This window comes from Salvia splendens, chromosome 10, assembly GCF_004379255.2.
Source record: "Salvia splendens isolate huo1 chromosome 10, SspV2, whole genome shotgun sequence".
Lineage (NCBI taxonomy): Eukaryota > Viridiplantae > Streptophyta > Magnoliopsida > Lamiales > Lamiaceae > Salvia > Salvia splendens.
In genome coordinates this window covers 25437373-25581551 of record NC_056041.1, presented here as the reverse complement: position 1 = coordinate 25581551, position 144179 = coordinate 25437373, and the positions used below count along the sequence as shown (strand labels likewise).

The 144179-nt window shown below is 35.8% G+C and overlaps 3 protein-coding genes, 4 long non-coding RNA genes and 1 pseudogene across 19 annotated transcripts; 4 read left to right on the top strand and 4 right to left on the bottom strand.

The window, feature by feature from the left end:
• Positions 1 to 5197: 5197 nt before the first annotated feature.
• On the bottom strand, positions 5198 to 6682 carry LOC121751114. Of its 2 annotated transcripts, none has more exons than XR_006039998.1 (5): positions 6587 to 6682; positions 6440 to 6508; positions 6070 to 6186; positions 5899 to 5975; positions 5198 to 5676 (listed from the first exon to the last, which is right to left on the bottom strand). It is a non-coding gene; the product is annotated as an uncharacterized LOC121751114 (long non-coding RNA). The 2 variants fall into 2 exon arrangements; XR_006039999.1 differs by having other exon boundaries at positions 5903 to 5975.
• Positions 6683 to 20079: 13397 nt separating this feature from the next.
• Positions 20080 to 26950, top strand: LOC121750732. Of its 5 annotated transcripts, none has more exons than XM_042145330.1 (4): positions 20100 to 20217; positions 20308 to 20386; positions 21206 to 21400; positions 26877 to 26950. In XM_042145330.1, the coding sequence occupies exons 1-4, from the start codon at positions 20129 to 20131 to the stop codon at positions 26901 to 26903; spliced, it is 390 nt and encodes a 129-aa protein (XP_042001264.1). In that variant the 5' UTR covers positions 20100 to 20128; the 3' UTR covers positions 26904 to 26950. The 5 variants fall into 5 exon arrangements, 4 of the variants coding, with proteins under 4 accessions (XP_042001265.1, XP_042001264.1, XP_042001263.1 ...); XM_042145329.1 differs by lacking the exon at positions 26877 to 26950 and adding an exon at positions 22443 to 22567; XM_042145328.1 differs by lacking the exon at positions 26877 to 26950 and adding an exon at positions 21834 to 22017.
• An 18075-nt stretch (positions 26951 to 45025) lies between these two features.
• On the top strand, positions 45026 to 49125 carry LOC121750174. Of its 5 annotated transcripts, none has more exons than XM_042144656.1 (3): positions 45026 to 46360; positions 47180 to 47374; positions 48895 to 49125. In XM_042144656.1, the coding sequence occupies exons 1-3, from the start codon at positions 46289 to 46291 to the stop codon at positions 48919 to 48921; spliced, it is 294 nt and encodes a 97-aa protein (XP_042000590.1). In that variant the 5' UTR covers positions 45026 to 46288; the 3' UTR covers positions 48922 to 49125. The 5 variants fall into 5 exon arrangements, 4 of the variants coding, with proteins under 4 accessions (XP_042000590.1, XP_042000588.1, XP_042000589.1 ...); XM_042144654.1 differs by lacking the exon at positions 48895 to 49125 and adding an exon at positions 47805 to 48671 and having other exon boundaries at positions 45026 to 46191; XM_042144655.1 differs by lacking the exon at positions 48895 to 49125 and adding an exon at positions 48414 to 48671.
• Positions 49078 to 71358, bottom strand: LOC121752835. Its single transcript, XM_042147923.1, has 4 exons — positions 71122 to 71358; positions 51708 to 52049; positions 51566 to 51635; positions 49078 to 49848 (listed from the first exon to the last, which is right to left on the bottom strand). The coding sequence occupies exons 1-4, from the start codon at positions 71356 to 71358 to the stop codon at positions 49844 to 49846; spliced, it is 654 nt and encodes a 217-aa protein (XP_042003857.1). The 3' UTR covers positions 49078 to 49843.
• Positions 71359 to 80754: 9396 nt separating this feature from the next.
• LOC121750176 lies at positions 80755 to 86176 on the bottom strand. Its single transcript, XR_006039829.1, has 10 exons — positions 86154 to 86176; positions 84861 to 85034; positions 83989 to 84089; positions 83395 to 83457; positions 82705 to 82805; positions 82494 to 82575; positions 82176 to 82400; positions 81423 to 81508; positions 81042 to 81136; positions 80755 to 80953 (listed from the first exon to the last, which is right to left on the bottom strand). It is a non-coding gene; the product is annotated as an uncharacterized LOC121750176 (long non-coding RNA).
• Positions 86177 to 90036: 3860 nt separating this feature from the next.
• Positions 90037 to 94203, bottom strand: LOC121750175. Of its 4 annotated transcripts, XR_006039828.1 has the most exons (8): positions 93349 to 94202; positions 92696 to 92795; positions 92556 to 92647; positions 92369 to 92467; positions 92222 to 92290; positions 91907 to 91970; positions 91685 to 91757; positions 90037 to 91457 (listed from the first exon to the last, which is right to left on the bottom strand). It is a non-coding gene; the product is annotated as an uncharacterized LOC121750175 (long non-coding RNA). The 4 variants fall into 4 exon arrangements; XR_006039827.1 differs by having other exon boundaries at positions 91854 to 91970; positions 92556 to 92795; positions 93349 to 94203; XR_006039826.1 differs by having other exon boundaries at positions 91681 to 91757; positions 92556 to 92795.
• A 3527-nt stretch (positions 94204 to 97730) lies between these two features.
• Positions 97731 to 97986, top strand: LOC121750177. Its single transcript, XR_006039830.1, has 2 exons — positions 97731 to 97813; positions 97953 to 97986. It is a non-coding gene; the product is annotated as an uncharacterized LOC121750177 (long non-coding RNA).
• A 4811-nt stretch (positions 97987 to 102797) lies between these two features.
• LOC121750173 lies at positions 102798 to 107810 on the top strand (annotated as a pseudogene).
• The last annotated feature ends 36369 nt before the right edge of the window (positions 107811 to 144179 follow it).

Here is a 144179-nt window from a genome sequence, read left to right as displayed (position 1 = left end):
AAAAGTAGAAAAATGTTAGGCACAGTATAAATAATTAAGTAAGATAGCGCGCACATATATATATATATATAACAGATTAATTATAAAGCTGCAAAATGCAGCAAAGAATGAATCAAATAAGCAGAAATATATAAGCGCACCAACCAAGAAACAGAAGATCAAGCAAAGCAAGCTCAAAAATCAATAAGTAGACATGTGCCTTCATTTTTCCACCCTTTCCCCCCGCTTCTTTTAAGTTAAGAACACAGTCGCCCCCTACTACCCTCGACCTTCAATCGACTAAGTACTTTCTAGTCTATTTATGTACTAGGAACTATCATGGGAAAAAACTTAGTTCCACAAGAGATAACATTTGCAAGAATGAATCTAAATGCTTAGAGAGGCCATCAAATCGACTAACAGTAACACGAGAATATGCTGAATTATCTCTGTAGCCTCAAACGCAGCATGATTGCTCTGTAATATGACTCAAACAGAAAGTCTTTACTGCATACACAGCCAAGAAAAGAGGGTTAGAGGTTTAGTGCAACTTGTAGAAGAATTCGAAGGTGACAAAAATAATAAACTGTTATATGTATTCCACATCCTACAACTAAACAAAAAATGATCTAAATGTATGTACAAAGAAGAGAATAACTAACCACACATCCTGGTATCGTGAAGATATCGTGTTATTCAGAATTAGACAAAGAAGTCCAACCCCAATTTTATCAGGTATCCACATGTTTAGAGAATCAGAAAGATTTTGCAGTAGTTCTACATTAATGGCTTAAGTATGAAATGACACACTAAATATCGAACTAAAGTTAGGTTTATAAAAATTAATGGTTGAATATTGAATCAAATATTGGTTGCAGCTTTATACCCTTCAGCTCCCTGGAATAAATAGTAAGGTGGTCAAAATTGACCTGGAGCAGTAGTATGCTACCCTCCATTCCATCCATTGTATAATAACAAGTTAAATTACCCACACACATCAAATACCCCGCAAACAGAAGTCTTGCTCGCCCTCAAGCAAGTTAGACAAATAAGCACATTCACAAGACCCAGGATTTGACGACTACAATAAAAGCTCGGATTTCCCACCTGCTGGAAACCTAGTACCTTCTCGCGTACCAAAATGTTGCAAACAAACCTCTACCATTGTATCTTTATCAGAATAAAAAACATAGTGCTCTGCCAATATAGATCATCTTTGAAACATTCCAACATTCAATTTTGATTGATAGATTAAATTGTTTTCTTTAAATATATACTACCATCTTTCCTGTCATCTTAACAAGATCATTCTTACCTTCCTACCTTCCTTTTCTGGTATTAAAATTCTTTTTTATTAAGCGTATTCCCTACAAAACAGTGTGAATCATTTGCATATCATATAAGACCCCGAGCAAATTAAGTGTTATTTAAACATGGTTTTTAACATGATTTTCAAATCTTAAGCGAAAGGAAGGAAAAGTTTAATATCATAGTAAAAAGAGAGTTTCTTTTGTTTCTTTTATCATCACTAGAAAAGGTAAGTACTACATCACAAGAAAAGTTACATAAGATGATCTCTTACAAAAACAGTGTGAATTATTTGCAAATCATATAAGACCCCGAGCAAGAAGATTGTCAGTCTTAGATTTTCCGAAACAGGCAGGCAGTACTTTAAAAAGTACAGAATGCAATCATGCACATAATGAATAACTATGGTGAGTTAAGCAAGTTTATTAAAGAAAAAATAAAGTGCAGCTTTAAGAAGCAGCATTGTGACCATCTGCTAGAATGTTTCATTATCTAAATTGCAATATAAGAAATATAGGACATGAAGAAATAATCAATGCCCGATTTCAGCATGGAAGGAAGGCATATATTCAAATTACCTCAGCAGTTGTACATCATCTACATTCAAAAATCCTGGAACTAAAGACTCTACATGACAAAACAGTGAACCTACATGCTTACTAATCATTTGTATCTCTTTGCAAGGACAAAAACCAAATGAGGAAATGAAGTCACTTGAACAGTTCGTGGTAGTTTTTCAATTAGACGATCAAAATGACAAAAATATGCTGGTAAACTTACAAACTCATTCTATGTGCTAAGTGACTTGTGAACATAGCAACTACAGTTTAGGAAGCCCTCTTTATTCCATTTCACAAAATACCATTAAAAAAATTAGTTGGTTAGGTTTAAGTTCAGAAATTTGCCACTAGATCCCACAAGCAAACACATACTTGCAAATAACATGCAAAATACAAATAAGATTGTCCCCAGACTACATAGTACAAACATTTAAAATAAGCATGGAGGTGATCATCAAGTCTAAGTTATTGCAGGTGCTCAAACTCTTACCTTTTCATTTGTAAGTAAATTTCATAAAATTAGCATCCATTTGTCAAAACAAGCAATTTTATCCTGTAAAAACAGATATTAAGATGCCAAGATTTGACAACCAATGGGGGTTTATATATCAAAGAAACACTAATATAGCACATATTTGTACAGGCATATGAGACAGAAAAATAGGATACTATGTATACATTATTTATAAAGCAGTAAGACAACAAACAGTGGATTAGAAAAAGTAGAAAAAACGTCAGGCACGGTATAACTCACAAAAATATGGAGTAATATATTTAACAGGTTAATTTTAAATCTGCAAAATGTAGCAAAGAATGAATTAAATAAGTAGAAAAATATAGGTGCAACAACCAAGAAGCAGAAGATCAAGCAAAGCAAGCTCAAAAATCAATAAATAGACTTGTGCCTTCAATTTTCCACCCGTTCCTTTTATGTTAAGAACTCAGTCGCCCCCTACCACCCTCGACCTTCGGATCGACTAAGTACTTTCTAGTCTATTTATGCACTAGGAAATATCACGGAAAACACCTTAGTTGCACAAGAGATAACATTTGCAAGAATGAATCTAAATGCTTAGAGAGGCCTTCAAATCGACTACAAGTAACAGTAGAATATGCTGAATTATCTCAGTAGCCTCAAAGCAGCATGATTGCTCTGTAATCTGACTCTAATTGAAAGTTTTTCCTGCATACAACCAAGAAAAGGGTTACAGGTTTAGTGCAACATGTAGAAGAATTCCAAGGAGATCAAAATAATAAACTGTTGTATGTATTCCGCTTCCTACAACTAAACAAAAAATTATATGTAAATATATGTACAAAGAAGAGAATAACTAACCATACATCCAGGCATAGTGAATATATCATGTTCTTCAGTATTAGACAAAGTGTAGAGCATTAGAAAGATTTTGCAGTAGTTCTTCATTGATGGCTTTAGTATGAATGACACACTAAATATCGAACTAAAGTTAGGTTTATAAAAATAAATGGTTGAATATTGACGCAAATATTGGTTGCAGCTTTATACCTTTCAACTCACTGGAATAAATAGTGAGGTGGTCAAAATTGAACTGGAGCAGTAGTACGCTACCCTCCATTCCATCCATTGTATAATAAAAAGTTAAACAATTACACACACACATCAAATACCCCCAAACATAAGTCTTGCTCGCCCTCAATCAAGTTAGACAATTAGGCACATTTACAAGACATTAGATAATCCTCTACTTCAAGTCACGTCAAATCACACGAATCATTTAGAGAAATTAGGTTGACCCCGAATTCACTCTCGGGTAAGACTTTAGAACAAGAATTGTACACGAACTAATTCCCTAAGAGCTAGGCATCCAATGCTTCAATGTAAGTTCGATTTATGTCTTGGGAGTCTCAAACCATCGTCACTAATTCATAAAGAGAATTTCTTCCGGCTATTCTTTATTTTAAGCACATAAGATCTTTCTCCCAAACTCAAGCGAAATTCATTGCTCACAAGTCAATATGATGCATAAATCAAAAGGACTTATTCATTTGGATGTAATGGGGCTTATGGTAAAGGTGTGATCATATTTGGTTAAGTAGCTTATCACATTCTTAAAATACTAGCACATCTATCAAGGAATCCTTCACAACATCCTTCACATCTCACTCAATGCGTGCAAAATTCTACTCAATGCGTGCAAAATTCTGACAACTCAACACCCCAAACTTGAGATTTTTCTACCATCTAAGCAAAGTCATCTTATTCTTTTGAGCATATTTCTGTTTTTTGCTCGATTTTTTTTTCTAGCCTTGGCTTTTTTTTTACACATGAAAGGCTGCCTTTTTATTTTATTTTTTTTACTAGCCTTGGCTTTTTTTTACACATGCAAGGCTGCCTTTTTATTTTATTTTTTTTACTAGCCTTGGCTTTTTTTTACACATATAAGGCTGCCTTTTTTTTTCTAGCCTTGGCTTTTTTTACACATTAAAGGCTGCCTTTTTATTTGATTTTTCTTTGAAGACACAACTTTTTTCACTTTCTATCTCAATATGAATGAATACCACCTGATGAATGTTCCAGGACTTCCATCTTTTACTTGCCACCAGAAATACCCTCCCAAGAATGTGCTAGCATTTTAATTTTAGTGACTAGGGTAGAAAATATAGGCTAACAAATGGATATAATAACTAGGCTAATATAGTGACTTCAAAATTTCCAGCAAAGAAACTAGGCTTTTGGGGCTCAAACGGGCTCACTAGGGGTTTATGTAGGGTTAGGCATGTGATAATTTGGATATGAGGCTTTTTTTCCTATTGCCTAAATCATTTTTATGCACCAATATCAACAAGATTGCAACTCATAAAGCTCTCATTCAGTCGATCGGCCCTATGGCTTTTTCAATTAATTTTTCAAAACCGGAATAGTTCTCTCTCCTTAGCTCAAGAAATCGGGCACCAAAGAACACTCTTGTCACTTTATCTGAAGCACGGGAAACCTAGTTCTCCAGAAGTTAGTAAGCAACAACAAGTTTACAAACCAACCCTTGAGAGAAATGAAGTCTACACTAATAACCCATAAAAAAGTGGTGAAAGTAGTGACAATCAATAGAGAGAAAATCTTGCATGCATGCACAAATAGCAAGTGGTGAAACTTTGTCCATCGAAGCATTTCATCCTCAGTACAGAGTAGCATAGTACTAGGGCAATTTTTGGATATTTATGAAGCTAATATCCGTTGTTTATCAATTGGTGATGTGTATGAAATCATTAAAAACTAGGGAGATGCACATATTAGAGAGCCACTGCTGACAACCTCTCGGAAATTTACTCTTAATCATAACATGTCAATAAAAAAAACATTTAAATTCTCTATAAAATCAACATCAATTACAAAAAAAAACATTTAAATTCTCTATAATATCAACATATCAGGCATGTATAAGAATAAATAGCAGTTAGGCACTCATGTATAAGTAGGAAACATCACAAGTTGAATATATTATACGAGTTTGAATGACACCCGAAAAAGATGAGAAGTAGAGTTACCAGAATCCTCAAAGACCAAGATTTGATGACTACAATAAAAGCTCGGATTTCCTACCGGCTGGAAACCTGGTACCTTCTCACATACTAAAATGCTGAAAGCAAACCTCTACCAGTATATCTTTATCAGAACAAAAGACATAATACTCTGTCAATTTAGATCATCTTCGAAACTTTCCAACATTCAATTTTGATAGATCGATTAAATTGTTTTCTTTAAATATATACTGCCATCTTCCCTGTCATCTTTACAAGATCAGTCTTACCTTCCTTTTCTGGCCTTAAAATTCCTTTTTATGAAGCTTATTCCCTACAAAACAGTGTGAATCATTTGCATATCATGTAAGACCCCGAGCAAAATAAGTGTTATTTAAACGTGGTTTGTATTAACGTGATTTTCAAATCTTAAGCGAAAGGAAGGAAACGTTTTATATCATAGAAAAAAGAGAATTTCTTTCGTTTTCTTTTATCATCACGAGAGAAAATAAGTACTACATCACAACATGAGATGATCTCTTACAAAAAAATGTACCTACTCTTTTTTTCATCAGGGCCGGGAGTTCAATATAGGAAGCTAGTTGCTCCTGCAGTCCACCTGTTCCCAAGCTCCTGCAAGAAGAAACAAACTTCATTAAAATCTTATCAAGAAGAAAACAGATATGATTATGATAAAAATATATATAAAAAAACAGATGCACTTAACATTTTATGGAAAAAGATGAATGACATCCATAGGTTAAGCTAGAGAGGTTTTACACGGACTAAATGATCTTCCGATGCAGCACGAACGATTCGGCACTCAAACTAACTTACAAATAACCTACAAAGAAGATTGTCAATCGTAGATAGCCTTAAAATTACATAAAGTACAGAATGCACTCGTGCACATAATGAATAACTATGGTGAGTGAAGCAAGTTTATTAGAGGAAAAAAAAGTGCAGCTATAAGAAGCAGCATTGTGATCATCTGCTAGAATGTTTCATTATCTAAATTGCAAAATAAGAAAGGTAGGACGTGAAGAAATAATCAATACCCGATTTAAGCATGGAAGGAAGGCATATATTCAAATTACCTCAGCAGTTGTACATCATCTTCATTCAAAAATCCTGGAACTAAGACTTTGCATGACTTAACAGTGAACCTACATGCAATTGAGTATTAGAATATAGACATGTACTACTACTTGATTAACCAAGGGAAGAGTTAGAAGCAGGCATACATAAGTCCTTGCTAACTGTGGACACTTTGTCATCTGACAGTTTCTAATAGTCCTACTCTATGAACCAAATGAACATGTTGAGAAACAGATCCTTCTCATCTGGGATTGAAACAAATGTTATTAGTTGTTAAATATTACTATCAAGCAGCATACCCTGATTGAAACCAAAAATTACTGAATCATTTACCCTGGTATACATTAGGAACAAAGCAACGAAGGTTTGCAATCACTTTAATCAACAAAGACGTTCTCTGATGAGCATAAGATGAACATGGTACACTGCAAGGGGTGAATTCAAATTTATGTGTCCATATACATTGACGATATAGGGTGTTTAAGACCCACGCAATAGTTATAACTGACTAATTTGGTGAAATAAGAATTATTGAGATGATGTAGATAATACATACTCTAATGGTGCATCCTCTTCACAAACTAGAATGTTAGACGAGCACCAGCCAGATACAAACTCTCTAGAGGGAGTAGAAAGATTGTTGCTAAAGCTTCCCTCTGAAGGAACACATTTGTAGGGTCAGAAAAAAAATGCACGATTTCCTTGAGAAAAGATGACAACAATTGATGAATCAAAAGAATTGACAAATAAAACGTTAAATAAAACAAATAACTAACCATCATACATTGACAAATAGCTTAAACTCATTTGTATCTCTTTGCAATGACAAAAACCAAATGAGGAAATGAGTCTCTTCTATATTATCCTCTCTCTTAATTTACTTTCCCCCTTTAACTATTTATTACGATTTTTACAAAACATGTGCGAAAAACGAAAGGGGTCATCTTAACTGGACGGAGGGAGTAGTATATTCACAGTTAATGGTGTTCAAGTAATAAAACGCTGAAGCCTTGCAGTAGTATAGTCATAGCCATAGCGTACAAGACACTCTTCCAAACTAGAAAAATCCCTATATGTACCAACACAGAACAAACCACGATACTTCAATTCAATTTACAATTCAATTAGGGAGAAAGATGCGAAGAAAAAGGAGAAGGAGAAAAGACCCACGACGGAAGGGCGGAAGGCGACGGGTTCGCGTAGCTGGCGGCGGCCGACGCTGCCCACGAATCCGGACCAGCGACCTGCTGCAGGAGACGACGGCGTCTGATGATGGCGAGTAGCAGCCGCGGCGGGGACCAAACTCCGAGACACTCACGTCCTCGGCTTTCTTCTCCGGGCGAGCAGGCCAGCGGCGTGAAATCTGCGAGGGCTATGACTCTTGGTGTGGGGAAAACACGAGTCGATTCCGCTAATCTACATTGAAATTAGAAATTATATATAGAATTGCAACTGAAATTATATAACAGAATTAGTAGACCCGATCTTTTATTTCTTAAATATATATTTCACTATGAATTTAAATTGATTAGGAATTAATTAATTTCTCAAATAAAATAGTTAATTTTTTATTTAATTATAAATTTAATTTGGATATAAAACTTTGGATGATAATTAAATATTCAAATAAGTCCATATTTAGATTAACAATAGATTTTTTTTAATCTTTTGCTGTTATTTTAATTTATTAATTTTTTTAATTATCACTTTTATAAAGTTTTATCAATGGAAGGATACGATATAAAAGTGTTAATTTACTTCATTGTGGTGTGCCTGAAAGAGGAAGAAGGAAGAAGATGAATCGAGAAATAAAAGTGATAATTTACTTTATTTTTTTAAATTAATTATTTTTATTTTGAAATAATTAAATATTTTAATTAAAATGCTTAAATGACGGCTAAACAGCCGTTCACCGTTTGTTTTCACGGCGCCGTCCATTTTTGACTAATTCTAGCCTGATTTCAAATGTGTAGGATGCAATAATTCAAAACGTAATGTCTAGGACCAAAATCATAAAAACGGCGTATGTTTATGACCACTTTTGATCTTTACTCTTGTAAATATTGGATGGCTTATAATACACAGTAAATACAAATTAATTAATAGAAAAGTATGTATCATGACCTCTTCAACCTGGAGTTACATGGTTTAGATGTTTCCCACATGAGTTTTATCTCACTTTTGAATTGGAAGATATTCTCTTTCATGAACTTGTAAAAATATTTGTCAAATAGCTTCATTAGCTTTTGGACTTGAGATATCAATGATCTATAAAAGATCAAAGGCTACAAATCCTTGTCAAATACTCATCCGTTCCACGTTAGTTGAGTCATTTTTTTAATTTGGAAAGTTCCAAGAAAATTGGATCATTTCTATTTTTGACAAAAAGTAACTTTTTTATACTTTATTGGTCTTCCATTTAACACACTATTCTTAAACTCCATGATGAAAATAAATGCCTCAATCACTGGCGAATCTAGGGGGAGGCAGGAGGGGGCGGTCGCCCCCTCCCGTCCGTTCGGAAGTTCCTAAACTTTCCATTGAATTGAGCTGAAAATAGCGTATCAGCCCCCTCCGTAAAGTGTAGAAATGTATATTTGTTTTCAATAAATGTCATATAAAATGTAGTAGTTAAATGGTTTGGTTGATGGTAGAGGTTTCCAAACCGAACCGAACCGGATGAACCGGCCCGGAACCGGAACCGGAACCGTCGGCGGCGGTTCAAACCGTGACTGAAACCGGCGGTTCCACTGGGCCGGTTCAGGTTTCAATTCTTGGCAAACCGTAACCGGCGGTTCCGAACCGCCGGTATGGCCGGAACCGCCGGTTCGGCGGTTCCCGACAAGTTTCCAGGCCTACTCCTAGCCTTTTCAGAAACCACTGCCGCGGTCGCCGGTTTTTGTCAGAAACCGTTGACGAAATCGCCGGTTAATCACAATTTTCCCCTATAAAACCCCCTCCTCTTCATTTTTACTCACCCCATTCTTGTGTTAATAAGAATTTATCTTGTCAATCTCAATTTCTCTATTCTCCATCCTCATTCTCTCAAGTTGTTTACGTTATTTGCGCTCATAATTTACTCACGTTGTTTACGTTATCATCTTCACACAATCACACTACTCTTTATTCTCCACTTTCAATTTCTATAAATATCATGTCTTCATCTCGTCGTAGTGGTGATCGGGGCAAGGGAATTGCCCAAGATCAAAGTGATACTCGTCGTCGACGTGCCCCTACTAGAGCACAAGTTGCGGAGGAGGTGGGAAGGCGAGCCGCTCTTCAAGCTCAAGTAAGTTCTAATATGTTTTAGTTTTTTGTTAATTCATTTTTATTAAATTCATAATTTCATTTTTCAACATTATGTGTCTATGTGTTTTATTTTTGTGTTAGTATATTTACTTAGTTGTATAATTTTCGTAGGAGGAAGAAGATCGAAATGCAGCCTTGTTACTTGCCCTCGCCGACGACGACCAACAAGGGGGGCATTCACATTCGGCTTCGCGTTTCGAGTACGATGTGAATCTATCGTCGGACGAAGGCGATGATGGATCGCATCAATTCCCCCCTTCTAGCACCGGCCAAGTTGGCGAAAATGATGAGGAGGCCGATGCTCCTCCTTCCGCAGGACGACAAAAGAAAAAGATGCCTCCCAAGTTGAAATCCGATATTTTCACCAAACATTACAAGAAGGTCCCGGTGGTAATTTCAAATCCTAATGATCCGACCACTACCGTGGAGACAAGTGAGTTCAAAGCATATTGCAACTATTGCGATAAAGTCTATCCATTTGGAACCGGTGGGGGATATGGTACTCTCCATCGCCATTTGAAGGCAAAACACCCCGTGGAATATGGACATACTAAGTCCCAAAGCCAAATAAACTTCCCCGTTGGCTCATCGTCTTAAACAGGTACGCCTCTATTTAAATATGATCCCAAAAATATTACCGATGCTATGGTAAGATGGGCGGCAATGAAACATTTGCCGTTTAATTTTTTTTAATGACAAAAAATATGAAGTTACTATGCAAACCGCTTAAAATGTTGCTACAAAAAGAATTCCCCCTACTGCTCAAAGATCTAACAACCGTCAGATTTTTGATAAAAAAAGAGACGTTGGAAAATTTCTATTCAACTTGGGGCACAAAGTTAATATTTGCTCCGAAGTGTGGACGGATTCTTTCCAACGATCTTACATGGGAATTTCATGTCATTTTATAGACAATAGTTGGTCTTTAAATAAACGTTTAATTGGTTTTAGACAATTTCCTTCACCACACACCGCACAAGCAATTACATCTTTAATTATTCAAGTTTTGAATGATTATGAGTTATGAAACAAGATATTTTCGGTTAGTTTTGATAACGCAACCGCTCACACCGCAAGTATACCCGATTTAATTGCGGCTTGCTCCCTGGTGATAAGTGGTAAGTATTTTCACCAACGATGTATTTGTCATATATTAAATTTATGTGTACAAGATGCTTTGTCTTTATGGTAAAGACATATTCAACCTATTACAACAGCTGTATCCTTGATCCACTGGAAACCTCAAATTGGCAAGGCGTGGAAGAAGTATTGCCACTCGAAGAAAATAAGGTACACAACTTTTACTTTAGATGTGTCTACTAGATGGAACTCTACATATGATATGTTGCATTCTACATTAGAGCATATAGAATATTTGGTTGATTTTTATAGAACTTCCCCTGTTGATGATTTATATCTAACCTCTTCTTGTTGGGATCAAAGCATGAGCTTATTTAAATTATTCAAAGGTTTTCGAAATGCCACCGTTGAGTTATCGGGGGTGTATTATTGCACATCCCTTCGTGTTTTAGAACATTGCATGTACATATCACTTGCTTTTAAAATTGCAATGAAAAATTCCACAAACAATCTTGAGTTAATGTGTGTTTTATATTACATGGTTGAAAAATGGCTCAAGTATTTCAATGAGATCCCAACGGTTTTTTTGCTTGCCAAAGTTTTGGATCCAAAGTGGAAACTAGTTGGTACTTTAATAATTTTAGAATTTTATTACAACAATTTGGCTTCTATTGATCTTGAACCACTCCGAGCTTTGCAAAATGACGAGGACGACGACAACTACATAAACCTAGCCCAAACATTCCAAATAAACATCCCCCACCTCCCAACCCTCTAAAGAAGTTTTGAGTTCGACTTGCGGGCTCTCTTTCACGATTACGAAGCCAAGTACAACAGTACCCACCAAGTGAGACCTAGACCCCCCGTCAAACACATAACTTTGGCTTCTTCCAAGTTGATGACCCCGACGCCCAATCCCAATTGGCGGACCTATACGGCTTCAGCAGCGGAGGAAGGACGGCAAATTCAGCAAGTGAGTTAGATTTATATTTTGACTCACACTTTTCATTCAATGAGGAAGAAGGAGGTCCCGTTCCCCAACAAATCAACGTCCTAGATTGGTGGGGATCACAGGAGAAAGATTTTCCCATCCTTGCATCAATGGCCAAGGAGATCTTTTCGGTTCCGGCTTTCACTGTCGCCGTCGAGTCCGCCTTTAGTGTTGGAGGCAACGTCTTGGACGACAGAAGAAGTAGACTCACCGGGCAAAACATGGAAGCCACCATATTACTTGATGATTGGTGCTCCGCCGAAATTAGAGACCAAGAACCGGATTGGGACAATCAAGTAGTACAACCCGACCAAGACTACTTCCCCGACGAAGAAGAGTAAGCGCCAATTCCTCCGATCAAGCCAAATAGGTAAGCAAGATAAGAGAACTACATGGACTTTGATTCCAAAATGCAATTGAGTATTGGGGATACGTAGGCATCTCAACTTAAATTTTAAATTTAAGTTGAGCTCAAGTCCTTTTCCTTTATTTCTTTTTCCCCCCATTGTTTCGAATATGTAATTTGTAAATTGTAATCAAGACTTTAAGTCTTTTGTAATTTATAATTTTTCAGTTGTAATTTGTAAATTTTAAGTTGTAATTTGTAAATTTTAAGTTGTAATTTGTAATTTTAAAGTTGTAATTTGTAAATTTTAAGTTGTAATTTGTAATTTTAAAGTTGTAATTTGCAATTTTAAAGTTGTAATTTGTAATTTTGAAGTTGCAATTTGTATCAATAAAATTGCATTTGTACATCGCTTTATTCTAATTTTATTTATGCAAGTATATTTACATTTTTTACTTGAATTACAATGTAAAAAAAAATTAAATTAACATGAACCGCCGAACCGGCCCGGAACCGGATATGCACCGGCGGTTCACGGTTCAGGAACCGGAACCGTCCAAGCTTGGCCGGGCCGGTTCAGGTTCATGCTTTTCTTGAACCGGAACTGGCGGTTCCGAACCGTGAACCGCCGGTTCCCGAACCGTGGTGACGTCTAGTTGATTGGTTATTAACTAAGAGGTCTAGGGTTCAACTATATTTTTGAGTGTTTTAGATTATTTGTAAGGGCTTTTACATAATAATTTGCCTTAAAAATTTATAAAAGAAAAAAACTTAAAATACAATTTTATTAATGGCTTTAGCCCTACCCATTTTATACATGGGTCCGCCCATGGACTGCTATGTATATCGGCAATCTGAAATACTTATTTCATTACGTTCCTATGTAGAATAACATTGCAATGAAAGAAATTAGTGCATTGAAGTCATTTAATAACTACTCCCTTCGTTTCGCGCAGTAGTAGAGAGAATAAAATAGAAAATGAAAAAGGCATAGAGATGAAGAGAAAATGAAGTAAGAGAGAGTGAAATAATTGAGAAGAAATGTGTTAACTTTTATTAAAAAAAGAAAATGACTTCACTGCTATGGAACGTACCAAAATGTCAAAATGACTCCACTATACTATGGAATGAATGGAATATTAAGTGAATTGATAATGGTTGAGAATCTCATTACCCAAAAAATGAAATGGAATAGGAACCTATAATCTATAAATACATGCACAATCTGGTTATTATAACATGACCTTAGATTATGGTGGATATGATGCATCATCCCAATTCCCACAAGTGTGCTATCCTGATATGCAGGTTCTTAAACTTTTGGTGTCCGTTGATATAAATGGAAGGCATTTCTGCCTTTATTTTTTATCATCACGATTTTGGCATGATGACCAAATCTTGTTTTTCTTTACTGTCTTATTTATTCTTTTTTCATGCTTCCATTTTTGTCAACCACTCCTCTCTTTAACTCGGAAATACAACAAATATGAAGGTTCAAATACAAAAAGCAAATAATTTCAAATTATAAAAAAGAAAAATTGAATTGCGGCTGAGTCCGGCCCGAACACCTCGCAACGCTGGGCCGGACCGCAACTAGGCGCGTCCCGGGAGCACGCAACGCTGGGCCGGACGGTATCCAGGCCTGGCCTCAGGCCGCTCATGCGAGTATATAAATGTGGGACGGAGGGAGTATATAAATGTGGATCCTACGTTCCATTAGCTTTTTCCTCTCATTTTTCTTCACATTTCTTAAAACATGGTGCGAGTCAAACATGGACAATATTTTATAGGAGGGGAGTATTATATTTACACCTAATCATGTTAGGACTATAGATTGTATAGGGCATCATGGTGACATGACATATGAAGGTAGTCTTGTTGTCCTTCAAACTATGTGTATTTACTTCATTTCGTTTGGTTTGTTAGTTACTATACTATTATTATACACTTTTCATATACATAGGTGGGCTGGCCTGGTGATTATTGTATTTAATCTATATTGAAGAAAGAAGAGGCTTGATTGAAGAAAAAACGTGATATACTATGTTGAGAAGTTGAATAATGTGGGGTGGGTAAGAGTTAATGCTATTGGTACAGGTTACGCTGAGATTCTTAACTCAGACCACCAACTGTAAAATGTTGTATGATTGCCTTTTCCCCTTCTTCTATCATATCCAATCCCACTAATATCTCTCTTTTCCATTCCGCAACCAACCAATTTCTTGATTCTCTTTTTAGATTCTGTTCGGCTTCCATACTTTTTTTGGTTATGTACCCAAATTTGCAGTTTCATTTCTTGAAATTAATGAATGTACCAATACTTTTTTTTATTTCATCACATGTCAAAATCAGGGACGGATGTAATGTATTACTAGGTGGGGCAAATGCCCCTCCTCAAATATATTGATATATAATATTTTATATAATAATTTTGCAAAAATTTTAAAATTTCTTTATATTTTCCCCTTTTTACATTCTCAAATTTCCTATACATATAATTTTGCCTCCTTCCATTTACATTTCTGGATCCATCCCTGGTCAAAATCAACCAATTCATAAAAATAAATGCCAATATAAAATAAAATAGGCGTTGGCGCCTGAATCTATCAGAGGCAAGAGGACAAGAAGTAAAAGCTCACATAATTTGGCCCTACAGCATAGCAGAGTATGTAAAATGTGAGTAAAAAAGTTATGAAAAGTTAATGTAAAAACTATTCTATTTTATTTTATTTTATTTTATTTATTTTTATTTTTGGGTGGTTAAATCAATTTAAATATGGAGTAAATGTCAATTTTGGTGTTAAATGTGATCAAAATATGAATTTGGTCCAGACATTCACTTTTTGAAAAACATGTCCATAACAAGTGAAATCCTTGTCGGAGTGATCCTTTTTTGACGTTACCATAAAAAAATTAACGGTCATGCCACTGTGCAATTAGCGTTGGCCGTTAGTTTTTTGACGGAATCGTAAAAAAAGACTATTTCGTCGACATTTTCAAGTTATGGATTTGTTTTTAAAAAAATGAAAGTTTTGGACCAAATTCATATCTTGGTCACAGACCAAAATTGACCTTTACTCTTAAATATGAAGGTCGAGGACTCGAATCTGAGGTCAAAGCCTCTAACCATTTGGCCGGCTCACACACGCAAATCCGAATCTATAAATTCGAACATAAGCGGGCATGATGATACGATTTATTAGAAATTACCATTGTGCCCTTGCCTTGCCCATAGGGGCAATGCAGTTGGTTTTGAAGAGACAAAATTGCAACAGGAGAAAGCGCAGCAGTGAGGAATGAATAACATAGAAATACTCTCTCCTGAGTTCTCTCATTAATTTGTAGGAGTAGTGTTTCCTTGTATGGAAGAGGAAGAAGACCGCTCTCACAATTCCTACCCGCACGTGACAGATGCCGGCGGATCCACCAACGGAGCTAGGTACCGCCTCATGTCTCCGGCGAAGCTCCCGATTTCTAGGTCTACTTGCATTACTATTCCTCCTGGTCTCAGTCCGACCTCGTTCCTCGACTCTCCCGTTCTTCTCTCCAACATTAAGGTCGCCTTTCACCTTCACTCAATTCATCAATGCACCACAGCAAATTCAAATTCGGATGCGCTACCGACTTTGTCTTAACGATGGTAATCGAGAGAGGTGATACTCATATTGACGAAAGAAAGATATAGGATGTTTGAGAGTAGAAGATGTAGTGTATTGCTTTTTAATTTGAATAATGTACAGCCTCTACATTATATATGATAGAATCATTCCTATATATGGTAAAGCTGTAAATGTAATCAATCTATTTTCGGATAGAATCCAATTGAATCAATCCTAGCAATCAATTAATTATTCTCCTCAATCTTCTCTCTTGGTGTGAATATTCTATGGGATCCATTTTGACACTCCCCCTCAAGTTGAGAAACGGTATCCCCGATTCTCAACTTGTCCAAAATCTCCTTGAAGGCTTTCGGATGAACTGCTTTAGTTAAGATGTCTGCTAATTGGTCTTCCGAACACACAAATGGGAACTCAATGGTGCCTGCCTCAAGGTTTTCTTTGATGAAGTGTCGGTCGACTTCTACATGTTTAGTTCTGTCGTGTTGCACTGGATTTTCTGAAATACTGATTGCTGCCTTGTTGTCGCAAAATAGTTGACTCGTCCGTGTAGGTGGGTAGCCAATTTCGGTTAACAACCTCCTCAACCACATGATCTCCATGAGTCCACTCTTGATTCCTCTAAACTCGGCTTCGGCACTAGAGAGGGCCACCACCTTTTGTTTCTTGCTTCTCCACGTGACAAGGTTGCCTCCAACGAACGTGAAGTAGCCTCCTGTGGACTTTCTATCGACGGGATTACTTTCCCAATCTGCATCAGTGTATCCGTCGATTTCAAGTGTCTCTCTCTTAGCTAGGAATACTCCATAACCCACTGTTCCTTTTAGATACCGGACAATTCTCAAGGCTGCTTCCATGTGGTCAGCTTGTGGTCGATGCATAAACTGACTCACGATGCCCACTGCATACGTAATGTCTGGCCGAGTGTGGGATAAGCTTTCCACTTTTAGATCGTGGTTCGGGGTCATGGAAGTTTCGGCTGGCTTGCATTCTAATAGGCCTGTTTCTGCCAACAAATCCATGACATACTTCTTTTGCCTTAGAAATATTCCGTGTCTGGATCTCAACACTTCTATTCCAAGGAAGTACTTCAATGCTCCTAGATCCTTCATCTCGAATTCCTTGAATAGGTTCTCTCGCAGGTTTTGAATTTCTTCACTGTCATCTCCTGTGATGATCATGTCGTCCACGTAGATGATTAGACAAGTGATTTTGTCTCCTCTTCTCTTCGTGAAAAGTGTGTGATCTGACTGACTCTGTTTGAAACCCTGTTTGATCATTGCCTGACAAAACCTTCCGAACCAAACTCTTGGAGACTGCTTTAGCCCATACAAGGTTTTCCTTAGACGACATACTTGGCCTTTTCCGAAATCTGCTGAACATCCCGGTGGCACTTCCATATAGACTTCCTTATTTTTCTCCAGTTCTCCATGGAGAAAGGCGTTGGTGACGTCGAACTGGTGTAGGGGCCAGTCTCTGCATGCTGCTACAGCCAATAGTGCTCGGACGGAGTTGAGCTTCGCGACTAGAGAGAAGGTTTCTTCATAGTCTACTCCATACACTTGCGTGTATCCCTTCGCCACAAGTCTTTCCTTATACCTCTCGATTGAACCATCGGCTCTCCTTTTTATAGTGAATATCCATCGGCATCCCACTGGCTTCTTCCCTGTCGGCAGTGTACACTTCTCCCATGTCTCATTCTTTATTAGTGCATCTATTTCTTTCTTCATGGCCTCTCCCCAATGTTTGTGTCTTGAGGCCTCCTCAAATGACTGTGGTATCTCCTCTTCTTCATATAGGGCAGCTTCAAACGCACGGGCCATTTCAGAAAGTTGTCCTTGAGCTATGTTCGCCACTGCATATCTGGCCTTTCTCCCTTTCTAGTCTGGAGAGTATCTCCGTGGTGGTACCCCTCGTGTACTTCTGGGTGGTAATTCATATGGTTGCACTGTATCTTGGTCTCCACTACTGGTTTGTGTGTCATCTCCACCGTCCCTGTCATCATTAGTACTTTCTAACCATATATTATCCGGATCAGAATTGTTTACCTCTGGATTCAAAGAAGGGGTTGGCGGTTGAGCAATGGCACCTAACTCCTCGTCCTGTTCAATGGGATTCGACTGCCCGGCGGTACCACTACTTTCCTCTGTTAGACCAACGTCTATGACATGGCTTGGCTTAGGATCGTCTTCTCCCCCTGACTGGTTTCTCCCCTGGTAAGGCATAGGTGTAGGGAGCCAATTTAGTAGGTCACTAGTAGGATTATTTTCCGGTTGAATCTCCCCCTGACTACTAGATTGGCTATAGAAGTATTCTCCTTCCACAAAGTCACAATTCATTGTCGTGTGCATACGGCTTGTAGCCGGATCATAGCACCTATAACCTTTTTGATTTTTTCCATACCCTAAGAAAACACATTTGAGGGCACAAGGAGAAAACTTAGTACGCTCATGTTTAGGAATATGGACGAAGACTGAGCAGCCGAAAACTCTAGGTTCAAGTGACATTGAAGATGGTAATTCAAAATGTTTGGAGAAAGTATCTAGGGGAGTTTTGAATTGTAGGATTCCAGTAGGTAGGCGGTTCATGAGATAGACAGCGGTGGCTACGGCTTCTGGCCAGAAAGTTTTAGGTATTTTTGACTCGATTAACAGGGCTCTGGTGACTTCAAGGATGTATCTATTTTTCCGTTCTGCTACCCCATTTTGTTCTGGAGTATACGCACAAGAAGTTTGGTGGACTAAACCCCTTTCTCGAAAAAAGTCTTGCATTCTCCCATTCACAAACTCTCCCCCATTATCTGACCTAAGGATTTGGATGTTCTGATTGTATTGGGTTTGGATAAGTGTATAGAAATCTGTGAATTTTTCAAAAACTTCGGACTTATTTTTCAAAAAATAAACCCACGTCATACGAGAATAATCATCCACAAACAACACAAAATAACGAAATCCTTGACCCCCAGTAACAGGTGCAGGGCCCTACACATCAGAGTGAATCAACGCAAAAGGTTTGTTCATTCTAGTATTATTCAACTTAAACGAGTGTCTATGGCTTTTGGCCAACAAACAAGTTTCACAATGAAAAGACTGCATAGAAGTAGTTAATTTAGGATAAAGTAGACGAAGATATCCTACAGATGGGTGTCCTAACCGACGATGCCAAAGCCAAGCCTGCCTGTCAGTCCGTGAGTCAGCATTGCAGTACTCTGTTGGGCTATCTCATCCACATAGTACAGTCCGCATCGTTCAGTGCCACGCCCAACTATCGTCCTCGCCTTGATATCCTGCAGCATACAAAATTCCGGTTGCATCAGTAATTTGCAGTTCAGTTCCTTAGTCACATGGCTAATGGATAAGAGCTTATGTGATAATGACGGAACATAAAGGCAGTTAGACAGGCGTAAAGTAGGAGAAATATTAATTGTTCCCGCCCCCCGGACTTGCGCTAGGTCTCTACTGGCAGTTTGGACATAGGTTTTTTTTTATTTTGAAATGGATAAAAAATCTGAGGCATCAAATGACATTGTGTCGGTAGCCCCGCAATCAAATATCCATTGGGTGTCTTTGGTATGTGATTGTGAGGTTGAAGAACATGCTAGGGGTTCAAAAGAATTTTTACACTGAGTAAATGGCTGAATTTGAGGAGTAATCTGCAATGTTTTGGCAGTTTTGGGGTCATTGTGAGTTTTGGGTAAAATTCATGGGGCATTGTGAGGTTTAGGACAGATCTGGGGTGGTTTGTGGTATATTTGGGAGGAATGGGGTCGGTTTTGGGATTTTTTATTTTTCGTGGGTGAATTTTGGGATTGGGTATGAATCTGGGGTGGGATTTGTAGTATAGGGAAATTAGAGGGGTTGAATTTGTCTTTTGTAAGAGTCTGGGTATTTGATTGAAGATCTCCCCCATTCTCGGAAACCCCAGCCGCCTCCCCTTTAATCTTCCTCACTTCTTCCTTGTTTCCCATCGCAAAGCTGCCGCCGCCGTCGATGCTCTTCGATGGATAGGCCCTTGTCAGAGAAGGCGTCGTCCAGACCCTTGTCGGAGAAGGCGTCGTCATTTCACGGGAGGGACGCTGAGGACGACATGCTTCCGAGGCTGGAGGCTGGAGGTATGGCCGACATGCTTCCGAGGCTGAGGACGGTGCCGGGCTTGCTGGCCGGCAGAAGAGGCGGCGGGAGTTCGGCAGCTCCACCGAGGACGGTGGATAGGCGCTGTCCGTCGGTGCGTTTGCCCCGCACCTCATCTGCTTCTTCCTCCTTTTCCACCGCAAAGCCGCCGACGCTCCTTCACCCTCTGAGAGCTCTAGCGTCGGCGCCGCCGGCTGCTGACTGAATACTCCGAGATGTCGATTGGAAGGAGAAGTCGGTTGCTTATAACCAGCAAAACCAGATTCAGGAATGTGTTGACATGCTTGTTGCCTCCTCTGTTCATGTAACTGAAGAAACTCTTCCCACATATTCGCATGTTCACTCTTTAGTGTAGCTACTTTTCTCATGAAAGTCTCCCTCATCTCTGTAACGGCCTCACGATGCTTGAAATTTTCATCATCTTCTTCTTTGTCCCGAAGTTTAGCAGATTCGCCGCTGGTTTTCTTCGGGTGGTAGGATTTTTGGTTTTGATTTGTGTTGGCTTTGTACAAATCAATTAGATTTGAGATAGACTCGATCAATAGCTCGAGAGTGTATATTTGATTGACCTCCATTTGAGGCTTTTTGTTGATTTCCTGCTCTGATACCATCTTAACGATGATAATCGAGAGAGGTGATACTCATATTGACGAAAGAAAGATATAGGATGTTTGAGAGTAGAAGATGTAATGTATTGCTTTTTAATTTGAATAATGTACAGCCTCTACGTTATATAGGATAGAATCATTCCTATCTATGGTAAAGCTGTAAATGTAATCAATCTATTTTTGGATAGAATCCAATTGAATCAATCCTAGCAATCAAATAATTATTCTCCTCAATCTTCTCTCTTGGTGTGAATATTCTATGGGATCCATTTTGACACTTTGATACTGTTTCATTATGTGGAATTAAATTTCAACTTTTCCCCTAATTACTTATTAACCGCTCTTTCCGCTCAATCAATACACAGCTTTAACCTTCCTGCTGTTTGAAGGAGTGGTAGGTTTCAAGTCTGTGTTCTTAACAAATTGAATTATGCAATTGAAGATTTTCTGCTGTTTTGATCCCTGGAGACTCATGGTGTATTAGAATGTTTGAGCTTACATGTCGCATTAAGCATTTGACACTGTCATTTGAAGTGAAAATAGCTGTTTATTTTGCACTTTGGAATTTATAAATTGAGAACATTTAAGATGTCAAATTTGTTTTCATTTCTGTGGAGTTGTAAAGGAGATTTGATACATATGTTGTTTAAAAATTCATTTACTTGAACTACTGCTACATTGCAGGCTGAGCCTTCTCCGACCACGGGTTCCTTTTTCAAGCCTCAGTTGATGCAAGCATATGTTGAAAATGCAGCAATTCTATTTGAGAAAAAATCCACCAGTGATAATGTTGTAGATGAAAGAACATCCAGTGGTTACGAGTTTAGGTTTCGTACTGGAGTTAGTTCCACATCAGGATTATCTTCTGCAGGAATTTCGGTAATGCACCAAAACTTTCCTTTAAGTCTTAAGATAACTCTTATTTTTGGTGTAGTTTTCAAAATAAGCCGCATGTGCTCAAACAATTGAATGGGTTGCAAAATGATTTTAAATTATGTTTCGTAAGTGCATGTTGAACTTATGATTGTAGAACCTGCCTTTCAAATGGAAAACTGATCGATCTTTTGATAGATTTTAGGACTTTGTGTCCTTTTTTCCCTATATTTTGATGGATTAAGGATAATTATTTTTATGTGTCTCGTTCTCGTGCACAAACATATGAATATAGTTTGGCTTCTATGGTTTGACATGGTCAAAAAGGTTACACATTCAGAGTGAAGATCAATTTATTAGGATCAGTGAGTTCTGATCCTCCCTCTAGTTATCCAAGGTCTTCATATCTCACTGGATACCTTTTTTTTGGGGTGTAAAGGTTCCTGTAGGAATAAATCAAAACGGACTAGTCACTCATCAAGATCAGCAATATTCTCAGTCTGCTACACCCTCTTTTTTTGGCACAACAATCTCATGCTGTAGCTCAACAGAATTCATCTGTCTATGATAGTATTGATGAATCAAATCAAGGACCACAGTCCAATACATGTCAATAGCCTACATATCAAATGTCAACAACTTGTCAACAATTATATAAAGTGTGAACAACTCAAAAAACAAATCTTATAATTAAAAAAGAACAAGTATTTTTTTTTTCTTTTTTTTCCTCTTTACCACAAGTTCTGGCATGATGATCATACAATACATGTCAATAGAGTGCAAAATCAAATATCAACAACTAATAAGAAAAGGCCAATAACTTGGAGTATATGTCAACAACTAAAAAACAACTCTGATTATTAAAAAGAACAATTATGTCTTCTTTTTGCCACAACTTCTGGCATTATGACCAGTCACTTTATGACACTTTCCACAACGCCTATGAGGTTTATTTGCTTTTTCAATTGCTTTCTCTATGCTCGACTAAAGCCTGCTTTTCTTGTCACTTGCACCTCCCGTTTACTAACCACATCTGGAGCATGTGCAGTTATTTCTTCAGGTACAACAACACCATATATGTTCTTGATTGAATCATTTTTACCAACTGACGACGATCCAGTAGTGTCATCAGTAAAAATTTGAGGACCAATACCCGCAAGCACATTATCCAAAGCAATCAGATAATTTTTATTCCTAAAAGCGCGTTGATATAGACCAAAGTAACGTCCATGACACCTGTTACCAATCTGTAGTTTGTCATCTTTGTTAGAACCTGCAAACATATAACATGTCAATAGCCTATATAAGTTATGTGAACAGTAAATATGTAACATGTCAATAGTCTATATAGTTTATGTCAACAAAACTGAAATATACAAAACATGAGTCTTTTGATACATTTTTCAGATAAAAAAACTCATGTCAACAACCTATATAAGATATGTCAACAACATATACAACATATGCCAAATAAGCTTAAATACAGGAAATAGTTCACATACCTTTGTCAGACGCACTTTCATCACTCGTGAGACCATGAATTGCCTTCACTAATTCATTTTTCAGCCACCGGTTACCAACATATTTCTCTGGAATATTGTTGGCATCTTTGTTTCTGATGACGAAGAAAAGGTGGCTGCATAGATAACCATTCCTTACAAATAGTTTACACTCACATTACTCAGTCTCTATATCATGTGTAACTGTGAAGGTCTTCTTTCTAGCATAAGAAACTTTAAAGACCTCGATGTTCTCCAAAGTGGACATGTTAATCATCCGACAACTCTTATCAGCCTCATAAATTAATTCTTGTATTACTCTAAACATCTTATCCGTGTATAAAGATGTCAATTGCTTCTCAAATGCTCAATCAGTGACATATTTTGGAGAGATTATAGAATCATAATAGTCAAGCCTTTCCGTTTGATTTTTTTGAGCATCAATGGCATTATTATACTGAATAGTGAAGTCAGCAAAATTAAACAACGGTTTCGAGTACCTCTTAAAAAAACCGTTTTTAGATTCTAAAAAAGATGTTGCCCTCATCAAAGTACCCATAAGAACATCTCTAAAGTAGGGTGGGATCCAAAAATGTATAATAGCAAACATGTCCTTAAACCATTTATGATCTTCCACGCCATATTTTTCAACAATATCATTCCATAATATGTCAAAGTCATTTGGATCTAACAATTCTGACAAAACACAAGCCTTAAACTCCTTACTAAACTTTTCTCTATCCGATATAGATTTAGGTATCTTCTCAAACAACTTACTCATAATATGCCACATGCACAAACGATGTCTTGCACCAGATAATACCTTCTCAATTGCACGCCTCATTCCTCAATCTTGGTCTATGATTATGATCCTTGGAGCAACACCCATGCATTCAACAAACACAGTGAAGAGCCATGAGAATGCATCACAACTCTCACCGGATAAGAAACCAGCTCCAAATGCAATAGGACACCCGTGATTATCTTTCCCGGTAAATGGACCAAACACCATACGATACCAGTTGAACAAATAGATCAACACAAAACATTAACAAATATTTAATAATAACCAATGTAAACTACAGATGTACCTATGTCAACTACAGATATACCTATGTCAACTACTATGTCAACTAAAATGCCAACTACTAATGTATCGTATGTCAACTGCTAAGTCATCTACAATGAAAAGTACAAATGTATCCTATGTCAACTACCATGTCAACTACTATATCTGTCAACTATCATGTCAACTATCAAGTCAACTACTATAAACTACCTGTTTGTCAAATATGTTGTATCAAATGCTACAACATCTCCAAACATATGGTAATGTTTTCGAGACTCAGCATCAGACCAAAATAAGCTCACTAACTTATTATCATCATGTCATAATTGATATTTGCAAGAAAAGCCTTCACAAATTCTCTTCTTCTCTTGCATCTGATTTAAGATCATTTGAACATCCACTTGTTTCAGTTTCTCTCTAATATCACGAGAATAATTCCTAACATCATTCAACGTACACCCAACAAGATCATAACCACAAAAAAACTCCTTAAATAAGTTGAAAGTTGAAGTAGGACCAACGTTAGCTTTGGTGCAATCTTCAACAAACTTGTGATGAACAACATTCATACTGTGATTTCCTTTCATAAATCGCTTATGATCTTTGTCAACCATAGCATGATTGTGTCCCTCAATGAATTGATGCACAAGATAATATTTAACACCACAATCAGAATAAAACTTGAAACTGATCCTCGCTCCACATCGACACCTTTTTGTTCCACTTCTGCTTTTCTTCTTTGACGTTACTTCATCATCATCTGACACATTCCCTTCCTCATATATACTTATATCGACATCCAACAGATCAACTGTAGGAAAACCTTGTCTGTTGCAAACAACATACTGAAAAACAACAACACCACCACTAGACCTATATCCAAATCTTCGACAATCAAAACAAGCCTCTTGAGCATACTTTTTATAAAAGGAAATTCCCTGCTCAAGTGAAGAAAAATTTTGACCTTCATAAGGCCTCAACTTAGCATTGCAAATTGGAATAACAGATCCTACAACATAATGGGAAAATATGTCAACAAGCTGAAAAAGATAATATCAACTAGCATATCTTAGCTGACAACATAGAGGGTTTCCAAAATCCAAAATCAAAATCTCAACACACTACATCTCAAAATATGCACCAGCATATCAACTAGCATAATGTCAACTAGCATAATGTCAACTAGCATATCTTAACTGACAACATATCAACTAGCATAGCATCAACACAGAAGCATATAAACTAAGATCCAAATGTGTCAACTAGCATATCTTAACTGACAACATAAATGATTTCCTAAATCTAGAATCAAAATCTCAAAACTACATCTCAAAATATGCAGCACCAACACACCAACACCAACATCTCACACATCCTACCATGGACTCTCAACCCTTCCATAACCCCTTCCTCCACCCACAAACACCACAACAGGGGCTCTTCAGCTGGGGGGTTCATTTTGGATACGACTATTTTGTATGTCAACAAAGAGTATAGCTACATAGAATATTTAACAAGTAACATACATCATGTCAACAGATTTGCATTTATGTCAATAGAACATCAATTCAAATATCAACATTGAGTATATTCAATATCAACAGATTTGCATTTTTGTCAACATAACATCAATTCAAATATCAACATAGAGTATATTCAATATCAACAGATTTGCATTTATGTCACCAGAATATCAATTCAAATATCAACAGATTTGCATTTATGTCAACAAGATATGATCATCATAGCAACAGAGACTATACATGATGTCAATAAATTCTACATAGAATGTCAACAAATCTGCATTTACGTCAACAGAGTATAATTCACCAACAAAGTACAAAAAAGTCATGTTAATGAAAGTCAAACCAAAATACCTTCAACATTCGTCAACGTCGACTCTGAATAAGATGAAGAATCCATTAGATAACACCTTATGCTTTGATTATGAAGTGAACTCGAAGCTAAAGATGAAAAAGCAAAACAAAACTGATTAGGAACAAATTTGGCTGGGCATCAACAAATAAAGCATAAAAACAGAATCAAAGTTGATAAAATCAACCTAAAAACTTCAGATTCAACCAAACTCCGTCGATTTAGTCGTATGTTTTTCGAAAATTTATCAATTTTCGGATGAAAGACGATAAAAGTAATAAGCAAATGAGATTCCTTCATAAATACATCACAAAAACCTAAAACCTAGAAGAAATAGGAGAGATTTCAATTTGAATCAGAGACAAAATCGTGTGAATGCTAAGGAATCGTTGAAATCCGAGAGAAATCTCACAAATTTAGCCCAAATCGCCAAACACAAGCTGAAGAACCCTAATTAAAACATGAAATTACCATTCTGCCCTTTCATAATTAATTAATCTAAAAATATTTTCCATGTGACAAATTCTGGACGACTCATTTAATAAAAATGAGTGGCTAATAAGACATCTCAATTCTATGTTAGGCTAAAAAATCTCAATTGATCACAACCCTATAATCTTATTTTGGTTGTATCTATTGTATTTTGATGAATTTGTGGTGAAAGGGTTTTGGAATTTGAGGGGACTGACGTACTTGAATTTGATGGGTGAATTTATACTAACCTAGTTAAGATCGGTTGGAAATCATGAATTAAATTGAGAATTTGGTAAATACACTTCAAGATGGATGATACTATGCTAGTGTAAATTGGGGAACATAGAGGTGAGCATGCATCAGTTGAGATGTCAGGAATGATAATTAGATGATTTTTGTGTTTTTAGTTGATTCTATTTGATGTGTATGTCCCTTCTAAGGAACTTGAATATTGAATTTTGTTTATTTTGTTGACAAATTAATTTTTCGTTCGTATTTGAACGTTCATTGTAATTTAAATGTCTATTTGAACCAATTGAAGAGAGTTTGCTAATGTTTTGTTCAGATTTGGTTACCATCGATGAATGGTTGAAGAAATAGGACCACACTGACGAAGGGTTCAAGTTAATAGCCACATGCATTCATAGTTTACAAAATAGAAGAAGCAGAGAAGGAGATGAGAAAGCATAGATTTGTTAAAATCGATGAATGGAAGTTAGTTTTACCTTCCATGAGTGGAAAGACATTAGGGAATACTTCATTCAACAATTGATATATCACAACATTGCAAGTATGCCAAAAGATCTACAAGCTCAAAAACAAAAATAAAATGTGCAAGTGCATGAGGGCAATTCAACTGGAAGAGCATTGGGATAAGTGGTTTTTCTGCAAAAAATGAACAGAACATCGCAGGAATTCTTCCAGGGCTGTGGCTGGACAACCCCTAAGTAAATCAGTGACCTTAGGTATGCCCAAAGAGGACATTTTACGGCATGCTTATTCACTGCTGAGCGATATGGATTTAGACAACCAAATGTACATCAAAAGTACCCGTCAGTTAATCATCGCGAAGCCGTGTGTTTCTTGGAATGCCGAGAGGATCGGAGAAAGGAATTCATATTCACCAGAATTGCTACACATGTGCTGAAAGATATGGCTATTGATAAAAACCTGATAAATGACGCCATCAATCTGTTCGAAGCTGATTATAAACACGCAGTACTCTTCATGGGCTATCCGGACAATGCTAAGAAAGTGGAATATATCACCGCGTGTTTATCTGTTTGAAGCTGATTTTAAACATGCAGTAAATTTGATGGGCTATCCAGACGAATCTAAGAAAGTGGAATATCACTGTGTGTTTATAAACCATACGTTCTTCAGTTTTCATCAGATATTAACTACTCTTGATTTATGGCAAAAAAAAAAGAAGATCCATCTGTTTTGCGATATCAGAATAGTCACTTATCTTGTAAGGCGTGGCCAGGCGAAGAAACAATTCTTCTCTATATTTGGTGCTTTGAGGGGCGTTTTTGGGAAATAGATAATCATCATCCACACGTGATTGATTATGTCTGCAGATTTGGTTTTGGTGGAGTTTATTATTATGGGAAGTGTTTAGATGTAGATCATGCTTTGATAACAACATTGGTTGAACATTGGAGGTCAAAAACACATACCTTCCATCTATCTGTAGGAGAAAATAAACTACTGTTACCTTACCGGACGTTCAAGTGTTATGGGGTCTACGTGTAACTTGATTTCCTTTCGCAGGAAATGGTTATTGTGAAAATGCGTGGGAGAACCTATATGGTGAACTGCCGGGCTTCTATCCAAATCAAAGTGAGATTAAAGAGAATGGTATATTGGCATCAGCCCTAATAAATAGGATGGCGATAGAACATTTAGAGGATGATCTACAACATGAAGTCTACATTTAACAGGCACGTATGATTGTGTTTGTGTTATTGGGTGGGTTGATATTACCCGATGCTCAGGGTGTAAGATACCTCTAATGTGGTTGACCATGCTCCGGGACATTCAGGTTCCCTCTATGATCAGTTGGGCAAGTGCTACACTTGCTACGTTATACCATAATCTTTGCGCAGCTTCCATGGGTAAGAGGAAAGACATTGGAGGTCTGATGGTACTCCTACAACTGTGGATGCAGGAGAGAATGCCCATTTTGAGACCCGATTTTGTGATGGCACGCTTGCGAACAACACTCCATGTGCATCAATGTAAGTTTAATGTTCAACTATTTGGTGTATTTAATGTTAAAATATTAAAATTGTAATATACTGGATGATGGATATCGCTGGCGTAAGTATGGCCAGAAAGTAGTCCGCGGGAACCCAAATCCTAGGTAAGTAAAATATTGATGCCTCTTCTAGATTGGTTTATAACATTGATCCTTACGATGAAAGACTAAAACAATCTAAAAATGGACTGATATAGTTTCCGTATATGCCTCTTCTCAAATATTGATGCCATTATGGACTGATATAGTTTCCGTATATTTATGTCTATAATGATATTGTACATTATACATGTGTGTATATAATTTTAATGCCACATCTACACAAAAGCCTTTTGATGAGAAAACTTGCATCAGATATTTCTTGAAAACCATCGAGGTTTAATATTAATTGAAAATGTATCAACTGAAATGAGATATGACATGTAACTTAAAATTCTTTAGTTTATCAGAAAACTAACGAATTTGGTTTAGTGTATATGTTCAAGGATTTTTTGGTTTTAAGGAGCCTCAGAACTTCACAAGAGAGTGCTGGGTTAAAATGGAAGTTTCTTAGTTAGAAGCAGCCATTATGTCAGTTACGTTGATAGTATTAGGAGGAAGAATGTTATTTCATTTTTGAAGCTTGCTTTCAGGCAGTCTATGGAGCAGAGTTTGTGTACAAAAATGCATCATTAAAGATGTTTTGTGGAAGGATATAAAAGTTCAGCCATAAAATATGGATTGGAATGGCATAAAATAAATGTGGTCTCAAGGAACAGTTTATCTCGCCTATTCATTTAGGTTTATGGAATTATTTTTTCTAGTTCATGTCTAAAACTGATTGAACATGCAATTATCACACCACATTTTAACCTTTTCTGCTTACAACATATCCAGTTCTTATAATGTTAACACTAAGTCTTCTCATCAATATATGGCAGAGTTTTGGTGTTTCATGTTGGGCAAATGTTGCTTACATAATTGGGAAAGTTATAACTAGAAAAAATTTAAACAGTGATATTGTATTGCATTCTTTAAAAATTGTCCTATAAATGCTTATTTACTTAAATGTTGTGTTAATTGGTAATTAATGCTCGTAGTGTTGAGCAGTTGTAAGGCAATCAGTAACCTTTTGTAAAACTCAACTGATTTTAGGGTTTTCTCCTCTTGTGTGGAGACAGATTGTTATGCCTATATTTTCTGGCCAGCGCCACAGTTGTCATTTAACTAATTTTCTCTTCCTATCAATGTACTCCCTCCGTCCCAAGGAAGATGACCCCTTCCTTAGGAGGTGCTACGAGATTTTACGCACTTTTATTTTGTGTGTTAGGTGGAGAGAGGGAATAAAGTAGAGATAAAAGAGTATCTACTTTTAGTAATGGTTCATCTTGGGTGTAGTGTGACAAACTAAAAAAGAAAGTGGGTAATCTTCGGTGGGACAGAGGGAGTACATTGGTTTCTATAAGAATAAAACCCCTAAACAATTCCTTTCCTTATTATATGAAAACTAGAATTTAATAAAAACTACTCCATCCCGTTCCAAAGTAATAGAAGCATTTCATTTGGAGTACTTGTTTTGAAAAAATGATAATAAATGGTTAAAGTAGAGAAATAATAAAGTAAGATAGAGAATATGGTAGATAATATTGTTCTCTATACTATTCTCTATCTTAGTTTACTTTTTCTCTACTTTAACCATTTATTATCATTTTTTCAAAACGAGTGCTCAAAATGAAATGCCTCTAATACTGTGGAACGGAGGAAGTACTCGTTTTGTCCCTCTATATATGTCTACATTCTTGAGTGCCATGAGATTTTAAGAATTGTTATGTGGAATAAGTAAAAAAAGTAGTAATTGAATATTTTAATGGGAAAAACTGAGAGAAAAATTTATTTTCAAATTTAGAAAGTTAGAGTGAGGATAATTAAAAGGAAATGTGGACATCCTGAGTTGGACTAATGAAGTACTACTAAAAGATACTGCGAGCATGCGATACACCGCTCCAAATTCACCTTGATGTGCTGGAATAAATGCCGTTTAAATCCAAATTTCAGAATTGAAGCTTCAAAGGCCAATATGCTCTTTAGAGAAGCACGCATCAACTGATTTTAGATGTGATGATGGAAGGGGTTGGCAGCGGAAGCGTACATAAATCAATTACATAATAATTTTGATCTATTTAGCAGATTATTTAGACAAATTCTATTCGTGCAATTATCTCATGTATCATGCTCATAACTTGAATTAAATCATGTTTTAGTGTAATTGAAACCTAAAACATGTTTTCTACGGATTAGCCATTTTACCTTGGGGATTCTCTAAAGAATCGAAGATGGCTCGCGCCTTCTCCACGTGAAGATGTTGAGTACTAGACCACGAATCTTCTGACTGGTTCCCGGAGTGTATGTTGATATCAGTGTGGGCTGATCTCACCAGAATACTAGGACTTAAATAAAGAAGACATAAATTCTATCTAACGGAGGAGAGCTGAAGGGAAAATTTCGTCCCTCACAGTATAGGAGAGGGGGACGAAAATTAGCAATAAAATTAAATGTATTTTCTGTCTCCTTTATTCTCCTATTTATATTAAGTCACATATTGGGCCAGTCAGAGATCTATGGAAGGTTTTGGATATGACCTCCCCCAATTAGCTTTTTACTAATTAAATCGAACCCACAATTTAATACAAGCTTATATTGGAATATTACGAGCAACCACTACAGAAGTAATATTGCACTGCCCATCCAAATCCGAAATTATAAGTAATCCGGGTTTCCGTTTGTTTGTCGTTCATTTTCCGCGCTTAAGATAGAAACGTCAATTAATTAATTAACATCTTATTAATTCCAAGAGTGGACTTAGCAAGAAACGCTTATTTATTATTCATAGAGTAATCAAACTCCAACTAGCTAGGTTCTGAATAATAAAGCCTTGTTTCGAGCTCCTCTTGAGGACGTTATCAAACGAGACTCACCTCGCGCACGATTCAATATAATAGCAATCCTAGCACCGCTAGATATTAATCACCACTACCCAATATACTGGGATTATTGGGTTGCGAAAAACCCGCACCATTTGATAAGTCAAAGTAGTGTATAATCAATACCGTATGCTTAATGCTGACGTACATTGATTAAGAAATAAATAGTTTATCATGACCTCGTCTTTCAGTAGATAGCATAAAGACTTGTCTCGCTGTTAGATCCAATTCAGTACTCTACCACGCCAATGTCATCTTATTTCAGTAAGGCTTAGAAATATGCGGACTGGCATTGCAACCTTTCACGATAGGTAGTCTAGGCCTATCTGGGTAGTGAAATTCTTATTTTTCTTTGTTCAAAACTGACCGTGTTACCTTAAAGTGGACGACGCCCACAACTGGTCTACTAAACCAAAGACTTAGACTTTGTTAAGTTACTTATACATTTAAACATACAATAAACATCCATTAAATGTAAAACATAACAATATTATGACAAAAATAATCTGTTTCATCCATTGGAAAATAAAATAAAGAGTTTTACAGTATTCAATCACTCGAAAGGTGATTTCTAGTATACAAACTCTAACAATGATACCAAAGACAAGAAACAGCATTCGTTGTAAGAAATGAAGACCCTTGGAGAAACGTGATCGATATGATATTTCAGGTAAGTATTAATTCAGCAATCCAGCAAGCATCGTTGCCAAGTTCGTGCTCTTGAGAAAATGATGAAAGATTGATAAGAGGGAATGATGCCAGTACATGGATAATACAACTAATGTTTCCTCATTAGGTTGTTACTCCCTCCGTCCACTATTTAAACACCCATTTTGCCATTTTGAATTATTCACGATTTGCAGAATTATTTACTTTATTTCATTTTTTTAGGTTGTTACTCCTTCCGTACACCATTTAAAGATTCATTTTGCCAAGAAATGTAATAGAAAGTGAATTGAAAAAGTTGGTAGAATGTAAGTCCTGCTTTTTAAGTATTAGTTTTATAATAAAATGAGAGTTATAATAAGTTAGTGAAATGTGAGGTCTACTATAAAAAATGGTAAAAAGTGAAACGTGACAAAGTTTATGGGACAGGCGGAAATAGAAAAATGTGACAAAATTTCAGGGACGGAGGGAGTATAATATTAAAAATAGGTTCTACATTCTATTTACTTTCCAGTTAAATTTTTATGGGTCGAATTAAAAAAGAAAAATGTATATTCTTATGAAATAAAGGGAATATAAAAAATGGTTTTCATATTATATTTACTTTCTTTCCTTACTTCTTCTTCATAAATTCAAATACTCCATCCGTCCGCAAAATATAGTCCATGTTTAACTCGGCACGAGTTTTAAGAAATGTGAAGAAAATTGAATGGAAAAGTTAGTATAATGTAGGTCCCATATTTATATATTAGTTTTAAAATAAAATGTGAGTGTAATGAATTAGTGGAAAGTAAAGACCATTTACCAAAAATAAAAAAACAAAGTGGATAATATTTTGCGGACGAATCGAAATGAAAAACTGCACAACATTTCGCTGACCAAGGAAGTAATTTTTTTGAAAGATCGTACAAAGTTATAATGGCTCTTCAAATGATCAAATAAAATTAAAAATTTACTCTATTATTATATCCAACCTTCATCCGACACTAGTCACGGCTTTTTGCCCCTCCATTATTGTGGTCAATGCTGTGGATTCCGATGTCTGAATTTGTAGTGCTTTTTTACGGACTTTTGACTCAATTATTTCATAGACCTCTTCACTTTGAAACTAAAATCTACTCCCTCCGTTTTATAGTAATTGAGGCGTTTCTTTTTGAGATAGCGATTAACAAAAATTTCATTTGGTGAGTTAAGTAAATGGAGAATAAAGTAGAAAATGACAAAGGTAGAGAGATAAAGAGAGAATAAAGTAAGAGAGAGTAAAGTAGGTGTGGAGAAATGTGTTGACTTTTATTAAAAAAGAAATGATTCTATTACTATGAAACGTACTAAAATGATAAAATGATTCTATTATTATGGAACGATGAGAGTATTTAAGATCTGTGGTCTAGTATTGAAGATCATCACGTGGAGAAGGAGCAAGCAATCGACGATTCTTTGGAGAATCAAATCGGTAACTTTAAACTGTAGAATTCATGTTCTAGGATTTACTTTCTTTAAGCATGGATTATTTGCGTTCTAGCATGTAATCATCTGTTTAACATGTGAATTGATTAATCTCATAATCGATCAAATAGATCCTTATCTGATTTATTTGTTATGTACAAGTCTTCCGTTGTGCAAGGGGCACCAAACCCCAACAGATAAGTGACGTACATGGTGTATTGGGCTATTGTCGAGGCACATGAGCCTGAGCGTGTTGTGCAGTAATTTGGAGGGACTCCTTTCTATCCAGAAATGCGTGATTGGGGTTTCAATGAAGATCATTTCAAAACAAATCGTCGTGGAAAATCGAGGAAAAATTGGGCAATTGAGAATATGGCTTACATTCAACATTCAACATTCAACAAGTCGTCGTGATTATGTTGTTGGATTTTTTTGTATTGTGTTTTATTTTTTTTGTGCGATGTGTTTGTACTTAGTGTATATGGTTTTATTACGGGTGGTTTGATTAATAAATAGGGTAAACTCTGTTGAAACTTTTTAAAAAAAATTAAAGTCGCATATTCCCTTTTTAGATATTCCATTCGAGTCATTTTCATTTTTCCTCTATTACTTTATTTTCTCATTATCTTTTCACTTTTCTATTTTATTTTTTTTCATACTTTACTTTCTCTTTCCACTAACTCTTTTAATAATATTTTCTTAAATCTCGTGCTCAAGTAAACCTTCTAAAATGAAAAATATAATATTTCAAGTCATTCAAATCATGCATAATATACTTCAAGAATTTTGTTAATTTATACTTCAACAAAAATTTGCATAAAATTATAATTTGTGTATGCTTTTTTTAAGTATTACAAAAGATAATTTTTTGCATTTTTCTCTCATCGATAGCTTATTATATTGAGTGAACTATATAAATGGTACCTGATCTTTCACTTTCGCACATAAATGATATCTGATCTTTATTTCATATCGTTTTCGGTACCCTGTGATAAAAATAACCCTAAGAACCAAATATGTGATTTTTTTGGTTATGGATGATATTTTTGAAAATTTCAATTAAATAGTACCAAATATATGATTTCTTCTTATTTCTTTTTTTATTCTTTAGTTTCTTCTTCTTTCTTTCTTTTTAGTATTATATCTTCCTTTCTTTTTCTCTTTAGTTTATGTTTCCTCTTTTTTCTTTTCTCTTCTTTTTCTTCTTTCTTTTTAGTATTTATATATACATCTAATTGCATTTGTAATATAAATCAAGAATAAATCACCTAATTAAGTTAATTATTTAAACAAATTAAATCAATTGAATATTTTTAATTAAATTTCTTTATACCCATTTTAGGGTTGAAACACCTAACTAAAAATAATCAACTGTTTATATCATTATGAATACAATTCACAATTTTAAATTTTTATTATGGCTATATTGATTACTTATTCATTTGATATAAAATAATAATAATAATAGTTATTATTATAATATTATATATTCATAATTTAAGTAACTATACTATAATTGTTTATTAATTAATACTAGTTTTTAGTATTATAACAGTAATATTATAATAATAATAATAATAAATAAATATAATTATAACTATAATTTTAATTAAGTATATTTGAAAGATACTAAAATTAAATAAATTATTAATTTATAACATCACAATAATAATATTAATATTGATTAATAATAATAGTATAAAGAGTGAATAGAATGAGAGAAGATATCACTTTTGAGACTAGTTTTGTGTATGACCAAAATATCCTCAATGACACAAATGGGAAAATGTATTTATTTAGAGGGCATTTTGGGGTGAAAATTACATCGGTACCATAAATGATATAAAATAAAGATCAGGTACCATTTAAGTGAAAGATCAGACACCATTTATGAAGTTCACTCTATTATATTAACAACCATTGGTCTATATGTGTTATTTATTTGAATCTAACAAAACTTTTGCTTTTTGAAATTTTTCATCACATGCTCCTGAGTGTACTACGAACACTGCATTTTTGAAAAATGTTGCATATCAAATGTTTATAGACTATACATGACATACAAAAGAACTGAAATAAATGACTTTGGATCTAATCTTTCATTTCCAAAAAGTGTATCAATACTTAATTTGCATGAATCAATTACTCCCTTCGTCCACGAAAAACAGGGCTATTCTATTTTTATCCCTCATTTAAAAAAAAATAATACATAGTTAAAGTGGAGAGAAAGAAAAGTAAGACAGAAAATAATATAGACAAGAGACTTCTCTATATTATTCTCTCTCTTATTTTTCTTTCTATCCATTTTAACTATTTATTATCATTTTTCTAAAATAAAGGATAAAAATAGAATAACCCTATTTTTCATGGACGAAGGGAGTATAATACAAAATATTGGGTTTTTTTTATCAAATCGATCAATCTAAAAGGTAAAAAAGCCCAACTAAACATGGAGAACCCGATCTCATCTATACTCAAAACTCTAGTTGTTAATTCAACTCTTATTTTAAATAAAAAGTACTAAAACAAATTAAAAACTCAATAAAAAAATATTAAAATATTAATTCAAATTGGGAACAAATATATTGTTCACATCGTATCCATTAATTGTTATACATGTAAAGTTATATTACTATTTCCTAGTAAACTTGAGTATAGTATATATTAAATGACTATTGTTATTCAAAATTAAGAAAAATAAGTCAAGTGTTAAACACAATTCTCAAACATAATAAGTCAAGGGTTAAACATAATAAGTTTGTGTTAAACACAATTCTCAAACATAATAAATTAAGTGTTAAATACAATTCTCAAACATAATAAGTCAAGTGTTAAACACAATTCTCAAAGGTAATAAATCAAGGGTTAAATACTATTCTCAAACATAATAGGTCAAGTGTTAAACACAATTCTCAAACATAATAAGTCAAGTCATAAACACGATTCTCAAACATAATATGACTACACAACACGTCCTCTAGTGTAATTTCTTCTATTGTGGCTGGTCTCTCCACAAAGGCGGCATCAAGGAGGAGCTCTTGGCTCATCTTCTTCGCACTCATCCATTTGGTTGCGTATCCTGCCTCTTCTGTACCGACCACGTGAACGAGGAAGTAGCTGTGCTGGCGAACATTCCAATGTCCATTCAGATTCATACCAATAATTTTGGTGTCTCAATGGACGCAACACATCTGTATATAATTGCAACCATAAGACATGATAATAATATAAGAATAAGAATTATCTAAAACGACATATCTGCATACTGGTGAATCCAAACAGATGTATGGTATCGGGAATCAACATGACTAAACATGTCATCACTGCGCTCTCTCAACACACTATAAATAAAAAAACACAACACATGTGCAAACATACATAAATATATTGCACACACTACAAATACTAACACAAAATACACAATTTATATATTATACACCAATATACACGTAAAACACACAATTGATATATTATACAACAAATATACACATAAAACACATAATTTATACATACGTGGTACATACTACTAAAATATCAAATACAATATAAATAAAATACACTACACATTAAATGGACTGCACATACACAAAATACACACAAGTACGCAATACACAAAATAAACACATTTTACATAGTATAAACAAAATACACACACTGCCCCCACGAAATACCCAATACCCACACTATACACACTTTACTCAGTACATATTGCGCACTATATACATAATATACATCATAGCACACTTTTCACATTGCACACAAAGTATACACCACGCACAACACACAAAATGTATATACTGGAGAATTCAAAAAAATTAGACAGTATTCACTACCCGCACAATATACATACATTTTATACATGCGTGGCACATACTATACAAATATGATAAATACACTAGACTTAGTATACATACGTGGCACATACTGTTTACAAACATTAAACACAATATAAATTAAACACACAAACACGATATAAATAAAATATACAAACACTAAATGGATTGCACATACTACACACATTATACATGAAATACACATACTAAACACACTACAAATAACATACATTACGCACCCCGTATAGACAAAATACACACACACTACCCACACAAAGTACACAATAACTACAACACACTACATTTAGTATACATAGTATAAGTAAAATACACTACACATTAAATGGACTGCACATATTATACACATAATATATAAAATACACACTAGTACACAATTCAAAAAATAAACACACATTACTCACAATATAGACAAAATACACACACTGCCCACACAAAATACACAATATACACACTGTACTAAACACACTATACACAATATACATACACTACCAACGCTACACAAATATACACTGTAAACACATACGTATAAACCAACCACTACACACTGTACACAAAATACTACTCCATTTATTCCATAGTAATAGAGTCATTTTGGTACGTTCCATAGTAATAGAGTCATTTCCTTTTTAATAAAAGTAAATACATTTTTCCACACCTGCTTTACTCTCTCTTACTTTTTTCTCTCTTCATCATTCTAGCTTTTTCATTTTCCACTTTATTCTACATTTACTTAACTCACCTAACACAATTTTTCTTAATCTCCGTGCCGGAAAGAAACGCTTCCATTACTATGGAACGGAGGGAGTAAATACAAATACTACAAACATATCATACATACACGACACATACTACATACATTGCACAATCTATAAATAAATTATTCAAAACACATGCACAACATACCCATAGCACACACTATGAATACTAACATAAAATACACTATCTATACGCTATACAACAAATGCACAAATAAAGTACACAATTTTACATACATGATCCATACTACAAACATTAAACACGGTATAAATAAAATACACAAACAGAATATAAATAAAACACACACACTATACACAAATAAACATACTACACACCATAAAAAACGACACACACTGCACACTATATAAACACTATACATCATATCACACACTGCACCTAGCACATAAAGTTTATACACTACACAAATACGCACACTATACAGAAAATTCAAATCTTATAAAACCACTACACTTAGTATACATACGTGGAAAATACTACAAACATTAAACACACTATAAATAAAATACACAAACATACGTAAAACACGTGTACTGCAAAAATACATAAATACACTGCACACACTACAATGACGAACACAAAATACATTATTTATATAAATAAATTACTCAAAACACATGCACAACATACACGTAGAACACACTATAAATACTAACACAAAATACACTATTTATACACTATACAACAAATACACAAATAAAGTACACAATTTTACATACATGATCCTTACTACTAACATTAAATACGGTATAAATAAAATACATAAGCACAATATAAATAAAAGACACACACTGTACACAAATAAACATACTACACTATAAAAAAAAATGACACACACTGCACACTATATACATATACATCATAGCACAACATCATAGCACACACTGCACATTACACACAAAGTTTATACGCCACACAAATATGCACATTATACATAAAATACATACAGAAAATACAAATCTTATAAAACCGCTACACTCAGTATACATACGCGGTAAATACTACAAACATTAAACACACTATAATAAAATACACAAACATACGTAAAACACATGTACTACAAAAGTACATAAATATATTGCACACACTACAATGACGAACACAAATACATTATTTATGTACCACACAACAAATGTATATATAAAATATGCAATTTATAAATACGTGCCACACATACTATAAACATTAAACACAGTATTAATACACAAACACAATATAAATAAAATAGACTACACACTAAATGGACTACACATACTACACGCATTATATACAAAATACACAATACACATTATACATACTATACACATACTAAATACAAATATTCTGAACACACTACACATATGCAGCACATACTACAAACATTACACACACTATAAATAAAATATACAAAACACTTGCACAACATACATACATACACACATAGCGCGCACACTACACATACATACATAAAATACACTATTTATACACTACCCAACAAATGCAAAAATAAAATACACAATTTATACATACGTGTTACATACTACAAATATTAAACACGGTATAAAAAAACACACACGCACACATAGCACATGCTCTACACACACACATAGCACACACACTAAAAATACATACATAAATTACACTATTTATATACTACACGACAAATGCATAAATAAATACACAATTTATACATACATGTTTCATACTACAAACATTAAACAAGTTATAGATAAATCACAAACGCAATAAATAAAACACACATGCACACACTATACACAAATAACCATACTACATAATAAAAAAAAAATTAACACGCACTGTGCACCGTATACATACAATACATGGACTGCTATGTATATCGGCATTCTGAAATACTTATTTCATTACGTTCCTATGTAGAATAACACTGCAATGAAAGAAATTAGTGCATTGAAGTCATTTAATAACTACTCCCTTCGTTTCGCGCAGTAGTAGAGAGAATAAAATAGAAAATGAAAAAGGCATAGAGATGAAGAGAAAATGAAGTAAGAGAGAGTAAAATAATTGAGAAGAAATGTGTTAACTTTTATTAAAAAAAGAAAATGACTTCCCTGCTATGGAACGTACCAAAATGTCAAAATGACTCCACTATACTATGGAATGAATGGAATATTAAGTGAATTGATAATGGTTGAGAATCTCATTACCCAAAAAATGAAATGGAATCTCAAAACTTCCAGGAACCTATAATCTATAAATACATGCACAATCTGGTTATTATAACATGACCTTAGATTATGGTGGATATGATGCATCATCCCAATTCCCACAAGTGTGCTATCCTGATATGCATGTTCTTAAACTTTTGGTGTCAGTTGATATAAATGGAAGGCATTTCTGCCTTTATTTTTTATCATCACGATTTTGGCATGATGACCAAATCTTGTTTTTCTTTACTGTCTTATTTATTCTTTTTTCATGCTTCCATTTTCGTCAACCACTCCTCTCTTCAACTCGGAAATACAACAAATATGAAGGTTCAAATACAAAAAGCAAATAATTTCAAATTATAAAAAAGAAAAATTGAATTGCGGCTGAGTCCGGCCTGAACACCTCGCAACGCTGGGCCGGACCGCAACTAGGCGCGTCCCGGGAGCACGCAACGCTGGGCCGGACGGTATCCAGGCCTGGCCTCAGGCCGCTCATGCGAGTATATAAATGTGGGACGGAGGGAGTATATAAATGTGGATCCTACGTTCCATTAGCTTTTTCCTCTCATTTTTCTTCACATTTCTTAAAACATGGTGCGAGTCAAACATGGACATATTTTATAGGAGGGGAGTATTATATTTACACCTAATCTTGTTAGGACTATAGATTGTATAGGGCATCATGGTGACATGACATATGAAGGTAGTCTTGTTGTCCTTCAAACTATGTGTATTTACTTCATTTCGTTTGGTTTGTTAGTTACTATACTATTATTATACACTTTTCATATACATAGGTGGGTTGGCCTGGTGATTATTGTATTTAATCTATATCGAAGAAAGAAGAGGCTTGATTGAAGAAAAAACGTGATATACTATGTTGAGAAGTTGAATAATGTGGGGTAAGAGTTAATGCTATTGGTACAGGTTACGCTAAGATTCTTAACTCAGACCACCAACTGTAAAATGTTGTATGATTGCCTTTTCCCCTTCTTCTATCATATCCAATCCCACTAATATCTCTCTTTTCCATTCCGCAACCAACCAATTTCTTGATTCTCTTTTTAGATTCTGTTCGGCTTCCATATTTTTTTTGGTTATGTACCCAAATTTGCAGTTTCATTTCTTGAAACTAATGAATGTACCAATACTTTTTTTTATTTCATCACATGTCAAAATCAGGGACGGATGTAATGTATTACTAGGTGGGGCAAATGCCCCTCCTCAAATATATTGATATATAATATTTAAATATAATAATTTTGCAAAAATTTTAAAATTTCTTTATATTTGCCCCTTTTTACATTCTCAAATTTCCTATACATATAATTTTGTCTCCTTCCATTTACATTTCTGGATCCGTCCCTAGTCAAAATCAACCAATTCATAAAAATAAATGCCAATATAAAAATAAAATAGGCGTTGGCGCCTAAATCTATCAGAGGCAAGAGGACAAGAAGTAAAAGCTCACATAATTTGGCCCTACAGCATAGCAGAGTATGTAAAATGTGAGTAAAAAAGTTATGAAAAGTTAATGTAAAAACTATTCTATTCTATTTTATTTTATTTTATTTTATTTTATTTATTTTTATTTTTGGGTGGTTAAATCAATTTAAATATGGAGTAAATGTCAATTTTGGTGTTAAATGTGATCAAAATATGAATTTGGTCCAGACATTCACTTTTTGAAAAACATGTCCATAACAAGTGAAATCCTTGTCGGAGTGATCCTTTTTTGACGTTACCATAAAAAAATTAACGGTCATGCCACTGTGCAATTAGCGTTCGCCGTTAGTTTTTTGACGGAATCGTAAAAAAGGACTATTTCGTCGACATTTTCAAGTTATGGATTTATTTTAAAAAAAATGAAAGTTTTGGACCAAATTCATATCTTGGTCACAGACCAAAATTGACCTTTACTCTTAAATATGATGGTCGAGGACTCGAATCTGAGGTCAAAGCCTCTAACCATTTGGCCGGCTCACACACGCAAATCCGAATCTATAAATTCGAACATAAGCGGGCATGATGATACGATTTATTAGAAATTACCATTGTGCCCTTGCCTTGCCCGTAGGGGCAATGCAGTTGGTTTTGAAGAGACAAAATTGCAACCGGAGAAAGCGCATAAGTGAGGAATGAATAACATAGAAATACTCTCTCCTGAGTTCTCTCATTAATTTGTAGTAGTGTTTCCTTGTATGGAAGAGGAAGAAGACCGCTCTCACAATTCCTACCCGCACGTGACAGATGCCGGCGGATCCACCAACGGAGCTAGGTACCGCCTCATGTCTCCGGCGAAGCTCCCGATTTCTAGGTCTACTTGCATTACTATTCCTCCCGGTCTCAGTCCGACCTCGTTCCTCGACTCTCCCATTCTTCTCTCCAACATTAAGGTCGCCTTTCACCTTCACTCAATTCATCAATGCACCACAACAAATTCAAATTCGGATGCGCTACCGATTTTGTCTTAACGATGGTAATCGAGAGAGGTGATACTCATATTGACGAAAGAAAGATACTCATATAGACGATTAGAATCCAATTGAATCAATCCTAGCAGTCAATTCATTAGTCGATTTCAAGTGTCTCTCTCTTAGCTAGGAATACTCCATAACCCACTGTTCCTTTTAGATACCGGACAATTCTCAAGGCTGCTTCCATGTGGTCAGCTTGTGGTCGATGCATAAACTGACTCACGATGCACACTGCATACGTAATGTCTGGCCGAGTGTGGGATAAGTAGATAAGCTTTCCCACTAGCCGCTGATATCGTTCGAGGTCTGCAAGTGCAGTTCCTTCTTCCACTTTTAGACCGTGGTTCTGGGTCATGGGAGTTTCGGCTGGCTTGCATTCTAATAGGCCTGTTTCTGCCAACAAATCCAGGACATACTTCTTTTGCCTTAGAAATATTTCGTATCTGGATCTCAACACTTCTATTCCAAGGAAGTACTTCAATGCTCCTAGATCCTTCATCTCGAATTCCTTGAATAGGTTCTCTCGCAGGTTTTGAATTTCTTCACTGTCATCTCCTGTGATGATCATGTCGTCCACGTAGATGATTAGACAAGTGATTTTGTCTCCTCTTCTCTTCATGAAAAGTGTGTGATCTGACTGACTCTGTTTGAAACCCTGTTTGATCATTGCCTGACAAAACCTTCCGAACCAAACTCTTGGAGACTGCTTTAGCCCATACAAGGTTTTCCTTAGACGACATACTTTGCCTTTTCCGAAATCTGCTGAACATCCCGGTGGCACTTCCATATAGACTTCCTTATTTTTCTCCAGTTCTCCATGGAGAAAGGCGTTGGAGACGTCGAACTGGTGTAGGGGCCAGTCTCTGCATGCTGCTACAGCCAATAGTGCTCGGACGGTGTTGAGCTTGGCGGTTGAGCAATGGCACCTAACTCCTCATCCTGTTCAATGGGATTCGACTGCCCGGCGGTACCACTACTTTCCTCTGTTAGACCAACGTCTATGACAGGGCTTGGCTTAGGATCGTCTTCTCCCCCTGACTGGTTTCTCCCCTGGTAAGGCATAGGTGTAGGGAGCCAATTTAGTAGGTCACTAGTAGGATTATTTTCCGGTTGAATCTCCCCCTGACTACTAGATTGGCTATAGAAGTATTCTCCTTCCACAAAGTCACAATTCATTGTCGTGTGCATACGGCTTGTAGCCGGATCATAGCACCTATAACCTTTTTGATTTTTTCCATACCCTAAGAAAACACATTTGAGGGCACAAGGAGAAAACTTAGTACGCTCATGTTTAGGAATATGGACGAAGACTGAGCAGCCGAAAACTCTAGGTTCAAGCGACAGTGAAGATGGTAATTCAAAATGTTTGGAGAAAGTATCTAGGGGAGTTTTGAATTGTAGGATTCCAGTAGGTAGGCGGTTCATGAGATAGACAGCGGTAGCGGTGGCTACGGCTTCTGGCCAGAAAGTTTTAGGTATTTTTGACTCGATTAAGAGGGCTCTGGTGACTTCAAGGATGTATCTATTTTCCATTCTGCTACCCCATTTTGTTCTGGAGTATACGCACAAGAAGTTTGGTGGACTAAACCCTTTTCTCGAAAAAAGTCTTGCATTCTCCCATTCACAAACTCTCCCCCATTATCTGACCTAAGGATTTGGATGTTCTGATTGTATTGGGTTTGGATAAGTGTATAGAAATTTGTGAATTTTTCAAAAACTTCGGACTTATTTTTCAAAAAATAAACCCACGTCATACGAGAATAATCATCCACAAACAACACAAAATAACAAAATCCTTGACCCCCAGTAACAGGTGCAGGGCCCCACACATCAGAGTGAATCAACGCAAAAGGTTTGTTCATTCTAGTATTATTCAACTTAAACGAGTGTCTATGGCTTTTGGCCAACAAACAAGTTTCACAATGAAAAGACTACATAGAAGTAGTTAATTTAGGATAAAGTAGACGAAGATATCCTATAGATGGGTGTCCTAACCGACGATGCCAAAGCCAAGCCTGCCTGTCAGTCCGTGAGTCAGCATCGCAGTACTCTGTTGGGCTATCTCATCCACATAGTACAGTCCGCATCGTTCAGTGCCACGCCCAACTATCGTCCCCGTCTTGATAACCTGCAGCATACAAAATTCCGGTTGCATCAGTAATTTGCAGTTCAGTTCCTTAGTCACATGGCTAATGGATAAGAGCTTATGTGATAATGACGGAACATAAAGGCCGTTAGACAGGCGTAAAGTAGGAGAAATATTAATTGTTCCCGCCCCCGGACTGGCGCTAGGTCTCCACTGGCAGTTTGGACATAGTTTTTTTTTTATTTTGAAATGGATAAAAAATCTGAGGCATCAAATGACATTGTGTCGGTAGCCCCGCAATCAAATATCCATTGGGTGTCTTTGGTATGTGATTGTGAGGTTGAAGACAATGCTAGGGGTTCAAAAGAATTTTTACACGGAGTAAATGGCTGAATTTGAGGAGTAATCTGCAATGTTTTGGCAGTTTTGGGGTCATTGTGAGTTTTGGGTAAAATTCGTGGGGCATTGTGAGGTTTAGGACAGATCTGGGGTGGTTTCTGGTATATTTGGGAGGAATGGGGTCGGTTTTGGGATTTTTTATTTTTCATGGGTGGATTTTGGGATTGGGTATGAATCTGGGGTGGGATTTGTAGTATAGGGAAATTAGAGGGGTTGAATTTGTCTTTTGTAAGAGTCTGGGTATTTGATTGAAGATCTCCCCCATTCTCGGAAACCCCAGCCGCCTCCCCTTTATTCTTCCTCACTTCTTCCTTGTTTCCCATCGCAAAGCTGCCGCCGCCGTGGATGCTCTTCGATGGATAGGCCCTTGTCGGAGAAGGCGTCGTCCAGACCCTTGTCGGAGAAGGCGTCGTCATTTCACGGGAGGGACGCTGAGGACGACATGCTTCCGAGGCTGGAGGCTGGAGGTATGGCCGACATGCTTCCGAGGCTGAGGACGGTGCCGGGCTTGCTGGCCGACAGAAGAGGCGGCGGGAGTTCGGCAGCTCCACCGAGGACGGTGGATAGGCGCTGTCCGTCGGTGCGTTGGCCCCGCACCTCCTCTGCTTCTTCCTCCTTTTCCACCGCAAAGCCACTGACGCTCCTTCACCCTCTGAGAGCTCTAGCGTCGGCGCCGCCGGCTGTTGACTGAATACTCCGAGACGTCGATTGGAAGGAGAAGTCGGTTGCTTATAACCAGCAAAACCAGATTCAGGAATGTGTTGACATGCTTGTTGCCTCCTCTGTTCATGTAACTGAAGAAACTCTTCCCACATATTCGCATGTTCACTCTTTAGTGTAGCTACTTTTCTCATGAAATTCTCCCTCATCTCTGTAACAGCCTCACGATGCTTGAAATTTTCATCATCTTCTTCTTTGTCCCGAAGTTTAGCAGATTCGCCGCTGGTTTTCTTCGGGTGGTAGGATTTTTGGTTTTGATTTGTGTTGGCTTTGTACAAATCAATTAGATTTGAGATAGACTCGATCAATAGCTCGAGAGTGTATATTTGATTGACCTCCATTTGAGGCTTTTTGTTGATTTCCTGCTCTGATACCATCTTAACGATGGTAATCGAGAGAGGTGATACTCATATTGACGAAAGAAAGATATAGGATGTTTGAGAGTAGAAGATGTAGTGTATTGCTTTTTAATTTGAATAATGTACAGCCTCTACGTTATATAGGATAGAATCATTCCTATCTATGGTAAAGCTGTAAATGTAATCAATCTATTTTTGGATAGAATCCAATTGAATCAATCCTAGCAATCAAATAATTATTCTCCTCAATCTTCTCTCTTGGTGTGAATATTCTATGGGATCCATTTTGACACTTTGATACTGTTTCATTATGTGGAATTAAATTTCAACTTTTCCCCTAATTACTTATTAACCGCTCTTTCCGCTCAATCAATACACAGCTTTAACCTTCCTGCTGTTTGAAGGAGTGGTAGGTTTCAAGTCTGTGTTCTTAACAAATTGAATTATGCAATTGAAGATTTTCTGCTGTTTTGATCCCTGGAGACTCATGGTGTATTAGAATGTTTGAGCTTACATGTCGCATTAAGCATTTGACACTGTCATTTGAAGTGAAAATAGCTGTTTATTTTGCACTTCGGAATTTATAAATTGAGAACATTTAAGATGTCAAATTTGTTTTCATTTCTGTGGAGTTGTAAAGGAGATTTGATACATATGTTGTTTAAAAATTCATTTACTTGAACTACTGCTACATTGCAGGCTGAGCCTTCTCCGACCACGGGTTCCTTTTTCAAGCCTCAGTTGATGCAAGCATATGTTGAAAATGCAGCAATTCTATTTGAGAAAAAATCCACCAGTGATAATGTTGTAGATGAAAGAACATCCAGTGGTTACGAGTTTAGGTTTCGTACTGGAGTTAGTTCCACATCAGGATTATCTTCTGCAGGAATTTCGGTAATGCACCAAAACTTTCCTTTAAGTCTTAAGATAACTCTTATTGGTGTAGTTTTCAAAATAAGCCGCATGTGCTCAAACAATTGAATGGGTTGCAAAATGATTTTAAATTATGTTTCGTAAGTGCATGTTGAACTTATGATTGTAGAACCTGCCTTTCAAATGGAAAACTGATCGATCTTTTGATAGATTTTAGGACTTTGTGTCCTTTTTTCCCTATATTTTGATGGATTAAGGATAATTATTTTTATGTGTCTCGTTCTCGTGCACAAACATATGAATATAGTTTGGCTTCTATGGTTTGACATGGTCAAAAAGGTTACACATTCAGAGTGAAGATCAATTTATTAGGATCAGTGAGTTCTGATCCTCCCTCTAGTTATCCAAGGTCTTCATATCTCACTGGATACCTTTTTTTTGGGGTGTAAAGGTTCCTGTAGGAATAAATCAAAACGGACTAGTCACTCATCAAGATCAGCAATATTCTCAGTCTGCTACACCCTCTTTTTTTGGCACAACAATCTCATGCTGTAGCTCAACAGAATTCATCTGTCTATGATAGTATTGATGAATCAAATCAAGGACCACAGTCCAATACATGTCAATAGCCTACATATCAAATGTCAACAACTTGTCAACAATTGTATAAAGTGTGAACAACTCAAAAAACAAATCTTATAATTAAAAAAGAACAAGTATTTTTTTTTTCTTTTTTTTCCTCTTTACCACAAGTTCTGGCATGATGATCATACAATACATGTCAATAGAGTGCAAAATCAAATATCAACAACTAATAAGAAAAGGCCAATAACTTGGAGTATATGTCAACAACTAAAAAACAACTCTGATTATTAAAAAGAACAATTATGTCTTCTTTTTGCCACAACTTCTGGCATTATGACCAGACACTTTATGACACTTTCCACAACGCCTATGAGGTTTATTTGCTTTTTCAATTGCTTTCTCTATGCTCGACTAAAGCCTGCTTTTCTTGTCACTTGCACCTCCCGTTTACTAACCACATCTGGAGCATGTGCAGTTATTTCTTCAGGTACAACAACACCATATATGTTCTTGATTGAATCATTTTTACCAACTGACGACGATCCAGTAGTGTCATCAGTAAAAATTTGAGGACCAATACCCGCAAGCACATTATCCAAAGCAATCGAATAATATTTATTCCTAAAAGCGCGTTGATATAGACCAAAGTAACGTCCATGACACCTGTTACCAATCTGTAGTTTGTCATCTTTGTTAGAACCTGCAAACATATAACATGTCAATAGCCTATATAAGTTATGTGAGCATGCATCAGTTGAGATGTCAGGAATGATAATTAGATGATTTTTGTGTTTTTAGTTGATTCTATTTGATGTGTATGTCCCTTCTAAGGAACTTGAATATTGAATTTTGTTTATTTTGTTGACAAATTAATTTTTCGTTCGTATTTGAACGTTCATTGTAATTTAAATGTCTATTTGAACCAATTGAAGAGAGTTTGCTAATGTTTTGTTCAGATTTGGTTACCATCGATGAATGGTTGAAGAAATAGGACCACACTGACGAAGGGTTCAAGTTAATAGCCACATGCATTCATAGTTTACAAAATAGAAAGAGAAGCAGAGAAGGAGATGAGAAAGCATAGATTTGTTAAAATCGATGAATGGAAGTTAGTTTTACCTTCCATGAGTGGAAAGACATTAGGGAATACTTCATTCAACAATTGATATATCACAACATTGCAAGTATGCCAAAAGATCTACAAGCTCAAAAACAAAAATAAAATGTGCAAGTGCATGAGGGCAATTCAACTGGAAGAGCATTGGGATAAGTGGTTTTTCTGCAAAAAATGAACAGAACATCGCAGGAATTCTTCCAGGGCTGTGGCTGGACAACCCCTAAGTAAATCAGTGACCTTAGGTATGCCCAAAGAGGACATTTTACGGCATGCTTATTCACTGCTGAGCGATATGGATTTAGACAACCAAATGTACATCAAAAGTACCCGTCAGTTAATCATCGCGAAGCCGTGTGTTTCTTGGAATGCCGAGAGGATCGGAGAAAGGAATTCGTATTCATCATCAATCTGGCTATTGATAAAAACCTGATAAATGACGCCATCAATGTCACGACCGCCCTTTAGGGTTAATAAATACGGGCGATCGTGATTAAAAGAATTAAATAGAAGACAAGAAGAATTAGGGTTTCAACACAAGTTGGACCAACAATTAATATCCAAGTAAATAACCAAGAGTTTAATATTATCCAACAAGACATTCAGAATATCCACTACCCTAACAATTAAAGTTGTCGACCCAAATAAACCATAATTTAAGACACGTCACGGCGGAAACGACCAAGAGAAAGAGTGACGTCATGTGTGAAGACACAACGACACTCAAGGTTCAAAGACATCAATAATATATTAAATTCACTTGCTCAACACCACCACATCCTCGTCGCCGCTCAACCTGCACATAGGGAAAACACATGCAGGACTGAGTACTATAAGAATACTCAATGGGCTCATGCCGAAAACATTTTCAATAAAAGTTGTCAATTTATCATGCTATACTTAAGTAACCGTCGGGGTTTAGCTTTAGAAAGACCCGAGGCACTAAAATCATTTTCCCATAGTAAAAGTCGACTGATCAGTCATTTTCCCATAGACGTTAGCCATATCTGCCAATACATGACTTGGAATGTGGCCACAAACCAAGCCACTAGACCGGCCAGCCCGTACGCTAGCACACGATCTACCATAGGTGTACACTAGTCCAAGTAGGGTTTGCGGCCCTACGGGGACCCGAATTCGATTTATATAACAATGGCACATAGCCATATCAGATAGGCACGTTAAAAATCAAATCACGGCATGATAAATACAGTTTCATTTTCATCGATAAAATATTTAGGACGTTGTCCTTATTTAAAAGAAAGCCCACCTCGAGTGCTTAATTTGAAATTACGTTCTTTCCCTTGCGATCACGATTCCCTTGCGATGATTCACCTTTAACAATTTATATAATAGATAAATCAACACATTGTTTCAAACAAATAACTAAAAAAATGCATGCATCCTAAGCAAGTCTTTTATCTCGATTTATCTCGGTTTTCGATTGTTCGACGGCCGCTTACGCTCCCAATTTCCACCGTTGGCTCCTCGTATTTTCCCTCTTGAAATCGAATTACAATTCAAAAATTACCTAAGCGCATAAATTAATCAACGGAATATTTTCCCTCGCAAAACTATTTATTTCAAGACTTGGGGTAAATTATTCGTACGTCTATTTATTTTGAGAATTTATTATTTAATCCCCAAAATTAATTTAAGTAACAATCCAAAGATTTATTTAATTATCGGTCCTAAAGACTTATTTAAAAGCTCAACTTAAATTTTCCCACATCATATCTCCAATTAAAAAAAAAAGAAAGCCACAAACAAAATTAATTGGAGCCCAACTAACCAAATCCTACCATTCAATTTTATTAAGCCCAATTCCTTAAATAAAGCAAAGGCCCAATTTTGTTAAATCAAGGCCCAAAACATTTAAATCCCACAACCCATCTTCCTCATCTCACACTCTCTCTCTCCTCTCACCCTTTTCTTTCTTCTTCTCTCGACGGAATCGGGAGTTCTAAAATCCCCGTCGCCGTCGTCCGATTCGCCGTCGCCTTCCACCGTCGCCGGCCGCTGCTCGACGGAATCACGTCGCTGCTGCCCGTTATCGCTGCGGCTGTCGTCGTCCGGTCCAGCAGGGAGATGCCGTCGCCGTCGTCGTCGCTGCTCCAGCCGTCGCTGCTCGTCGCCGGAGTCCGCCGCTGCTGTCACGACGGTCCTGCTGCCTCGCCGTCCAGCCCTCGCCAGCCACTGCGGTCGTCGCTCCCGGCGTTCTGTCGTCGCACCTCCGTCGGAAGGGCGACGCCACTACTGTCAGCGACACGTCCATCGATCAATTCCGCCACCCGTTGCTCCTATTTACCCCGAAACAGACCCGACGCCTCCGACACTAACCCGACTCTCCCCACAAGTTAAGTTCTCGGATCTGAATTCCAGTTCTTTAAAGGTTCAATCTTTTATCCAGTTTTCGTTGATTCAATCGAGGTGATTTACAGATTAATAAATGGTAGAGTTTGATGTAAGAATGCAGCAGTTTCAAAACGAATTTGGTTGGAGGGGGTGTATACCTTCAACAATTTGTGACGGGTAAGCTGTAAATGATAGAGGTTGTGGCTTCTCTCTTCCTTTCCCTCGTTTCTGCCAGAAAAGAGTTTCATGTGTCAACAGAGAGTTTAATTTGGAAGAGGATGATAGATTTTCTTTTGTTACCTTCGTGGATGAGTTTTCAGAATTTGCAATGCTTTGAAAAGGATGGTTCTTGATTCTCTGTTCGGTCCTATTCAAAAATTTCATGAGTTCGACGAGTAGATTTAGAAGCAAAACGTGTACAGGGATGGAGTTTGCAAGATTACCTTGAATAGGAATTTGAGGAGAAATCTTGTGTTGCTGCAGAGATGGGAGGAACGAATGGTATGGTGTAGCAACTGTTATAGAGGAGTGGAAGGTTTGATTAAGAGGTTGGAGAGATTTGGGGAGAGATTCATGAGATAGAGGGGGCAGTTTAGACGTGTTTTGAGGGGGGTGGTTCGATTTCTTTTTTTTTTTTTTTTTCTTATTTCTGATTTAATTGAATTTATTTGGTGCTTTCTTTGTAATTTACGGAGGATGAATATCTTTTCAAGGAGCAGGAAAAATCTGCAGGATCTTTATTTAGCAACCGAATTAATATCAAGGAGGATCTTTAATTAAATTAGTTAATTCACGGTCCACTGTATTCTATTTTAATTTGTGCAGTCCATAATTTATTTATCTCGGACTGAACTTTTATATTATTTATTGATTTATCGGATCCAGCACGGAATTGAGTCCAATAATTATTCCTCACGGACAGGAATTATTTAAATTCGCATAATATTTTATTTCACAACTTCTAATCCAACAACAATTAATTCACCAATTAATTGCCGACAATTAATTCACGAACTTCGCAAAAATAATAGCATTAAAAGAAGTACTTTAGGGTTCACAAACTAGGTTTAGAAAAATGGGACGTTACAATCAATCTGTTCGAAGCTGATTATAAACACGCAGTACTCTTCATGGGCTATCCGGACAATGCTAAGAAAGTGGAATATATCACTGCGTGTTTATCTGTTTGAAGCTGATTTTAAACATGCAGTAAATTTGATGGGCTATCCAGACGAATCTAAGAAAGTGGAATATCACTGTGTGTTTATAAACCATACGTTCTTCAGTTTTCATCAGATATTAACTACTCTTGATTTATGGCAAAAAAAAAGAAGATCCATCTGTTTTGCGATATCAGAATAGTCACTTATCTTGTAAGGCGTGGCCAGGCGAAGAAACAATTCTTCTCTATATTTGGTGCTTTGAGGGGCGTTTTTGGGAAATAGATAATCATCATCCACACGTGATTGATTATGTCTGCAGATTTGGTTTTGGTGGAGTTTATTATTATGGGAAGTGTTTAGATGTAGATCATGCTTTGATAACAACATTGGTTGAACATTGGAGGTCAAAAACACATACCTTCCATCTATCTGTAGGAGAAACTAAACTACTGTTACCTTACAGGACGTTCAAGTGTTATGGGGTCTACGTGTAACTTGATTTCCTTTCGCAGGAAATGGTTATTGTGAAAATGCGTGGGAGAACCTATATGGTGAACTGTCGGGCTTCTATCCAAATCAAAGTGAGATTAAAGAGAATGGTATATTGGCATCAGCCCTAATAAATAGGATGGCGATAGAACATTTAGAGGATGATCTACAACATGAAGTCTACATTTAACAGGCACGTATGATTGTGTTTGTGTTATTGGGTGGGTTGATATTACCCGATGCTCAGGGTGTAAGATACCTCTAGTGTGGTTGACCATGCTCCGGGACATTCAGGTTCCCTCTATGATCAGTTGGGCAAGTGCTACACTTGCTACGTTATACCATAATCTTTGCGCAGCTTCCATGGGTAAGAGGAAAGACATTAGAGGTCTGACGGTACTCCTACAACTGTGGATGCAGGAGAGAATGCCCATTTTGAGACCCGATTTTGTGATGGCACGCTTGCGAACAACACTCCATGTGCATCAATGTAAGTTTAATGTTCAACTATTTGGTGTATTTAATGATAAAATATTAAAATTGTAATATACTGGATGATGGATATCGCTGGCGTAAGTATGGCCAGAAAGTAGTCCGCGGGAACCCAAATCCTAGGTAAGTAAAATATTGATGCCTCTTCTAGATTGGTTTATAACATTGATCCTTACGATGAAAGACTAAAACAATCTAAAAATGGACTGATATAGTTTCCGTATATGCCTCTTCTCAAATATTGATGCCATTATGGACTGATATAGTTTCCGTATATTTATGTCTATAATGATATTGTACATTATACATGTGTGTATATAATTTTAATGCCACATCTACACAAAAGCCTTTTGATGAGAAAACTTGCATCAGATATTTCTTGAAAACCATCGAGGTTTAATATTAATTGAAAATGTATCAACTGAAATGAGATATGACATGTAACTTAAAATTCTTTAGTTTATCAGAAAACTAACGAATTTGGTTTAGTGTATATGTTCAAGGATTTTTTGGTTTTAAGGAGCCTCAGAACTTCACAAGAGAGTGCTGGGTTAAAATGGAAGTTTCTTAGTTAGAAGCAGCCATTATGTCAGTTACGTTGATAGTATTAGGAGGAAGAATGTTATTTCATTTTTGAAGCTTGCTTTCAGGCAGTCTATGGAGCAGAGTTTGTGTACAAAAATGCATCATTAAAGATGTTTTGTGGAAGGATATAAAAGTTCAGCCATAAAATATGGATTGGAATGGCATAAAATAAATGTGGTCTCAAGGAACAGTTTATCTCGCCTATTCATTTAGGTTTATGGAATTATTTTTTCTAGTTCATGTCTAAAACTGATTGAACATGCAATTATCACACCACATTTTAACCTTTTCTGCTTACAACATATCCAGTTCTTATAACGTTAACACTAAGTCTTCTCATCAATATATGGCAGAGTTTTGGTGTTTCATGTTGGGCAAATGTTGCTTACATAATTGGGAAAGTTATAACTAGAAAAAATTTAAACAGTGATATTGTATTGCATTCTTTAAAAATTGTCCTATAAATGCTTATTTACTTAAATGTTGTGTTAATTGGTAATTAATGCTCGTAGTGTTGAGCAGTTGTAAGGCAATCAGTAACCTTTTGTAAAACTCAACTGATTTTAGGGTTTTCTCCTCTTGTGTGGAGACAGATTGTTATGCCTATATTTTCTGGCCAGCGCCACAGTTGTCATTTAACTAATTTTCTCTTCCTATCAATGTACTCCCTCCGTCCCAAGGAAGATGACCCCTTCCTTAGGAGGTGCTACGAGATTTTACGCACTTTTATTTTGTGTGTTAGGTGGAGAGAGGGAATAAAGTAGAGATAAAAGAGTATCTACTTTTAGTAATGGTTCATCTTGGGTGTAGTGTGACAAACTAAAAAAGAAAGTGGGTAATCTTCGGTGGGACAGAGGGAGTACATTGGTTTCTATAAGAATAAAACCCCTAAACAATTCCTTTCCTTATTATATGAAAACTAGAATTTAATAAAAACTAGAATTTAATAAAAACTACTTCATCCCGTTCCAAAGTAATAGAAGCATTTCATTTGGAGTACTCGTTTTGAAAAAATGGTAATAAATGGTTAAAGTAGAGAAGTAATAAAGTAAGATAGAGAATATGGTAGATAATACTGTTCTCTATACTATTCTCTATCTTAGTTTACTTTTCTCTACTTTAACCATTTATTATCATTTTTTCAAAACGAGTGCTCAAAATGAAATGCCTCTAATACTGTGGAACGGAGGAAGTACTCGTTTTGTCCCTCTATATATGTCTACATTCTTGAGTGCCATGAGATTTTAGGAATTGTTATGTGGAATAAGTTAAAAAAGTAGTAATTGAATATTTTAATGGGAAAAATTGAGAGAAAAATTTATTTTCAAATTTAGAAAGTTAGAGTGAGGAAAATTAAAAGGAAATGTGGACATCCTGAGTTGGACTAATGAAGTACTACTAAAAGATACTGCGAGCATGCGATACACCGCTCCAAATTCACCTTGATGTGCTGGAATAAATGCCGTTTAAATCCAAATTTCAGAATTGAAGCTTCAAAGGTCAATATGCTCTTTAGAGAAGCACGCATCAACTGATTTTAGATGTGATGATGGAAGGGGGTTGGCAGCGGAAGCGTACATAAATCAATTACATAATAATTTTGATCTATTTAGCAGATTATTTAGACAAATTCTATTCGTGCAATTATCTCATATATCATGCTCATAACTTGAATTAAATCATGCTTTAGTGTAATTGAAACCTAAAACATGTTTTCTACGGATTAGCCATTTTACCTTGGGGATTCTCTAAAGAATCGAAGATGGCTCGCGCCTTCTCCACGTGAAGATGTTGAGTACTAGACCACGAATCTTCTGACTGGTTCCCGGAGTGTATGTTGATATCAGTGTGGGCTGATCTCACCAGAATACTAGGACTTAAATAAAGAAGACAGAAATTCTATCTCACGGAGGAGAGCTGAAGGGAAAATTTCGTCCCTCACAGTATAGGAGAGGGGGACGAAAATTAGCAATAAAATTAAATGTATTTTCTGTCTCCTTTATTCTCCTATTTATATTAAGTCACATATTTGGCCCAGTCAGAGATCTATGGAAGGTTTTGGATATGACCTCCCCCAATTAGCTTTTTATTAATTAAATCGAACCCACAATTTAATACAAGCTTATAATGAAATATTACGAGCAACCACTACAGAAGTAATATTGCACTGCCCATCTAAATCCGAAATTATAAGTAATCCGGGTTTCCGTTTGTTTGTCGTTCATTTTCCGCGCTTAAGATAGAACGTCAATTAATTAATTAACATCTTATTAATTCCAAGAGTGGACTTAGCAAGAAACGCTTATTTATTATTCATAGAGTAATCAAACTCCAACTAGCTAGGTTTTGAATAATAAAGCCTTGTTTCGAGCTCCTCTTGAGGACGTTATCAAACGAGACTCACCTCGCGCACGATTCAATATAATAGCAATCCTAGCACCGCTAGATATTAATCACCACTACCCAATATACTGGGATTATTGGGTTGCGAAAAACCCGCACCATTTGATAAGTCAAAGTAGTGTATAATCAATATCGTATGCTTAATGCTGACGTACATTGATTAAGAAATAAATAATTTATCATGACCTCGTCTTTCAGTAGATAGCATAAAGACTTGTCTCGCTGTTAGATCCAATTCAGTACTCTACCACGCCAATGTCATCTTATTTCAGTAAGGCTTAGAAATATGCGGACTGGCATTGCAACCTTTCACGATAGGTAGTCTAGGCCTATCTGGGTAGTGAAATTCTTATTTTTCTTTGTTCAAAACTGACCGTGTTACCTTAAAGTGGACGACGCGCACAACTGGTCTACTAAACCAAAGACTTAGACTTTGTTAAGTTACTTATACATTTAAACATATAATAAACATCCATTAAATGTAAAACATAACAATATTATGACAAAAATAATCTGTTTCATCCATTGGAAAATAAAATAAAGAGTTTTACAGTATTCAATCACTCGAAAGGTGATTTCTAGTATACAAACTCTAACAATGATACCAAAGACAAGAAACAGGATTCGTTGTAAGAAATTAAGACCCTTGGAGAAACGTGATCGATATGATATTTCAGGTAAGTATTAATTCAGCAATCCAGCAAGCATCGTTGCCAAGTTCGTGCTCTTGAGAAAATGATGAAAGATTGATAAGAGGGAATGATGCCAGTACATGGATAGTACAACTAATGTTTCCTCATTAGGTTGTTACTCCCTCCGTCCACTATTTAAACACCCATTTTGCCATTTTGAATTATTCACGATTTGCAGAATTATTTACTTTATTTCATTTTTTTTGGTTGTTACTCGTTCCGTACACCATTTAAAGATTCATTTTGCCAAGAAATGTAATAGAAAGTGAATTGAAAAAGTTGGTAGAATGTAAGTCCTGCTTTTTAAGTATTAGTTTTATAATAAAATGAGAGTTATAATAAGTTAGTGAAATGTGAGGTCTACTAAAAAAATGGTAAAAAGTGAAACGTGACAAAGTTTATGGGACAGGCGAAAATAGAAAAATGTGACAAAATTTCAGGGACGGAGGGAGTATAATATTAAAAATAGGTTCTACATTCTATTTACTTTCCAGTTAAATTTTTATGGGTCGAATTAAAAAAGAAAAATGTATATTCTTATGAAATAAAGGGAATATAAAAAATGGTTTGCATATTATATTTACATTCTTTCCTTACTTCTTCTTCATAAATTCAAATACTCCATCCGTCCGCAAAATATTGTTCATGTTTAACTCGGCACGAGTTTTAAGAAATGTGAAGAAAATTGAATGGAAAAAGTTAGTATAATGTAGGTCCCATATTTATATATTAGTTTTAAAATAAAATGCGAGTATAATGAATTAGTGGAAAGTAAAGACCATTTACCAAAAATTAAAAAAAATAAAGTGGATAATATTTTGCGGACGAATCGAAATGAAAATCTGCACAACATTTCGCTGACGAAGGAAGTAATTTTTTTGAAAGATCGTACAAAGTTATAATGGCTCTTCAAATGATCAAATAAAATTAAAAATTTACTCTATTATTATATCCAACCTTCATCCGACACTAGTCACGGCTTTTTGCCCCTCCATTATTGTGGTCAATGTTGTGGATTCCAATGTCTGAATTTGTAGTGCTTTTTTACGGACTTTTGACTCAATTATTTCATAGACCTCTTCACTTTGAAACTAAAATCTATTCCCTCCGTTTTATAGTAATTGAGGCGTTTTTTTTTGAGATAACGATTAACAAAAATTTCATTAGGTGAATTAAGTAAATGGAGAATAAAATACAAAATGACAAAAGTAGAGAGATAAAGTAAGAGAGAGTAAAGTAGGTGTGGAGAAATGTGTTGACTTTTATTAAAAAATAAATGATTCTATTACTATGGAACGTACTAAATGATAAAATGATTCTATTATTATGGAACGAGGAGAGTATTTAAGAATTCGCAGCAATTATAAAATGCATTCCAAGATCAAATTCTTTCTCAACTTGAGAGATATCCCTCCGGAGGAAGTAGAAGTAGGCCAACCTAATTTTTTTTCTATATTTATTTAGATGGAATGATGGTCAGATTATATTATCAATTTCAAATTGAAAGAGATGAGCCATCACACTTATCGGAATGGACGGCGTTGGAAAATTTTCACACACTGTAATTAGGGATGTCAATGTAACCCGAACCCGCGGGCCGGCCCGAATAACCCGATAAAAATACAGGGTTAGGGTTGTAATTTCACAGCCCGAATTTAAAATCGGGCCATTCGGGCTGACCCATTCGGGTTGTCGGGTTAGGCGGGCTGACCCGTTCGGGTTACGGGTCGGCCCGTCGGGTTGAAGGCTTCTGCACAGCGAGCATTTTTGTAACGGTCATAACTTTCTCTACAAAGCTCCGATTGAGGCGTGCAATATATCCACGCGAAGCTCTTTCGAAGACGAAGAGAATGATATGTATTAGAGGTTTATCAGACTTCAAAATCGCGATAAACATTGACTCAAACAAGGCTGCTGCACATCCACATATTTTGTGTATATTTTCTAATCCATTTTCTATCATTTCTCAACAAAGATGTAAACATACCAAAATATAGAAATATAATCAAAATCATCCAAGACAACCCTCTAAAACCATGCAAAATCCAAATATGTCAACCGACTATATAAGATCACGAAAAAAATCACGATGTGGTTCATGGATTCATAAATACTCGTATATAAAAGCTTTTTTTTAGTATATTTCCAATATAATAGTGCAAAGTGTTTTGACGCCGCTTCGTCATTGAATTATGCGTACTTTGATGATTCTTAAAACAAAGTTAACTTATTATTTGACTTATTTACAGCTGGAATAAATTAAATTTGACCAATCATAATTCAAGAAAACTTAGAGTTACTCCAATTAGCTAGCATCTTGATAATTCACTCTTTAACAATTCAAAATATTTTTGTTACATCTACGATGCACCTCTAACGTTATGAAAATTTTATTTAATTTTCTACGAATTGATTTATGTTTGAATTTTGAAATAAAGTGTTGATTTATGTTTTAAATACATAAACATAAATATAAACATACTATTGATAGATATTTTGTAAATAATTATGTAATGAATAAGTTATTTAAATTTAAATAACTTAATCTTTTTTAAAATATTAAAGAAAATTAAAAATACGTATTTCATTGTTGAATGATTAATTAAAAATATGTATATAATTAAAGAAAATTTAAAATAAGTATTATTTTTTTGAAAATATTAAAAGAATTAAAAATACTCATTGGCCCGAATAACCCGGTGGGTTAGCCCGAAACCCGAAGGGTTAGGGTTAGGGTCGAACTTTTATAACCCGAAAAAATCATAACCCGAATAGCCCGTACCCAAATGGCCCGACAACCCGAACGGGTTGGCCCGATTGACATCCCTAACTGTAATATTGTGCTTTTTTATACTTCAAATTCTACCATTTTATATTTGTATTCACATATTTCATTCTAGTTTGGTTCTAGATTTATGTATTCATATATAACTGAATTCTATATGAATTTGAGTATTTGCTTCTGATTCTATGTTCTAAAATGCTCTGCACCTTTGCTATTGCTTTTGATTTTTTTGGTATACCAGTTTCCAGTTTGTGAAAAATATCTCAGAAGAGAGTCTAAGTGGATGAGTCCTTTGAAATGCATTTTGAATTTGAGGTTTTAATTTTAGGTCAATTTTAATTTAGTTTTCGATTCTATGTTCTAAAATGTGTACGTCTTGTATTTTGAAGAATTTGTGGTGAAAGGGTTCAGAATTTGAGAGGACTCACGTACTTGAATTTGAGGGCTGAATTTATACTAACCTAGTTAAGATTGGTAGGATATCATGAATTATATTGAGAATTTGGTATATACACTTCAAGATGGATGATACTATGCTAGTGTAAATTGGGGAACGTGTGAGCATGTAACAGATGAGTGACGACAAGAAACTCACTGAGCCAGTTCAATGTCAGTAATGATATTTAGATGATATTTGTGTTTTTAGTTGATTCTATTTGATGTGTATGTCCCTCCTAAGGAACTTGAATATGGAGTTCTAATGATTATAAAATTAATTCGTGTTTTGAGGTGATGATACTATGCTACTTGATCTAAACTGAAAATTTAGTTAAAATAGGTGGTATCGTGACTGTGCTTGTTTGCCAGGTTAATGGCAATCTCTAGTGATATTTGACCCAAAAATTTCTTTATATGTGATTTCTTTATAAATTGCTCCCTCCGTCGTAAGGAAGATGACCCATTCATTGGACGGTACGAGAATTTATGCAATTTTATTTTGTGTGTGAAGTAGGGAGTAAAGTAAAAGAGGGAGAATAAATTAGATATAAAAGGTGTTTACATTTAAGTATGAGTCATCTTGGTCATCTTTTTAAGCGATTCTATTTATTTGTGTTGTATGAAATTTTGATTTATGGTTAGAATATCAAACTTTGATTCATATTTTTATACTTCCTCCGTTTTATAGTAATGGAGACGTTTCTTTTCGGTACAGAGATTAACAAAATTGTATTAGGTGAGTTAAGTAAAGGGAGAATAAAGTTGAAAATGAAAAAGACAAAGAGATGAAGAGAGAATAAAGTAAGAGAGAGTAAAGTATGTGTGGAGAAATGTGTTACTTTGACTAAAAAGGGAAATGACTCTAATACTATGGAACGTACCAAAATGGAAAAGTGACTCTATTACTATGGAACGGAAGGAGTAGAATTTTTGGTTTATAACTGAATATGTTGTTAATTGTTGTTTTTATTAGGATGTCGCGTTATGGACCAGAAGATCCTTTTGTATTGCGATATCAGCATAGCCACATATCTCGTAAGACGTGGGCAGACGAGGAAACACCTTCTTTCAATATTCGGCGCTTTGTGGGGCATTTTTGGAAAATAGATAATCATTACAGACGTGTGATTGATTATGTCTGCAGATTTGGTTTTGGTGGAGTTTATTATTGTGGCAAGTCTCTAGATTTAGATCATGCTTTGATAACAACATTGGTTGAACGTTGGAGGCCAGAAACACATACCTTCCATCATCCTGTAGGAGAAGCTATTGTTACCTTACAGGACGTTCAAGTGTTATGGGGTCTACGTGTAGATGGATTTCCTTTTACAGGTAATGGTTATGTGAATACGGGTTGGAGAATCTATGTGGTGAACTGTTGGGCTTCTATCCACATCAAAGTGAGATGAAGAAAAACGGTATTTTGGCATCGGCTCTAATAAATAGGATGGCGAGGGAACCGTTAGATGATGATCTAGAAGATAAAGCCTACATTCAACGGCCACGTATGATTGTGCTGGTGCTATTGCAGGGTAACCCGATGGCTTAGGGTGTAAGATACCTCTGATTTGGTTGACCATAATTCAGGATGTTGAGGTTGCCTCTATGATTTGTTGGGCGAGTGCTGCACTTTCTACCTTATATCATAATCTTTGTGAGGCTTTCATGGGTAAAAGGAAAGACATTGGAGGTCCGACAGTACTCCTACAGCTCCTACAACTGTGGATGTGAGAGAGAATGCCCACTTTGAGACCCGATTTTGTGATGCACGTATGCATATGGACAACACTCCATGTGCATCGATGTAAGTTTATTGTTTAAGAATTTTGTGTATTTAATGACATCATATTAAAAAAAATTGTATTGTAGGTGGATTGACTCATATTTAATAAACAAATCGCCCAAAATTCTGTTCAACATTATCGTGGATAGTTATCATTACTCCAAAATAGTCAGGAAAAATAAATAATGTTTTCATGTATATTTGTGTTCATTGATTTATATGTGTTTGTCTAATAGTTTGATGGATAATTGTTGTTGTAGTTTATTTGGATGTCATACGTGGATCGTCAATTGCCAAACATGTGCCTCGAGATAAACAACACATAGGGATAATGTTAGGTTTGGTATACTGAAAAGCATGTTTCGAGCACGAATAGAATCTTGCTTGTATACGAAAAACTCTACAATCCACTTTTGACCTGATTCGGTATTATTCGAATAGTTACGCATGAATAGAATCACCATCATTACTACATTGTGTTTGCTTGTGCATTTATAAGATGTTTTATGAACATTTAAATGCATAAGAAGTAAACAAAGTCTAAGTCTTTTGCTTAGTAGACCGGTTGTGGGTGTCGTCCACTTTAAGGTAACACGGTCGGTTCTATGCAATGCTTTGCAAAAGAGAAAGAAGAATTTCACAACGTAGATAGGCTTTGGCTACCTATCATGAAAGGTTGCAATGTCAGTCCGATTATTTCTAAGCCTTACTGAAATAAGATGACATTGGTGTGGTATAGCACTGAACGGATCGAACAGCAAGACATGTCTTCATGCTATTTACTGGAAGACTGGGTCTTGATAAACAACTATTTCTTAATCAACATACGTTAGCATTGAGCATACAGTATTGATTATGCACTACTTTGACTTATCAAATGGTGCGGGTTTTTCACAACCCAATAATCCTGATATATTGGGTAGTGGTGATTAATATCTAGCGGTGCTAGGATTGCTATTATGTTAAATCGCGCGCCTAGTGAGTTTGGTTTGATAATGTCCTCAAGAGGAGCTCGAACAAGTTTTTATTATTCGGAAAGTGGCCAATTGGAATTTAATTATTCCATGAATAATAAATAAGTGTTTCTTGCTAAGTTCACTCTTGGAAATAATAAGATGTTAATTAATTAAGTCCATAGCAGATATGAATTAATTAATGGACATTTCTATCTTAAGCGCGAGAAATAAACGACAAACAAAACGGAAACCCGGATTACTTATAATTTCGGATTTGGATGGGCAGTGCAATATTACTTCTGTAGTGGCTACTCATAATATTCGAATATAAGTTTGTATTAAATTATGAGTTCAATTTAATTAGTATAAAGCTAATCGGGGGAGACCATATCCAAAACCTTCCATAGATCCCCGACTAGGCCAAATATGTAACTATTATAAATAGGAGAATAAAGAAGACATAAAACAGACTTGAATTTTTATGAAAAAATTCGTCCACTCCTAAAAAGAGTAGGGGACTATTTTTCATGCTTTTTCTCCTCCATGAGAATTTCAGCTCGTCTTCGTGAGGAATTTTTCTGTCTTCTTTATTCGAGTCCTAGTATTTTGATAAGATCAGCCCACCCTGATATTGAGATACAGTTCGGGAACCAGTCAGAAGATCTGTGGTCTAGTATTGAAGATCATCACGTGGAGAAGGCGCAAGCAATCGACGATTCTTTGGAGAATCAAATCGGTAACTTTAAACTGTAGAATTCATGTTCTAGGATTTACTTTCTTTAAGCATATATTATTTGCGTTCTAGCATGTAATCATCTGTTTAACATGTGAATTGATTAATCTCATAATCGATCAAATAGATCCTTATCTGATTTATTTGTTATGTACAAGTCTTCCGTTGTGCAAGGGGCACCAAACCCCAACAGATAAGTGACGTACATGATGTGTTGCGCTATTGTCGAGGCACATGAGCTTGAGCGTGTTGTGCAGTAATTTGGAGGGACTACTTGCTGGGGTTTGGAGCCCCTTGCACAGCGGAAATCATGCATTCACAAATAAATCAGATCTACGGATCTATTTGACCGATTATGGGATTAATTAACTACATGTTAAACACAGAATTGCATCCAAGAACGCACATAATTCATGTAAAAGGAATAAAAACCTAAAACATGAATTCCTACGGTTTAGAATTATCGATCTGATTCTCCAAAGAATCGACGATTGCTTGTGCCTTCTCCACGTGATGTTCTTCGTACTCAACCACAAATCTTCTAATCTGTATCCCGAACTCAGATAATGACCTTTGGGTGGGCAAAGCTTGTTAGAATCGAAAAGGGCTTGATTAGAAAGAAGACAGAATATCAGTTTTGTCAAAAACCGATTTTTTCGTCCACTCCCAGAGGGGAGCACGAAAATTAACTCTTAATTTTTTTTCTAAATCTTCTTTCTAATCTCCTTTTATATAGAGTTATTATGGGTCAGATTAGGGATCCATGGAGGTTGGACTTGGGCCAAACCTGTTGGACTTTTACTAATTAAATTGAGCCCCAATTTAATACAAGTCCAATTGAATATTATTATCATCCACTATAGTATAATAATATTGACTGCCCGTCCAATCCCAAATTACGAGTAATCCGGGCTTTACCTCTTTAATTTATTATTTCTCGTGTTTAAGATATAAATATCCATTAATTAATTTAAGTTTGCTATTTGACTTTAGTTAATTAATATCTTTTTCCAAGAGTTGTCTAGTTCAAAATCTTTATTTATTATTCTGGAATAAATTCCAACCGACCGGGTTTCTGAATAATAAAACCTTTTTCGAACACCTCTTGAGGATATTATCTAACTGGACTAACCCAGCACATGATTCATTGCAATAACAATACTAGCACCTCTAGACATTAATCACCACTACCCAAGATTTCAGGATTCTTGGATTGCGAAAAATCCGCACCATTTGATAAATCAAAGTAGTGCATAATCAATATCGTATGCTCAATGTTATATCAACAATGATTAAGAAATAACAATCACCGAGACCTCGTCTTTTAGTAAATAGCAAGAAAGACTTACTCAACTGTTAGATCCTTCAGTGCTATACCACACCAGTGTCGTTTATTTCCTAAGGTAAGGAAACATGCGGACTGACACTGCAACCTTTCACGATAGGTAGCCAAAGTCTATCTGGGTTGTGAAATTCTATTTCTCTTCTACAAAGGACCGACTGCATCACCTTCTGTGAACGTCGTTCACGACCAGTCTACTATGTAGAAGATTTAGACTTATTTGCTTCTTATACATTTAAATGTTTGAGATACATCTTATAAATGCACAAGCAAACATCAATGCAATAAAATTGATTCTTCACGCCTTGGGTTAAAAGTGGATTGTAGAGTTTATTGTATACAAGCAATTCTATCCGTGCAACTTGCTCAAAATATGCTTTTCAGTATACCAATCCTAACAATCTCCCACTTATACTCAAAATCATGCTTTCGAGAATACCCACTGCCAAAACTCTCCCACTTATACTCTAAGCAGGTCTTGGGCCATGATACATCGAACTACCGTACTTTTCATCTCATGTGTAAAACATGTTGCCATATAGGCATTTTGTGAAAAATTCTGTCAGGTTGTTCTCTGATGATATCTTGGAAACCATAACGTCTTGCTGCACACTTAATCCTTAATTAATTTCATACTTCCTCTCTATGTGATTGCTTAGCTTTATCAGATCGTATTTCCCTCGAGTTAGACACATGGGTAGAGTAATCATAACAAAATATAATACTCATAGGCATACTCGGATTCACGGTCAAAGCTATTAGGAAATTACTGAGATGAACAACTACCTTAGTAGTTTCCGATGAAACCACACTTGTAATTTTCATGATGGAGTCTATGATTTGATCAACACTCCTTCATGCCTCAGTATTCAACTCCTAAAGTGAACACATAGTCAGAGGATGACTCGATCACCAATCAATTATAAAATCGAGTCGATGTAACCTAAAGGACATAACATGGATGTCTGGTAAACTAGAGCATACCGTTTAGTCTTCTTCAAGTACTATAGTATATTCTTTAGCCAATCCAATGTCCTCGGCCATGGTTAAAATGATATCATGCTTCTATGCCAACGGCAAAGCTAATATCTAACTTAATACACATCATAGCATATATGAGACTTCCAATTATGGAACTTTTCTCATTCTTCTTGATCTCATTCAATGTCGAAAAACACTTGACTAGAGACAAAATAATCCCGTCTAGAAAAAGAAAAACTTTTTCTTGGAATTTTCAATGCTAAAGTGTCTAAGTATTGTATAGATGTAGGATTCTTTAAGAAAACATACATTCTTTTTCTAGCAATCTAATGACACAGATGCTTAGAATGTAACTAGATTATCTTAAATCCATCATCCTTAAACTGGGTAGACGACCAGTTTCCTACGCTAGATAACCCTCTTAGTTGTTTATCAACTTTTATAGATGTCATCATCGTAGAGTACCAAGAATACCAAATATAGTGCACTTTCAACTTTCTTGCCCTGTATTACATAACCATTAAGATGTTCCATGCAGATGATCTCCTCAAGACTTCTACTTAAAGAAAACTGTCTTGACAATCATAGTACATACATCGTAATTTATGTAGGCTACAATAGACAATATACAGATCGACTTAGGAAAAATTGGCAGGCGAGAATATAATTCTCTCTGGGTATAACCCTTTGCCATTATTCTAGCCTTTTGAGGTCCATGCTTACGCTTGCAGGTCCACTAGCTCCCACTGACTGAAATAGTCTATGGGTAGTATCGCAAGTCTTGCAAACATTTTTGTCTATTTAAGATTGTTATTCAGAATCTATCATTTTATCAAGAATGATTATCTGAATAAGTCATTGCGTCCTTGTAGTTACAGGGATTATGTTCAAGTTGATCTAAGACTGAGTCTTAAGACTCTTTTAGACCCATGAACTTATTATGTTCGCAAAGAACGCTCCCACTACGACACGACTCTTACAATCTTAGGTACAAATGTTGATTTTCTTAGTGCATAACTTTCTAATGGTATGACTTCTTGGTTAAGATGGAAAATAGATATTCTAATTATCTTGAGAATTATCATGCTTGTTAGGCTTGTAGTTCTTCACATAATCTTCATCAAAGAATCTAGTATTCGTGTAAACAAACACATATCTTGCCGTGAAGATAATAGAAACTGTACATTTTCTATCATTTGGGACAACCTTAAAACATACCTCAGCACACAACTCCAATTACTTGGATACCTTTTCCAAAACATGTGTTGGAATAACTCCACGCCTTGAGATGTGCTGGACTAAACTTGCCTCTGGTCCACAACTCGTGTGTTGTAGAAGGTACTGATGTTATGGTAGTTTCTTTAAGGTATAACTCGTTGTTTCCAACGTATATCCCATCAATGATAAGATGTTATTGAGTAAAACTGTTCACTTATCGAACTTGTCTTCGAGAGACTTCGATATCTTCTTATATGACTATCCCATTCTATAGAAGAATGCTGGGAGTAGTCAACTAGGATTTAACTCCCACTACTGATCTTAACTCATTTGCTCGTCTCCTATGGTGCAAACCATTGAGACTTACTAGTCTTTCTATGTTGCATCTCTATAAGTATTCTGAATCCCTTAAACCACCAAAGGATTCTAACTCGTAGTGCATCAACTAGACTTACTTGACCTTCAAGCTATTCAACAAACAAGTTGTTAAAATCTCGATAGTCACTTGAGTTAGACAAAATCAGTTTGAACAATTAATAAGTACTTTCTTGGCCTTATGTTTAAATGTCATAAATACTTATCATTCATTGTTTAAGAAGTTGAACTGTCGTGTTAAACTCAATCTTGTTGCAATTATATTCTTTAGATACTATGATGTACAATTTGTTTTTCTATGGTACTATGATAGATATTTGAATCACATTTCTCAATAATGCACGCATTATAAAATGAGATATCGAACATCGCTCAATCATAAACAAGTTTAGAAACCGAAACTAAATTCTTTCTAAACTAAACTGTACCAATAAAACAAAGTCTTAAACATCAAACAAACCAATAAAGTGAGCATAAATAAATAGCTCCCACTGCAACAACTGCCCAACTGGATTTAGATCTCTCTTTAGAAGTTGCATTGTTATCTAAGTCATTGTCCTTTATATAAGAGGTCAATCCGACTTACAATGTATCTTCTCTTTGCCTTTTCACCAAATATTTCTTGCCTTTATAGATTTCATTGATGACAATTCAGCTCTTCCCTCTTTCCATTGCTAGTCTTCTGTTCATTTGAACTAAGACATAGGAAAGATGCAGCCTTAATGAATTCGTCAACTATTATGTTATCTTCCTCCAAAAGTAATAAAGTGAATACAATGCCGAAGGTTTCCAACTTGTCAGTAACAACCTTCAAATAATCACTTCCTATTACATTTGGCGATGAACTGAGTGTAGAAACTATTTGAGTAACTGAATCAGAAGATTCATCAAAACATTATATCTCTTTTGGATGTTCCAATAGAATCTGGACAACGTCCTCATTGGATATCCCTTTATCATCGGTATAAACCAAGACATGTCTTACTACTTAAAAGAAAGTAGTTTGACCTTCTATCTCAAAGAACTTGTCAAGTACATGCATGAAATGCATTCTTGGATTTTCTTTATGGAATTTTGTCGAGGAAATGGAGGACATGAACTGGTGAGTACAAACTTTAAGTTTTAAGCAATGAGAATCTTATCCATTTAATATTTTCAGTCTACATAATTTTGGCCTTCAAGTTTGATTTCTTTAAGGTTCACAGACATTATTAAGAATTTGGCTGAGAAGAAATAAAACTATTTATCACATACTATGCTTAATACATAATCGCAAACAACCACAAAAAAATTTATGTATCTCGCAACCTTGACAACCAAAATAAGTACGCCTCTAGGGAGGTCATACAAATTTGGATTCCAACAATTTCCTGGTCACAATACCGACGAATAGTCCAGAGACCACTAAGGTGGCATGGCCGCCAAATATTGCCTAAGCTTAAACCATAAATATTAGCATCTAGGAATTTCGTTTCTGTTTTGATACTCCTTCCAGGAAAGGTCGCACGCCACTAACAAAATTCCATAGCTATCTTATAAATATGTTTAAACATATGAACTTGCAATTTCGTAGGATTATGGCTCCCACTAGGGTGTGTCGCGATAATATTAGAAACATGCTTCCAGTTTAAACAATTTACCATTAAGAAGTCTAATCTTATGAACTTCCTATTTCGTAGGATTATTGCTCCCACTAAGGTGGGTCACGATAATATTAGAAACTGCTTCATATATAGACCAATTTATGGAGACCATATACAACACATTGTTGTAATTATCGCTTAGTCATTTTAAACGTGGTTTTTGCATAATCGATCATAAGTAGATAAGGCAGATAATCCACTTAAAACAGATTAACACCAAATAAATAGATAAATCCATTTAATAATATGATAATTAATCTCACTGGATAATTATTGAAATTATTTAATAAATCTATGGAGATTTAATTAAATAATTAATTCCTTATCTTATCCAAAATAGGAATTTCAGATTTGATACGATTTATTTGGATAATGACTATCCAAACTAATTTAGGATTTATCTAGATAGAATTGAATCTATCTAAATCCTCTTAGGATTATTCTAGATTTTACATGGATAAAATCAAATCCTAAAATTCAAGATAAAACTAACCTTGGATTATCATTATCTAAATCTTACCAGGATATTTCAGGATAAAAACAAATTTCTCCAAATCTATAAGACGAAGATAAAATCCAATCATTCCAAGATTTAAAGAATCCTTAGATTATCTAGAATAGAAACCTAGAATATATCATATCGATTAGGATTTATTCTAGATAAAGTTAATTTTATCAAATTCCAATTAGATAAGGACTATCTTGTATTATCTTTATCCAAATTTATATAGGATAATTTCTAAATAGAAATAAATCTATTTATATCCATAAAATTAGGATAAAATAGAATTAATATTAATTAATTCAACTAGGATTAACTAGATAGAACTAAATCTATCTTAAATCCAAAAGATAATTACAATACTGGATTAACAATTATCTAAATCTTCTAAGATATATTCTAGATAGATACAAATCTATCAATATCTAAAAGATAGAGATACATTTAATTATCTAAATATACTTGGACATTTTCTATATAGAATTAATTCTATAAATATCCACAAGATAAAGATAAACATGGATTTTAATTATCCAAATCTACTAAAATATATTCTAGATAGATATAAATCTATCAATATCTACAAGATACGGATAAACTTAATTAAAATTTATTTTAGTTTATCTAGGATTTATTCACATAGAATTAAATCTATATAAATCCATAAGACAAAATAAAATTAATTATTATCCAAATTTATCTAGGATTTATCTAGAGAGAATCAAATCTATCCAAATCCATAAAATAAGGATAAAATCCAAACATAATTAATTATTTATCTAGTCTATCTTGGATTTATTTACATAGAATTAAATCCTACAAAAATCCATGACAAAATAAAATTAATTATTATCATCCAAATTTATTTAGGATTTATCTAGATAGAATTTAATCTATCTAATCCACAAAATAAGGATACATATCTAATTAATCCATAATTTAATTAAAAATTAAATTTTAGATAATCCACTTAAGATATATTCAAATATTATTCTAAAATCATATCTTGAATTAAATCCAAAGTTAGTTCCAAGAGTTTAGGAAACCCTAACTAATTTGGAAAGTGATGTCACAGGGCGAAGACCCGCGCAAGCGTCGCCGCTGTCATAACAGCCTGCTCTTGCCTCCGTCGACCGTCTTTCGAGTCCGGGAACTGCCCACGAAGGGCTCCCACTCGCACCGCTGCTGTCCGTAGTCTCTGGCGCTGCTGCTGCGTTGTTGCTGCAGCTGCCTCTTGGCAGCCGCTGCTGCCCTGTGGGATGCTACGTCGTCATCGCGCAGCCCCTCGAACCCGGACTGACGCTGGCTCGCTGGTGTGCAGCCACCATCGCGGTGCCTGAAGCTGCTGTCACAATTCTCCTCCAGCAACATGCGGTGTTACCGACACACGCCAAGAGAATCGATTTTTATGTACATGAATTGATCAATCCATTGGTGAAATACAAAGCCACAGGCGAAACAACACGGTGCAATCAAAATGATTACAATCGGCAACAAGAATCGATTGATCTAATCATTACGTGAGTACAACATGTAATCATTACAAAGATTAGATATTAAGAATTGGTTCCACGAAAATTCACCAGCAACGGCAAAATAAAAAACAAAATGATTCTTCATTGGTGTCGTCGCACAAATTTTAGGCTGCTGCACTTCGTTCGATCGTTCTAGGGTTTTCAACCGATGCAAATTATAAAACATATAACAAGCAGCAGAAAACACAATTGATCATGTAATTCATATAACATGAAAGAGCCAAAAATTGGCTCTGATACCAATTGCTGGGGTTTGGAGCCCCTTGCACAGCGGAAGTCATGCATTCACAAATAAATCAGATTTACGGATCTATTTGACCGATTATGGGATTAATTAACTACATGTTAAACACAGAATTGCATCCAAGAACGCACATAATTCATGTAAAAGGAATAAAAACCTAAAACATGAATTCCTACGGTTTAGAATTACCGATCTGATTCTCCAAAGAATCAACGATTGCTTGCGCCTTCTCCACGTGATGTTCTTTGTACTCAACCACAAATCTTCTAATTTGTATTCCGAACTCAGATAATGACCTTTGGGTGGGCAAAGCTTGTTATAATCGAAAAGGGCTTGATTAGAAAGAAGACAGAATATCAGTTTTGTCAAAAACCGATTTTTTCGTCCACTCCCAGAAGGGAACACGAAAATTAACTCTTAATTTTTTTCTAAATCTTCTTTCTAATATCCTTTTATATAGAGTTATTATGGGCCAGATTAGGGATCCATGGAGGTTGGACTTGGGCCAAACCTGTTGGACTTTTACTAATTAAATTGAGCCCCAATTTAATACAAGTCCAATTGAATATTATTATCATCCACTATAGTATAATAATATTGACTGCCCGTCCAATCCCAAATTACGAGTAATCCGGGCTTTACCTCTTTAATTTATTATTTCCCGTGTTTAAGATATAAATATCCATTAATTAATTTAAGTCTGCTATTTGACTTTAATTAATTAATATCTTTTTCCAAGAGTTGTCTAGTTCAAAATCTTTATTTATTATTCTGGAATAAATTTCAACCGGCCGGGTTTCTGAATAATAAAACCTTTTTCGAACACCTCTTGAGGATATTATCAAACTGGACTAACCCAGCACACGATTCATTGCAATAACAATACTAGCACCTCTAGACATTAATCACCACTACCCAAGATATCAGGATTCTTGGATTGCGAAAAATCCGCACCATTTGATAAATCAAAGTAGTGCATAATCAATATCGTATGCTCAATGTTATATCAACAATGATTAAGAAATAACAATCACCGAGACCTCGTCTTTTAGTAAATAGCAAGAAAGACTTACTCAACTGTTACATCCTTCAGTGCTATACCACACCAATATCGTTTATTTCCTAAGGTAAGGAAACATGCGGACTGACACTGCAACCTTTCACGATAGGTAGCCAAAGTCTATCTGGGTTGTGAAATTCTATTTCTCTTCTACAAAGGACCAACTGCGTCACCTTCTGTGAACATCGTTCACGACCAGTCTACTATGTAGAAGATTTAGACTTATTTACTTCTTATACATTTAAATGTTTGAGATACATCTTATAAATGCACAAGCAAACATCAATGCAATAAAATTAATTCTTCTCGCCTTGAGTTAAAAGTGGATTGTAGAGTTTATTGTATACAAGCAATTCTATCCGTGCAACATGCTCGAAATATGCTTTTCAGTATACCAATCCTAACACTCCTTTCTATCCAGAAATGCGTGATTGGGGTTTCAATGAAGATCATTTCAAAACAAATTGTCGTGGAAAATCGAGGAAGAATTGGGCAATTGAGAATATGGCTTACATTCAACATTCAACATTCAACAAGTCGTCGTGATTATGTTGTTGGATTTTTTTGTTTTGTGTTTTATTTTTTTTGTGCGATGTGTTTGTACTTAGTTTATATGGTTTTATTACGGGTGGTTTGATTAATAAATAGGGTAAACTCTGTCGAAACTTTTTAAAAAAAATTAAAGTCGCATATTCCCTTTTTAGATATTCCATTTGAGTCATTTTCATTTTTCCTCTATTACTTTATTTTCTCATTATCTTTTCACTTTTCTATTTTATTCTTTTTCATACTTTACTTTCTCTTTCCACTAACTCTTTTAATAACATTTTCTTAAATCTCGTGCTCAAGTAAACCTTCTAAAATGAAAAATATAATATTTCAAGTCATTCAAATCATGCATAATATACTTCAAGAATTTTGTTAATTTATACTTCAACAAAAATTTGCATAAAATTATAATTTGTGTATGCTTTTTTTAAGTATTACAAAAGATAGTTTTTTGCATTTTTCTCTCATCGATAGCTTATTATATTGAGTGAACTATATAAATGGTACCTGATCTTTCACTTTCGCACATAAATGATATCTGATCTTTATTTCATATCGTTTTCGGTACCCTGTGATAAAAATAACCCTAAGAACCAAATATGTGATTTTTTTGGTTATGGATGATATTTTTGGAAATTTCAATTAAATAGTACCAAATATATGATTTCTTCTTATTTCTTTTTTTATTCTTTAGTTTCTTCTTCTGTTTCTTCTTCTTTCTTTCTTTATAGTATTATATCTTCCTTTCTTTTTCTCTTTAGTTTATGTTTCCTCTTTTTTCTTTTCTCTTCTTTTTCTTCTTTCTTTTTTATATTTTATATATACATCTAATTGCATTTGTAATATATATCAAGAATAAATCACCTATTTAAGTTAATTATTTAAACAAATTAAATCAATTGAATATTTTTAATTAAATTTCTTTATACCCATTTTAGGGTTGAAACACCTAACTAAAAATAATCAACTGTTTATATCATTATGAATACAATTCACAATTTTAAATTTTTATTATGGTTATATTGATTACTTATTCATTTGATATAAAATAATAATAATAATAGTTATTATTACAATATTATATATTCATAATTTAAGTAACTATACTTAATTGTTTATTAATTAATACTAGTTTTTAGTATTATAACAGTAATATTATAATAATAATAAATAAATATAATTATAACTATAATTTTAATTAAGTATATTTGAAAGATACTAAAATTAAATAAATTATTAATTTATAACATCACAATAATAATATTAATATTGATTAATAATAATAGTATAAAGAGTGAATAGAATGAGAGAAGATATCACTTTTGGGACTAGTTTTGTGTATGACCAAAATATCCTCAATGACACAAATGGGAAAATGTATTTGTTTAGAGGGCATTTTGGGGTGAAAATTACATCAGGTACCATAAATGATATAAAATAAAGATCAGATATCATTTATGTGCAAAAGTGAAAGATCAGACACCATTTATGAAGTTCACTCTATTATATTTACAACCATTGGTCTATATGTGTTATTTATTTGAATCTAACAAAACTTTTGCTTTTTGAAATTTTTCATCACATGCTCCTGATTGTACTACGAACACTGCATTTTTGAAAAATGTTGCATATCAAATGTTTATAGACTATACATGACATACAAAAGAACTGAAATAAATGACTTTGGATCTAATCTTTCATTTCCATAAAGTGTATCAATACTTAATTTGCATGAATCAATTACTCCCTTCGTCCACGAAAAACAGGGCTATTCTATTTTTATCCCTCATTTAAAAAAAAATAATACATAGTTAAAGTGGAGAGAAAGAAAAGTAAGACAGAAAATAATATAGACAAGAGACTTCTCTATATTATTCTCTCTCTTATTTTTCTTTCTATCCATTTTAACTATTTATTATCATTTCCAAAATAAAGGATAAAAATAGAATAACCCTATTTTTCATGGACGGAGGGAGTATAATACAAAATAATAGGTTTTTTTATCAAATCGATCAATCTAAAAGGTAAAAAAGCCCAACTAAACATGGAAAACCCGATCTCATCTATACTCAAAACTCTAGTTGTTAATTCAACTCTTATTTTAAATAAAAAGTACTAAAACAAATTAAAAACTCAATAAAAAAATATTAAAATATTAATTCAAATTGGGAACAAATATATTGTTCACATCGTATCCATTAATTGTTATACATGTAAAGTTATATTACTATTTCCTAGTAAACTTGAGTATAGTATATATTAAATGACTATTGTTATTCAAAATTAAGAAAAATAAGTCAAGTGTTAAACACAATTCTCAAACATAATAAGTCAATGGTTAAACACAATAAGTCTAAGTGTTAAACACAATTCTCAAACATAATAAATTAAGTGTTAAATACAATTCTCAAACATAATAAGTCAAGTGTTAAACACAATTCTCAAACGTAATAAATCAAGTGTTAAATACTATTCTCAAACATAATAGGTCAAGTGTTAAACACAATTCTCAAACATAATAAGTCAAGTCATAAACACGATTCTCAAACATAATATGACTACACAACACGTCCTCTAGTGCAATTTCTTCTATTGTGGCTGGTCTCTCCACAAAGGCGGCATCAAGGAGGAGCTCTTGGCTCATCTTCTTCGCACTCATCCATTTGGTTGCGAATTCTGCCTCTTCTGTACCGACCACGTGAACGAGGAAGTAGCTGTGCTGGCGAACATTGCAATGTCCATTCAGGTTCATACCAATAATCTTGGTGTCTCAATGGACGCAACACATATGTATATAATTGCAACCATAAGACATGATAATAATATAAGAATAAGAATTATCTAAAACGACATATCTGCATACTGGTGAATCCAAACAGATGTCTGACATCGGGAATCAACATGACTAAACATGTCATCACTACGCTCTCTCAACACACTATAAATAAAAAAACACAACACATGTGCAAACATACATAAATATATTGCACACACTACAAATACTAACACAAAATACACAATTTATATATTATACACAAATATACACGTAAAACACACAATTGATATATTATACAACAAATATACACATAAAACACATAATTTATACATACGTGGTACATACTACTAAAATATCAAATACAATATAAATAAAATACACTACACATTAAATGGACTGCATATACACAAAATACACGCAAGTACGCAATACACAAAATAAACACATTTTACATAGTATAAACAAAATAAACACACTGCCCCCACGAAATACCCAATACCCACACTATACACACTTTACTCAGTACATATTGCGCACTATATACATAATATACATCATAGCACACTTTTCACATTGCACACAAAGTATACACCACGCACAGCACACAAAATGTATATACTGGAGAATTCAAAAAAATTAGACAGTATTCACTACCTACACAATATACATACATTTTATACATACGTGGCACATACTATACAAATATGATAAATACACTAGACTTAGTATACATACGTGGCACATACTGTTTACAAATATTAAACACAATATAAATAAAACACACAAACACGATATAAATAAAATATACAATTACTAAATGGATTGCACATACTACACACATTATACATGAAATACACATACTAAACACACTACAAATAACATACATTACGCACCCCGTATAGACAAAATACACACACTACCCACACAAAGTACACAATAACTACAACACACTACATTTAGTATACATAGTATAAGTAAAATACACTACACATTAAATGGACTGCACTTATACACATAATATACAAAATACACACTAGTATACAATTCACAAAATAAACAGACATTACTCACAATATAGACAAAATACACACACTGCCCACACAAAATACACAATATACACACTGCACTAAACACAATATACACAATATACATACACTACCAACGCTACACAAATACATACTTTAAACACATACGTATAAACCAACCACTACACACTGTACACAAAATACTACTCCATCTATTCCATAGTAATAGTCATTTTGGTACGTTCTATAGTAATAGAGTCATTTCCTTTTTAATAAAAGTAAATACATTTTTCCACACCTGCTTTACTCTCTCTTACTTTTTTCTCTCTTCATCATTCTAGCTTTTTCATTTTCCACTTTATTCTACATTTACTTAACTCACCTAACACAATTTTTCTTAATCTCCGTGCCGGAAAGAAACGCTTCCATTACTATAGAACGGAGGGAGTGAATACAAATACTACAAACATATCATACATACACGACACATACTACATACATTGCACAATCTATAAATAAATTATTCCAAACACATGCACAACATACACATAGCACACACTATGAATACTAACATAAAATACACTATCTATACGCTATACAACAAATGCACAAATAAAGTACACAATTTTACATACATGATCCATACTACAAACATTAAACACGGTATAAATAAAATACACAAACAAAATATAAATAAAACACACACACTATACACAAATAAACATACTACACACCATAAAAAACGACACACACTGCACACTATATAAACACTATACATCATATCACACACTGCACATTGCACATAAAGTTTATACACTACACAAATACGCACACTATACAGAAAATACAAATCTTATAAAACCACTACACTTAGTATACATACGTGGAAAATACTACAAACATTAAACACACTATAAATAAAATACACAAACATACGTAAAACACGTGTACTGCAAAAATACATAAACACACTGCACACACTACAATGACGAACACAAAATACATTATTTATATAAATAAATTACTCAAAACACATGCACAACATACACGTAGAACACACTATAAATACTAACACAAAATACACTATTTATACACTATACAACAAATACACAAATAAAGTACACAATTTTACATACATGATCCTTACTACTAACATTAAACACGGTATAAATAAAATACATAAGCACAATATAAATAAAAGACACACACTGTACACAAATAAACATACTACACTATAAAAAAAAGACACACACTGCACACTATATACATATACATCATAGCACAACATCATATAGCACACACTGCACATTACACACAAAGTTTATACGCCACACAAATACGCACACTATACATAAAATACATACAGAAAATACAAATCTTATAAAACCGCTACACTCAGTATACATACGCGGTAAATACTACAAACATTAAACGCATTATAATAAAATACACAAACATACGTAAAACACATGTACTACAAAAGTACATAAATATATTGCACACACTACAATGACGAACACAAATACATTATTTATGTACCACACAATAAATGTAAATATAAAATATGCAATTTATAAATACGTGCCACACATACTATAAACATTAAACATAGTATTAATACACAAACACAATATAAATAAAATAGACTACACACTAAATGGACTACACATACTACACGCATTATATACAAAATACACACTAGTACATAGTATAGACAAAATACACAATACACATTATACATACTATACACAATACACATACTAAATACAAATATTCTGAACACACTACCCATACGCGGCACATACTACAAACATTACACACACTATAAATAAAATATACAAAACACTTGCACAACATACATACATACACACATAGCGCGCACACTACACATACATACATAAAATACACTATTTATACACTACCCAACAAATGCAAAAATAAAATACACAATTTACACATACGTGTTACATACTACAAATATTAAACACGGTATAAAAAAATACACAAACAGAATAAATAAAACACACACGCACACATAGCACATGCTCTACACACACACACATAGCACACACACTAAAAATACATACATAAATTACACTGTTTATATACTACACAACAAATGCATAAATAAATACACAATTTATACATACATGTTTCATACTACAAACATTAAACAAGTTATAGATAAATCACAAACGCAATAAATAAAACACACATGCACACACTATACACAAATAACCATACTACATAATATAAAAAAAAATTAACAAGCACTGTGCATTTTATACATACAATACATCATAGCACAAAGTACAAAGTATATACAACACTCAAATACGCACACTTTATACACATACATATTAAACAATCACTACACATACACGCTATACATAAAATAAATATAGAGAATACAAACATTATAAAAACACCACTCATACGCCGCACATATTTATATACACTATACAACAATTATACATATAAAATACACAATTTATACATACATACCACATACTATAAACATTAAACATAGTATAAATAAAATACACAAACACAATATATATATAAAATACACAAACACTAAATGGACGATAAAACACACACAAATAAATAAAATACACTACACACTTGAACTTCACATACCACACGCATTATACACAAAATACACACTAGTACACAATTTACAAAATAAACTCACTAAACACAGTACACAAGAAAATAACACACTTTACACACAATATATAGACAAAATACACTTTTTATACACTATACAATGCACACATAAAAACACAATTTATACCAATGTCACACATACTACAAACATTAACCACGGTATAAATAAAATACACAAAGACAATATAAATAAAACACACATACACGCTACATCTACATAAAATGAACATACCACGCATTAAAAAAATAACACACTTCATACACATTGCGTACTATATACGTACTATATAATAACACAAAGTTCAAATTGCACATAAAGTATATACACCACGCACAATATACATACAACGCACATGCTGCTTACTACACATAAAAACACACACTATGCAACATACATTCTATACAGACCATACACACGCAAGACATTATAGACATAATTCATACACTATACACAAAATTCATGCACTGCACACACACATATAAATAAAATACATGCGTTGCAAACATAGATGCACACTACATAAATTGTACATAATACTAAAACTATACACAAAATATACACTCATACACAATAAACAAACTGAACACGCTAATAGAAAATAACACACAAAACATACTCAATGTACACTATACACGCAATATACATGCACTGCACACACAATTCACACAAAGTATACATACACTACACAAAGTATTCCTAAACATACTATACAGCACATAAAATTCACACACTATACACAAAATACACTACACGTAAAATTCACACACTATAATCAAAATACACATAGTGTCCTCACACAACAAAACACACTACACTACATACACTATACACAAAATACACACATTGCTTGCACTGCACAAATACACACACTTTACAGATACATACAACAAAAAACATTACACACTACACACTACACAAAATACATACAGAAAATACAAACACTATAAACACACTTCATGATGAATGACAGATAATTTGAAGCATCTGAGACGACATCTGCCAAGAGCTTTGTATTAAGCTCCAGTTGCCCCTTCCGGTAACTTGCCTTGGAGGGAGTATTTATCTGTCTTGAATCTATACCAAGCTTTTTTCAGCAATGCAAGAACCTATACAAAACAGATGACCATGATAGCACCAAGTAAGACAAAATTAATAAAATGAGAACTGTTCATATGTATTGCAGGCAAGGGTTACCTCGAGCTAACAGACTTTGCCATATCTTGAGTTGTTGTGTTGCTGGCCAACTCATCCAGGTATGATACACTTTCAGCTTCACACAGTTGCAAAAGCTGCAATAGTAAAAATCACACTTACTTTAAAGAATTAAGGGTCTGTTCATACAACCACACCAAGAACAAGTACAAGACATTACTAATAAGTAGTTAAAAATCACAATAAAAAGTTGGAAAATAATTCGGTTTATTTTCAGAGCACAAAACTTGTTTTTTTTAATGTAATTGTAACAATAGATCTAAAGGGTCTGGGAAATCTTTTTCTAGTATAATTGCAATTAACATTTATCTCTCTACAGTTATGACAAAAACTGCATGATGCTTTGATTTTAGAAACCAATACCTCAAGTCCAACAGAGTGTGCCATATCCTGAGTTGCTCCACCTCATCCAGGTATGATACACTTTCAGCTTCACAGAGTTGCAAAAGCTGCAGCAGAAAAATTCACTTACTTTAAAGAATTAAGGGTCTGTTCTTACAACACCACCAAGCACAAGTACAAGCACATAAAAATTTTAAGGTGTGCTAACTTTACCAACAGTTGTAAGATTTAAAGACATATATCAACTTATATTAATTGTAAAGTGCACTCACAATAGATAAAGCATTAGATTTTAGGTGGGAGATAGCAACCATGTATGAGGAAATATTTTCATAGACGATAACTCTAAGTTTATAACGGCCTGAACCAGAATCAGAACTCCTCCATTGCACCACTCGTCCTTAATTAATAAATATGTCACAGGGAAGAAAACAAATAATAAAGAAACAAAAGGGGAAAGGAAAACGAGAAAGTAACCGGGAAGAATTAAGAAAGAAATCAGAAGTGTGAGATTGTAGTTAACTAGTGGGATAAAGTTAAATGTGCTATTAATAGAACTTGTAATTGCTAACTCGTAACAAGGAAGAAAATCCTCATAGTAAAAGCATGGGAAAACCAAAAGGATCAAAATAAAGTGAAAACAGGGACTTAAAATTTATAAGACAGCTACATCCAATCACCTCTATGGTAGTTTCTCTTCTCATAGTTGTAAAACCAGTCCCAATGTAATGTAATCCATAAAGCGCACAGTGAGAGAGAGTAGCACAGTTAAACCTGATAATTTAGTTGCTGAGGTTGATCTAGAAGACCGTAGTAAATCCGATGAGGTTGATTGTATTGACAGCAAAGCACCACTGAGTGACTGCATTGTAGGTTTCATGTAATCAGGAGTGAACTCAGAGAACTTGGTGGTCTCTGTTGCAGCGGGATCGAAGAGGGAATTGCTAATCGAGAAAATATGATGTTGGGTCCGATCAGAGAAAATGGTGGGCGTGCAATCTGAAACCAAAAGGACAAAATGTTATTAGTTGTTAAATATTACTATAAAGCAGCATACCCTGATTGAAATGGAAAATTACTAAATCATTTAACCTGGGGAACAAAGCAATGAAGGTTTGCAATCACTTTAATCAACAACGACGTTCTCTGATGAGCATAAGATGAATGAGGTACACTGCATGGGGTGAATTCAAATTTATATGTCTATATACATTGACGACTTAAGGTGTTTAAGACCCATGCAATAGTTGTAACTGACTAATTTGGTGAAATAAGAATTAATGAGGATGCAGATAATACATACTTTAATGGTGCATCCTCATCACAAACTAGAACGTTAGACGAGCACTAGCCAGATACAAACTCTCCATGAGGGAGTAGAGAGATTGCTGCTAAAGCTTCTTTCTGAAGGAACACAGTTGTAGGGTCAGAACAAAAAATGCATGATTTCCTTGAGAAAAGATTATAACAATTGATGAATCAAAATAATTGATGTGTATAGTATAGCATACCAATTTCCATTTACTCTTGAGACATAAAACGTCAAATAAAACAAATAACTGACCATCATACATTGACAAATAGCTTAAACTCTTCTTACTAGTCATTTGTCTCTTTGCAATGACAAAAACCAAATGAGGAAATGAAGTCACTTGAACAGTTCGTGGTAGTTTTTCAATTAGACGATCAAAATGACAAAAATATGCTGGTAAACTTACAAACTCATTCTATGTGCTAAGTGACTTGTGAACATAGCAACTACAGTTTAGGAAGCCCTCTTTATTCCATTTCACAAAATACCATTAAAAAAAATTAGTTGGTTAGGTTTAAGTTCAGAAATTTGCCACTAGATCCACAAGCACACACATACTTGCAAATAACATGCAAAATACAAATAAGATAGTCCCCAGACTACATAGTACAAACATTTAAGATAAGATAAGCATTGAGGTGATCATCAAGTCTAAGTTATTGCAGGTGCTCAAACTCTTACCTTTTCATTTGAAAGTAACTTTCATAAAATTAGCATCCATTTGTTAAAACAAGCAATTTTATCCTGTAAAAACAGATATTAAGATGCCAAGATTTGACAAGCAATGGGGTTTATATATCAAAGAAACACTAATATAGCACATATTTGTACAGGCATATGAGACAGAAAAATAGGATACTATGTATATATTATTTATAAAGCAGTAAGACAGCAAACAGTGGATTAGAAAAAGTAGAAAAACGTCAGGCACGGTATAACTCACAAAAATATAATATATTTAACAGGTTAATTTTAAATCTGCAAAATGTAGCAAAGAATGAATTAAATAAGTAGAAAAATATAGGTGCAACAACCAAGAAGCAGAAGATCAAGCAAAGCAAGCTCAAAAATCAATAAATAGACTTGTGCCTTCAATTTTCCACCCTTTCCACCCGTTCCTTTTATGTTAAGAATGCAGTCGTCCCCTACCACCCTCGACCTTCGGATCGACTAAGTACTTTCTAGTCTATTTATGCACTAGGAACTATCACGGAAAACACCTTAGTTGCACAAGAGATAACATTTGCAAGAATGAATCTAAATGCTTAGAGAGACCTTCAAATCGACTACAAGTAACAGTAGAATATGCTGAATTATCTCAGTAGCCTCAAAGCAGCATGATTGCTGTGTAATATGACTCAAATGGAAAGTTTTTCCTGCATACAACCAAGAAAAGGGTTACAGGTTTAGTGCAACATGTAGAAGAATTCCAAGGAGATCAAAATAATTAACTGTTGTATGCCACACCTTCCCCCCGTTTCTTATAATTTAAAAACTCAGTCGCCACCTACCACCCCCGACTTTCAGATCGACTAAGTACATTCTACTCTATTTATGCACTAGGAACTATCACAGAAAACACCTTAGTTGCACAAGAGATAACATTTGAAAGAATGAAACTAAATGCTTAGAGAGGCCTTCAAATAGAATGAATCTAAATGCTTAGAGAGGCCTTCAAATCGACTAAGAGTGACACGAGAATATGCTAAATTATATCAGTAGCTTCAAACGCAACAGAATTGGCACACAGCTCAGTAATCTAAATCAAACAGAAATTCTTTCCTGCATACAGCCAAGAAAAGGGTTACAGGTTCAGTGCAACAGGCAGAAGAATTCCAAGGACACAAAAATAATAAACTGTTGTATGTATTCCACTTCCTACAACTAAACAAAAAATTATACCTAAATGTATGTACAAAGAAGAGAATAATAACCACACATCCTGGTATCGTGAAGATATCGTGTTTTTCAGAATTAGACAAAAGACCAACTCCAATTTTATCGTGTATCGACAAGTGTGAGCATCAGAAAGATTTTGCAGTAGTTCTTCAGCTTTAGTATGAATGACACACTTAATATCGAACTAAAGTTAGGTTTAATAAATATATGTTTGACTATTGAAGCAAATATTGGTTGCAGCTTTATACCCTTCAACTCGCTGGAATAAATATTGAGGTGGTCAAAACTAAACTGGATCAGTAATACTCAATGAGACTAGGGACAAACTTCCCAATCTGCAAGCTTCCTCAAAGCATCTAAATCAGCTCGTAAAGCAATACCCAGCATAAGGTGAGTCGCACGTTGATGCTTAATGACTGATCCTGGAAAAGAAGCATTCACAAAGGATAAACATTATAGGCAAGCTAAAAATTGTAGAACGGGGTAACATTACAACTAACATAGTTAGTTTGAACAGTATTTTACTACACTATTTATATGGGATCATGTTCACTCAGTAAAACAGAATTTGTGGCATCAATCATAATCATCAAACGGACATGTAAATATAACAAACTCAAACATAGTAAACTATGTATAAAACTACCTAACTGGCATATAAGAGATATTAAGTCAATAAAAACTGTTCAGGCACTTAACCAAACAGATCAATTCAACAGAAAAAATAATGCCATCAAATATATAGAAAACGGAGTAGTCTAGATTCCATAAATTGTAACTAAAATATGAGAAAGATCGGTTACCCTGCCACAGTAGTGGAAACACTAACCTCATAGAAAGTATCTTACTTGACACTAATTGAATGCTCAACTAGCTTCCAAGGCACATGATTTCTTTTTTAGATGCTAGTGAAGCAAATCGAATACCAAAGTAAGAACTAAAAACAAAATATGTCTAGTAAGTACTTGGGAAAGAGCTTGTAAAAACATATATTAAGATGACAGGATTTGACAATCAATGGGGTTTATATATCAAAGAAACACTAATATAGCACATGTATGTACAAGCATAAGAGACAAAGAAAAATAGGATACTATGTATGTATTAATTATAAAGTAGTAAGATAGCAAATAGTGGATTAGAAAAAGTAGAAAAATGTTAGGCACAATATAAATAATTAATTAAGATAGCGCGCACATATATATATATATAACATATTAATTATAAAGCTGCAAAATGCAGCAAAGAATGAATCAAATAAGCAGAAAAATATAAGCGCACCAACCAAGAAACAGAAGATCAAGCAAAGCAAGATCAAAAATCAATAAGTAGACATGTGCCTTCATTTTTCCACCCTTTCCCCCCGCTTCTTTTAAGTTAAGAACACAGTCGCCCCCTACTACCCTCGACCTTCAATCGACTAAGTACTTTCTAGTCTATTTATGTACTAGGAACTATCATGGGAAAAAACTTAGTTCCACAAGAGATAACATTTGCAAGAATGAATCTAAATGCTTAGAGAGGCCTTCAAATCGACTAACAGTAACACGAGAATATGCTGAATTATCTCTGTAGCCTCAAACGCAGCATGATTGCTCTGTAATATGACTCAAACAGAAAGTCTTTACTGCATACACAGTCAAGAAAAGAGGGTTACAGGTTTAGTGCAACTTGTAGAAGAATTCCAAGGTGACAAAAATAATAAACTGTTATGTGTATTCCACATCCTACAACTAAACAAAAAATGATCTAAATGTATGTACAAAGAAGAGAATAACTAACCACACATCCTGGTATCGTGAAGATATCGTGTTATTCAGAATTAGACAAAGAAGTCCAACCCCAATTTTATCAGGTATCCACATGTTTAGAGAATCAGAAAGATTTTGCAGTAGTTCTACATTAATGGCTTAAGTATGAAATGACACACTAAATATCGAACTAAAGTTAGGTTTATAAAAATTAATGGTTGAATATTGAATCAAATATTGGTTGCAGCTTTATACCCTTCAGCTCCCTGGAATAAATAGTAAGGTGGTCAAAATTGACCTGGAGCAGTAGTATGCTACCCTCCATTCCATCCATTGTATAATAACAAGTTAAATTACCCACACACATCAAATACCCCGCAAACAGAAGTCTTGCTCGCCCTCAAGCAAGTTAGACAAATAAGCACATTCACAAGACCCAGGATTTGACGACTACAATAAAAGCTAGGATTTCCCACCTGCTGGAAACCTGGTACCTTCTCGCGTACCAAAATGTTGCAAACAAACCTCTACCATTGTATCTTTATCAGAATAAAAAACATAGTGCTCTGCCAATTTAGATCATCTTCGAAACATTCCAACATTCAATTTTGATTGATAGATTAAATTTTTTTCTTTAAATATATACTACCATCTTTCCTGTCATCTTAACAAGATCAGTCTTACCTTCCTACCTTCCTTTTCTGGTATTAAAATTCTTTTTTATTAAGTGTATTCCCTACAAAACAGTGTGAATCATTTGCATATCATATAAGACCCCGAGCAAATTAAGTGTTATTTAAACATGGTTTTTAACATGATTTTCAAATCTTAAGCGAAAGGAAGGAAAAGTTTAATATCATAGAAAAAAGAGAGTTTCTTTTGTTTCTTTTATCATCACTATAAAAGGTAAGTACTACATCACAAGAAAAGTTACATAAGATGATCTCTTACAAAAACAGTGTGAATTATTTGCAAATCATATAAGACCCCGAGTAAGAAGATTGTCAGTCTTAGATTTTCCGAAACAGGCAGGCAGTACTTTAAAAAGTACAGAATGCAATCATGCACATAATGAATAACTATGGTGAGTTAAGCAAGTTTATTAAAGAAAAAATAAAGTGCAGCTTTAAGAAGCAGCATTGTGACCATCTGCTAGAATGTTTCATTATCTAAATTGCAATATAAGAAATATAGGACATGAAGAAATAATCAATGCCCGATTTCAGCATGGAAGGAAGGCATATATTCAAATTACCTCAGCAGTTGTACATCATCTACATTCAAAAATCCTGGAACTAAAGACTCTACATGATAAAACAGTGAACCTACATGCTTACTAATCATTTGTATCTCTTTGCAAGGACTAAAACCAAATGAGGAAATGAAGTCACTTGAACAGTTCGTGGTAGTTTTTCAATTAGACGATCAAAATGACAAAAATATGCTGGTAAACTTACAAACTCATTCTATGTGCTAAGTGACTTGTGAACATAGCAACTACAGTTTAGGAAGCCCTCTTTATTCCATTTCACAAAATACCATTAAAAAAAATTAGTTGGTTAGGTTTAAGTTCAGAAATTTGCCACTAGATCCCACAAGCACACACATACTTGCAAATAACATGCAAAATACAAATAAGATTGTCCCCAGACTACATAGTACAAACATTTAAGATAAGAATGGAGGTGATCATCAAGTCTACGTTATTGCAGGTGCTCAAACTCTTACCTTTTCATTTGTAAGTAACTTTCATAAAATTAGCATCCATTTGTCAAAACAAGCAATTTTATCCTGTAAAAACAGATATTAAGATGCCAAGATTTGACAACCAATGGGGGTTTATATATCAAAGAAACACTAATATAGCACATATTTGTACAGGCATATGAGACAGAAAAATAGGATACTATGTATATATTATTTATAAAGCAGTAAGACAGCAAACAGTGGATTAGAAAAAGTAGAAAAAACGTCAGGCACGGTATAACTCACAAAAATATGGAGTAATATATTTAACAGGTTAATTTTAAATCTGCAAAATGTAGTAAAGAATGAATTAAATAAGTAGAAAAATATAGGTGCAACAACCAAGAAGCAGAAGATCAAGCAAAGCAAGCTCAAAAATCAATAAATAGACTTGTGCCTTCAATTTTCCACCCTTTCCACCCGTTCCTTTTATGTTAAGAACTCAGTCGCCCCCTACCACCCTCGACCTTCGGATCGACTAAGTACTTTCTAGTCTATTTATGCACTAGGAAATATCACGGAAAACACCTTAGTTGCACAAGAGATAACATTTGCAAGAATGAATCTAAATGCTTAGAGAGGCTTTCAAATCGACTACAAGTAACAGTAGAATATGTTGAATTATCTCAGTAGCCTCAAAGCAGCATGATTGCTCTGTAATCTGACTCTAATGGAAAGTTTTTCCTGCATACAACCAAGAAAAGGGTTACAGGTTTAGTGCAACATGTAGAAGAATTCCAAGGAGATCAAAATAATAAACTGTTGTATGTATTCCGCTTCCTACAACTAAACAAAAAATTATATGTAAATATATGTACAAAGAAGAGAATAACTAACCATACATCCAGGCATAGTGAATATATCATGTTCTTCAGTATTAGACAAAGCAAGTCCAACCCTAATTGTATCAGGTACCGACAAGATTTTGCAGTAGTTCTTCATTGATGGCTTTAGTATGAAATGACACACTAAATATCGAACTAAAGTTAGGTTTATAAAAATAAATGGTTGAATATTGAAGCAAATATTGGTTGCAGCTTTATACCCTTCAACTCACTGGAATAAGTAGTGAGGTGGTCAAAATTGAACTGGAGCAGTAGTACGCTACCCTCCATTCCATCCATTGTATAATAAAAAGTTAAACAATTACACACACACATCAAATACCCCCAAACATAAGTCTTGCTCGCCCTCAATCAAGTTAGACAATTAGGCACATTTACAAGACATTAGATAATCCTCTACTTCAAGTCACGTCAAATCACACGAATCATTTAGAGAAATTAGGTTGACCCCGAATTCACTCTCGGGTAAGACTTTAGAACAAGAATTGTACACGAACTAATTCCCTAAGAGCTAGGCATCCCAATGCTTCAATGTAAGTTCGATTTATGTCTTGGGAGTCTCAAACCATCGTCACTAATTCATAAAGAGAATTTCTTCCGGCTATTCTTTATTTTAAGCACATAAGATCTTTCTCCCAAACTCAAGCGAAATTCATCGCTCACAAGTCAATATGATGCATAAATCAAAAGGTCTTATTCATTTGGATGTAATGGGGCTTATGGTAAAGGTGTGATCATATTTGGTTAAGTAGCTTATCACATTCTTAAAATACTAGCACATCTATCAAGGAATCCTTCACAACATCCTTCACATCTCACTCAATGCGTGCAAAATTCTACTCAATGCGTGCAAAATTCTGACAACTCAACACCCCAAACTTGAGATTTTTCTACCATATAAGCAAAGTCATCTTATTCTTTTGAGCATATTTCTGTTTTTTGCTCGATTTTTTTTTCTAGCCTTGGCTTTTTTTTTACACATGAAAGGCTGCCTTTTTATTTTATTTTTTTTACTAGCCTTGGCTTTTTTTTACACATGCAAGGCTGCCTTTTTATTTTATTTTTTTTCTAGCCTTGGCTTTTCTTACACATGAAAGGCTGCCTTTTTTTTTCTTGCCTTGGCTTTTTTTTACACATTAAAGGCTGCCTTTTTATTTGATTTTTCTTTGAAGACACAACTTTTTTCACTTTCTATCTCAATATGAATGAATACCACCTCATGAATGTTCCAGGACTTCCATCTTTTACTTGCCACCATAAATACCCTCCCAAGAATGTGCTAGCATTTTAATTTTAGTGACTAGGGTAGAAAATATAGGCTAACAAATGGATATAATAACTAGGCTAATATAGTGACTTCAAAATTTTCAGCAAAGAAATTAGGCTTTTGGGGCTCAAACGGGCTCACTAGGGGTTTATGTAGGGTTAGGCATGTGATAATTTGGATATGAGGCTTTTTTTCCTATTGCCTAAATCATTTTTATGCACCAATATCAACAAGATTGCAACTCATAAAGCTCTCATTCAGTCGATCGGCCCTATGGCTTTTTCAATTAATTTTTCAAAACCGGAATAGTTCTCTCTCCTTAGCTCAAGAAATCGGGCACCAAAGAACACTCTTGTCACTTTATCTGAAGCACGGGAAACCTAGTTCTCCAGAAGTTAGTAAGCAACAACAAGTTTACAAACCAACCCTTGAGAGAAATGAAGTCTACACTAATAACCCATAAAAAAGTGGTGAAAGTAGTGACAATCAATAGAGAGAAAATCTTGCATGCATGCACAAATAGCAAGTGGTGAAACTTTGTCCATCGAAGCATTTCATCCTCAGTACAGAGTAGCATAGTACTAGGGCAATTTTTGGATATTTATGAAGCTAATATCCGTTGTTTATCAATTGGTGATGTGTATGAAATCATTAAAAACTAGGGAGATGCACATATTAGAGACCCATTGCGGACAACCTCTCGGAAATTTACTCTTAATCATAACATGTCAATAAAAAAAACATTTAAATTCTCTATAAAATCAACATCAATCACAAAAAAAACATTTAAATTCTCTATAAAATCAACATATCAGGCATGTATAAGAATAAATAGCAGTTAGGCACTCATGTATAAGTAGGAAACATCACAAGTTGAATATATTATACGAGTTTGAATGACACCCGAAAAAGATGAGAAGTAGAGTTACCAGAATCCTCAAAGACCAAGATTTGATGACTACAATAAAAGCTCGGATTTCCTACCGGCTGGAAACCTGGTACCTTCTCACATACTAAAATGCTGAAAGCAAACCTCTACCAGTATATCTTTATCAGAACAAAAAACATAATACTCTGTCAATTTAGATCATCTTCGAAACTTTCCAACATTCAATTTTGATTGATCGATTAAATTGTTTTCTTTAAATATATACTGCCATCTTCCCTCTCATCTTTACAAGATCAGCCTTACCTTCCTTTTGTGGCCTTAAAATTCCTTTTTATGAAGCTTATTCCCTACAAAACAGTGTGAATCATTTGCATATCATGTAAGACCCCGAGCAAAATAAGTGTTATTTAAACGTGGTTTGTATTAACATGATTTTCAAATCTTAAGCGAAAGGAAGGAAACGTTTTATATCATAGAAAAAAGAGAATTTCTTTCGTTTTCTTTTATCATCACGAGAGAAAATAAGTACTACATCACAACATGAGATGATCTCTTACAAAAAAAATGTACCTACTCTTTTTTTCATCAGGGCCGGGAGTTCAATATAGGAAGCTAGTTGCTCCTGCAGTCCACCTGTTCCCAAGCTCCTGCAAGAAGAAACAAACTTCATTAAAATCTTATCAAGAAGAAAACATATATGATTATGATAAAAAAATATATAAAAAAAAACAGATGCACTTAACATTTTATGGAAAAAGATGAATGACATCCATAGGTTAAGCTAGAGAGGTTTTACATGGACTAAATGATCTTCCGATGCAGCACGAACGATTCGGCACTCAAACTAACTTACAAATAACCTACAAAGAAGATTGTCAATCGTAGATAGCCTTAAAATTACATAAAGTACAGAATGCACTCGTGCACATAATGAATAACTATGGTGAGTGAAGCAAGTTTATTAGAGAAAAAAAAGTGCAGCTAAAGAAGCAGCATTGTGATCATCTGCTAGAATGTTTCATTATCTAAATTGCAAAATAAGAAAGGTAGGACGTGAAGAAATAATCAATACCCGATTTAAGCATGGAAGGAAGGCATATATTCAAATTACCTCAGCAGTTGTACATCATCTTCATTCAAAAATCCTGGAACTAAGACTTTGCATGACTTAACAGTGAACCTACATGCAATTGAGTATTAGAATATAGACATGTACTACTACTTGATTAACCAAGGGAAGAGTTAGAAGCAGGCATACATAAGTCCTTGCTAACTGTGGACACTTTGTCATCTGACAGTTTCTAATAGTCCTTCTCTATGAACCAAATGAACATGTTGAGAAACAGATCCTTCTCATCTGGGATTGAAACAAATGTTATTAGTTGTTAAATATTACTATCAAGCAGCATACCCTGATTGAAACCAAAAATTACTGAATCATTTACCCTGGTATACATTAGGAACAAAGCAATGAAGGTTTGCAATCACTTTAATCAACAAAGACGTTCTCTGATGAGCATAAGATGAACATGGTACACTGCCAGGGGTGAATTCAAATTTAGACGAGCACCAGCCAGATACATACTCTAATGGTGCATCCTCTTCACAAACTAGAATGTTAGACGAGCACCAGCCAGATACAAACTCTCTAGAGGGAGTAGAAAGATTGTTGGTAAAGCTTCCCTCTGAAGGAACACATTTGTAGGGTCAGAAAAAAAATGCACGATTTCCTTGAGAAAAGATGATAACAATTGATGAATCAAAAGAATTGATGTGTATAGTATAGCATTCCAATTTCAATTTACTCTTGAGACATAAAACGTCAAATAAAACAAATAACTAACCATCATACATTGACAAATAGCTTAAACTCATTTGTATCTCTTTGCAATGACAAAAACCAAATGAGGAAATGAGTCTCTTCTATATTATTCTCTCTCTTAATTTACTTTCCCCCTTTAACTATTTATTACGATTTTTACAAAACATGTGCAAAAAACGAAAGGGGTCATCTTAACTGGACGGAGGGAGTAGTATATTCACAGTTAATGGTGTTCAAGTAATAAAACGCTGAAGCCTTGTAGTAGTATAGTCATAGCCATAGCGTACAAGACACTCTTCCAAACTAGAAAAATCCCTATATGTACCAACACAGAACAAACCACGATACTTCAATTCAATTTACAATTCAATTAGGGAGAAAGATGCGAAGAAAAAGGAGAAGGAGAAAAGACCCACGACGGAAGGGCGGAAGGCGACGGGTTCGCGTAGCTGGCGGCGGCCGACGCTGCCCACGAATCCGGACCAGCGACCTGCTGCAGGAGACGACGGCGTCTGATGATGGCGAGTAGCAGCCGCGGCGGGGACCAAACTCCGAGACACTCACGTCCTCGGCTTTCTTCTCCGGGCGAGCAGGCCAGCGGCGTGAAATCTGCGAGGGCTATGACTCTTGGTGTGGGGAAAACACGAGTCGATTCCGCCAATTGAGAGAGAAATAGGGGGATGGAGAGGGAGATAGAGGCACCGCTTTTTCATGTAGGGTTTCTAGGTAATTTTAAAGAGAAATTTCGCATAATCTGAGAGGAGGTGGAGGTCGGAGCAGGGTGAGTGAGAGAGAGAAGTTGCGGCGGTTATATGCTGGAGACGAGTTTCGCCGGAGATGAGAGTCTGGTTTTTGGGAGAAAGAGAGATGCATCCTAATTTGGGAATTGTGAGAATAGAGAGGGAAAGAGAGTGAAATTGAGAGAGGGAGAGAATCAGCGGCGGCCACCGCGACGGTGGTGGTGCCGATTTTCGCCGGAGAGATGATCGTTGGACTCTACAAAATAAGTTAGTAGATGGAGTATTTGAAAGGGGGGAGATGGATGGGAGAGCTACAGTTGTCAAATTTTAAAATAGATGAGAGTGGTACGGTACGCATTCATTAGATGGGATTTAAGTTTTTAGGATTTCAAAATAACATTTACATAGTTTTTTTTTTCCTTTGATAATTTCGTTTTTAATTACATAAAAGTTAGTTTAATAATGTTTGTATTCCATTTTTTTCAAATATATCAAAAAACTAATCTAAATTGAAATTAGAAATTATATATAGAATTGCAACTGAAATTATATAACAGAATTAGGAGACCCGATCTTTTATTTCTTAAATATATATTTCACTATGAATTTAAATTGATTAGGAACTAATTAATTTCTCAAATAAAATAGTTAATTTTTTATTTAATTATAAATTTAATTTGGATACAAAACTTTGGATGATAATTAAATATTCAAATAAGTCCATATTTAGATTAACAATAGATTTTTTTTAATCTTTTGCTGTTATTTTAATTTATTAATTTTTATTTCAATTATCACTTTTATAAAGTTTTATCAATGGAAGGATACGATATAAAAAAGCTAATTTACTTCATTGTGGTGTGCCTGAAAGAGGAAGAAGGAAGAAGATGAATCGAGAAATAAAAGTGATAATTTACTTTTTTTTAAATTAATAATTTTTATTTTGAAATAATTAAATATTTTAATTAAAATGCTTAAATGACGGCTAAACAGCCGTTCACCGTTTGTTTTCACGGCGCCGTCCATTTTTGACTAATTCTAGCGTGATTTCAAATGTGTAGGATGCAATAATTCAAAACGTAATGTCTAGGACCAAAATCATAAAAACGGCATATGTTTATGACCACTTTTGATCTTTACTCTTTTAAATATTGGATGGCTTATAATACTCAGTAAATACAAATTAATTAATAGAAAAATATGTATCATGACATCTTCAACCTGGAGTTACATGGTGTAGATGTTTCCCACATGAGTTTTATCTCGCTTTTGAATTGGAAGATATTCTCAAATTGGCAAGGCGTGGAAGAAGTATTGTCACTCGAAGAAAATAAGGTACACAACTTTTACTTTAGATGTGTCTACTAGATGGAACTCTACATATGCTATGTTGCATTCTACATTAGAGCATATAGAATATTTGGTTGATTTTTATAGAACTTTCTCTGTTGATGATTTATATCTAACCTCTTCTTGGTGGGATCAAAGCATGAGCTTATTTAAATTATTCAAAGGTTTTCGAAATGCCACCGTTGAGTTATCGGGTGTGTATTATTGCACATCCGTTCGTGTTTTAGAACATTGCATGTACATATCACTTGGTTTTAAAACTGCAATGAAAAATTCCACAAACAATCTTGAGTTCATGTGTGTTTTATATTACATGGTTGAAAAATGGCTCAAGTATTTCAATGAGATCCCAACGGTTTTTTTGTTTGCCAAAGTTTTGGATCCAAAGTGGAAACTAGTTGGTACTTTAAAAATTTTAGAATTTTATTACAACAATTTGGCTTCTATTGATCTTGAACCACTCCGAGCTTTGCAAAATGACAAGGACGACGACAACTACATAAACCTAGCCCAAACATTCCAAATAAACCTCCCCCACCTCCCAACCCTCCAAAGAAGTTTTGAGTTCGACTTGCAGGCTTTCTTTCACGATTACGAAGCCAAGTACAACAGTACCCACCAAGTGAGACCTAGACCCCCCCCCCCCCCGTCAAACACCTAACTTTGGCTTCTTCCAAGTTGATGACCCCGACGCCCAATCCCAATTGGCGGACCTATACGGCTTCAGCAGCGGAGGAAGGACGGCAAATTCGGCAAGTGAGTTAGATTTATATTTTGACTCACACTTTTCATTCAATGAGGAAGAAGGAGGTCTCGTTCCCTAACAAATCAACGTCCTAGATTGGTGGGGATCACAGGAGAAAGATTTTCCCATCCTTGCATCAATGGCCAAGGAGATCTTTTCGGTTCCGGCTTTCACTGTCGCCGTCGAGTCCGCCTTTAGTGTTGGAGGCAACGTCTTGGACGACAGAAGAAGTAGACTCACCGGGCAAAACGTGGAAGCCACCATGTTACTTGATGATTGGTGCTCCGCCGAAATTAGAGACCAAGAACCGGATTGGGACAATCAGGTAGTATAACCCGACCAAGAATACTTCCCCGACGAAGAAGAGTAGGCGTCAATTCCTCCGATCAAGCCAAATAGGTAAGCAAGGTAAGACAACTACGTGGACTTTGATTCCAAAATGCAATTGAGCATTGGGGATACGTAGGCATCTCAACTTAAATTTTAAATTTAAGTTGAGCTCAAGTCCTTTTCCTTTATTTCTTTTTTCTCCCCTTTGTTTCGAATATGTAATTTGTAAATTGTAATCAAGACTTTAAGTCTTTTGTAATTTATAATTTTTAAGTTGTAATTTTTAAATTTTAAGTTGTAATTTGTAATTTTAAAGTTGTAATTTGTAAATTTTAAGTTGTAATTTGTAATTTTAAAGTTGTAATTTGCAATTTTAAAGTTGTAATTTACAATTTTAAAGTTATAATTTGTAATTTTGAAGTTGCAATTTGTATCAATAAAATTGCATTTGTACATCGCTTTATTCTAATTTTATTTATGCAAGTATATTTACATTTTTTACTTAAATTACAATGTAAAAAAAAATTAAATTAACATGAACCGCCGAACCTGCCCGGAACCGGATATGCACCGGCGGTTCCGGCGGTTCAGGAACCGGAACCGTCCAAGCTTGGCCGGGCCGGTTCAGGTTCATGCTTTTCTTGAACCGGAACTGGCGGTTCCGAACCGTGAACCGCCGGTTCCCGAACCGTGGTGACGTCTAGTTGATTGGTTATTAACTAAGAGGTCTACGGTTCAACTATATTTTTGAGTGTTTTAGATTATTTGTAAGGGCTTTTACATAATAATTTGCCTTAAATTTGGATAAAATATAAAAATTTATAAAAGAAAAAAACTTAAAATACAATTTTATTAATGGCTTTAGGTCCGCCCCTGGACTGCTATGTATATCGGCAATCTGAAATACTTATTTCATTACGTTCCTATGTAGAATAACACTGCAATGAAAGAAATTAGTGCATTGAAGTCATTTAATAACTACTCCCTTCGTTTCGCGCAGTAGTAGAGAGAATAAAATAGAAAATGAAAAAGGCATAGAGATGATGAGAAAATGAAATAAGAGAGAGTAAAATAATTGAGAAGAAATGTGTTAACTTTTATTAAAAAAAGAAAATGACTTCACTGCTATGGAACGTACCAAAATGTCAAAATGACTCCACTTTACTATGGAATGAATGGAATATTAAGTGAATTGATAATGGTTAAGAATCTCATTACCCAAAAAATGAAATGGAATCTCAAAACTTCCATGAACCTATAATCTATAAATACATGCACAATCTGGTTATTATAACATGACCTTAGATTATGGCCAAATTCCACGAAAGTACCTCTGGGGAGTTAGTATCTGTCGTTTGTACCTGAAAAAAAAAAATTTCCAGAGAGGGGAAAGACGCGAGAAGCTCACGCGTGTATCAATATTAAACACGCGATTTGCTCATGCGTGTCTTAATTTATACACGCAAATTGCTCACGCGTGTTTTACTTGATACACGCGAATTGCTCACGCGTGTTTTACTTGATACAAGCGAATTGCTCACGTGTGTTTCACTTGAATTATACATCAGCGTGTCTCCCTTGGATACAAAATCAGTCCAAAACGCGAAAACCATTGGAGGCTGCTTCTGCCTTCGTCGCCCCATTCTTCCGACCCAGCAAAAATCGAACCCTAATCCGACATTTAGCTGCTCTCATTCCAATTTGAAGTGTTGTTAGGTAACTTTCTACCCTTAGTTTCGATTATTATTGGTATATTTTTAGTTGGGTATAAGATTTAGGGTTCATGGTTTGAAATTTTTTTGTTGAATTTGGTTGAATTTAGAGTATATGATGTTTTGTCGTACTTATTTTGCAGGTTTGATGGTGTTTGTGAGTTTATATTGGGATGGGAAAATTATTCAGCTCCCAGGTTTGGGTGTTGCTTATGATCCCCCTCGTGCAAAATCATTTATTATATTGAATGAAAAGATATCTTATTATCAGCTAGTTTCAATGATATGTGAAAAAATTGGAATTGATTTGGATTCACATACGATTGATTTAACATGGAGGCATCCTGTGGTTTTTAGTGGAGTGGTGAATTATATAGCTACACCAGTGGATGATAATTTGTTGGAGTATATGTTTGCTGAAAATCCACGTCAAATTGAACTTTTTATTGAATATACTCCTGTGACTACTGCGTTGCAATTTGAACCACCTATCACTCAGCATGATGTTGGAACGTCTAGGAGAGATGATTATCATAGTTTTGATGTCGGGACATCTAGGAGGGATGATGAATATCATAGCACTGAATTCAACACATTTGGGAGGGAGGTTGATGAACAACTAGATGTACCAAATGTGACATGTGATGGTTATGATGGTTCTGATAATTGTGATGGTTCTGATAATTGTGATGATTCAGATGGTTCTGATAATTGTGATGGTTTAGATGGTTCTGATAATTGAGCTGGTTTAGATGGTTCTGATTGTGATGGTTCCGATGGTTCTCAACCAAGTGATCTTGATTATAGTGCAGAATCATGTGAAGATTCTACAGACGACGAGACACTTGAAATGATGGTTGAGAATTATGTACAACCAGCTGTTCGTGGGGAGCAACCTGTTCCCGACTATGTGCCTGAAGGGTTACCCTTTTTTCGATCATTACCATGTGAAGGCAGCCGAGGTTACGTTTCAGAAGACCATGGAGTGAGTGAAGAAGATATGTGGTATTGGGATGAGGATAATCCGAGACATATAGACGTGGGAACGAAATTTGATAGCAAATTACAGTTGAAAACTGCTATGACATTATGGCATGTGGGAACAGGTCGGATGTATGAGGTTATGGATAGTAAATCAAGAAGCTCTGAGGTAACTGAGGAGCGGAGATATTGGACTGCAAGGCGTGAATTAGAAAAGGTGAGTCCAGAAGCTCTGAGGTACCTCGAAACCACCATAGATAGATCGCAGTGGACTATGGCACATGATGAATTTCGTTGATGGGGTGAGACGTCTACTAACATGGCCGAGTGTTATAACAATGTGTTGTTATCTACGAGAGAACTCCCAATTAGAGCTATCATTGATATTACATTCTGGCGGACCATCAACTGGTTTGTTACTCGAACGACTCTAGCCAAACAATGTCAGACGCCTTTGACACCGTGGGCTTGGGAGTTATTTCAGAAGAATGACCGTCGAGGGTGACGTCATCATGTTAGGACTACAAGCATAGCACAAGGAACTTATGAGGTGCTAACCTATCACAGAGGTCCGGGTAGAGGCCATAATATACATGTTGTGGATTATCGTGAAAAGAGATGCTCATGTGGAAAGTGGCAGACCTGGAGAATGCCTTGCTCTCACGCTGTTGCAGTGCTGAGAGAACGCAGTGATGACATCTTTAGTCATGTTGATTCCCGATACCATACAGATGTCTGGATTCACCAGTACGCATGTATGTTATTTAGATACTTCTTATTCTTACATTATTATCATGTCTTACGGTTGCAATTTTATGCAGTTGCGTTTCGTCCAATGAGACACCAAGATTATTGGTATGAACCTGAATGGACGTTGGAATGTTCACCAGCACGGCTACTTCCTCGTTCACATGGGCGATACAACAGAAGCATGATACACAACCAAATGGATGAGCGCGAAGAAGATGCGCCAAGAGCTCCTCCTCGATGCCGCCTTTGTGGAGAGACCGACCACAATAGAAGAAAGTGCACTGTAGGACGTGTTGTGTAGTCATATTATATTTGAGAATCGTGATTGAGGCTTGAATTTTATTATGTGTTTGAACCATGTTTAAGACTGAAATGACATTCTTAAGTAATATTGTTAGAAAAAAATTCGACAGAGTTTACTTTATTTATTGATCAATCCACCTGTAATAAATAAACAGTACATCTCAGATCAATCCACCTATAATAATTAAACAGTACATCAACCCTCAATAGCACAAGCACAATCATACGTGTCCGTTCCTTACTTCGTCGGGTAATATCAACCCTCCCAATAGCACAAGCACAATCATACGTGCCCGTTGAATGTAGGCTTCGTCTTCCAGGCCATCTTGTAACGGTTCAATCACCATCTTATGTATTAGATCCGAGGCCAAGATGCCGTTTTCCTTCATCTCGCTTTGAACGGATAAAAGCCCAACAGTTCTTCACATAAACTCCTCCACCCAGAGTCACAATAACCACTTCCTGTAAAGGGTACTCCATCTACACGTAGAGCCCATAATACTTGCACGTCCTGCAATGTAATAGTAGTTTCCCCTACGGGAAGATGGAATGTATGTGTCTCTGGCCTCCAACGTTCGACCCAAGCTGTGATCAAAGAATGATCTACATCTAGAGCCTTCCCGCAGTAAAAAACACCACCGAAACCAAATCTGCATACATAATCAATCACTGGTCTGTGATGATTATCTATTTCCCAAAAATGACCCTCAAAGCGCCGAATATTGAAAGGAGTTGTTTCCTCGCCTGCCCACGCCTTGCGAGATATATGACTGTGCTGATAATGCAATACTGAAGGATCTTCTGGTCCATATCGCGACATCCTAATATTCACAATTCAACACAACACCAAACATTCGAAACCAATTTCAATAATTCAACAAAAATTTGCCACCAATTTCAATAATTCACAATTTCATCGTAATTAAACACAACATTCATCACAAATTCATCCCAATACCAAGCATTCGAAACCAATTTCAATAATTCAATAAAAAATTGCCACCAATTTCAATAGTTCACAAATTCATCACAATTAATTCATCCCAACACCAAATATTTGAAACCAATTTCAATAATTCAACCAAAATTCGACACCAATTTCAATAATTCAACAAATTCATCACATTTCAACCAAAAATTCGAAAACATGAACCCTAATCTATAACCAACAAAAACTGAAATTAAGCGTAAAAACTTACCTAACAACACTTAAAAGAGGAATGAGAGCAGCTAGGTGTTGGATTAACTCCGATTTTTGTCGGGTGGAGGCTGATTTCGCCGATTTTCGTGTCGAGAGGGGGAGAGGGGGATCGCTGGAGTGAAGAACTCTGGCTTCTGCCTCGTATTCTCATTCAAGGCAAACACGCGACAGGGAGTAGCGTGTCTAAATGAAACACGCGAGAGGGAGTCGCGTGTTTAAATAAAACACGCGAGAGGCTAATGCGTATTTAAATGAAACACGCGAGAGGCTACGCGTGTTTACTAAACACGCGAGAGGCTATTGCGTCTTTCCCATGATGGGAAATGTTTTTTTTCCGGGTACAAATGGCGGATAACTTTCCCCATAACGTCCATTTGTGGAATTTAGCCCTTAGATTATGGTGGATATGATGCATCATCCCAATTCTTTTGGTGTCCGTTGATATAAATGGAAGGCATTTCTGCCTTTATTTTTTATCATCACGATTTTGGCATGATGACCAAATCTTGATTTTCTTTACTGTCTTATTTATTCTTTTTTCATGCTTCCATTTTCGTCAACCACTCCTCTCTTCAACTCGGAAATACAACAAGTATGAAGGTTCAAATACAAAAAGCAAATAATTTCAAATTATAAAAAAGAAAAATTGAATTGCGGCTGAGTCCGGCCCGAACACCTTGCAACGCTGGGCCAGACCGCAACTAGGCGCGTCCCGGGAGCACGCAACGCTGGGCCGGACGGTATCCTGGCATGGCCTCAGGCCGCTCATGCGAGTATATAAATGTGGGACGGAGGGAGTATATAAATGTGGATCCTACATTCCATTAGCTTTTTCCTCTCATTTTTCTTCACATTTCTTAAAACATGCTGCGAGTCAATCATGGACAATATTTTATAGGAGGGGAGTATTATATTTACACCTAATCTTGTTAGGACTATAGATTGTATAGGGCATCATGGTGACATGACATATGAAGGTAGTCTTGTTGTCCTTCAAACTATGTGTATTTACTTCATTTCGTTTGGTTTGTTAGTTACTATACTATTATTATACACTTTTCATATACATAGGTGGGTTGGCCTGGTGATTATTGTATTTAATCTATATTGAAGAAAGAAGAGGCTTGATTGAAGAAAAAACGTGATTTACTATGTGGAGAAGTTGAATAATGTGGGGTAGGAGTTAATGCTATTGGTACAGGTTACGCTGAGATTCTTAACTCAGACCACCAACTGTAAAATGTTGTATGATTGCCTTTTTCCCTTCTTCTATCATATCCAATCTCACTAATATCTCTCTTTTCCATTCCGCAACCAACCAATTTCTGGATTCTCTTTTTAGATTCTGTTCGGCTTCCATTTTTTTTAGTTATGTACCCAAATTTGCAGTTTCATTTCTTGAAACTAATGAATGTACTAATACTTTTTTTTTATTTCATCACATGTCAAAGACCCTGGTCAAAATCAGCCAATTCATAAAAATAAATGCCAATATAAAAATAAAATAGGCGTTAAAAAATGAAAGTTTTGGATCAAATTCATATCTTGGTCACATGACCAAAATTGACCTTTACTCTTAAGTATAAAGGTCGAGGACTCGAATATGAGTCAAAGCCTTTAACCATTTGGCTGGCTCACACACGCAAATCCGAATCTATAAAGTCGAACATAAGCGGTCATGATGATACGATTTATTGGAAATTACCATTGTGCCCTTGCCTTGTTTTTTTCAGTGAAGAGCCCGAAGGGGCAATGCAGTTGGTTTTGAAGAGAAAATTGCAACGGGAGAAAGCTCAGCAGTGAGGAATGAATAACATAGAAATACTCTCTCCCGAGTTCTCTCATTAATTTGTAGGAGTAGTGTTTCCTTGTATGGGAGAGGAAGAAGACCGCTCTCTCAATTCCTACCCGCACGTGACCGATGCCGGCGGATCCACCAACGGAGCTAGGTACCGCCTCATGTCTCCGGCGAAGCTCCCGATTTCTAGGTCTACTTGCATTACTATTCCTCCCGGTCTCCGTCCGACCTCGTTCCTCGACTCTCCCGTTCTTCTCTCCAACATTAAGGTCGCCTTTCACCTTCACTCAATTCATCAATGCACCACAGCAAATTCAAATTCGGATCCGCTACCGACTTTGATACTGTTTCATTATGTGGAATTAAATTTCAACTTGTCCCCTAATTACTTATTAACCGCTCTTTCCGCTCAATCAATACACAGCTTTAACCTTCCTGCTGTTTGAAGGAGTGATAGGTTTCAAGTCTGTGTTCTTAACAAATTGAATTATGCAATTGAAGATTTTCTGCTGTTTTGATCCCTGGAGACTCATGTTGTATTAGAATGTTTGAGCTTACATGTCGCATCAAGCATTTGACACTGTCATTTGAAGTGAAAATAGCTGTTTATTTTGCACTTTGGAATTTATAAATTGAGAACATTTAAGATGTCAAATTTGTTTTCATTTCTGTGGAGTTGTAAAGGAGATTTGATACATCTGTTGTTTAAAAATTCATTTAATTGAACTACTGCTACATTGCTGGCTGAGCCTTCTCCGACCACGGGTTCCTTTTTCAAGCCTCAGTTGATGCAAGCATATGTTGAAAATGCAGCAATTCTATTTGAGAAAAAATCCACCAGTGGTAATGTTGTAGATGAAAGAACATCCAGTGGTTATGAGTTTAGGTTTCGTACTGGAGTTAGTTCCACATCAGGATTATCTTCTGCAGGAATTTCGGTAATGCACCAAAACTTTCCTTTAAGTTTTAAGATAACTCTTATTTTTGGTTTAGTTTTCAAAATAAGCCGCATGTGCTCAAACAATTGAATGGGTTGCAAAATGATTTTAAATTATGTTTCATAAGTGCATGTTGAACTTATGATTGTAGAACTTGCCTTTCAAATCGAAAACTGATCGATCTTTTGATAGATTTCAGGACTTTGTGTCCTTTTTTCCCTATATTTTGATGGATTAAGGATAATTATTTTTATGTGTCTCGTGCACAAACATATGAATATAGTTTGGCTTCTATGGTTTGACATGGTCAAAAAGGTTACACATTCAGAGTGAAGATCAATTTATTAGGATCAGTGAGTTCTGATCCTCCCTCTAGTTATCCAAGGTCTTCATATCTCACTGGATACCTTTTTTTTGGGGGGGGGGGGGGGTAAAGGTTCCTGCAGGAATAAATCAAAACGGACTAGTCACTCATCAAGATCAGCAATATTCTCAGTCTGCTACACCCTCTTTTTAGGCACAACAATCTCATGCTGTAGCTCAACAGAATTCATCTGTCTATGATAGTATTGATGAATCATATCAAGGACCACAGTACAATACAGGTGCACAAGTGTCAGTTTCTGAACATAAAGATAGCAGCTCGCCAGTCTCTGCTTAAAGAACATCAGAAGATGAGTATAACTGGAGAAAATATGGGCAGAAACTGGTTAAAGGAAGTGAGCTTCCACGAAGTTACTATAAATGTACATATCCAAACTGTGAGGTGAAAAAAATATTTGAACGATCTCCAAGTGGCCATATTACAGAAATTGTGTACAAGGGTTCACATGATCATCCCAAGCCTCAGAGTGCACGTTGGCACAATCCTGGGGCTCTTATGTCCATTCAAGAGGATAAAGTGGACAAGGGCTTATCATTGGCTGGTCAAGAGGGTAACCGGCCTAACTCTATTAGGTTTTATTTGAACATTTGAAATGCGGTGTTGTGTGAAACTTATACCTTCCAAACCTTATGCTTCTCCCTCTCTCTAGTCTCTATGTATATCGAACTGTTTTCTGTGCACATAGTGTCAAGAATTGAAATTCTCTGATCTTAGTCATCTGACCCCGCCTGTAATCTTTTGTGGAGGAAGCTTGTTTTCGCACTGAGTTAAAATTTTCCTTTACTGCTGTCTATTATTTGTGGTTATGTCAAACAGTTTATTTGTTTATATATTGTGATGATTTTTGGGTATGTTATTCCTAAGAAGAATTTGATTTCAAGACCAAATTCTATTGTATGTGTTTAGTTAGATTTTCTTTCTGTTATGAGATTTATGTGGTTGCTTTCTTGGATTTTCTTCTTATTGAATGATGTAATTCTATTAATGAAGAATGGTAATCTGTAATTAAGATTAACAGCTTTTACCTTAAAGTGGTAGTGTCATCTGGAATTTGTTTCTCCCCTGCATGTTATGCTCATGTTAAGACAACAGAACTTCCCTCAAATATCCAAGCTCCAATCTTTGAATTTCATTGCTTATCTAAAATTAGTTATTCCATAAGATCACATTTGGAAGTACTTATACAATTTTAATAACTGTTGTTGAAGACAAGATGAACACCAATAATATGGAGAAAAGTGGCTCTCCCATGTTGTCACCTCAGCAAACAAATGAGGAGGGAATAGATGGTTCAGGTTCACAGTTTCAGGGCCAAAATGATGATGCCGAAGATGATGATCTGATCTTCAAACGGAGGTATGCACCTTTGTAAAATTTCAGCATGTTTAATTGTTTATCATTCTGTTATGAGGTATATATTGGTGACTGATCTGAGCAGGAAAATTGAAGATGGTATTGATGTCACACCTGTTGTTAATCCCATCCGTGAACCACGAGTTGTTGTTCAGACTGTGAGTGAGGTCGATATACTGGATGATGGATATCGCTGGCGTAAGTATGGCCAGAAAGTAGTCCGTGGGAACCCAAATCCTAGGTAAGTAAAATATTGATGCCTCTTCAAGATTTCTTTTTAACATTGATCCTTACAATGAAAGACTAAAACAATCTAAAAATGGACTGATATAGTTTCCGTATATTGACGCCTCTTCTAGATTGGTTTAAAACATTGATGCCATTATGGACTGATATAGTTTCCGTATATTTGTGTCTATAATGATATTGTACATTATACATGTGTGTATATAATTTTAATGCCACATCTACACAAAAGCCTTTTGATGAGAAAACTTGCATCAGATATTTCTTGAAAACCATCGAGGTTTAATATTAATTGAAAATGTATCAACTGAAATGAGATATGACATGTAACTTAAAATTCTTCAGCTTATCAGAAAACTAACGAATTTGGTTTAGTGTATATGTTCAAGGATTTTTTGGTTTTAAGGAGCCTCAGAACTTCACAAGAGAGTGCTGGGTTAAAATGGAAGTTTCTTAGTTAGAAGCAGCCATTATGTCAGTTACGTTGATAGTATTAGGAGGAAGAATGTTATTTCATTTTTGAAGCTTGCTTTCAGGCAGTCTATGGAGCTGAGTTTGTGTACAAAAATGCATCATTAAAGATGTTTTGTGGAAGGATATAAAAGTTCAGCCATAAAATATGGAATGGCATAAAATAAATGTGGTCTCAAGGAACAGTTTATCTCGCCTATTCATTTAGGTTTATGGAATTATTTTTTCTAGTTCATGTCTAAAACTGTCCTAAAAGTTAGAACAACAACATATTGGTCTTGATTTCATTTTTTCTATGTAATATTGGTTTTGGATTAGTTCTTGCAAATGACATAGCCTTGATCCTAATATGCATTTGCAACAGAACTGATTGAACATGCAATTATCACACCACATTTTAACCTTTTCTGCTTGCAACATATCCAGTTCTTATAACGTTAACACTAAGTCTTCTCATCAATATATGGCAGAGTTTTGGTGTTTCATGTTGGCCAAATGTTGCTTACATAATTGGGAAAGTTATAACTAGAAAAAATTTAAACAGTGATATTGTATTGCATTCTTTAAAAATTGTCCTATAAATGCTTATTTACTTAAATGTTGTGTTAATTGGTAATTAATGCTCATAGTGTTGAGCAGTTGTAAGGCAATCAGTAACCTTTTGTAAAACTCAACTGATTTTAGGGTTTTCTCCTCTTGTGTGGAGACAGATTGTTATGCCTATATTTTCTGGCCAGCGCCACAGTTGTCATTTAACTAATTTTCTCTTCCTATCAATGTACTCCCTCCGTCCCAAGGAAGATGACCCCTTCCTTAGGAGGTGCTACGAGATTTTACGCACTTTTATTTTGTGTGTTAGGTGGAGAGAGGGAATAAAGTAGAGATAAAAGAGTATCTACTTTTAGTAATGGTTCATCTTGGGTGTAGTGTGACAAACTAAAAAAGAAAGTGGGTAATCTTCGGTGGGACAGAGGGAGTACATTGGTTTCTATAAGAATAAAACCCCTAAACAATTCCTTTCCTTATTATATGAAGTTGATCTGGGTTCACTCATACAGATCTTCTCATGTGTGTTGGTTTGTGATCCAGGAGTTACTACAAGTGCACGAATGCTGGATGCCCGGTGAGGAAGCATGTGGAGACGGCATCTTATGATCCAAAAGCTGTTATAACAACGTACGAGGGGAAGCACAACCATGATGTCCCAGTTGCACGAAACAGCAGCCACGAACTGGCTGGGACTACGGGATATACAGGAACATCTAAGACGAGGGTGCATGATAGCAGTAGTTCGATTAGCCTTGACCTAGGTGTTGGAATCGGGCGAGCAGGTGAACACAGAAGTGAGAAAGGGTTGGACGGTGAAGGTGGACGGAGGCAAAATAATCCAATCTATGAAACTGTAAATGGCGGGTTGAATCTGTATGGAAATAGAGACGCTCATAACTTTGAGATGCCACCGGTAAATGCCTCTAACTAATGTCAGCAAAACCTTGGAAGAATACTTATGGGGCTTTAAAATTGTTGCCGAATATATATTATCAGAAATAATTTTAATTTTTTATTAGGATGTTACGAGCTCAAGTTTCTTTATCCAAACTTTCTGTCCCCTGGTATCAGTGTTTTTTTTATAGTTTCTTATGTGGATAGTTATGGAGAAAGGAAGAATAAATAGTAGAGGATTGTCCGTTTTGAGAAGGCGTGCATTTAAAGAATGATCGACGGAGGTAACTAGAATTTAATAAAAACTACTCTATCCGTTCCAAAGTAATAGACATTTGGAGTACTCGTTTTGAAAAAATGATAATAAATGGTTAAAGTAGAGAAATAATAAAGTAAGATAGAGAATATGGTAGATAATACTGTTCTCTATATTATTCTCTATCTTAGTTTACTTTTTCTCTACTTTAACCATTTATTATCATTTTTTCAAAACGAGTGCTCAAAATGAAATGCCTCTAATACTGTGGAACGGAGGAAGTACTCGTTTTGTCCCTCTATATATGTCTACATTCTTGAGTGCCATGAGATTTTAGGAATTATTATGTGGAATAAGTAAAAAAAGTAGTAATTGAATATTTTAATGGGAAAAATTGAGAGAATAATTTATTTTCAAATTTAGAAAGTTGGAGTGAGGCAAATTAAAAGGAAATGTGGACATCCTGAGTTGGACTAATGAAGTACTACTAAAAGATACTGCGAGCATGCGATACACCGCTCCAAATTCACCTTGATGTGCGGGAATAAATGCCGTTTAAATCCAAATTTCAGAATTGAAGCTTCAAAGGTCAACATGCTCTTTAGAGAAGCACGCATCAACTGATTTTAGATGTGATGATTGAAGGGGTTGGCAGCGGAAGCGTACATAAATCAATTACATAATAATTTTGATCTATTTAGCAGATTATTTAGACAAATTCTATTCGTGCAATTATCACATGTATCATGCTCATAACTTGAATTAAATCATGCTTTAGTGTAATTGAAACCTAAAACATGTTTTCTACGGATTAGCCATTTTACCTTGTGGATTCTCTAAAGAATTGAAGATAGCTCGCGCCTTCTCCACGTGAAGATGTTGAGTACTAGACCACGAATCTTCTGACTGGTTCCCGGAGTGTATGCTGATATCAGTGTGGGCTGATCTCACCAGAATACTAGGACTTAAATAAATAAGACGAAAATTCTATCTCACGGAGGAGAGCTGAAGGGAAGATTTCGTCCCTCACAGTATAGGAGAGGGGGACGAAAATTAGCAATAAAATTAAATGTATTTTCTGTCTCCTTTATTCTCCTATTTATATTAAGTCACATATTGTACCCAGTCAGGGATCTATGGAAGGTTTTGGATATGACATCCCCCAATTAGCTTTTTACTAATTAAATTGAACCCACAATTTAATACAAGCTTATATTGAAATATTACGAGCAGCCACTACAGAATTAATATTGCACTGCCCATCCAAATCCGAAATTATATGTAATCCGGGTTTCCGTTTGTTTGTCGTTCATTTTCCGCGTTCAAGATAGAAATGCCAATTAATTAATTAACATCTTATTAATTCCAAGAGTGGACTTAGCAAGAAACGCTTATTTATTATTCATAGAGTAATCAAACTCCAACTAGCTAGGTTCTGAATAATAAAGCCTTGTTTCGAGCTCCTCTTGAGGACGTTATCAAACGAGACTCACCTCGCGCACGATTCAATATAATAGCAATCCTAGCACCGCTAGATATTAATCACCACTACCCAATATACCGGGATTATTGGGTTGCGAAAAACCCGCACCATTTGGTAAGTCAAAGTAGTGTATAATCAATACCGTATGCTTAATGCTGACGTACATTGATTAAGAAATAAATAATTTATCATGACCTCGACTTTCAGTAGATAGCATAAAGACTTGTCTCGCTGTTAGATCCAATTCAGTACTCTACCACGCCAATGTAATCTTATTTCAGTAAGGCTTAGAAATATGTGGACTGACATTGCAACCTTTCACGATAGGTAGTCTAGGCCTATCTGGGTAGTGAAATTCTTATTTTTCTTTGTTCAAAACTGACCGTGTTACCTTAAAGTGAGCGACGCCCACAACCGGTCTACTAAACCAAAGACTTAGACTTTGTTAAGTTACTTATACATTTAAACATACAATAAGCATCCATTAAATGTAAAACATAACAACATTATGACAAAAATAATCGGTTTCATCAATTGGAAAATAAAATAAAGAATTTTACAGTATTCAATCACTCGAAAGGTGATTTCTAGTATACAAACTCTAACAATGATACCAAAGACAAGAAACATGATTCGTTGTAAGAAATGAAGACCCTTGGAGAAACGTGATCGATATGATATTTCAGGTAAGTATTAATTCAGCAATCCAGCAAGCATCGTTGCTAAGTTCATGCTCTTGAGAAAATGATGAAAGATTGATAAGAGGGAATGATGCCAGTGCATGGATAGTACAACTAATGTTTCCTCATTAGGTTGTTACTCCCTCCGTCCACTATTTAAACACCCATTTTACCATTTTGAATTATTCACGATTTGCAGAATTATTTACTTTATTTCATTTTTTTAGGTTGTTACTCCTTCCGTATACCATTTAAAGATTCATTTTGCCAAGAAATGTAATAGAAAGTGAATTGAAAAATTTGGTAGAATGTAAGTCTTGCTTTTCAAGTATTAGTTTTATAATAAAATGAGAGTTTAATAAGTTAGTGAAACGTGAGGTCTACTACAAAAAATGGTAAAAAGTGAAACGTGACAAAGTTTATGGGACAGACGGAAATAGAAAAATGTGACAAAATTTCAGGGACAGAGGGAGTACAATATTAAAAATAGGTTCTACATTCTGTTTACTTTCCAGTTAAATTTTTATGGGTCGAATTAAAAAAGAAAAATGTATATTCTTATGAAATAAAGGGAATATAAAAAATGGTTTTCATATTATATTTACTTTCTTTCCTTACTTCTTCTTCATAAATTCAAATACTCCATCCGTCCGCAAAATATTATCCATGTTTGACTCGGCACGAGTTTTAAGAAATGTGAAGAAAATTGAATGGAAAAAATTAGTATAATGTAGGTCCCACATTTATATATTAGTTTTAAAATAAAATGTGAGTGTAATGAGTTAGTGGAAAATAAAGACCATTTACCAAAAATGAAAAAAAAGTGGATAATATTTTGTGGATGGACCGAAATGAAAAACTGCACAATATTTCGCTGACGAAGGAAGTAATTTTTTTGAAAGATCGTACGAAGTTATAATGGCTCTTCAAATGATCAAATAAAATTAAAAATTTACTCTATTATTATATCCAACCTTCATCCGACACTAGTCACGGCTTTTTGCCCCTCCATTATTGTGGTCAATGCTGTGGATTCCAATGTCTGAATTTGTAGTGCTTTTTTACGGACTTTTGACTCAATTATTTCATAGACCTCTTCACTTTGAAACTAAAATCTACTCCCTCCGTTTTATAGTAATTGAGGCGTTTCTTTTTGAGATAGCGATTAACAAAAATTTCATTAGGTGAATTAAGTAAATGGAGAATAAAATAGAAAATGACAAAAGTAGAGAAATAAAGTAAGAGAGAGTAAAATAGGTGTGGAGAAATGTGTTGACTTTTATTAAAAAAGAAATGATTCTATTACTATGGAACGTACTAAAATGATAAAATGATTCTATTATTATGGAGCGAGGAGAGTATTTAAGAATTCGCAGCAATTATAAAATGCATTCCAAGATCAAATTCTTTCTCAACTTGAGAGATATCCCTCCGGAGGAAGTAGAAGTAGGCCAACCTAATTTTTTTCTATATTTATTTAGATGGAATGATGGTCAGATTATATTATCAATTTCAAATTGAAAGAGATGAGCCATCACACTTATCGGAATGGACGGCGTTGGAAAATTTTCACACACTGTAATATTGTGCTTTTTTATACTTCAAATTCTACCGTTTTATGTTTGTATTCACATATTTCATTCTAGTTTGGTTCTAGATTTATGTATTCATATATAACTGAATTCTATATGAATTTGAGTATTTGCTTCCGATTCTATGTTCTAAAATGCTCTGCACCTTTGCTATTGCTTTTGATTATTTTGGTATACCAGTTTCCATTTTGTGAAAAATATCTCAGAAGAGAGTCTAAGTGGATGAGTCCTTTGAAATGCATTTTGAATTTGAGGTTTTAATTTTAGGTCAATTTTAATTTAGTTTTCGATTCTATGTTCTAAAATGTGTATGTCTTGTATTTTGAAGAATTTGTGGTGAAAGGGTTCAGAATTTGAGAGGACTCACGTACTTGAATTTGAGGGCTGAATTTATACTAACCTAGTTAAGATTGGTAGGATATCATGAATTATATTGAGAATTTGGTATATACACTTCAAGATGGATGATACTATGCTAGTGTAAATTGGGGAACGTGTGAGCATGTAACAGATGAGTGACGACAAGAAACTCACTGAGCCAGTTCAATGTCAGTAATGATATTTAGATGATATTTGTGTTTTTAGTTGATTCTATTTGATGTGTATGTCCCTCCTAAGGAACTTGAATATGGAGTTCTAATGATTATAAAATTAATTCGTGTTTTTGAGGTGATGATACTATGCTACTTGATCTAAACTGAAAATTTAGTTAAAATAGGTGGTATCGTGCCTGTGCTTGTTTGCCAGGTTAATGGCAATCTCTAGTGATATTTGACCCAAAAATTTCTTTATATGTGATTTCTTTATAAATTGCTCCCTCCGTCGTAAGGAAGATGATCCATTCATTGGGCGGTACGAGAATTTATGCAATTTTATTTTATGTGTGAAGTAGGGAGTAAAGTAAAAGAGAGAGAATAAATTAGATATAAAAGGTGTTTACATTTAAGTATGGGTCATCTTGGTCATCTTTTTAAGTGATTCTATTTATTTGTGTTGTATGAAATTTTGATTTATGGTTAGAATATCAAACTTTGATTCATATTTTTATACTCCCCCCGTTTCATAGTAATGGAGACGTTTCTTTTCGGTACAAAGATTAACAAAATTGTATTAGGTGAGTTAAGTAAAGAGAGAATAAAGTTGAAAAACAGGGCTATTCTATTTTTATCCTTCATTTTAAAAAAATGATAATAAATAGTTAAAGTGGTGAGAAAGAAAGTAAGAGAGAAAATAATATAGACAAGAGACTTCTCTATATTATTCTCTCTCTTATTTTTCTTTCTATCCATTTGAAATATTTATTATCATTTTTATAAAATAAGGGATAAAAATAGAATAGCCCTATTTTTCATGGACGGAGGGAGTATAATACAAAATATTGGGTTTTTTTTTATCAAATCGATCAATCTAAAAGGTAAAAAAGCCCAACTAAACATGGAAAACCCGATCTCATCTATACTCAAAACTCTAGTTGTTAATCCAACTCTTATTTTAAATAAAAAGTACTAAAACAAATTAAAAACTCAATAAAAAAATATTAAAATATTAATTCAAATTGGGAACAAATATATTGTTCACATCGTATCCATTAATTGTTATACATGTAAAGTTATATTACTATTTCCTAGTAAACTTGAGTATAGTATATATTAAATGACTATTGTTATTCAAAATTAAGAAAAATAAGTCAAGTGTTCAAACATAATAAGTCAAGGGTTAAACATAATAAGTAAAGTGTTAAACACAATTCTCAAACATAATAAATTAAGTGTTAAATACAATTCTCAAACATAATAAGTCAAGTGTTAAACACAATTCTCAAACGTAATAGGTCAAGTGTTAAATACTATTCTCAAACATAATAGGTCAAGTGTTAAACACAATTCTCAAACATAATAAGTCAAGTCTTAAACATGATTCTCAAACATAATATGACTACACAACACGTCCTCTAGTGCAATTTCTTCTATTGTGGTTGGTCTCTCCACAAAGGCGGCATCAAGGAGGAGCTCTTGGCTCATCTTCTTCGCACTCATCCATTTGGTTGCGTATCCTGCCTCTTCTGTACCGACCACGTGAACGAGGAAGTAGCTGTGCTGGCGAACATTCCAATGTCCATTTAGGTTCATACCAATAATCTTGGTGTCTCAATGGACGCAACACATCTGTATATAATTGCAACCATAAGACATGATAATAATATAAGAATAAGAATTATCTAAAACAACATATCTGCATACTGGTGAATCCAAACAGATGTATGGTATCAGGAATCAACATGACTAAACATGTCATCACTGCGCTCTCTCAACACCACAACAACGTGAGAGCAAGGCATTCTCCAGGTCTGCCACTTTCCACATGTGCATCTTTTATCACGATAATTTACTACATGTATATTATGGCCTTTACCCGGACCTCTGTGATAGGTTAGCACCTCATAAGTTCCAAGCTCTATGCTTGCAGTCTTAACACTGTGACGTCTCCCTCGACGGTCGTTTTCTTCTGAAATAAGCTCCAAGCCCACAGTGTCAAAGAGTCTGACATTGTTGGGCTACAGTTGTTCTATTAACAAACCAGTTGATGGTCCTCCAGAATGTAATATCAATGATTAGCTCTAATTGGCAGTTCCCTAGTAGATAAAAACACATTGCTATAACACTTGGACATGTTAGTACATATCTCACCACATCGACGAAATCCGTCGTATGCAATAGTCCACTGGGATCTATCAATGGTGATTTCGAGTTACCTCAGAGTTCTAAACTCACATTTTCTAATGAACGTCTTGCACTCCAATATCTCTACTCCTCAATTGCTTCACCCATTATCCATTTCTTCACTTTGAGGCCTTTGTGTCTTTGTAACACATTCTCTCTGACGTGCACTAAACAGAATCGGTGATAACCTACTGGTACATCTTTCCACACATTAGACTGCATGGCTTTAATGCCTTGATGTCTGTCTGATATTATGCACACTTCCCTATCATGCTTTATAATATGCACTGTGACAAGATTCAAAAACCAATTCCAACTCTCAGTAGTTTCTTCATCAACAATAGCAAAAGCAACATGCAAACAATTTTTTTTGCATCATAACCAACAGTAACAAGTAATTTACCTTTTAGTCTTCCATGCAGGTGAGTCCCATCAACTGATAAAACTGACTTTGTTAATTGGAACGCCTGTATAGTTGCCCCAAATGCCCAAAATATGTAGCGGAATACCTTTTTAATATCTTGACTCAATATATGGTCATGGAACTACGCAACAATTGTTCCAGGATTTTGACTCTACAACTCAGTTAGGTAGCGGGAGTTGTCTGAATGACCCCTCCCACCCGCCATATACAAGCTCAATAGCTTTTTTGCAAGCATACCATGCTTTCTTGTAGCTAATTTTCACATGAAATTTATACTAACATATGTAACTACCACAGAAGGCTTGAATTCAACATCGTTTTCAATTTGATTCCGAATACAGAGAGCAATCATGGATGATGTAAGATTAGCATGTTCTCTTGAATTGTGATCTCCCTTACAACAATGACGATCAACCCATGAGTTGATGGACCAGCTACCATCACGTTTCTTAAACATTGCTTTAACCTCCCAATTACATAGGTATCGTTGGTCGTGTCTCTTGCCATAATCTTTCATACCAAATGGGTCATTACAAACTGCATGCCATCCTTTTGTTTTACTATCCACAACTCTATATATCCGACCCGTTCCCACATACCATAATGTTACAGCAGTTTTCAATTGCAATTTGCTATCAAATTTCGTTCCTATATCTATATGTCTTAGACTATCCTCATACCAATACCACACATCTTCTTCACCCACTCCTTGGTTATCTGAAACGTAACCTCGGCCTTCACATGGTAATGATCAAAATAATGATAACCCTTCATGCACATAGTCGGGAACAGGTTGTTCCCCACGAAGAGATGATTGTACATAGTTCTCAACCATCATATCAAGTGTCTCATCGTCTGTAGAATCTTCACATGATTCTTCACTATAATCAGGATCACTTGGTTGAGAACTACCTAAATTATTTGACACATCCGGAGAGTCGTCTAGAGGGGGGAGGGGACAATCAGAACCATCAGAACCATGAGATCCATTAAATGTCACATTTGGTATATCTAGTTGTTCAACAACATACCTCCCAAATGTGTTGAATCCAAAGCTATGATGTTCATCATCCCTCCTAGATGTCCCGACATCAAAACTATGATGTTCGTCCCTCATAGATGTCCCAACGTCATGATAATGGTAGGTGGTTCAAATTGCAGTGGAGTAAAAGGAGTATATTTAATAAACAGTTCAATTTGACGAGGATTTTCAGCAAACATATACTCCAACAAATTGTCATCCACTGGTGTAGCTATATAAATTGATCACTCCACTAAAAGCTACAAGATGCCTCCATGTTAAATCAATCGTATATGCATTCATATCAATTCCCATTTTTTCACATATCATTGAAAGTAGCTGATAATAAGGTATCCTTTCATTCAATATAATAAATGATTTTGCACGAGGGGGATCGTAAGCAACACCCAAACCAATAATTTTCCCCTTCCAATATAAACTCACAAACACCATCTATCCTACTAAATAAGTACAATAAAACATCATATACTCTGAAAAAACGTATGTGGAACAGAGCAAATTTCAATACTAAATTCAACAAAATTCAATATTCAACGAAGTTCAATAACCAATTCAACAATTCAATACTTTTTTGTGGATTAGAGAAATTGTGTTAACAAAATTCAACAATAAATTACCCTAATTCTGTTGACAATAATTATAAACCCTATATATTTATATCAACAAAATTATACACAAAATAACAATAATAATCGAAATTAAGGGTCAAATATTACCTAAAAACACTTAAAATAGGAATGGGAGCTGCTAGATGTCCGATTGTGTTCGATTTTCACCGGCTCGAGAGTGAAGAAATGAAGGTAGTCGCGGTGGGAGTGAGGGTAGAAGCAGCCGCAAAGGGAGGCGATGTGGTTCTGTATTTAAGGCAAACACGCAAGAGGCGTAAGCGTGTATACTTTAAAGACGCATTAGCCACATGTGTTATTAGTTAAACACATGAGAGGTGCTCGCATCTTTTCCTTAGATGGAATGTTTTATTTTCTGGGTACAAGTGGCAGATATTTACTCCCATACATATATCGAAAAAAGCCACAGAAACCCCCCCTTCCACTTCCCCGTGCGAATATGCCTACGTTTATTCCCTTCCAGCTGGCAAAAATCGACAACAATCGGACCTCCAACAACTCCCATTCCCATTTTAAGTGTTATTAGGTAATATTTTACCCTTAATTTCCTTTATTATTGCTATTTTGAGTGTAATTTTGTTGGATATCGACATATGGTTTATAATAGATGGTTATAAAATTAGGCTAATTTGGAGTTGAATTTTGTTGAATTTGGTATTGAACATAGTTAAATATTGAATTTTGTTGAACATAGGGTTAATTTGTTATATATGGTTGTTGCTGTTGAACTTTGTTGAATATTGAATTTTGTCGACAAATTAATTTCCCCTTCATATTTGAACGTTCTATTTGAACCAATTGATTGATCTGTAATGTCCGTTTTTTTTAATTAAAGGGTGTTTGCTTTTTGTGAATATCTTGTTTAAGATATGGTGTGGTATGTTTTATTTGTTTTACATTATTTATGGGTGTGAATTTTTTTAGTTTATGGTTTTTGAAAAGCAAATTAATATCCTAATTAATAAATTAAATATCTCTCTCTCTCTCTCTCTCCCTCTCTCTCTCGGTTCTCTCCCTCACCCCACGATCTTCTCAACCCCCCCCACTCCCACAAAACCGATATCTTTCCCTTCCCAATCACAATCAATCATCGGTTCTCTCTTCTCCCTCACAATCTCAACACCGGTAAGCTTCCTCCCTTCTCCCTCTCGGTTTTTACCTTCTTCCATTCACTCCCTCTCATCATCTTCTTGGATTCCTCAAGGTGATACCCTCCTTCGTCGTGAATCGGAGTCGTAAGAGGAAGTAAAGCTTTTACACTACGTTGAACTATCCGGGAAAGGTAATACAAGGCCTCAACTCTCGTTTAATTCGAAAAACATGCATGTAGGACGTTTTGGGAAGGTTTAGATGCTGAATAGGTTTTGTGATTATGTGTTGTTGTCGAGCATGTTTTGTTAGTAACTGACAGTGGGTTCCGACCCCGTTTTGACTGAGCAAACGATCTCCTTTTGGTACGAAATTTTAACCGTATAAACTTGGATGTGTCTTCCGTGTGGTGTGTAAATTTCAGCTTCATTGGATGTCGTATGATTTTACTATGATTTTTGCAAGTAAACTGCACAGTTCTGCGTGTGGTGTGTTCTGGGTGATGTTTTCATGTGCAATGGTTGGGTTTCTGAGTGTTGTGCTTTTGTGATGTATGTGGGTGTGTTTGGCCAAGAGATGGCTCGGAGGAATCAGTGTTTGGTTCGAGAGTTTTCGTGTGTGTTGGCCGAGAGTTGTTGGGTTCAGCCTAGGGCAGATTTGTGGAGAGTCTGGAAGGGATGATCCCAGGTGTTTGGGTGTGTTTTGGGATGTAGAATGCGTGGTGTGTTTGTCGTATAGGGTTTGAGAATCGGGGGTCAGAGGAAAAGGGGTGTAAACTAGGTGCCGAGCAGACGGCCGAGGTGGTCGGCCGAGGTGCCGAGCCAGGCGGCCGAGGTGCCGAGCCAGGCGGCCGAGATGGTCGGCCGAGGTGCCGAACAGGCGGCCGAGACGGTCGGCCGAGGTGCCGAGCCGGACGGCCGAGATGGTCGGCCGAGGTGCCGAGCTGTGCCGAGACAGGTGCCGAGCTGTGCCGAGACATGTGCCGAGCTGTGCCGAGACATGTGCCGAGCTGTGCCGAGACAAGTGCCGAGCTGTGCCGAGACAGGTGCCGAGCTGTGCCGAGACAGGTGCCGAGCTGTGCCGAGCCAGGCGGCCGAGGTGCCGAGCCAGGCGGCCGAGACGGTCGGCCGAGGTGCCGAGCCAGGCGGCCGAGGTGCCGAGCCAGGCGGCCGAGACGGTCGGCCGAGGTGCCGAGCCAGGCGGCCGAGACGGTCGGCCGAGGTGCCGAGCCAGGCGGCCGAGACACCGAGCCAGGCCGAGACGCCGATCCTTTTTTCCGAGCTTTTTCCGAACCTTTTCCGAGCCAAGTGAGCCGTTGCACAGTAAGGGTATGCCAGGAGTTTGAGTGTTGTGTGTGTGTCGTGTGCGCGTTTTGTATACGTCGTATGCGTGTCGGGTGCGTGCGGGGTGTGTTTTCGGGCGTGTCTTTGTGTGTTTGGCTTATGAGATGTTGTTAAGTGTGTGTTCGTGTAACGTGCTAGATGTTGAAGTCGTCCACGTAGGAATCATGCATTGTCGTTTAAACATCGTCTACCCTGACTCTAATCATGATTTATTTATCTTTCAAAAAGGGTGATCTTTTACGAGGAAAGTGTGGTTGAAGGGAACTGTTTTAAAAGCTAAGCAATCGAGGTGGGCTTTTCTACCCTACTTTTATGTGGGTTATCTTTAAATACGGACTTTGTTCCGGAAATGTTTATGGAGGTGAACTGTTTGTCTTGCCAATTGTTTTGTTTTGAAACCTATCTGAAGTGGTTTACCACATATGTTTAATCGAATTCGGGTCTGTTGGGCTGCGAACCCTCAGGCTAGTGTACACGAGACCGGGAGCCATCTGAGAGCAAGTTGGCCGGTCTAGTTGACCTGGGGTGTGGCCACGCCCCTTGTCATGGTTGGATCAGATAGTGTATGATAGTGGGAATAAGGGTGGCAATATCTGAAAATGACTGCGCAGTCGAATTTATGAAATATATTTTGTGTACTTGGGTTACTTTCTTACACTTAAAACCCAAGGTTACACTGATGTGGCATGACAAACTATGATTTTGGCGTGTGTCCACTGAGTGCAATAAGTACTCAGCCCTGCATGTTGTTTTCTTAATGTGCAGGTTGAGCGGCGATGGGGATGACGGATGTTGAGCAGTGAAAGCCAAATGAGTGTTTTTACTTGGTCTTTTGGATGGTGTCGTGTCGTCATACCCGGCATCATCTGTCTTTTGGTCTTTTCCGCTGCTTTGTAATCCGATACATTGTTTTTATTTAACTCTGTTTACATTAACTTTAGAAATGTCTTCTTAGTACAATGTTTGAAGTGAACTTCTTTTTAATAAATGCTTTTGGGTCAAATATTCCTGTTCTCCCCTTTCTTCCCCGCTTCTTTATTCCTCCCCTAGTCGCGGTCCACCGTACTTCCTATCCTTAGGAAATGCGGGCGTGACAGAGTGGTATCAGAGCCTAGGTTTTCTCTTTCTGCTCTGGACCCAAAAAAAAAAAATTTCTTTTTCTGACTGGAGTAAGTTTTCAAAAGTGTCATTGGCTCAACATCCGACTCATCGCACTCAACCTGAAATGAGGTAATGAAAATTTCGAAATTTTGGAAAGTATATGGAAGTGGAGGAAATTGTGATTTTGGTGTTGAAAATGATTTTTATGTAAAGTTTAAGTAAATGTTGAGACATGTGGAAGGGTACAACGTGATGTGGAAAAGTTGGAAATTATTTGAGTTATGAACTGTTATGGTGTTATGAACTGTTGATGTATGATGAACTTATATGAAAGCATGTGGCTGATGTGTGATGATATGATGACGTGAATGTTGATGTGAGCTTTTATGTGAGTATGTGTTGGCCTTTTGAATGTTTGAACTTAGACGTGATAGAATTTCACTAGTGCTTCTTGGACCTATGATAGATAAGAGCTTTTGGCCTTTGAACACCAGCGGGTTTGGGTTAGAACAGCGATACGTGCATACACACTCTCTCTCTCTCTTCTTCGGTTATGTACTCTGTTTTTATACGCGAGGCGGTTGTTTCTGTGTTTCTATAGATGGCGCGTATGTTCCGAACCCCGCGACGGAGTGATCGCGATAGACTTAGGGCACAGAGGGTGCTCAGGGATTATAGAGTGTACCGGAAGAAGGATCACGTACCGTTGATCGAGTTCGTGGCACACTTCGACACCCTCTGGAGGGCAGCTCAGGAGTTCGGAGTGACAGAGCATGACGGCATTGAGAAGCTAATAGATTTGCTTCCCGATAGCTGGAAGGAGTGGGCCGAAAGAACGGCGAGGAGGTACACGTGGCATGAGCCCGCTACCGACGACATGGTGGGTGACATGGCTGGCTTTCGGAAAGCCGTGTATTGTGCACTGGTGGACTCTCGAGAGGAGCAGCCCCCACAGGAGGTGGAAGAGAGGGTCGTGTATCAGGACAAGTATGTGAGCATGTACGAGGGTGAACAAGGGTATGAAGATGTTTATGAGGAGGCTCTGCCAGGGAACTCCGAGGAGGACGACGACGAAGACCCGGAGGAAGGGCCTATGGATGAGGATGATAGAGTCGTAGTCTAGAATTAGAATAGTTCGTTGTCTTTTCAGTTTTTGCTTTCAGTACGATCTACTCTTGGGAACAATGTTGGCCTTCTTTCTTTTAATGAGAATTTGGATTTTGATATATATATCCTATGTGTTGCATCTTATACTACATGAAGATTTTATAAGAAAATTTTGAGAAAGTGGTAATTTTGGATGAGAATTGTAGTAACACTTTTTGGATATTGAATCAGAATGCCGCCAAGACGTGCACGCCAACCACGACAAGGACCCAACGTGGAGGCACCACCTCCACCACCACCGCCACCACCACCTCCACCCCCGCCTCAACAAGAAAGATTCATAGTTACGTTCTCAAGGCAGAATCCCCCAAAATTTGACGGACAAGGAGACCCATCCAAAGCGGAAGAGTGGATACGCGGCCTCGAGCGTATCTTCAGGGTCATGGAGTGCACAGATAGGGAGCGCATTGCTGGTGCTACCTTTCAACTGTCAGGTGCTGCCGATTACTGGTGGGAGACTCGGCAAAGAACTATGAATCCTGCCCGCCTGGAGGCGCTAACATGGGAGGAGTTTAAAGTAGAGATCGATAACAAGTATGTTCCAAAGACGTACAGACGGGCCAAGGTGGTAGAGTTCCACACACTAAGCCAAGGCCGAATGACTGTAACCGAGTATGACCGAGCCCTCGCGCAGATGGCACGATATGCGCCCGAGTTGATGGACACCGATGAGAAATGGGCGGTGAAGTTCCGGGCCGGGCTCAGAGATGAGATAAAGGCCGCATTGGCCTGTCGAGGAGAACTCTCCTACTCGGAGATCTTGACTTGTGCACTGGACGTGGAAGATGCACTCCCTAAGCCAAGAGTTGTGGCAACAACAAACGCGACACCTCTACAAGCTCAGCCGGGCCACCAAGAGAAGAGGAGGTGGGATGGTGACCAGGCTCAGTATGGTGGTAAGAGGCCACAACACATGAGGAACCCACCCTACAATGGCGGGAGACAGAATACTTTTCAACCGAGGGCAAACTTTCCGCCGAGGAACCCTCAATGTGGAAGGTGCTTCAAGTACCACGCCGGGGAGTGTCGAGACCCTAGGTGCTTCAACTGTGGTGGGAGTGGCCACTACATCCGAAATTGCCCAAACAAGCACATGGGAACGGGAACGAGACAGAACCAGCTAGGTTTCCGTCCACAATCCCAGGCACTACCTGCACCTCCACCGCAACAACGCCGCCAAGGATTACCATCGCAAGCAAGGGCCTACGCCTTGAAGGGGAAACAGCCGGCAAACGGGAAAGAAACCTTTGAGCAAGGAAACTTGGCAGGTATGGGCACACTTCTCAATATGCCTATAGTTGTCTTGTTTGATACGGGTGCGTCGCATTCCTTTATATCAACGTCTTGTGTGGATACTTTGGAATTACCTACTGTTAAGACCGAACCCACTATGAGTGTGACCTCACCGGTAGGCGGGGCTATAGATATATCCCGATCTTGTGCATGTGTGAACTTTGGAATAGGTGAACTCAGTTTAGTGGCTTATAATTTGCAAGTAATGACGATGGGTAGCGTAGACATAATCTTGGGTATGGATTGGTTAGCGGAGAACCACGTTACCCTTCATTGTAGAGAAAGGGAAATTTCGTTTGAAACCCCCGGAAAAGAGCCGATGAAGTTTCACGGAGTCCCAATGAGCCGACGCAAGTCCATTATCTCTGCGCTGCAAGCCACTACAATGATGAGGAAGGGATGTCCAGCGTACCTTGTTTATTTGAATGGGGAGGAGAAGAAAGACAGGAAGATAGAAGATGTGGCGATAGTGAGTGAATATCCCGATGTCTTCCCCGATGCATTGCCGGGACCCCCACCCGACAGGCAAGTAGAATTCACGATCGATCTGGAGCCCGGATCGGCACCAATATCCAAAGCACCTTATAGAATGGCGCCAAAAGAGTTGGAGGAGCTTAAGGTGCAACTGCAAGAGCTACTGGAATTGGGATTCATTAGACCTAGCGTGTCACCATGGGGAGCACCAGTGTTGTTCGTAAAGAAGAAGGATGGAACGATGAGGATGTGCATCGACTATCGGGAGCTAAACAAACTAACGCTGAAGAACAAGTATCCACTACCAAGGATAGACGACTTGTTTGACCAACTTCGAGGGGCAGGAGTCTTCTCTAAGATGGATTTGAGGTCTGGGTACCATCAGCTGAGGGTTCGGCGAGAAGATGTACCCAAGACAGCTTTTCGAACAAGATATGGTCATTATGAGTTCGTTGTAATGCCTTTTGGACTGACGAACGCCCCGGCAGTGTTCATGGACCTTATGAACCGCGTGTTCCATCCATTTCTGGATCGGTTTGTCCTGGTTTTCATCGATGACGTGCTTGTTTACTCAAAGAACGAGGAGGAGCACAAAGAGCACTTGAGAACCGTCCTAGCAACTCTAAGGGACGAGAAACTATATGCCAAGTTCAGTAAATGCGAGTTTTGGCTCAAGGAAGTAAATTTTCTTGGACATGTAGTAACTTCAGATGGAATTCGTGTAGATCCGGCCAAGGTAGAAGCGGTGCAGGAGTGGAAGTCACCTTCTACACAAAACGAAATCCGAAGCTTTTTAGGACTGGCGGGCTATTATCGAAGATTCATCGAGGGATTCTCGAAGATAGCAAGGCCAATGACGCAACAACTGAAAAAGGGAGTCAAGATGATTTGGACGCCAGAATGTGAGGCGAGCTTTCAGTTGTTGAAGGAGAAATTGACCACCGCACCAATCCTAGCTGTGCCGGAGCCAGAGACTGACTATGCGGTATATACGGATGCGTCGAAGGTGGGACTGGGATGTGTGCTTATGCAGAAGGGGAAAGTGATTGCATATGCATCGAGACAATTGAAGCCCCATGAACTGAATTATCCGACGCATGACTTGGAACTGGCAGCTGTGGTGCATGCTTTGAAGATCTGGAGACACCATCTCTATGGAGTCCGTTGTGAGATATACACGGACCATAAGAGTCTAAAGTACTTCTTTGAGCAAAAGGAGTTGAACATGCGCCAACGTAGGTGGCTCGAGTTGGTAAAGGACTACGATTGTGGTATAAATTACCATCCGGGAAAAGCAAACGTAGTGGCCGATGCTCTTAGTAGGAAGTCTCAATCTCAGCTGGCCACCTTTCTTACTATCGAGGAGAGTATAATCCAAGAGTTCAGTAAGATGCGCTTGGAAGTGGTGAAAATGCCCGAGACTGTGGAAGGGATAGTAGCCACGTTGGTGATAGAACCCGACTTAAGAGCCAGAATTGTAGAAGCTCAACGGCGAGATACGTTACTAGAAAAGATTCGCTCAGAAGTGAGGACGGGTGAACTCGGAAATTTTCGTGAGGCAGCGGATAATGGTCTCACATACAAGGGAAGGTTGTGTGTGCCTAAGGATGAAGGCCTGAGGATGGAAATCATGAGAGAAGCACATGAAACCCCATACGCTGCTCATCCAGGGAGCACCAAAATGTATCAAGACTTGAAAAGACAGTTTTGGTGGAACGGTATGAAAAAGCATGTTGCGGCATTTGTGGAGAGATGCCTAGCATGTCAACAAGTAAAGGCGCTACACCAACGGCCCTATGGGAAATTGCAACCCCTCGAGATTCCGGAATGGAAGTGGGAACATATTGCAATGGACTTTGTGGTAGGACTGCCAAAATCCCAGCGAGGGAATACGGTGATTTGGGTGATTATAGATCGCCTCACCAAATCTGCCCATTTTGTGCCGGTTCGTGCCACTTATGGATCCGATCAGTTGGCTAAGGTATATGTACGGGAAATTATACGCTTGCATGGAGTTCCAGCGACAATCACATCTGATCGTGATGCTAAATTCACTTCTAGATTTTGGACAAGCCTGCAGCGCGAGTTGGGGACTAAGTTGAATTTCAGTACAGCGTTCCACCCGCAAACCGACGGGCAGTCGGAGAGAACGATACAAGCATTGGAGGACATGCTACGAGCCGTGGTGCTAGATCGAGGCGTAGGTTGGGAAGAAGTGTTGCCCTTGGTAGAGTTCGCTTACAATAATAGTTACCAGGCGACTATCAAGATGGCCCCATATGAGGCCTTGTATGGAAAGAAGTGTAGATCGCCACTTTATTGGGATGAAGTGGGTGAGAGAAGAATTCTCGGACCAGACTCTGTAGAAGAGATGATAGAGATTGTCCGACAAATCCGTGGGAGGATCAAGGAGGCACAAGATCGACAGAAATCTTATGCGGATGTTCGAAGGACCGAGTTACAGTTCGAGGTCGGGGAAAAGGTCTTTCTGAAAGTTTCCCCTTCTAAGGGAATAACTCGTTTTGGAGTGAAGGGAAAGCTGAGACCCCGATTTATTGGTCCATACGAGATTTTGGATAGAGTCGGCGTGGTAGCATACAGGTTGGCTCTACCACCAAGCTTTGGAAATGTGCACAACGTCTTCCATGTGTCACAATTGAGGAAGTACGTGTTTGACCCCACACACATCGTTCACCAAGAAGAGATGATGGTCCTAAATCCCGATCTAAGCTATGAGGAGAAGCCCGAGGCCATTTTGGACCGAAGAGTGCAAGAATTGAGGAATAAGTCAATTGCTTCGGTGAAAGTACGGTGGAGGAATCATGGAGTCGAAGAAGCAACATGGGAATTAGAAGATAAGATGAGAGAGAAGTTTCCGGAGCTGTTTGAGTAATCTAGGGAAATTTCGGGACGAAATTTTTTTTAAGGTGGGAGGAATGTAATGTCCGTTTTTTTTAATTAAAGGGTGTTTGCTTTTTGTGAATATCTTGTTTAAGATATGGTGTGGTATGTTTTATTTGTTTTACATTATTTATGGGTGTGAATTTTTTTAGTTTATGGTTTTTGAAAAGCAAATTAATATCCTAATTAATAAATTAAATATCTCTCTCTCTCTCTCTCTCTCTCCCTCTCTCTCTCGGTTCTCTCCCTCACCCCACGATCTTCTCAACCCCCCCCACTCCCACAAAACCGATATCTTTCCCTTCCCAATCACAATCAATCATCGGTTCTCTCTTCTCCCTCACAATCTCAACACCGGTAAGCTTCCTCCCTTCTCCCTCTCGGTTTTTACCTTCTTCCATTCACTCCCTCTCATCATCTTCTTGGATTCCTCAAGGTGATACCCTCCTTCGTCGTGAATCGGAGTCGTAAGAGGAAGTAAAGCTTTTACACTACGTTGAACTATCCGGGAAAGGTAATACAAGGCCTCAACTCTCGTTTAATTCGAAAAACATGCATGTAGGACGTTTTGGGAAGGTTTAGATGCTGAATAGGTTTTGTGATTATGTGTTGTTGTCGAGCATGTTTTGTTAGTAACTGACAGTGGGTTCCGACCCCGTTTTGACTGAGCAAACGATCTCCTTTTGGTACGAAATTTTAACCGTATAAACTTGGATGTGTCTTCGGTGTGGTGTGTAAATTTCAGCTTCATTGGATGTCGTATGATTTTACTATGATTTTTGCAAGTAAACTGCGCAGTTCTGCGTGTGGTGTGTTCTGGGTGATGTTTTCATGTGCAATGGTTGGGTTTCTGAGTGTTGTGCTTTTGTGATGTATGTGGGTGTGTTTGGCCAAGAGATGGCTCGGAGGAATCAGTGTTTGGTTCGAGAGTTTTCGTGTGTGTTGGCCGAGAGTTGTTGGGTTCAGCCTAGGGCAGATTTGTGGAGAGTCTGGAAGGGATGATCCCAGGTGTTTGGGTGTGTTTTGGGATGTAGAATGCGTGGTGTGTTTGTCGTATAGGGTTTGAGAATCGGGGGTCAGAGGAAAAGGGGTGTAAACTAGGTGCCGAGCAGACGGCCGAGGTGGTCGGCCGAGGTGCCGAGCCAGGCGGCCGAGGTGCCGAGCCAGGCGGCCGAGATGGTCGGCCGAGGTGCCGAACAGGCGGCCGAGACGGTCGGCCGAGGTGCCGAGCCGGACGGCCGAGATGGTCGGCCGAGGTGCCGAGCTGTGCCGAGACAGGTGCCGAGCTGTGCCGAGACAGGTGCCGAGCTGTGCCGAGACATGTGCCGAGCTGTGCCGAGACAAGTGCCGAGCTGTGCCGAGACAGGTGCCGAGCTGTGCCGAGACAGGTGCCGAGCTGTGCCGAGACAGGCGGCCGAGGTGCCGAGCCAGGCGGCCGAGACGGTCGGCCGAGGTGCCGAGCCAGGGGCCGAGGTGCCGAGCCAGGCGGCCGAGACGGTCGGCCGAGGTGCCGAGCCAGGCGGCCGAGACGGTCGGCCGAGGTGCCGAGCCAGACGGCCGAGACACCGAGCCAGGCCGAGACGCCGATCCTTTTTCCGAGCTTTTTCCGAACCTTTTCCGAGCCAAGTGAGCCGTTGCACAGTAAGGGTATGCCAGGAGTTTGAGTGTTGTGTGTGTGTCGTGTGCGCGTTTTGTGTACGTCGTATGCGTGTCGGGTGCGTGCGGGGTGTGTTTTCGGGCGTGTCTTTGTGTGTTTGGCTTATGAGATGTTGTTAAGTGTGTGTTCGTGTAACGTGCTAGATGTTGAAGTCGTCCACGTAGGAATCATGCATTGTCGTTTAAACATCGTCTACCCTGACTCTAATCATGATTTATTTATCTTTCAAAAAGGGTGATCTTTTACGAGGAAAGTGTGGTTGAAGGGAACTGTTTTAAAAGCTAAGCAATCGAGGTGGGCTTTTCTACCCTACTTTTATGTGGGTTATCTTTAAATACGGACTTTGTTCCGGAAATGTTTATGGAGGTGAACTGTTTGTCTTGCCAATTGTTTTGTTTTGAAACCTATCTGAAGTGGTTTACCACATATGTTTAATCGAATTCGGGTCTGTTGGGCTGCGAACCCTCAGGCTAGTGTACACGAGACCGGGAGCCATCTGAGAGCAAGTTGGCCGGTCTAGTTGACCTGGGGTGTGGCCACGCCCCTTGTCATGGTTGGATCAGATAGTGTATGATAGTGGGAATAAGGGTGGCAATATCTGAAAATGACTGCGCAGTCGAATTTATGAAATATATTTTGTGTACTTGGGTTACTTTCTTACACTTAAAACCCAAGGTTACACTGATGTGGCATGACAAACTATGATTTTGGCGTGTGTCCACTGAGTGCAATAAGTACTCAGCCCTGCATGTTGTTTTCTTAATGTGCAGGTTGAGCGGCGATGGGGATGACGGATGTTGAGCAGTGAAAGCCAAATGAGTGTTTTTACTTGGTCTTTTGGATGGTGTCGTGTCGTCATACCCGGCATCATCTGTCTTTTGGTCTTTTCCGCTGCTTTGTAATCCGATACATTGTTTTTATTTAACTCTGTTTACATTAACTTTAGAAATGTCTTCTTAGTACAATGTTTGAAGTGAACTTCTTTTTAATAAATGCTTTTGGGTCAAATATTCCTGTTCTCCCCTTTCTTCCCCGCTTCTTTATTCCTCCCCTAGTCGCGGTCCACCGTACTTCCTATCCTTAGGAAATGCGGGCGTGACATGATCAAATTAAGTTTAAGAGATAATCATAGCATGCTTATGTATTTATTGACACACTTAACTCGCAAATGGAGTGTTAACAAATAAAATAGTTTTATATCTAACCTCTTCTTGTTGGGATCAAAGCATGAGCTTATTTAAATTATTCAAAGGTTTTCGAAATGCCACCGTTGAGTTATCGGGTGTGTATTATTGTACATCCGTTTGTGTTTTAGAACATTACATGTACATATCACTTGGTTTTAAAATTGCAATGAAAAATTCCACAAATAATTTTGAGTTAATGTGTGTTTTATATTACATGGTTAAAAAATGACTCAAGTATTTCAATGAGATCCCAACGGTTTTTTTGCTTGCCAAAGTTTTGGATCCAAAGTGGAAACTAGTTGGTACATTAAAAATTTTAGAATTTTATTACAACAATTTGGCTTCTATTGATCTTGAACCACTCCGAGCTTTGCAAAATGACGAGGACGACGACAACTACATAAACCTAGCCCAAACATTCCAAATAAACCTCCCCCACCTCCCAACCCTCCAAAGAAGTTTTGAGTTCGACTTGCGGGCTCTCTTTCACGATTACGAAGCCAAGTACAACAGTACCCACTAAGTGAGACCTAGACCCCCCGTCAAACACATAACTTTGGCTTCTTCCAAGTTGATGACCCCGAGGCCCAATCCCAATTGGCGGACCTATACGGCTTCAGCAGCGGAGGAAGGACGGCAAATTCGGCAAGTGAGTTAGATTTATATTTTGACTCACACTTTTCATTCAATGAGGAAGAAGGAGGTCCCGTTCCCCAACAAATCAACGTCCTAGATTGGTGGGGATCACAGGAGAAAGATTTTTCCATCCTTGCATCAATGGCCAAGGAGATCTTTTCGGTTCCGGCTTTCACTGTCGCCGTCGAGTCCGCCTTTAGTGTTGGAGGCAACGTCTTGGACGACAGAAGAAGTAGACTCACCGGACAAAACATGGAAGCCACCATGTTACTTGATGATTGGTGCTCCGCCGAAATTAGAGACCAAGAACCGGATGGGGACAATCAAGTAGTACAACCCGACCAAGACTACTTCCCCGACGAAGAATAGTAGGCGTCAATTCCTCCGATCAAGCCAAATAGGTAAGCAAGGTAAGAGAACTACGTGGACTTTGATTCCAAAATGCAATTGAGCATTGAGGATACATAGGCATCTCAACTTAAATTTTAAATTTAAGTTAGCTCAAGTCCTTTTCCTTTATTTCTTTTTTCTCCCCTTTGTTTCGAATATGTAATTTGTAAATTGTAATCAAGACTTTAAGTCTTTAGTAATTTATAATTTTTAAGTTGTAATTTGTAAATTTTAAGTTGTAATTTGTAAATTTTAAAGTTGTAATTTGCAATTTTAAAGTTGTAATTTGCAATTTTAAAGTTATAATTTGTAATTTTGAAGTTGCAATTTGTATCAATAAAATTGCATTTGTACATCGCTTTATTCTAATTTTATTTATGCAAGTATATTTGCATTTTTTACTTGAATTACAATGTAAAAAAAAATTAAATTAACATGAACCGTCGAACCGGCCCGAACCGGATATGCACCGGCGGTTCCGGCGGTTCACGATTCACGATATAAATAAAATATACAAGGATTGCACATACTACACACATTATACATGAAATACACATACTAAACACACTACAAATAACATACATTACGCACCCCGTATAGACAAAATACACACACTACCCACACAAAGTATACAATAACTACAACACACTACATTTAGTATACATAGTATAAGTAAAATACACTACACATTAAATGGACTGCACATATTATACACATAATATACAAAATACACACTAGTACACAATTTACAAAATAAACACACATTACTCACAATATAGACAAAATACACACACTGCCCACACAAAATACTCAATATACATACACTACCAACGCTACACAAATACACACTTTAAACACATACGTATAAACCAACCACTACACATTATACACAAAATACTACTCCATCAGTTCCATAGTAATAGAGTCATTTTGGTACGTTCCATAGTAATAGAGTCATTTCTTTTTTAATAAAAGTAAATACATTTTCCACACCTGCTTTACTCTCTCTTACTTTTTTCTCTCTTCATCTTTCTAGCTTTTTCATTTTCCACTTTATTCTACCTTTACTTAACTCACCTAACACAATTTTCTTAATCTCCGTGCCGGAAAGAAACGCTTCCATTATTATGGAACGGAGGGAGTAAATACAAATACTACAAACATATCATACATACGCGGCACATACTACATACATTACACAATCGATAAATAAATTATTCAAAACACATGCACAACATACACATAGCACACACTATGAATACTAACACAAAATACACTATTTATACACTATACAACAAATGCACAAATAAAGTACACAATTTTACATACATGATCCATACTACAAACATTAAACACGGTATAAATAAAATACACAAACAGAATATAAATAAAACACACACTGTACACAAATATACATACTACACACCATAAAAAACGACACACACTGCACACTATATAAACACTATACATCATATCACACACTGCACATTGCACATAAAGTTTATACACTACACAAATACGCACACTATACAGAAAATACAAATCTTATAAAACCACTACACTTAGTATACATACGCGAAAAATACTACAAACATTAAACACACTATAAATAAAATACACAAACATACGTAAAACACATGTACTGCAAAAAAACATAAATACACTTCACACACTACAATGACCAACACAAAATACATTATTTATATAAATAAATTACTCAAAACACATGCACAACATACACGTAGAACACACTATAAATACTAACACAAAATACACTATTTATACACTATACAACAAATACACAAATAAAAAAAATGACACACACTGCACACTATATACATGTACATCATAGCACAACATCATAGCACACAATGCACATTACACACAAAGTTTATACGCCACACAAATACGCACACTATACACAAAATACATACAGAAAATACAAATCTTATAAAACCGCTACACTCAGTATACATACGCGGCAAATACTGCAAACATTAAACACACTATAATAAAATACACAAACATACGTAAAACACATGTACTGCAAAAAGTACATAAATATATTGCACACACTACAATGACGAACACAAATACATTATTTATGTACCACACGACCAATGTATATATAAAATATGCAATTTATAAATACGTGCCACACATACTATAAACATTAAACACAATATTAATACACAAACACAAAATAAATAAAATAAACTACACACTAAATGGACTACACATACTACATGCATTATATACAAAATACACACTAGTACATAGTATAGACAAAATACACAATACACATTATACATACTATACACAAGACACATACTAAATACAAATATTCTGAACACACCACACATACGCGGCACATACTACAAACATTACACACACTATAAATAATACTTGCACAACATACATACATACATACACACATAGCGCACACACTACATATCAATGTTTTAAAAACCGGACCGGCAAGCGAACCGGCGTCATTACTGCTTCACTGGTTCAACCGGTTCACTGGTCGAACCATTGGTTGAACCGAAATACTATTTATATATATATTTATTTTTTTAGTAGTAAATAATAAAATTTAATTAAATGTTTTTTCAATAAATATTATAGTATTATACATTTAATAGTATTATTATAGAAAACAAGTCTTGTACTAGTATATTAGAATATTTAATGACGTTAAGTTTAAATACAATAATAAATTATAATACACAATATTAAAAACTTGTATTAAACTCTATGTATAATTATAAACTCATATATTATAAAACATTAGTGATTGTAAAAGTATAATTAAAATATAAGAAATATATTATAATTAACAATTTTCTTAAAAGAATATATAAAATTAAAATGAATTATCTTAAAAGAATATAAAATTAAAAAGAATATATTTTTAGTGAATGATGGAATTTTATTAATTTTTTATCAATAAATATAATTAAATATATAAATTATACTAGTAGTAAGTTATTGTAAATAAAAAATTTAATATTTATGTATAAAACTAAATAAGTTCATAGTATTATTTTCAAAATGTAATGCGGCAAAATAATATTATACACAAAGATATATGAATAAACATAAATTAAAAACATATATTTAGTAAATACTCCTAGTATATAATCAAATAGTAGTAAATTTTTAATATAATTAAATACATATTCTTAATATACATATATACGTATTAAACACGAATTATTAGTTTATATAGATAAAATATTTCGTGTTTCACATATGAAAATAACTTATGTTCATATTACTACCAAGAAGTCCTTGTGGTGTAGCGGTAGAATTGTTTGTAAGTTCACCGGGAGGTCTTGAGTTCGACCCCTATCAAGGCCAAAATTTTAGAATAAAATTTTGAAAAGCATTTGAACCAGTTTCCGGTTCCCGGCTAGACCGGTCCGGCCGGCCGGTTTCAGCGGTTCATGGCGGTTGAACATGTCACTGGTTTTATAGTGCTAACCGAACCGGACCACCTACCGGTTCGCGGTTGAACCGGTTGAACCGGCCGGTCCGGTCCGGTTTTTAAAACATTGCTACACATACATACATAAAATACACTATTTATACACTACCCAACAAATGCAAAAATAAAATACACAATTTATACATACGTGTTACATACTACAAATATTAAACACGGTATAAAAAAAATACACAAACACAATAAATATAAAACACACAATATTAAACACGGTATAAAAAAATACACAAACACAATAAATAAAACACACACGCACACATAGCACATGTACATAGCACACACAAATAGCACACACACTACAAATACATACATAAAATACACTATTTATATACTACACGACAAATGCACAAATAAATACACAATTTATACATACATGTTTCATACTACAAACATTAAACAAGTTATAGATAAATCACAAACGCAATAAATAAAACACACATGCACACACTATACACAAATAACCATACTACATAATATAAAAAAAAAATTAACGCACAAAGTACAAAGTATATACAACACTCAAATACGCACACTTTATACACATACATATTAAACAATCACTACACATACACGCTATACACAAAATAAATACAGAGAATACAAACATTATAAAAACACCACTCATACGCCGCACGTATTTATATACACTATACAACAATTGTACATATAAAATACACAATTTATACATACATACCACATACTATAAACATTAAACATAGTATAAATAAAATACACAAACACGGTATATATAAAATACACTGCACACTAAATGGACGATAAAACACACACAAATAAATAAAATACACTACACACTAAATGAACTTCACATACCATATGCATTATACACAAAATACACACTAGTACACAATTCACAAAATAAACTCACTAAACACAGTACACAAGAAAATAACACACTTTACACACAATATATAGACAAAATACACTTTTTATACACTATACAATGCACACATAAAAACACAATTTATACCAATGTCACACATACTACAATCATTAACCACGGTATAAATAAAATACACATACACACTACATCTACATAAAATGAACATACTACGCACTAAAAAAATAACACACACTTCATACACATTGCGTACTATATACGTACTATATCATAACACAAAGTTCAAATTGCACACAAAGTATATACACCACGCACAATATACATACAACGCACATGCTACTTACTACACATAAAAACACACACTATGCAACACACATTCTATACAGACCATACACACGCAAGACATTATAGACATACTTCACACACTATACACAAAATTCATGCGCAGCACACACACATAAATAAAATACATACGTTGCAAACATAGATGCACACTACATAAATTGTACATAATACTAAAACTATACACAAAATATGCACTCATACACAATAAACAAACTGAACATGCTAAAAGAAAATAACACACAAAACATACTCAATGTACACTATACACACAATATACATGCACTGCACACACAATTCACACAAAGTATACATACACTACACAAAGTATTCCTAAACATACTATACACTACACATAAAATTCACACACTATACACAAAATACAGTACACGTAAAATTCACACACTATAAACAAAATACACATAGTGTCCGCACACAATAAAACACACTACACTACACACTATACCCAAAATACACTACACGTAAAATTCACACACTATAAACAAAATACACATAGTGTCCGCACACAACAAAACACACTACACTACACACTATAAAAAAACGACACACACTGCACACCATATAAACACTATACATCATATCACACACTGCACATTGGACATAAATTTTATACACTACACAAATACGCACACTATACAAAAAATACAAATCTTATAAAACCACTACATTTAGTATACATACGCGGAAAATACTACAAACATTAAACACACTATAAATAAAATACACAAACATATGTAAAACACATGTACTGCAAAGATACATAAATACACTGCACACACTACAATGACGAACACAAAATACATTATTTATATAAATAAATTACTCAAAACACATGCACAACATACACGTAGAACACACTATAAATACTAACGCAAAATACACTATTTATCCTTACTACAAACATTAAACATGGTATAAATAAAATACATAAGCACAATATAAATAAAAGACACACTGTACACAAATAAACATTCTACACTATAAAAAAAATGACACACACTGCACACTATATACATGTACATCATAACACAACATCATAGCACACACTGCACATTACACACAAAGTTTATACGCCACACAAATACGCACACTATACACAAAATACATACAGAAAATACAAATCTTATAAAACCGCTACACTCAGTATACATACACGACAAATAATGCAAACATTAAACACACTATAATAAAATACACAAACATACGTAAAACACATGTACTGCAAAAGTACATAAATATATTGCACACACTACAATGACGAACACAAATACATTATTTATGTACCACACAACAAATGTATATATAAAATATGCAATTTATAAATACGTGTCACACATACTATAAACATTAAACACAGTATTAATACACAAACACAATATAAATAAAATAGACTACACACTAAATGGACTACACACTAAATGGACTACACATACTACACGCATTATATACAAAATACACACTAGTACATAGTATAAACAAAATACACACTAGTACATAGTATAGACAAAATACACAATACACATTATACATACTATACACAAGACACATACTAAATACAAATATTCTGAACACACTACACATACGCGGCACATACTACAAACATTACACACACTATAAATAAAATATACAAAACACTTGCCCAACATACATACATACATACACACATAACGCACACACTACACATACATACATAAAATACACTATTTATACACTACCCAACAAATGCAAAAATAAAATACATAATTTATACATACGTGTTACATACTACAAATATTAAACATGGTATAATTATATACAAACACAATAAATAAAGCACACATTATTAAACACGGTATAAAAAAATACACAAACATAATAAATAAAACACACACGCACACATAGCACATGCTCTACACACACATAGCACACACACTACAAATACATACATAAAATACACTATTTATATACTACACGACAAATGCACAAATAAATACACAATTTATACATACATGTTTCATGCTACAAACATTAAACAAGTTATAGATAAATCACAAACGCAATAAATAAAACACACATGCACACACTATACACAAATAACCATACTACATAATATAATAAAAAAATTAACACGCACTGTGCACTGTATACATACAATACATCATAGCACAAAGTACAAAGTATATACAACACTCAATTACGCACACTTTATACACATACATATTAAACAATCACTACACATACACGCTATACACAAAATAAATACAGAGAATACAAACATTATAAAAACACCACTCATACGCCGCACATATTTATATACACTATACAACAATTGTACATATAAAATACATAATTTATACATACATACCACATACTATAAACATTAAACATAGTATAAATAAAATACACAAACACAATATATATAAAATACACTGCACACTAAATGGACGATAAAACACACAAATAAATAAAATACACTACACACTAAATGAACTTCACATACCATATGCATTATACACAAAATACACACTAGTACACAATTCACAAAATAAACTCACTAAACACAGTACACAAGAAAATAACACACTTTACACACAATATATAGACAAAATACACTTTTTATACACAATACAATGCACACATAAAAACACAATTTATACCAATGTCACACATAATACAAACAGTAACCACGGTATAAATAAAATACACAAAGACAATATAAATAAAACACACATACACACTACATCTACATAAAATGAACATACTACGCACTATAAAAATAACACACACTTCATACACATTGCTTACTATATACGTACTATATCATAACACAAAGTTCAAATTGCACACAAAGTATATACACCACGCACAATATACATACAACGCACATGCTGCTTACTACACTTAAAAACACACACTATGCAACACACATTCTATACAGACCATACACACGCAAGACATTATAGACATACTTCACACACTATACACAAAATTCATGCACTGCACACACACATATAAATAAAATACATGCGTTGCAAACATAGATGCACACTACATAAATTGTACATAATACTAAAACTATACACAAAATATACACTCATACACAATAAACAAACTGAACACGCTAAAAGAAAATAACACACAAAACATACTTAATGTACACTGCACACACAATATACATGCACTGCACACACAATTCACACAAAGTATACATACACTACACAAAGTATTCCTAAACATACTATACGCTAGACATAAAATTCACACACTACACACAAAATACACTACACGTAAAATTCACACACTAAACAAAATACACAAAATACACATAGTGTCCGCACACAACAAAACACACTACACTACACACTATACACAAAATACACTACACGTAAAATTCACACACTATAAACAAAATACACATAGTGTCCGCACACAACAAAACACACTACACTACATACATATACACAAAATACACACATTGCTTGCACTGCACAAATACACACACTTTACAGATACATACAACAAAAAACACTACACACTACACAAAATACATACAGAAAATACAAACACTATAAACACACTTCATGATGAATGACAGATAATTTGAAGCATCTGAGACGACATCTGCCAAGAGCTTTGTATTAAGCTCCAGTTGCCCCTTCCGGTAACTTGCCTTGGAGGGAGTATTTATCTGTCTTGAATCTATACCAAGCTTTTTTCAGCAATGCAAGAACCTATATAAAACAAATGACCATGATAGCACCAAGTAAGACAAAATGAATAAAAAGAGAACGGTTCATATGTATTGCAGGCAAGGGTTACCTCGAGCTAACAGACTTTGCCAGTTGTTGTGTTGCTAAAGCTGCAATAGTAAAAATCACACTTACTTTAAAGAATTAAGGGTCTTTTCATACAACCACACCAAGAACAAGTACAAGACATTACTAATAAGTAGTTAAAAATCACAATAAAAAGTTGGAAAATAATTCGGTTTATTTTCAGAGCACAAAACTTGTTTTTTTTAATGTAATTGTAACAATAGATCTAAAGGGTCTGGGAAATCTTTTTCTAGTATAAATGCAATGAACATTTATCTCTCTACAGTTATGACGAAAACTGCATGATGCTTTGATTTTAGAAACCAATACCTCAAGTCCAACAGAGTGTGCCATATCCTGAGTTGCTCCACCTCATCCAGGTATGATACACTTACAGCTTCACAGAGTTGCAAAAGCTGCAGCAGAAAAATTCACTTACTTTAAAGAATTAAGGGTCTGTTCTTACAACACCACCAAGCACAAGTACAAGCACATAAAAATTTTAAGGTGTGCTAACTTTACCAACAGTTGTAAGATTTAAAGACATATATCAACTTATATTAATTGTAAAGTGCACTCACAATAGATAAAGCTTTAGATTTTAGGCGGGAGATAGCAACCATGTATGAGGAAATATTTTCATAGACGATAACTTTAAGTTTATAACGGCCTGAACCAGAATCAGAACTCCTCCATTGCACCACTCGTCCTTAATTAATAAATATGTCACAGGGAAGAAAACAAATAATAAAGAAACAAAAGGGGAAAGGAAAACAAGAAAGTAACCGGGAAGAATTAAGAAAGAATTCAGAAGTGTGAGATTTTAGTTAACTAGTGGGATAAAGTTAAATGTGCTATTAATAGAACTTGTAATTGCTAACTCGTAACAAGGAAGAAAATCCTCATAGTAAAAGCATGGGAAAACCAAAAGGATCAAAATAAAGTGAAAACAGGGACTTAAAATTTATAAGACAGCTACATCCAATCACCTCTATGGTAGTTTCTCTTCTCATAGTTGTAAAACCAGTCCCAATGTAAATGTAATCCATAAAGCGCACAGTGAGAGAGAGTAGCACAGTTAAACCTGATAATTTACTTGCTGAGGTTGATCTAGAAGACCGTAGTAAATCCGATGAGGTTGATTGTATTGACAGCAAAGCACCACTGAGTGACTGCATTGTAGGTTTTGAGTAGATTAGCTCTCAAAAGTACAGTCAAAATAAGGTAAAAATAGAAAAAGTATCAACTCAACTACATCAAAGTAGACAAAGACACTATTACTTGCCTTAGGAAGGGTAGGTGTGTTTTGATGGCTTCATGTAATTAGGAGTGAACTCAGAGAACTTGGTGGTCTCTGTTGCAGCGGGATCGAAGAGGGAATTGCTAATAGAGAAAATATGCTGTTGGGTCCGATCAGAGAAAATGGTGGGCGTGCAATATGAAACCAAAAGGACAAAATGTTATTAGTTGTTAAATATTACTATCAAGCAGCATACCCTGATTGAAATGGAAAATTACTAAATCATTTAACCTGGGGAACAAAGCAATGAAGGTTTGCAATCACTTTAATCAACAAAGACGTTCTCTGATGAGCATAAGATGAACGAGGTACACTGTGCATGGGGTGAATTCAAATTTATATGTCTATATACATTAACGACTTAAGGTGTTTAAGACCCATGCAATAGTTATAACTGACTAATTTGGTGAAATAAGAATTAATGAGGATGTAGATAATACATACTTTAATGGTGAATCCTCTTCACAAACTAGAACGTTAGACGAGCACTAGCCAGATACAAACTCTCCATGAGGGAGTAGAAAGATTGCTGCTAAAGCTTCCCTCTGAAGGAACACATTTATAGGGTCAGAAAAAAAAATGCATGATTTCCTTGAGAAAAGATTATTACAATTGATGAATCAAAAGAATTGATGTGTATACATTGACAAATAGCTTAAACTCTTCTTACTAATCATTTGTATCTCTTTGCAATGAAAAAAAACAAATGAGGAAATGAAGTCACTTGAACAGTTCGTGGTAGTTTTTCAATTAGACGATCAAAATGACAAAAATATGCTGGTAAACTTACAAACTCATTATATGTGCTAAGTGACTTGTGAACATAGGAACTACAGTTTAGGAAGCCCTCTTTATTCCATTTCACAAAATACCATTGAAAAAAATTAGCTGGTTAGGTTTAAGTTCAGAAATTTGCCACTAGATCCACAAGCACACACATACTTGCAAATAACATGCAAAATACAAATAAGATAGTCCCCAGACTACATAGTACAAACATTTAAGATAAGATAAGCATGGAGGTGATCATCAAGTCTAAGTTATTGCAGGTGCTCAAACTCTTACCTTTTTATTTGAAAGTAACTTTCATAAAATTAGCATCCATTTGTTAAAACAAGCAATTTTATCCTGATGCCAAGATTTGACAACCAATGGGGGTTTATATATCAAAGAAACACTAATATAGCACATATTTGTACAGGCATATGAGACAGAAAAATAGGATACTATGCATATATTATTTATAAAGCAGTAAGACAGCAAACAGTGGATTAGAAAAAGTAGAAAAACGTCAGGCACGGTATAACTCACAAAAATATAATATATTTCTAGTCTATTTATGCACTAGGAACTATCACGGAAAACACCTTAGTTGCACAAGAGATAACATTTGCAAGAATGAATCTAAATGCTTAGAGAGGCCTTCAAATCGACTACAAGTAACAGTAGAATATGCTGAATTATCTCAGTAGCCTCAAAACAGCATGATTGCTCTGTAATATGACTCAAATGGAAAGTTTTTCCTGCATAGTTTAGTGCAACATGTAGAAGAATTCCAAGGAGATCAAAATAATAAACTGTTGTATGCCACACCTTCCCCCCGTTTCTTATAATTTAAAAACTCAGTCGCCACCTACCACCCCCGACTTTCAGATCGACTAAGTACATTCTACTCTATTTATGCACTAGGAACTATCACAGAAAACACCTTAGTTGCACAAGAGATAACATTTGAAAGAATGAAACTAAATGCTTAGAGGGGCCTTCAAATAGAATGAATCTAAATGCTTAGAGAGGCCTTCAAATCGACTAAGAGTGACACGAGAATATGCTAAATTATATCAGTAGCCTCAAACGCAACAGAATTGGCACACAGCTCAGTAATCTAAATCAAACAGAAATTCTCTCCTGCATACAACCAAGAAAAGGGTTACAGGTTCAGTGCAACAGGCAGAAGAATTCCAAGGACACAAAAATAATAAACTGTTGTATGTATTCCACTTCCTAACTGGCATATAACAAACTCAAACATAGTAAACTATGTATAAAACTACCTAACTGGCATATAAGAGATATTAAGTCAATAAAAACTGTTCAGGAACTTAACCAAACAGATCAATTCAACAGAAAAAATAATGCCACCAAATATATAGAAAACGGAGTAGTCTAGATTCCATAAATTGTAACTAAAATATGAGAAAGATCGGTTACCCTGCCACAGTAGTGGAAACACTAACCTCATAGAAAGTATCTTACTTGACACTAATTGAATGCTCAACTAGCTTCCAATGCCCATGATTTCTTTTTTAGATGCTAGTGAAGCAAATCGAATACCAAAGTAAGAACTAAAAAGAAAATATGTCTAGTAAGTACTTGGGAAAGAGCTTGTAAAAACATATATTAAGATGACAGGATTTGACAATCAATGGGGTTTATATATCAAAGAAACACTAATATAGCTCATGTATGTACAAGCATAAGAGACAAAGAAAAATAGGATACTATGTATGTATTAATTATAAAGTAGTAAGATAGCAAATAGTGGATTAGAAAAAGTAGAAAAATGTTAGGCACAGTATAAATAATTAATTAAGATAGCGCGCATATATATATATAACAGATTAATTATAAAGCTGCAAAATGCAGCAAAGAATGAATCAAATAAGCAGAAAAATATAAGCGCTCCAACCAAGAAACAGAAGATCAAGCAAAGCAAGCTCAAAAATCAATAAGTAGACATGTGCCTTCATTTTTCCACCCTTTCCCCCCGCTTCTTTTAAGTTAAGAACTCAGTCGCCCCCTACTACCCTCGACCTTCAATCGACTAAGTACTTTCTAGTCTATTTATGTACTAGGAACTATCATGGGAAAAAACTTAGTTCCACAAGAGATAACATTTGCAAGAATGAATCTAAATGCTTAGAGAGGCCTTCAAATCGACTAACAGTAACACGAGAATATGCTGAATTATCTCTGTAGCCTCAAACGCAGCATGATTGCTCTGTAATATGACTCAAACAGAAAGTCTTTACTGCATACACAGCCAAGAAAAGAGGGTTACAGGTTTATTGCAACTTGTAGAAGAATTCCAAGGTGACAAAAATAATAAACTGTTATGTGTATATTCCACATCCTATAACTAAACAAAAAATTATCTAAATGTATGTACAAAGAAGAGAATAACTAACCACACATCCTGGTATCGTGAAGATATCGTGTTATTCAGAATTAGACAAAGAAGTCCAACCCCAATTTTATCAGGTATCCACATGTTTAAAGAATCAGAAAGATTTTGCAGTAGTTCTACATTAATGGCTTAAGTATGAAATGACACACTAAATATCGAACTAAAGTTAGGTTTATAAAAATTAATGGTTGAATATTGAATCAAATATTGGTTGCAGCTTTATACCCTTCAGCTCCCTGGAATAAATAGTAAGGTGGTCAAAATTGACCTGGAGCAGTAGTATGCTACCCTCCATTCCATCCATTGTATAATAACAAGTTAAATTACCCACACACATCAAATACCCCGCAAACAGAAGTCTTACTCGCCCTCAAGCAAGTTAGACAAATAAGCACATTCACAAGACCCAGGATTTGACGACTACAATAAAAGCTCGGATTTCCCACCTGCTGGAAACCTGGTACCTTCTCGCGTACCAAAATGTTGCAAACAAACCTCTACCATTGTATCTTTATCAGAATAAAAAACATAGTGCTCTGCCAATTTAGATCATCTTCGAAACATTCCAACATTCAATTTTGATTGATAGATTAAATTGTTTTCTTTAAATATATACTACCATCTTTCCTGTCATCTTAACAAGATCAGTCTTACCTTCCTACCTTCCTTTTCTGGTATTAAAATTCTTTTTTATTAAGCGTATTCCCTACAAAACAGTGTGAATCATTTGCATATCATATAAGACCCCGAGCAAATTAAGCGTTATTTAAACATGGTTTTTAACATGATTTTCAAATCTTAAGCGAAAGGAAGGAAAAGTTATTAATCATAGAAAAAAGAGAGTTTCTTTTTGTTTTCTTTTATCATCACTAGAAAAGGTAAGTACTACATCAAAAGAAAAGTTACATAAGATGATCTCTTACAAAAACAGTGTGAATCATTTGCAAATCATATGAGACCCCGAGCAAAGAAGATTGTCAGTCTTAGATTTTCAGAAACAGGCAGGCAGTACTTTAAAAAGTACAGAATGCAATCATGCACATAATGAATAACTATGGTGAGTTAAGCAAGTTTATTAAAGAAAAAATAAAGTGCAGCTTTAAGAAGCAGCATTGTGACCATCTGCTAGAATGTTTCATTATCTAAATTGCAAAATAAGAAATATAGAACATGAAGAAATAATCAATGCCCGATTTCAGCATGGAAGGAAGGCATATATTCAAATTACCTCAGCAGTTGTACATCATCTACATTCAAAAATCCTGGAACTAAAGACTCTACATGACAAAACAGTGAACCTACATGCTTACTAATCATTTGTATCTCTTTGCAATGACAAAAACCAAATGAGGAAATGAAGTCGCTTGAACAGTTCGTGGTAGTTTTTCAATTAGACGATCAAAATGACAAAAATATGCTGGTAAACTTA

What these genes read in the sequence shown, in the direction of transcription:
- LOC121750732 (XM_042145328.1), top strand. Translation starts at nt 20,129, where the DNA reads ATGTCGATTGGAAGGAGAAGTCGGTTGCTTATAACCAGCAAAACCAGA. An exon ending in TTGTTGCCTCCTCTGTTCAT is followed by an intron (nt 20,218 to 20,307) that starts GTAACTGAAGAA and finishes TCTCTGTAACGG; the next exon opens with CCTCACGATGCTTGAAATTT. An exon ending in CCGCTGGTTTTCTTCGGGTG is followed by an intron (nt 20,387 to 21,205) that starts GTAGGATTTTTG and finishes GCTACATTGCAG; the next exon opens with GCTGAGCCTTCTCCGACCAC.
- LOC121750174 (XM_042144653.1), top strand. Translation starts at nt 46,289, where the DNA reads ATGCTTGAAATTTTCATCATCTTCTTCTTTGTCCCGAAGTTTAGCAGA. An exon ending in CCGCTGGTTTTCTTCGGGTG is followed by an intron (nt 46,361 to 47,179) that starts GTAGGATTTTTG and finishes GCTACATTGCAG; the next exon opens with GCTGAGCCTTCTCCGACCAC. An exon ending in TATCTTCTGCAGGAATTTCG is followed by an intron (nt 47,375 to 47,804) that starts GTAATGCACCAA and finishes TGGGGTGTAAAG; the next exon opens with GTTCCTGTAGGAATAAATCA.
- LOC121752835 (XM_042147923.1), bottom strand. Translation starts at nt 71,358, where the DNA reads ATGTTGCTGGAGGAGAATTGTGACAGCAGCTTCAGGCACCGCGATGGT. An exon ending in GTTCCCGGACTCGAAAGACG is followed by an intron (nt 52,050 to 71,121) that starts GTCGACGGAGGC and finishes ATCAGAAATAAG; the next exon opens with AAAAAAAAAAAAAAAAAGAA. An exon ending in CTGAAAACTCATCCACGAAG is followed by an intron (nt 51,636 to 51,707) that starts GTAACAAAAGAA and finishes CTTTTCTGGCAG; the next exon opens with AAACGAGGGAAAGGAAGAGA.